The 105,803-nt window shown below is 45.9% G+C and overlaps 5 protein-coding genes across 9 annotated transcripts; 2 read left to right on the forward strand and 3 right to left on the reverse strand.

The window, feature by feature from the left end:
* Positions 1-4,942: 4,942 nt before the first annotated feature.
* TREX2 (three prime repair exonuclease 2) lies at positions 4,943-10,696 on the reverse strand. The gene is made up of 2 exons (XM_084835976.1): positions 10,466-10,696; positions 4,943-7,552 (listed from the first exon to the last, which is right to left on the reverse strand). The coding sequence occupies exon 2, from the start codon at positions 7,548-7,550 to the stop codon at positions 6,861-6,863; it is 690 nt and encodes a 229-aa protein (XP_084692102.1). The 5' UTR covers positions 7,551-7,552; positions 10,466-10,696; the 3' UTR covers positions 4,943-6,860.
* Positions 10,095-39,876, forward strand: LOC146353213 (uncharacterized). Of its 4 annotated transcripts, none has more exons than XM_084835969.1 (9): positions 10,095-10,355; positions 24,091-24,223; positions 28,730-28,819; positions 31,159-31,254; positions 31,582-31,704; positions 32,232-32,312; positions 33,259-33,351; positions 34,589-34,684; positions 39,007-39,874. In XM_084835969.1, the coding sequence occupies exons 2-9, from the start codon at positions 24,199-24,201 to the stop codon at positions 39,324-39,326; spliced, it is 924 nt and encodes a 307-aa protein (XP_084692095.1). In that variant the 5' UTR covers positions 10,095-10,355; positions 24,091-24,198; the 3' UTR covers positions 39,327-39,874. The 4 variants fall into 4 exon arrangements, with proteins under 4 accessions (XP_084692095.1, XP_084692096.1, XP_084692097.1 ...); XM_084835971.1 differs by lacking the exons at positions 10,095-10,355; positions 24,091-24,223 and adding exons at positions 25,913-25,971; positions 28,470-28,504; XM_084835970.1 differs by lacking the exons at positions 10,095-10,355; positions 24,091-24,223 and adding an exon at positions 25,696-25,971 and having other exon boundaries at positions 39,007-39,876.
* Positions 39,877-47,232: 7,356 nt separating this feature from the next.
* LOC146353214 (emerin-like) lies at positions 47,233-63,047 on the forward strand. The gene is made up of 9 exons (XM_084835973.1): positions 47,233-47,307; positions 55,781-55,870; positions 57,695-57,787; positions 57,875-57,955; positions 58,232-58,315; positions 59,193-59,273; positions 59,981-60,084; positions 60,195-60,247; positions 62,377-63,047. Exons 2-9 carry the CDS (start codon positions 55,789-55,791, stop codon positions 62,642-62,644), a joined length of 846 nt encoding a protein of 281 aa, XP_084692099.1. The 5' UTR covers positions 47,233-47,307; positions 55,781-55,788; the 3' UTR covers positions 62,645-63,047.
* A 138-nt stretch (positions 63,048-63,185) lies between these two features.
* LOC146353215 (uncharacterized) lies at positions 63,186-68,628 on the reverse strand. Of its 2 annotated transcripts, XM_084835975.1 has the most exons (5): positions 68,541-68,628; positions 68,059-68,181; positions 67,011-67,131; positions 63,857-63,995; positions 63,186-63,720 (listed from the first exon to the last, which is right to left on the reverse strand). In XM_084835975.1, the coding sequence occupies exons 2-5, from the start codon at positions 68,174-68,176 to the stop codon at positions 63,427-63,429; spliced, it is 672 nt and encodes a 223-aa protein (XP_084692101.1). In that variant the 5' UTR covers positions 68,177-68,181; positions 68,541-68,628; the 3' UTR covers positions 63,186-63,426. The 2 variants fall into 2 exon arrangements, with proteins under 2 accessions (XP_084692101.1, XP_084692100.1); XM_084835974.1 differs by lacking the exon at positions 68,541-68,628 and having other exon boundaries at positions 68,059-68,301.
* A 1,980-nt stretch (positions 68,629-70,608) lies between these two features.
* On the reverse strand, positions 70,609-98,608 carry LOC146353216 (5'-nucleotidase domain-containing protein 2-like). Its single transcript, XM_084835967.1, has 14 exons — positions 98,289-98,608; positions 89,380-89,564; positions 88,215-88,289; positions 87,499-87,554; positions 86,384-86,477; positions 84,681-84,809; positions 82,336-82,396; positions 80,368-80,470; positions 78,764-78,865; positions 77,483-77,564; positions 76,918-77,004; positions 76,611-76,751; positions 76,254-76,318; positions 70,609-71,665 (listed from the first exon to the last, which is right to left on the reverse strand). The coding sequence occupies exons 1-14, from the start codon at positions 98,575-98,577 to the stop codon at positions 71,404-71,406; spliced, it is 1,731 nt and encodes a 576-aa protein (XP_084692093.1). The 5' UTR covers positions 98,578-98,608; the 3' UTR covers positions 70,609-71,403.
* Between the last annotated feature and the right edge of the window lie 7,195 nt (positions 98,609-105,803).

Genomic DNA, 105,803 nt, shown 5'->3' on the forward strand with positions numbered 1-105,803 from the left:
GGGTTGTGACACAGCAGCTTGTAGTATGGCATCACCAGGGTCATCAGCCTCTTGAACCTTGCATTTTCTATGAGGCAGAATGGCTGGTCATCCAATACCACCATCTCATTGATGCAGTTGGTGATCTGGTTGGGTGCTGGAAACCTCCACCTGGTGAACCCATATTTCCTCCACCCCATCTCCTCCATGGTGGCCTGCCTAAGCCTCTTGGGGGTGAGAGACAGAGAGCTTGCAGGAGTTCTGGAGCCACTACCAGCCTTCTGCTTACCCCTGCTGCTGTCCTGCTGGGACGTGGGGGCCTCTTCCCCGAGCAAGACCGACTGGTGCTGCCTCCTTAAGTGCAGGAGCAGGCTGCTGGCACTGTAGTGCCCTGGCTGTTTTCCCCTGCTCAGAGACGCCTTGCAGTGGTGGCAGATGGCAGCGGTGGGATCCACTCCCACCTCAGAATGATCCCACACGATGCTGCCCTGACGTTTCCATGGAGGAGACACAGATTGCCTGCCTTGAGTCTGGGGGGGCAACACACGAGCAGGGGGAACAATGGAAGGGGGGTGCTGGAGCCTCTGCCTGCTGCTCCCCCTCCAACACACCCTGGAGGATCCCCTCCTCTTTGCCCTCCACCACACTGAGGACGTCAGACACCTCTGACCTGATGTCCATGAGTGGGCTCCCTTCTTCCACTACAGGAGATGCTGCTGCACCTTGGGCAAGAGTGAAACTACTGCGCCTGCCCACACCAGCCTCCTCGAACAGTGACCTCCAAGCACTGCAACTGGCCTCCACGCTCTGCTGCCCTACTCTACCGGGATGCACTATCTGGACTAGGAGACAGCCAGCTTGCCTAAGAGCAGCATCTTGCCCATTTCTGTCCCTTCCAACACCCTGAAGATGCCCCCTATTGCGCTGGATTGCTTTACCACACAGTGGACTCTTATTGGAATAGGAAAGTAATTAATATGTACTGTGTGGCTCGTGCTTTTTCCACACTGCCTTGAAATTTGGACATGTTGTGTTGGTGGAACTACAACCAAGCATGCACACACACATGGATGCACACACAAGAGCTAAAGAAAGGCAGAACTACCTAAGCAAATGATGGGTGGCTTTAATTTATTGTTTTATATTTCATGTTCTTTTATGGAAGGCAGGGTAACTTCAAGATGTACAGGGTGACAGTGCAGGCAATTAGATAACAGCCAAATCAAACCCTAATTTAAAAAAAATAACACCCTTTGATTTCTGTTTTGGGAGGATCAACACAGAGAAGACACAGATGGTTCACTTCAGCCTGTGGGGGGCACACAGAGACTGCTATAATATGCCTCTCTTTAAGAATTTAGAAAGACAGAACACTAAATGTTTCAATATGAGTTCAAAGGGGTGTGTGTGAAACACACCCAGAAGTCAATGTCTGCTTTTAAAAATTGCAATAAGACTGGGTTTGTAAAAATGTAAAAGAGACAGAGTGGACAAAAACAAGAAGGAAATGGAACAGAGAAAGCAGAAGTAAGGGTTGATGTTACACAACAAACGCTCCCATTTACGGAGTCCACGATCGAGATAAACAAACAAACACAGGACTGCCGGCGGAACGGGAGCATTGCAGCTACTTGCAAGGAAAAGCTACGGTAGCTTGAACAAAAATGGAAAGGGGAGATGAATCTAATCTAATAATAACAAATGAGTTGGAGATATAGGAGAAAGCGGCTGGAAGAGGTGCTGCAAAAGACACCGTCCCAATGGGGACAGATGTTCAAGGAGTGAGGGAAGGGAATGCTTCCACTACAACCAAGCAGCTTCCTATAACTTTAAATTCAGAGGAGGGCCTAATGGAGATCAAACGCAAAGAAATAGAAGGAAGGAACAACTCCAAGCAATGCATGCACGCACGCACAAACACGCACGCACAATCATCTACCTATAGACCAGCCCTCTCCCAAAGACACAGCTAGTGCAATGACCGAACACAGCTTTTCTGGAAACTTCTACTGTTGGTTCTGGCTGAGGGTTCCTATTCGCCAAAGCACACTCCCTCATCCTCCTGCACTTGCCTTCCCACCTCCCCCTGCCTTCCTGCATCTGCTCAGCTTCTGCCTCCCCCCCCTCCTTATGCCCCTCCATGTGAGCCTTGAGAGAAGATACATTTGGGAGACAGCTGTCTGGACTTGTGTGGCATTCAGGAGACTGCCCAATATATGAGGTGAAGAAGGCGCTGTGTGTGTGTGGGGGGGTGTGCTTTGCTCCAGGGCGCCTCGGTACTGCTCTGATCCGCCTCGTATCACGAGACATCTGCTCTGAAACAGCCCGCTTCACCTTGTTATTCAGGGTTTGTGACGAGGCGGTGCACAGCCCTAGAAAATGCCTCTTCTAAGATGGCACTTGCTACCTATGGTTTTTGTAAGTACCTGTAAGCTACTTTTAAAAAATCTGCTGCCTAATTAATCAGGGCACCATTTTCAACTAATTGAATAATTGACTTAGACTGCAATCCTACACCTACTTTCTTGGGAGTAAGCCCCATTTAATTCAATGGGATTTATTTCTGAGTAGACATGTATAAGATTGCATTGTAAATATTGCAGCCCTGTGTCTCTGGTTTCACTACATGATTCTTTGCAAACATAAAACAGAAGATGACACAGGCCAATTTTTAAAATAGTTTTAACAGAACTTCAACAGAAGAGAACAATTAGAGAAAACAAGCCATCAAGAAATCAAGTCATCTAACAAAACAGACAGGCAACAGGCAAACAAGATAAACAACAGGAAGTACTTCCTGGCACAACACATAGTTTACTAACTGGCAATCATTCCTGCAAGATGTTGCAATGATCAGTAGCATAAACAGGCTTTAATCAAAGTATTACGCAACTATCTGGTGAGTGAGGTCTATCAGTGCCTATTTGCCAGGACAATCAAAAAGATGACTTCCGTGTTCAAAGCCACTCAACTCCTGAATGCCAAACACTGAGGTCTAACAGCTGGACATAGAGCAATGGTGAGTGCCTAGTGCAGACTTCCCCAACCTGGCACCCTCCAGATTTGTTGGACTACAACTCCCATCATCCTTAGCCAGCATTGCCAGGGATGATGGAAGTTGTAGCCCAACAAATCTGAAGGATGCCAGGTTGGGGAAGGCTAACATACTGGCTAACAGACTGAGATGTGAACCACGGTCCCAAATTCAAATTTTGCATCAGCTATGTCCTGACTGCGATCCTACATATGTCTACTCAGAGTTAAACCCTGCTGTTTTCAATGGAACTTACTTCCTGGTAAGTGACTAGAGGACCGCAGCCTAACCTGCCTTAGGCAAACAACTCTCAGTCATTCTCAGCCTCACTGTCAAACCCGAAATATAGGGATAATAACGACTGACTTTACAGCAGGGGTGGAGTTCAGTAGGGTGGGGGCTGAACTCACTGAGCTACAGGTAGGCATGATGAGTGTGCATTTCTAAAGGGCTGCTGACTCCATTCAGAATATTCTAGCTCCTGTGCCTGGTCAAGGGAAAAGAGCAGTTGCACCAGAGGGTGGAAAGGCCTGCATGGTGTTTGCTGCTTACAGGCCTGCTTTGACTATTTACACAGGAAGACCCAAGTGTCCAGGAAATAAGATCCTATGAGTTCTGCAGTTCTGCCTTTTGATTTTTTTGTTTTATCCTTGCTATGCGTGTTTTATATTGAGACTGTATTTTTACTGGTTATATTATTATTTTTTAAATTATATAGTCCACCCAGATAACTGTTCTTTTAAAAATAGATTTTATTATAATATATAAGGAAATATAATACATACTATAAACAATAGAACATCCATGAAAAAACCCAAGCATCAACATTATCTAACATTCCCACAAAATACCATTCAGAAGAGTTAGCTAGTATGTTATTAGACAAGTAGAAAAGCAAAACAATTATACAGTGTACAGCAGGGGTCCCCAACGTGTGGCCTGTAGGCACCTGAAATTCTTTTCAATTTTTTTTAGTTTTACTTCCCTCCCCCCGCTTTTTTAATATACATACATGGATTTTATTAAATGCATACAAATTTCTAGCAATTATATATGGGTTTCAACAAAAGTGGACCTAGTATCCATTTGAAGGTGGTGTCTATATGCCACCGCTTCAAATACTGAAAGCCTTGTAAGGTCCTCAGTCCATTGCATTACAAGAGGTGAATGTTTATTCTTCCAATGTTTAGTTATCAGAAGGTGCAGAGAATCCATTTGTCAATTTTCATGAAGAAAGTAAAGAATTTAAAAGAGCATGCATATCAGTGAATATTAAAGACTGTTCCAGTACAAAATTTATCTGTGTAATAACCTCCTCCCCAAAAGAAGCAACTACTGAACATTGCCAAAACACATGTTTAAAAGAAGCATTGTCTGTATTGCATATATTAGATTTGGTTTCAGAAGAATGGTGGACAGTCAGGTGTGAATTTGCCCATAATTATAGGCAGTATTTCATATAGCAATTAACAGCATAAGTACATGAATTTGCTTGAAAGCTGGCAATTTTCATGATTTTAGAGTGGGTTCTCATAGCTGTATTCACATACAGTGAAGGCCACGCTTTTTGCTAAAACAATGCACAGTAGTCGCTCCTCACACTGTGTACCTTCTAGCTGATAAGGGATGCCTCTTTCTGAACTGTGAGAAACTTATTTTGCTGCCAGGAGAGAAAGGCCTGGGGGGGGGGGGGGAAGCAGCGTATGCACTTTCTGACAGTTTTCTAACTTCGTGAGGCTTGCTCTATAAAATCTTGAGCGACTTGGCCTGTTACATGTGGTCATCTGAGAGGGGGAAGGTGCGCCACCAGCTCAGATAATTAGCCCCAAGGAATGGCGCCCCATCACTCCCGTGAGAACCAGAGTGACTGAACCAAGAGTTATGGGATGTGTAAATTTCTTTTGCTTCCTCTGCATCCATTTTCCATCAATCTTTCCATTTGATTTGATATTTCTATCAATCTTTCCATTCCATCAAATCATTATTTCACACAAGTAGACTTGAGTCATATTGGTATTCTCGAATCTGTTTAGTTGCGGGCCCTGGCCAGGCCCCAGTTTAAGACAATGCACCACCAGCAATTAGACAAATTAGACAATCCTTTATGAAAGAGACATTGTGGTGTCCAATAGACATGAAACAAAAGTTTTTGCTGAATAAGACGCAGCCTAAGATCCGTAGATGCGACAGGTGGACACCAAAGTGACAATCCACTGATTAGACATTTTGCGGTGGTGCCCACAGCATGGCCTCAAATACCCAAATGTGCCCACGGGTCCAGAAAGGTTGGGGGCCCCAATGTAGGCAAAAGGTGACAGGTTTTGATTATTGACAGGTTATAATCTTAATCTGATTATAACAAGGAAAAATGTCTATATCTGTCAATATTCAAGTTGTAACTAGCCTTCATAAAGTCAATTAAAGGCACCAGACATTAGAAAAACAGGTCGTCTTTTGTCTACCATCTCTTCAATGGGCATACTCTGTCAGAACAGATAACTTGGGTTAAGGTGGCATAGAAATTGTGTAAATAAAATATAAACTCTCAGAGTACAATTTGGACATTTCCCCTGCAAATCCAAAGTAATTTTTCACCCTATTCACATAGCTAACAACTCACCCATGTATATGTGGATGGGGGTGGACTCCTTAACTCCTAACAATTTCAAAGTAATTACAAAAGTAGATCCAATTACTTTTATTAAAACATAGGTAACTAGCTGTTCAAATTACTTTTGAACTACATCTACTTTTAAAGTAGTTTATCTCCATAAGTGCTGAGATCTAGTGACTTACCCAAAGCCATCCCAGTGAGCTTTATGGTGCAGATCTGAACCCGAGTCCCACACTTCCAAACCCAACACTAGCCCTATTCAGGAATTTTGCCTGAACACCTGAGGGCACAAAGTGTGCAGGAGGCCAGGGGCATGTATGCCAGTCCTACCCCCTCCACGCTTGACCTTCACATGTTTTAGCATAAACTTAAGACTTTATTTTTAGTTCATCCACTAACAAAAACCTCTCTGGGCAGATTACATAATAAAATAAGAACAGTACACAATGGAAAAAAAAACAATATTCAGCACATATATAAAATACAAGGTATCACTCTACAGGCAAAGTTAAACTATAAGTTCTAGAATGTAGTATGCCTAGGAGAAAAGCAGTGGAGGCTGGTGGCTCTGTTGTCAGTGGGGTGGTGAATCTGCTCCGGATTTGCACTTTGGATAACTCCTTTAGAGAGAGTTCTGACTGGTTCTGACTGAAACCCAGAGTGGATTCATCACCCCACTGACATCAGAGCTACCAACCTCCACTGAAGAAAAGGTATGTCTTTGCCTGGTGCTGAAAAGATAGCAAGCATGGGCGCAAGGGGAGGGCTCCACAACCAAGAAGGCCCTGTCTCTTGAGCACACTTAGAATCTCTTCAGACCAGGGCTGGGCAACCTGTAGCCCTTCAGAAGCCATTTAGACTCTAGTCCCCATCAGCCCCAGCCTGCATGCTGGGAGGGAGGCTGGGAGTAATAGTTCACCAAGAGGGCCACAGGCTCCCCAGCCCTAAATGCACAAAGGTCGGGAGTGGAGGGGCGGAGCCAACATGCACAGGGACACTGGGGGCGGCATGCATGCCCTGGCTCTCTACACACTTGTGTGCCCTCACACATTTAGGGTGAATGCCTGAATAAGGCTACTGTACCTCCCTGACCTCCCAAGGCAAGTTAGTTTCAATTGGCCCAGCAGGTAATTCTGTGCAGGAGGACACTTCAGCGTCATACAAAGTTGCTTTCTTGTTTTGCTTCTATGTGTGTATGGGGGAAGGGCGGCAACATCATTTGATTTTTAAAAATTAGTTTCTGCTACTGTTTAGTCTGGGGAAATACATAGGTGAGATCATCCCCCAGGACCTGGCATGACTGGTTGCCCAAAACATCAGCTCAGGGGCTTTGGCAAGGAACACCAGGAGAAGAGTGATCACATCCCCTTCAGCTGAGTGGGCTCCAGTAGGATCCTGCCTATAGAAGTGTCGGTACAGATCCCCCAGCCGGTAGCTCATGTTAGGGCCTTTAACCAGTTCTCTCAGGGCTCTCAGAGTGTCCAGGCAGCCAGTGCTGGTGGGCAGATCAACCCCCACGTGCCTTAGCTCTCCACGAAGTATGGGGAAGTCAAAACCATCGCCATTGTGGGCTACCAAGCAGACTGGGCCAGCTTGCCGATCCAGAAACCCCTTCAGGGCCTCTGCCACCGCTCTGTTGAAATGTGGCTTGTGGTTCTCCTCCAGGTCCTGTTTGCTCAGCCCAGTGATCTTCTGTGCTTCAAGGGTGAAGGGCTTCTGGGGGTCAATGCAAAGGGTGAGTTTGTCTATGATCCGCGGTAGCCGCTGCTGGGGGGTCAGCAAGATATCCAGTGAAGGGTGCTGCAGGGAATGGTGATGCACAGCAAAGAGACACAGCTCAGCCATGCGTGGTTGGTCTTGGGGCAAGCCGGTTGTTTCAATATCAAGGAAGACAAATGTTTGGAAGCTCTGGAGAGACGCCATGGCTGATACAGAGGAGAAAGTTGTTAGAATTTTGTCTACACTGGTATTGCTACATGCACCAGGAACATGGGTAGGGATGAAATCTACAGCATTCAGTCACGATAAAAAGAAATACCATGAGCACAGTTCTGCCTGTGTACATATGGAACTTTATCTCACATCAACACTACAGTAGTTTCAACTGCAGAAGAGAAAAGCCATTGCTGAATTTTAAAGGTGGCTTGCCTCTTCAGCAGTGGTACCTGCCATGGTGCCAACCCCACACAAAACTCCAACTGTGTGTGCGGTTCCACATGGAATTATATACATGCCACTTCTTTGAACTGGTACAGGAAGTATAACACGTTATTTGAAATAGTGAATACTTTGTGTTTTTTGCGGGTAGGGGAAGTTTATGACATAATGGAGAAGCTTTTAAATTTTGCACCTCTGCATACAAATAATGGGGCAAGTAGAACAAGGAATGAGGAAGAATGTCTCCATCTGCTCTTCCCCTTTCTGCTCCAAGTCCACAGAATCAAACTTGAAGAGTGCTGAATCATAAATGTCTCCTTATCCTGACTGTAGCATGGCCAGCATAAAACTGGAACCTGATTACACTTGCTATCTTAAGTGCAACTTTTGTTGTTTATTCGTTCAGTCGCTTCCGACTCTTCGTGACTTCATGGACCAGCCCACGCCAGAGCTTCCTGTCGGCCGTCGCCACCCCCAGCTCCCCCAAGGTCGAGTCCGTCCCCTCCAGAATATCACCCATCCATCTTGCCCTTGGTCGGCCCCTCTTCCTTTTGCCTTCCACTTTCCCTAGCAGCAGCATCTTCTCCAGGGTATCCTGTCTTCTCATTATGTGGCCAAAGTACTTCAGTTTTGCCTTTAATATCCTTCCCTCAAGTGCAACTACATGTCCCTTAAGTGGAAAGGGCTGATAAAGACTGAAGTGGACGACCAAGTTCTACTAGCAGCTTTACTATAACAGAAGTCAGGTGGAAGAAGCCCATGTTAATACTGCACTTTAGATCAGGGGAGGGGGACTGCTGGCCCTCCAGATGTTTTCACTTACAACTCCCACCAGCCCTGGCCAGCACAGGCAATGGTGAGGGTTGATAGGAGTTGTAGAGCAAAACATCTGGAGGGCCACAAATTGCCCACCCCTGCGGTGTGGACAACACAAGCCAAGCTGGCCCATCCTGGCTTTAAGTGTTTTTGCAGCTAAAAAAACAAAAAAGTCCAAATGACAATCGTCGGCTCTGGAACAGAGTTTGGGTTGTTGTTGTCAAATGACACAGAGAAAAACAGGTGGAATCAGGAGAATGCCCTTTCCCCCCTCCCCTCCCCATGAAGGGACTGAGTCATGCTTCTTCATGATAAAGCGAGCCCTGGCTTCCCCATTATCACCATCGGCCTTGCTGGGACTGAGAGATCAGCTTGAGCTGAAGCTTCCTTCAGGGATCCGATAAATTCCTGCAGTGCATCTCATCCCCCACAGTCCTCACACAGCTGGGGAGTGCCAGACCTTCTGCGTTTTTAAGAGTTGCAGAGAAGGAAGAAACACCTGGTGGAATTTCCCTTTCTTTGCAAATTTCCAAAGGTAAAGGATCCATTTCAGGCTCTAGGTCCAAGAACCCTCCCTAGAGGTGTATGGGCAGTGTGGATCTGACATAAATGAGGTCATCTGAGACCCAAAGAAAGAGCCATGCCAATATTCCCTCAGCTTCTCTCCTGTAAAATGGGAATAACAGCATTGGCCTAAGTCAGAGGACTAAAAGAAGAAATATTTTGTCACCTACCTACCCTTGAGCAATAATAAATATCAGATGTCCCAATCACTTTTCTGTACCTCATAGGGAGAATACAGGAATTCTAGATCTCACTCAGAGCTCACTACACTGCATTCTTCCCCAGCACTACCATCGAAAGACCTTTCCAAGGAATCCAGGATTTCAATTTTCCAGAGGGCCACCCACGCACGACACTTCCTTCTCCATACAGAGCCACAGGAAGGAGTGAGTCCTGGTTCACAATCCTCTCGCTCAACAACCTATAGTTTCATATCAACAGTAATGGGATCCAAACTGGCCACAACTATCCAAAAAAGAGATCTGGGGATGGGCTGAGGAGGAGGTCACAGTGAAAAGTGCCAACACACTGTTCTGAAATGGAAAAAAGTCAAAATAATTGTTACAAAGTATTAGGAAAGGTATGGCAAATGAGAAAGCAGGGCTCATAATGCATTTATCTATGGTGGGTCCACATCTAGAATACAGTACTAGATACACACAAAAATGGTATCATAGAACTGGGGAAGGCACCAGAAAGAACAACTTACAGAGCAATCCTAGCATGTCAATCCAGAAGTGCCACTGAGTCCAATGGGGATTACTCCCAGGTAAGTGTGCATAAGGTTGCAGCCCGAATGATGAAGGGATTGGGAGCATGGACCCTAAGAGGAAAGGCTAAAAATGCTGATGCTTCTCTCTTTTTTAAAGGGGGAAAAAAGGACTGGAGTGGATGGTCATGGAGAGACACAACAGAGGTCTGTAAAATTACAACGGGGAGACAGCAATTTCTCTCCCTCCTTCAAAAGTATCACTCAATTCAGTCGACTGACAGAAGGTTCAGGATCAACTGTTAGGAGAGCCAAATGGACCCTCCATGTTCAGAGGCAATATATCTTTGAGTACTAGATGATGGCGGGCGCGATCTAACAACACGGGAAAGTCATCACCCTTATGCTCTGCTTGTGAGCCCCCAGAGCCGCCCCTGGAAGCAAAATGCTGAGCTAGACGGACTTTGGTCTGGACCAGAAAGGCAAGTTCCTGTGATCTTACCGCTAAATTTTCAGTCCTATGTACACCTACCCTAGAGTAAACCCACTGCATTCAGTAAGCAGGATGATTAGTACAGAAGTGTTCACTCACCTTTTAGACTCAGAGAAAGGAAAATCCTAATTCTCCCAGTTCCCAACACTGTAACTTTTCCTAAATGCTGTAAACACGGACAGAAGACCCCAAGCGGACTCTCTCGCTTAATTCACCACGCCGGGGAGCATCCCAACCATCAGCAGAGATGCTTTTATGACTTTCGAAGCGCGCCGCCAAGAAACCGAAACCTGCATGCTCGGGCATGTCCTCTAAACCCGGCTCCCGACCGGGGCGGGGAGAGGAAAAAAAAACAAAAATCAACCACTGCCCCAGAGGATGGTGGGAGATGTAGTCTCTAAAGCTCAGTTCAGCAATTAATGGCCGGGAGAACTGTCGATTAGAGTACAGCTCCCTTTCCCCTCCAGAGGGCGCCTGTAGAAAAAGCCGCTGCGTGTTTCGCCTGCAGCAGCAGAATCACAGGGATTGACACGGAGGTTCAGCAACAGAGGTTCACACGTTGTCCTTAATAGGCAACTAGATCAATTCGGGCAGGATGGGAGTAGTGTTGCCTAGCAACTGCTATTCACTATGATAGCTAAATGGAAGTTCTTTTTTCAGAGGCAATGACCCATGGTTTGTTGTTAGGTTAACAACCCAGTGCTCTGGGTTCAGACGACAGGCTAGGCAACCTACGAAGGAGCCTCTTCTTTAACTCATGGGCTGTCGTTATGTGCGCACCGGTCCAATGCGTTTACTTCAGAGTACCAGTTTTTGGAGGAGGGCGGAAACCATGGGGGAGAGGTGTGCCTTTATGTTTTGGAGACTTCAGACCAGCCAGATACAAGACTAGATGGATCCTTGGTCTGACAAAGCACGGCTATTCTTGGTTATTATTTAATTATTATTTTGCGATATTATATTACTCCATCAATGTATATGGACAATACTGAAGTTGGTTACTAGTTCCCAGTTACTGATTCACACAAAAGTTTGAAACAGAACTGAAGGTGCTTCCAGATGAGGCTTTTATTGTGCAATGGCATTACCTCATTTGCAGAATTTTATGGAAGTCCAGGTATGGGGTGCATCCAGACAAGGCTTTTCAACGTGCAATCACCCTGCCTCATTTACCAAAATTTATGGGGGGTCCAGGCAACATTGTCATCCACTTGTAACCCTCTCGTGTTTTCCCACCACTGCTTCTGTCTTTTTTCTTATCATGGGAAATCGTTTAGGAGGAAAAGACAGGATAACTGCACAGTACCTTCTGCCTGGTAGCGTTGGGAGCCCTCTGTCTGGAAGCACGTTCAATCAGTAGATGTAATAAGGGACTAGAGTTTATATGGCTATGGTCTACCCTGGTCATATATCTCCATGACTGGGAGACTTGTCCCTGTTGAGATCCACAATGATTCTCCCCTGCTATGGTCAACATTAAAAAAACTAAGATCATGGCATCTGGCCCCATCACTTCCTGGCATATAGAAGGGGAAGAAATGGAAGCAGTGACAGATTTTATTTTCTTGGGCTCCAAGATCACCGCAGACGGTGACTGTAGCCATGAAATTAAAAGACGCTTGCTCCTTGGGAAGAAAGCTATGGCAAACCTAGACAGCATAGTAAGAAGCAGAGACATCACCTTGCTGACAAAGGTTCGTATCATCAAAGCTATGGTTTTCCCAGTAGTAATGTATGGCTGTGAGAGCTGGACTCTAAGGAAGGCTGAGCGCCGAAGAATTGATGCTTTCAAACTATGGTGCTGGAGAAGACTCTTACGAGTGCCCTGGACTGCAAGGAGGTCAGATCAGTCCATCCTAAAGGAAATCAACCCTGAGTGCTCATTGGAAGGACAGATACTGAAGCTGAAGCTCAAATATTTTGGCCAACTAATGCGAAGAGAAAACTCCCTGGAAAAGACCCTGATGCTGGGAAAGATTGAAGGCAAAAGGAGAAGGGAACGGCGGAGGATGAGATGGCTAGATAGCATCACCGATGCAATGAATATGGACTTGAGCACACTGCGGGAGAGAGCGGAGGACAGGAAGGCCTGGCATGCTATGGTCCATGGGGTCACGAAGAGTCGGACACAACGACTGAACAACAAAGTGCATGAAATCAGACTGTGGTGAATGAAGAGTTAATAGTTGTAGGAGGAGCATCAGCCTCCCAGAGGATAAAACTTGTTATAGATTATGTTGCTCTTGTCAAGACGGCTGACAGTAGTTAGAGGCTCTAAACTGAGTTTTATATTCAGATAAATAGTTCCAGTCATTCCTTAGACACTGACCTGGTTCGCATGATCACAACAGCCTCCCATGGCTTATTTAAGTCACAATGAGCTATGGTGTCTTTTCAAGCCCTGACTTGTGGTGTTTATTCATGCCTATTCACCAGGCTGCTTGTTCAAGCCCTGACCTCAGCTTGTTAAAAACAACAACCCTCAAATAAACTATAGTCTGTTGTAGGGTTGTTTGAGGGTTGTTTAAGGATTAATCCTTAAACAACCCCTGCCTCCAAGGTTGAGCCAGCACAACAAACCATGGCAACCCCCTACTGGAGGTTGAATATTCAAAATGGCTGCCTGCACACACCGTAACCCGCTGTAGTTTAAATATGTTATGGTAGCTGCAGTGATCATGCAAACCGGCTCACTGTGTCTATTATTAGAAGAGTCTCTATTACAACAAATGCGTGAGGACCCCAGATGACAAAAATAAGGAATTAAGGGTGTGCACCACATGATAAGCATTGGGCCACCCCACATCATGCATACACCCAAACGGTCAAGACAGAGTCCTCTAGGAGCTGGCATAGAATTGCATCTAGCCTAACAGATGTAATTTGGGTGCAAGATACTGTCTAGCAAATAAGGTATTAAATAAGGAGAAGCTTCACTGCTTGCAATATTTAGACATCTGGCCACCTTTGCGGCAGCATCTTGAGTTTAGCTCCCTGGCCCTTACAAATAAACTCCTGTATGAAGTGTGTCCGGCCGTTAACTGCATTCAGAGTTAAATGTCAACATCTTGCTGCTTTCATCTGTGCCCTTTTTTCAATCTTTTCACCTCTTTGCTCCCCAGCCACTGACAAAAGCCCATTTTCTTTTGGCACCACATCACGTTATTATTTCCAGCATCAACTTGAACTTCAGAAATAAAGGTGGTGTGGTGTGTTTGTGTTTTGTGGATTAAAGATGACACCGAATCCCTGGTGGTCACCCCATCTGTCTAACCCCAACTGCCAACTGAATGTCTTCTGTGATGTTCTTGTGGTTTCTGTTGTCTTCCAATTGCCAAAACACCAATTGGTTAGTAAAATATAGACGGTTGAGATTGTACTGAGATGTAATTCATATCATAAAGGGGGAGAAGTGACAGTACGCTTTTAAGCCTTGAAGGGTTCCAAAGAGGAAGAAGTGAGGCAGTTAGTCAGTTGGAGTCACTTGGAGTCAATAGCGACAGATGTAAATATGGGCACCTGGATTTCATAGTTGGGAAAGACCAAACTTCAGGTGACCGAACCTACTTGTATATCAGGACCCTGAGATCAGCAGGCAGCCTCACATTTCTCTGCCTCTGCTCCCTAAAGATCCACACCACAGTGGCTGACTCTATGCCCCGTGGATTGAGACACCCCCAGGCCCTTGGTTTTATAGATTTTACCATTAGTTTATAACTCAACTTCATACAACTTACTAATTTAAAGACAGCTAATCAGAGAACAGACAGTTTAATATATGTTATCTAGCTACCTTTGCAGGGGCTGGAGCCTTTTGCGGCCTAACTGCCTGTGGGTTATGCTGTAGAGATATCCTTCATGTCTCTGACCTCTAGGGCAGGAAGTGGAGGCCTGCAGATGATGCGAGTCCACTGCCCTCTCATGCCAATTTGAAATGGCTAAGTCAAGCGCCACTTCATCCAGGAAAATATTGAGCCCCCAAATCCTCCTGTGCCAGATGGAGTCTCTGGCAGTCCAAGACAGCCCTGTCCACTCTGTACTCTACGATTTCGTAATGCAGAGGTTTCAAAGTGTTCTTCTGGGTGGACACCTATTCCTTCCCCAGCTTGAGTTTATCCAAACAGATGTTCTTAACATCACGAGTGGCCAGTTCGTCATATTGTCCAATGGGAAGCTCCTTCTGCTGCTCCTGGTAGTCCACCACAAAATGTTCTTTCCCTCTGATGTCCATGTTGCCATCCACCCCTGCCAGCTCAAAACCTTAGGCTTATTCAGCAAAATTCCTGGTATAGAATTTCAGAACTTAAGGCAAACAACTCAAATGGAGAACTCCCCACAAGCCTCTACTGCCAGTCCTGCTTCAGTTCCCACAAGGGCTATACCCCTGTGGCTGGCTTTGTGCCTAGAGAGGTGGGGGACCCTGGCTCCTTCATTCTCCCCCATTATTTTTTCCCCAGTTGACTTTGTGAACCCAAAGAAGATTAACTTAAAGACAGATAAAGTTAAACTGGGAGCAGGCAGAGTGTATTGCTTAATCAAGTGATCACTGCAGTATGGTGGAGGCTTTATAGGTTTATGTCTTTGTATTCCAACCCACTGGAGCAGGACCTGGTGCTCTCCCTTGGAGGGGGTATTACCTCATTCCCCTCATTATTTAGTCCCATGTGGCAAGGTCTTGCACCATCTTGCCTAAAATCCTGCTGTGCCAGATGGAGGGCTTCTCTATACCAGGCTTTTTACCCCAGAACTTTACCAGGGCTTCTGCTTCCGGATTCTTTGTGGGATTAAGATCAGCCCTTTACCTGCGCTTCCCCATTTTCTCCTGGGGATTTCATTTCTCTGCAAGTTCTATATGTTTTATTATACAGCCACTAGATGGCACTCCGGTTATAGCACAACTCCGTAAGTACACAGAGGGATTGAAACTGCCATTTTTAAACACTGCATTTTCACTGTTACAAATAAAGCTGCAAAAATGGTCGCAAAGCACGGAGAGGCCCTGGAGGTTGGTGACGTCATGTAAAGGACCCACAAATATGCATGAGTAACCAGTCTCGATCACAGGATAAAAGCCTGGAGCAGAGAAGCCCGGAAAGGTGGATCCTCTGATGTACCATGAGGGAATTGTCTACTCTGAAGAGGGTCTTGTCCACTCTGTGCTTGTGGCATTCATAATACAGAGAGTTCAACATATCCCCCTTGGTGAATGTCTTCCTCTTGCCCAGTTTCCAATTGTCAGGCAGCACAAAGGTCTTCACATAGGGGTCTGTCTGGTGGCTCTTCACATCGGCAACAGCCAGATCCTCACACTTCCAGGCACAGATTTGGAGCTCCTTCAGTTGCTCCTCATATTCCAGGGCGAACCAAACCTTCCTCTGGATATCTGTGTCAAAAGTGTGCAATAGCCGAGGGATGTGACAGGACAAACTGCTTTGCCAGCCACCACATGGAGAGCTAAATGTCAGCTTTTAGGGGATCCTAACAATCCACACTGCCAGATCCTCTGCTGAACATGCAGGTCTTGACAGACAATGAAGACAGCAGCCTAGAAGAGCTGCCTAGGAGGGTGAGTAAGCTTCTGCTCTTCTGGACCCTAACCCTCTTGCTCTCAGAGCATTCCTCCTGTGCCTCTGCTCCAGCATGGCCACCACAATGGGCCAGCTGGTCGCCCTGCTCAGTGCTTCCCTCTGAAACTACCATGTCCTCCAGCAGGGCACATGCCTCAGGTGCCACCTTTGGTGGGCTGTTGTTCGTAGGGCTGAAGGCAGCAGGAGGGGATGGAGGGCTGGCAAAAAGCTCCTGAGGCTGTGGGACGTTCTAGCACCTTGGGGCTGAGGGGAGAGTGAGTGAGAGAGCTCAGAGACGTGCTGATTTCTTCACTTACATGGCATGTCATCATGGGCAGGAGCTCAGCACTATTTCTGTACCAACCCTGGCCTGATCTAGAATCTCACAAACTTCACCTGTTCATAGTCAGAATTCTCTCACCACAGCTGGCTGATGATGAGAATCTAAGACCCTCCTTCCCTTCTCCTCTCCTCCCATGCCCCAAGTCCCAAACTAAGAGGGTGAAAACAACATCCAGATACTCACACTTGGTCTCCTGGTTCTGAAGGCACTCAGACATGTGTTTCTTTTACAAGCTTGTGAAGCTGCCCAAATATTTTGTTTTCTTTTGCCCTCCAAAGCATTCGATGTCTGTACTTAAAATGAGAAAATATGACTTGTGGAACTCCCTGTTACAAGGAAATCACTATGGTAAAGGGTTTAGAAATTTCCAAATACATCAATATAAAATGATATCAGCAATTGCCAGTGATAATACCAAGCTCCACCTCCATCTGCCACCATGTTGTAACTAGCTCCACCCCGTACTACCATTTTGAGACTGGTGGGTCTCAATCATTTTCAGTTCTCTGAGGGTAGAAAGTCTGAGAACCCTGCTAGAGAGAGAATAATTCCATCTGGTCTTTTACCTGGAAAATGGCTTTGCCCACATAATTGATTAGTATTAAATGTAAAGTAGTTACCTTATGTAAATTACTGCTAATAATAAAAATTACAACTAAATGATGTAAATGAACAATAAAGAAAATCCTATATGCAGATATATTATTCAAATAATAAAAACATAGGTAAGTAATGCAAATAATATAAGGCAATGAACAAAGAGATAAATAATTTCAAAGAACTGATCTCCATAAGCCACTGACTAATCTCTCTAATGTCACCAAAGGCTTGATTAGAACTGGGTAAATCTAAGCAGCAGCTGGGCTGGTTTTATCTCATGGACAGGATTGCAGAGTATAATCCATCCTGACCTCATTGAGGAGAAAGAGAAGAAAGGGGATAACCAGTCTAAACACCTGCCACGTAGGAGGGGCCCCAGGAAAGGTACTTAATTATACCTCATCCTTCAGCGTACAAATATTTCTAGGAGTCTTTCAAGTAATGCATAATTAAAGCTAAAATAAAAGAGACTAGGATCAAAATGATAACACAGAGGTCTCCATTGTGGAGCCCATGGGCACTACTGCAGCCACGGACACCTCTCCTGGTGCCTACCAAGCTTCCTGCCCTTCCTGATGTTTATTTTATTTCTTAAGATTGTTTTAATAATAAAAAAAAACCACCTCAGTAGTGCTGCTCAAATAGGGTGCTGTCTTTATTTGGGTTCAAAACAGTGGTTTGGCATTTTGGACCTCAGGCCCCATCTCTGCCTTGTACATAGGTTTTTGGAAAAGTTACTTTTTAATTTAGCCTCACCAGTTTGCCTTCTGGGAAATGGGTGTTTTGTGACCGGCCATGCCCAGTATGGCAGCATCCCCCCTCCCATGGGTGCCATTTTGTGAGAGCATCCATGATGCTCTCATAAAGTTCCGAGTGTGCCCGCCAACCCAAAAAGATTGGGGACCCATGAACTAACAGGTTAAAACGTCAGGATAAAACAGGAGCCTACTGTGTAAAATCTCTCTAGTCGACTGAGAAGTGGAAGGAGTCCACTGGCCCATGAAAGACAGATTTATCAAAGCAAAAGACAGTCCCAATCTTGCCTTTGCCAGATGTCACTGGGTGTTTTTAAGCAAGTGCATCTTTCTCAGCCTTAGTCTTCCTTGTCTACAATATGTGGATATAATACTGAACTGCCCTCACAGACTTGTTATACAAATTATTGAGAAGATGAATACGTTAAATGCTCTGCAGATTTTTGGGACAATATAACAGAGGGTAGCCATGTGTCCTACTTTACAGAAGACAGTCCTCTCTTTGAAGGCCTATATTTGAAGGCCTGTCTAGTCCAGGTCCAGAAAGGAGAGGGTGAGGGAAAAACTAGTTAGGTGTAAAAGGAAGGCAAGATTTTTCAAATAAAAACAGGCAGTTTGGGCTATTGCTGTTTAACAGCATCTATACCTTCTAAAATCAAAGACGCTGGAGTATCTATGGCAAGAGCTGGGTTTGGCCTACCTCCAGCAAAAAGAACACAGGTTTGGGGAGATGGTTTCATCTGGTCTCAGAGAAATACAAATTATCTCTGAAGCCCAGATTACATCTTCCGTGTGGGTTTATTATTTTCAACCTATTTCCGGTGAGTCAGAAGGGAGGTCATGTGCAGAGGAGAGATTATAGTCTTTGAAAGATACTCCAGAATGGGGCCCTGTAACAGTTGAAGAAATAAAAAGATTGATTTCTCAGCTGAATAGTGGTAAAGTTCCAGACAAAGAGATGTTGCCACCAGAATTATTCAAAGCTATTTCAGATTGGTGGACTCCTCTTTTATACTAATTATTTGGGCTAGATGCCCCAGGAATGGAAAAATAATAGCGTGTTCCCCATTTTCAAAAAAGGTGACAAAACAGCCCCCAGTAATTATAAACCTATTCATTTATTAGATATTGTTTCTAAATGTTATTCCTGATTCTCACTGAACAGATTATTAAACTAGTCTGAGTTTAATCAGATAATCCATCTTGAACGAACTAGTTCTAGGAAGGGACTTAGTACAATGGATCAGTGTTTTGTCTTGCAGCATCTAATTAAGAAGTCAGTTCATGGATCATTGAAATCTTTGTTTGCTGCTTTTGTTGATCTTTCATCAGCATTCGATCTTGGTAAACAGGACCAGAATATGGAATAAGTTGCAGGCCACAAATATTGACAGGACACTTTTTATTTTCATCAAAAACCTTTATACCCATAAACGTATGTAGGTATGCACTGATTCCCTAGGGACTTTGACAGAAAAGATTACAAAGGGGTAAGACAGGGGTGTTTGCTAGCACCTTTCTTATTCAGTTTTTACATTAATAATATAGTGGATGAACTATCTTTTTTCCTCCCCGCCCTGCGCTATCTGTAGGACAACATAAGGTCCCTATCCTTATTAGTTAGGAGTGGGAAATTGCGGAGGGTTGGGAGGGGTGCATTGAGCAGCCGCACAGCTCTCTGGTGGGCTGGGGGGAGTGTGGTGCAGCAGCAGTGGGGGCAGTGCCACCGAGGCAGGGGACCCAGTGGGGGCTGCAAAACATCCCCACGGGACCACATGCAGCCTGCATGTTGCCTACTCCTTCCTTACATAGATAGGGATGCATAGATTATTGATAATTGTTGTACTGAACAATGCTCATCTTGTAAGCATTTGGGCATACATTTTGCGGAAGATCTGTCCTGGAAGGCACATAAACAAACGATTAATTTGGCTGCTAGACTGGGAAAAAAATTGTTATGCCTTCTTTAAAACCAGGGGGTTCAGTTGGTGCAGCCGGCACTGATAATATTTGAAGGGAAGATCTTAGCACAGATTCTGTGTGTGTAACATGATTAGTGGAACTGAAGGTAAGGACAACAGACAAGAGAAACTACTCACGAGGGAACAGCTCCCAGCCTCAATTGAGCTTGTACCTTCATTTTCACTAAAAGCTTTGGCTGTAGGCCTAGCTGTTGCTGCATCTTTCTATTTACCACTTAAACATGGTGGCAGTGGATGAAATGTAACTTATCCAAAGTATAGCATTTAGCTATGGAATTTTGTCTCAAGCCACCTGCACCTCTAGATCTCACAGATAGCAACCTAGCTCAGTGGTGGGTCCAGTGGAAGGAAAAGTTCAAGTTGTATACAGATTTGACTGTGAAAGGAGACGACACCACCAGGAAAGTAAAGCAAAGCTTTTGTTTTATCTCTTAGGGGAACAGGGCAGAGAGGGGTGCACCACTCTAAAGATGAGCACAGATTCTACCCTGATGGCAGTTCTGGGGGCCCTAGATGACTATTGTTCCCCCAAACGAAATGAAACTGTTGAGAGGCACAGATTTTTCTTCAGAGAGCAATCGGAAGGGGAAAGTATTGACTCCTATGTCACAGCCTTGCGCACACTGGCTACAATTACAGTTCTGGAGATTTAACATTCTTTGCTTAGGGACAGGATAGTCTATGGCACTTGGGACCACTCTCTGTGAGAGTGGCTCCTCAAAGAAGGGTGTCTCACAATAGACCGATGTTTAGACATGGGGCGTGCAGCGGAAGCCTCACGAAAAAGAGTGAAAGCTCAGGGAGGTGCTGCACCTTCTGAAATACATGCAGTGAAGAAAGCAATAACCCAGCCCTCCAGACACAGTTGAGATGTATTTACTGTGCATGAGACAATAAAGGAGAAGTATCGGGCATTAGGACAGTGCTGCAGGGAATGTGGCAAACTGAATCACTTCAGCAGTATGTGCAAAAGCAATAGGAAGCCCACTAGAGACACTGCCAGACTTGTTCAGGAAGAGGATGGCACATCAGACATTAGTGATGACATAACGGCCCTCTCCCTTAGCCTACAAAAAATTCAGGTGAGGGCTGTTGGATCAGAGAGGAAACGAACACACAAAACCTCTTCTGAGTGCTCCAAAGAGATTACAGCGCATGCTCGTGTGCCTACAGCGCTATGATGTTGAGATTGAATACTGTCCAGGCTGATTACTGGTGTTAGCAGATACCCTTAGCAGAGCATATACACTCAACAGCAGTAACTTTGGAGGAGACCCAGCCATTGAATCCATCAATATCTTGCACTATTTCCCAATTTGACAACTAAGCGCAATGAAATTAAGGAGGCCACTGAAAAAGACATCCAGCTACAGGCAGTCAAGGAAGTAATTCTGAACAAGAGTCAGAGTACCATCAGGAGCAGAAGCATATTTCCTAATCAAAGATAAGCTCAGTGTACAGGATGAGATTGTATTTCAAGGACAGAGAGCAGTTGTTTCAGCTTCCTTATGTAAGGAAGTCATGCACGCACACAAAAAAAGCATGCATCACACCTGGGCACTGTCGGCTGTCTTAGGAGAGACAGAGAGTGTGTTTACTGTCCAGGAATGAACTCACAACTTCGATCCTTGATAGAAGAATGTGATGCTGCCAGTCATGTGATAACAGAAAGAGACTCTTCTACCACATGAGTTACCCATCAGACCATGGGAATAGATTGGAACTGACTTGTTTACTTTCAGGGAGAAGCAGTATCTAGTTACAGTTGTTTATTACTCCAGTTTCTGAGAGGTTGATGCCCTCTCAAATACAAGGAGCAAGGCAGTCATTGTTAAACTGAAGGCTTGTTTTGCAAGATATGGCATCCCTGACACAGTATTTTCAGACAACGGGCCCCAGTTTGCATCTGAGGATTTTCATTCATTTGCAAAGAATTGGGAGTTTGAACACCACACTGTCAGGGTGGACACTGAGCCCATAGAATCCCAGAGTAGTTCTAATTCGGAGGAAGAGCAGTCGCTCCTGGGAGAGGAGCACGCCCCTTTTTCCCAGGGCCCGCAGCTGACAGAGTTTCCTCCCACCCACATTCCTAGATTAGAAAGCAGTCCAGGGAGTGACCCAGCACCGATAGCAGACTGGTTGGATGCGCGGCGCAGACGCAGAGAGCAGCGCCAAATGGAGAGCGCGGAAAGGAGGCGTAGCGCCCGGTTGGCGCTCAAAGAATGGTTGCGCCCAGAGGATCCAAGGGAAAAGGGGAGGGATTCTCCCTAGTCCTTATATTCAGGAGTCTGCCAGTAATTGCTTTTCAAACGGGGACCAACTGTTCTAACTTAGGGCATAGGGATGCTGCTGCTCAGATCTAGTTGCTACCTGTAGAGCTGTTAAGTTATAAAAGAAGAATAAAGCTTTGAAAAGAATCCCTTTGTCTGTGTCTGGACTTGGCTACTGGATTAGACTGAGAGCCCTCCAAGGAGCCCTTGACACACACGTCCTCTCCAGCATACCCACAAAGTAATGGCAAGGTGAAATCTGTTGTCAAAATAGCTAAAAAATTGCTACATGAAGCAATGTTATCAGACTCTGACTCTTGGTTAGCCTTCCTAGCACATACGAATACACCATGGTTGCCAGACCAGTCCAGCACAGGCATTGATGGGAAGTACAATCAAAAGCTTATTGCCAATGAGAGGAGACCTTCTGCAGCCAGCAAGAGTGGATCAATGCAGAGAAGAAATGACCATTTCTTCTCTGCATTGGTCCACTTTTGCAGAGACAGCAAGCATCTCTGTACAATAGGACAGCAAAGGACCTACAACCTCTAAGACCAGGTACACCTATTAATATCCAACCAACAGTCATGAACCAGAAGGAATGGACAAAAGGTATGGTAAGAGGTGAAGTAGCACCCAGGTCATATGAGGTGGTTCCACAAGAAAGGCAAGCGATCCTCAGAAACAGAAAGCATTAACAATCCACAAGACATAACACCCAGGGGCATCCTGCAGACAAACAGATACCATCAAGGAATGAAGAAAAAGAGACTTATCCTGAAGTGAACTCAGCAGAAAAGGAAGAGGATCCCCAAAGAGAACCAGACACAGAAACCATGAGAGGATACTCTCAGTATGGTCGCCTTTTGAAAAAAGTACTTTGAGTACCTCAAAGACTATGTAACCAAACAAGTTTCCACCTTAGAGAATTTTTAGAAAATTATATTAAAAAGCACTGGGAGGAAGTTGGGTGGCACATCATTCATTCTTGTTTTCAGTTAAAATTATTGGTAAAATAGGAAATATGTAACATGATTAGTGGAACTGAAGTTAAGGACAACAGACTCCCTGGGGGGAAACTATTCAGTAGGGAACAGCTCCCAGCCTCATAGGGGCTTATAATTTCATTTTCAATAAAAGCTTTGATTATAGACCTAGCTGTTGCTGTGTCTATTTACCACTTAAACAGTCTGTTGGGGAGATTTGGGGGTTATACAGAATATATTTTTAAGGTGCATTCTAACCCTTCCTCCTAGTACTTCAGCTGCTCCCCTTCATGCTGAAGTGGGGCTACCATCAATTTCTGTCAGAGTGAACAAGGCAATTTCCCTTTAATTTGAAAAGATAGGTTGATATCCGTGACCACTATTCGGCTAAACTTTACTATTTATAACAGAACTGTTTATGTTGTACATCGCCCAGAGTGGCTGGGTGACTAGCCAGATGGGCGATTAATAAATTTAATAATAATAAATAAAAGAAGAACAGGCGTGGCTGGGATTTTTCCTGTTTTGAAAGACTGGCCCATTGTTCTCTTGCATTGACTTCCTTTCATTTAAGTATATCTAAGTTTAAAACTGGAAATCAGTTATACTCACATGAGGCTAATAAAGATGTGGAGACCATCCAACAAGTGGGATTTAGTAGGTTGTACCATTTTTATAAGGCTGAGTGTTTTTTCTCTCATTTTAATTCCTTGGCTTGCTCTGAGCTAAGGAAGGCATTTATGGAATTACGCTTCCAGTCTATGCCTTCTTCGTATTTGGATGGAAGATACGTAAATGTTCCCAAAATCTCAACGACTTTGTATATGTGGGGCCTGACAAATCGAGGATATTATTCATTATATATTCTTCTGTGAATTGTATGCCGGGCCTAGGAAAAGATTTCTTTTACCTTTGTTGGAAGGAATGTCTGGGCCGTATCAAATGTTAGTCCTACCTAGAGTAGACGCATTGAAATGAATGGGACTTAAGTTAGTCACTACATTGGATACTACTCTCTGACAGAACTTTGCCTGAGCAAATGCGTAAACAACTTGTAGATACAATTCTTTATGTAAACGGTCAAGTGGCTTTATTTGCTGTGGCTGCTAAAAAGATTAAAGCAGAGGTCCTAAAAATGGTTGCTGTAAACTGTGCACATAATGAATTGATTAGCTTATCCAGTCTTTATTTTTTTATTTTTTTGGTGACTGTTCTTGTAAGAACCTATGGTTATAAGCAATGAAATTGACTGGCTGACTGAGAGAAGGAAGAAAGGCCCTTGAAGTTGCCCATCCACAATTAGCATCTGGAGAGGAAGACTGAGCAGGCATGCAAGTCATCCTGTCACAGCCAGGTACTACTTTATTTCAACATACCTTGGGCATTATTGGCAAGGGGACACCATACTTGATGGTATCTTGCACCGAAACCAAGGCATTGGGCCAGAGGCAATTCTATGCCATCGTGTAGAGGACTTTCACTTAGATGTTTGTGCATGATTTGGAATGGCCCAAAATTTATGGTTGCAGACACATCCCCAATTCCTCATTTGTAATTCTCATCTGGGCTCCTCACACATTAAACGCATTAACCAAAACCAATGGCTTTGATTGGAGAGAATTGTTGTGGACCTCAAAGGGGACAATCCCCCAGTCATGGAGATATAGGACTGGAGTAGGCCGGAGCTTATTTTGTTGTTCAGGGATTTATACATTTTAGTTCTTTATTTGGTTTACTGATAGATAAATTTGTTGTGAACTTCCATGCACAGAAGGAACTGAGAGCTAGTAACCAATGTCAGCATCGTTATACGTGGTGCTTTACACACAGGGTACTCCCAGGTGAGGCTTTTTTGGCACCATTACCCTGCCTCAGCCGCAGAATTTTGTGGGGGGTGCAGACATCATTGTCTTACACTCAGCTCCCTCCATCTTTTTTCTTACTATGGAAAATCTGTCAAGGAAAAAAAGACGGAACAGCCTTCTTGACTGTTAGCACTAGGAGTCCTCCCTCTGGAAGCACCCAGAGTAAGATAAGCAAAAGAGGCTGGCCTCTACCCTCGGGAGCTTGCAGTATAAATTTTGGAAGTAGGGGGAGCAAATAGGTAAAGGTAACAGGGTGAATATGCCCAAAAGTTGTTACAGGGATTTAATCATTGCTTTTCTGCTGTAAGCTACAAGTGGAATTGCAATTGACCATCCACACTTCAGGGGGTCTGATGCTTATTTCATGTGTACATCTTGCTATGTTTCGATCAACATTGACATGGTTCACACAATCATGGAGGGGAAATAAGCCACAGTTAGAGGATTGTACCTAAGCTTAGTTATGGGTAAGCATGTTAAAACTGGACTGTAAGTCCTGCTGATTTCCTCTGCTGTTCTTGACTTCTGATGGGCATCTTTCAAGAGCAGATCCTCAAGATGGTTTAATTTGAAGTACTTGCCTACATGCTATGTAAGCTACTGTAAATGTCCCATTCTCAGTAGTTTCCCTATTTTTATTTTCTGGAATAATTACCATTCTCTAATTCTGTGTTCATAACCATTTAAAAAATCCCTGTCTTTTTTGCTCTTTGGCTACAGTTCTGGGTACATTTATTTGGGTGTAAACAAGTTCAAGGGAGCTTACTTCCAAGTAAGCATGCATCAGATCGGGCTACTACAGGAGCATCTCAAGCTTGAGTGCAATTACAACATCAGTATATCAGTGAGTTATGAAGCAAGTAGGCAAATACTCCAAATTAAGCCATCTTGAAGCTTGAAAGATGCCCATCAGGAGACAGGGACAACAGGAGTTGTCCGAAAAGCAAAGGAAGCTCCCCTTTTTGACAGATCCTGGAGAGACCCTGTCATGTCTGCAGTTTCTCTCTTTCCATCACTTGGCAGACAGCAGTACTGCTTTCTTAACTTGCTTTGTCAGTAAGAGAGGTCTGATGAACAAACAAAAGACAAGCAGTCACATGGAACAGGTGGGAAAATGGCATGGGAGGAGGATCTGTGAGCTGAACTCTGGTCCGACACGCCTCTCACCCCCGCAGCCTGAATCACTTCCTTTAAGGTGCTCTGGTAGTGCCCAGCCCTGCCATGCTTGAAATTACAGGTACCAACTTAATTCTCCTTTCCTTCTGTGACCCCCTCCCCCAGCCCCCTCCTCATCCTCAACCTCCACACCCTCTCCTCCTCTTCCTTCTCGAATTCCTCCCTTTTATGTAGGTTTCCCCTGTATCCTCTCCCAGGTCCATTGCCAGGGTGAGACCATTAGGTGTACCATCACCACTCCAGTTGAAGCACAGATTCACCCAATCTAAATATTTTTTTAAAAACCCAAATGCAGGTTTTTGAATTTGTGACATGACAGCTTCTCTTAAAAGGGGAGTGGGGGGAGAGTGCTTGTTTTTAGAATAGCCATGGCTGATGCCCACTCCACTCCCGAGTGCTCCAAAATACAATGTTTGTTTATTATTTCAATATATGAGTTGCCCTATAGCCGAAACTCTCTGGGCAGCATACACAATAAAGACAAATACAACAAAACAATGATAGAACACATCAAAATAATTTTTCAGAAGTTTTAAAAGCAGCAACAATAATTTACAATTTACAATCTTTTAAAATTACAATAATTTACAATCTTTTGTAAAAATCCATTCTTCTAACCCATGTACCTACTCTGCCCACCCAAGACTCTCCTTCACTCTAGGTAACTCTTGCCCTTATCATGCTTAAGTGATCCTGAAACTGGATGAGGGGGGACTTTTTACTATGCCTGTGGGACTTTTTACTATGCCTGTGGGCCCTTAAAAAGGGCAAGGGGTAACTTAAGGAAGTTATTTATTTTGTATTATTTATGTAATGAAGTTGTTCATTATAATGGAGTAACCATTTGTCAAGTAAACAGTAACTCCATTCTTATTCTTATCCTGGTGCTAATAATTTACAGCCAAAAAAATAACAAAGACACACAAACAATTGGCACAAGTTTATAGTTTGTTCCTTATGAGGAAATATCTTTCTTCTGTACATTTCCTTGAAGCTCTGTCTAGATATGTGGCAGCCCCACCTACTGAAGGGGGCCGGCTATGCTGCCCCACCTCCCGTCACACACACAGTTCTGAATTTGCACTGTATGATATTTATTCACAGCACAAACCAGAAACATTTATTCTTGTTCAACAAGGTAGAGTTTGAATCTTGCAAAAGCAATTTCAGGCAAATCCTGGATATAATAATTTAGAGAACTGGGTTCATTATTTTAGTTCAGCTTGCCCCTATGGAGTACTGCCTGTGACCAAGAGCGTGGGAACCTGCCCTCCAGTGCCTTTCTGTGGGGTTCTCATAGATTCCCAGAGGTTAACAGGGTAGATGCATGTTAGAGAAACATGCAATGTTTCATGAAAACATGCAATGGAACTCAGAAAGAAGTTCCATTGAGTTCAATGAAACTTCTGCATAAACATGCAGTAGGATTTTGTTCTAAACCGGGAGTGGGCAACTTGTAACCCTCCAGATGTTTTGGCCTGCAACTCCCATGATTCCTCTCCATTTGCTATGCTGACTAGGGCTGATGGGAGTTGTAGGCTAAAACATCTGGGGTGGAACAAATTGCACAGCCCTGCTCTAAATCAAAGGAATTCTAGCAGAGAGATACAGAAGCAGATGAAAGCTAGGAGCATAGGCAAGCCTTAAGTCAGCCCTCCCCAATGCAGCACCCCCCAGATATGTTGGATTACAGCTTCTATCATTGCCAGTGGCCATGTTGGCTGGGGGTGATGGGAGCTGTAGTCCAAGTCAAACACATCTGGACGGTGCCAGGTTTGGGAAAGCGGCCTGAAGTGCTGCCAAGGAATAAAAGATCACACAACTCTTGGGTTTCTTCTTCCACCTGTGTAGCACCAATCTTTTCAGTTCCTCTGGACTCTTCATCATGCGGAATGGACAAGAAGCTGCTTCCAGTGCCTACACCTTCCCCCACAAGAGCTTTGATTCAGCAGGAAGTAGAAACACGGTTGAAAAAAATATCTGAAGTACCTGATCATCCTGAAGTTAGCAACAACTCATGAGCAAACTCTGGCCACCTCAGTGTTGCCACCTGACCTCTTAGCTGTCATCTCAAGAGGCAAAAGAAGGGTGTGGGTGAGTGGGAAATACGGCAGGAAAAATTGTCCATGCTGGCAATGGGGCGTAACACTGGTCCTGCCATCCCCACACCCTTGACAAAAGGGACCTCTGCCAAAATTACTTGCTGAACTTGTCTTATAGAACACTACCAATAATGTAGCAACATTCCTCCTGTGGACTTGGGCAACCTGGTCTGTCATGTCAATGAACTGCTTTGAGCTGAGTTTAATCTACAGTCCTGACCTGCCTAGCCCTTTCATGGCCACTTGCCAGTTTACAGTAAGCGTTAAACAGAAACGCTGCCTTTGGAACCAGTCCACCCCTGTTGTGAAACTCACTCTCTCTCTTGTGTGAAAGACCAAAAGTAAAAAGTGAAGGGCATTTGTTGTTTCTACCCCATGTCACTCTCATATCACATTTAGATGCTGATGTCAGACTTTATTTTTGTTTCCTCACCTGAATTCTTCCTTTCTTGTGTAGGTGATGACTTCATTCATTCTGCCTACTTCACTATGGTGAGAGCACCATCTAGTGGAGTCATTCTTTGCAGACAGCTTGTAGCAGCCTGGCTTGTTGTGAGCTGACATTCGGCTTCAAATGGCTTTGTTGTGGTAGTCTATGAGCTTTTTGTTTTGTATTGTATTAATCTATCTTTCATTCCTGTCTGTTTATTCAGTTGCTGATGAGGTCATGGCAGAACAATCACTGGCTATAACTATTTCTCCCCCCGCACTTTCTAGGTAGCGCCATGGATGAATATAAAGGTTTGACAGATGAAGAACTCTTTGCCTACTTGAAGAAATACCAGATCTCACATGGGCCCATTGTTGGTAAGAATTAAAGTGATATGTATCTACCAAAGGAAGCAAATTTACATGCATTAGAAGAGCCAAGTTCATACACGGTTAATCCAGCAAATCAGGAATAAAACCTGGATGTTGAGCCGAAGGCAAAAATAAAATCTTTCCTTATCTGCTTGATACTCACCTTCTAATTACTATCATTGCCATTCCCATTTTACAGATGGGGGAAGTGAAGGCTGAGAAAAAGCAACTCCCCCATTAGCACCGGGTCTGGCCATTTACCAGGCCGGCGGAAGACCTCCCACCAGCTGAGATGGGAAAGGGAGCGCAAGCTGCCGCTGTGTGCTGCTGCTAGGGAGGGAATGTGAGCCACTGCCACATGCCACAAGCAGAGGAGCATGAGCCGTTACACGCCGCAGCCAGGTGGGGGCATGAGCCACCTTGAGAGCTGCCTCTGCCTCCCACCTACCCTCCGTATCTCACTCTAAGGCGACCTTTTTCAGAGCGAGGCACTGGCAGGGAGGTTGCCCTGGAGACTGCCTGTGTCGCTGCAGCACAGGCGATCTCTCACCTCCCTGTCAATGCCTCACTCTGAAAAAGGACCCTGAGAGCAAGGTATTTGGCTGGGTGGGCTCTGCAGAGAGCCACGACAGGCATTCTTACTGCTGAGTAGCTGTCCACTTATGCCTTACTCAGAATAAGGGCAGGTGGGCATTTGCCACAGAAGGAGAGTAGCCAGCAGGGCTCTTCGGAGCACCTGCCTGCCCCGTGCCTCACTTTGAGAGGCAAAGGGTGGCAGCAGCAGCAGGACTCCTGGAAGCAGCCTCATGTGAGGGCCAGCCCCGTGTATTTATTTAATTCAAGTATTTTTATCTTGTTCATGGGCCAAACAAAGGCTCCCAGGCTGGTTTACAATCACAATCAGCAAAAAAGGCAGTCCTTGCCTGCAGGCGTACAATCTAAAAAGACATGACACACAAGGAAAAAGGGATGGGGAGTGAAGAGGAAATAAAATTAAGTAAACTGAGAGCAGGATTGGTGGAATGGCCCTGCTTCCCCTCTCATCTCCCCAGTGAGGGCAGTCCAACTGGAGCAGGCCCTGATGTTCCCTTTGCCTGCTCCTGTCTCCCACTTTCACTCAGGTCTTCTAATCTGGGTCATGTATGAAGGCCAATTCACAATTTATCTGGCAAGTGTCTTTACTATGAATCCAGCAGAGTTTTCTGTGGTGAGTGTGAATAAACACAGGGAAGCAGGCTGCCAGTCACTCAAGCTTTTGAAGATTTTATCCCCCACTCCCCATCTAGTTGCTGAGGGAGTAACTCCCACCGGGGGGTTGGGGGTGGGGGGGTTGAGAGGATTCTGAGAAAGAGGATTGCAAGCAGAGATCCAGGACCCTAAAGGGAAACAATCCTTCTAGAGAAAGTGGGTGAGAGAAGGCTGGATTCCTGAGCCCTGACATTGTTGAGAGGGCCCTGTGTGAGCGAAGCCCCAACAGGGAGAGGCAACGCAGAAGATGCGGAGGAAACCTTCCTAGGGGATGCCCCAAAAGACAGAGCTGCAAGTCCAAGGCTCCCAGGACAGAAACAGGCCATTTGAGAGAAACAGGCCATCAAATCCCATTGGATCCTAGTGGTGAAGCAGAATCCGCACAGGTTTTGTCCTATATAGTGACAGGAAGCCTGTCCAGCTGAACATCAGGAAAAACCTCCTGACTGTTAGAGCAATACGATCATGGAACCAATTACCTAAGGAGGTAGTGGACTCTCCCACACTGGAGGCATTCAAGAGGAAGCTGGACAGCCATCTGTCAGGGATGCTTTGACCTGGATTTCTACACTGAGCAGGGGGTTAGACCCGATGGCCTTTTCGGCCCCTTCCAACCCTACGATTCTATTATGGCAAAGTATGATGTGAAGCTCCTTTATACTAGGTCAGAACATTGGTCCATCTAGCTCAGTACTGTCTATTCCAGCCTTCCCCAACCTGGTGCCCTCCAGATGTTTTGGACGACAACTCCCAGCATTCCTGGCCATTGGCCATGCTGGCTGGGCGGCTGATGGGACCTGAAGTCCCAAACATCTGGAGGGCACCACATGAGGGAAGGTTGCTCTACAATCTGACTAGCAGTGGTCCTCCAGAGTCTTTCCCAACCCTATCTGGAGCAGCCAGGAATTGAACTGGGGACGTTCTCCATGTGGAACGTGTGCTTCCCACTGGGAAACAATGAAGCTGTGCATATATTGGATGCTGCTGGAAGACAATAGAGGCACTAATATAACGTTAGCATAGCTACTGTTATATCAGGCCATTACTTTGTTTTCTGATTGTCTATAACAGATCTGTACAATAATTCCATTCACTAGGATCAACCCGGAAACTTTATGAAAAGAAAATCTATGAATATGAGAAAAAGCAGAGACAGCAACATCCTGTACCAAGTGGTTCAGCATCCTGTACAGGTAAGGAGAATCTGGCAGGAATAGGGGGAGGTACCCCTATTAGGCGCTAACAACCTACTAGGAGTTGGGGGCAGTAATTCTGAAGCTTCTGATGTGAAGTGGGTGATAAAGAGGAAAAGGGCCTTCTTAGGCATGGCCCCTCATGTCTGGAATGCCCTTTCTCTATCTCCCCATCTGGACCCCTCTTTGATGACTTTTAGAAAGAAGTTAAAGACACTGCTTTTTAAATGATGGAAGAATAAAAAGGGGTGTTTTTTTGCCTGGTGCTCATGCAAGCCTCCCTGAGAGTTCTTGAATTTAACCTTGGGCCTGGATTCCATCCTCTAGGATCGACCCAGAAGCATTCTGAAAAGAGAATCTATGAACATGAGAACAGGCAGACCCGGAGCTCTATGCCTGCAAGATCCCTGGCCTACCCAAGTGTGAAGAATTTGGCAAAAATGGAGAAAGGTACTTGTGCTGGGCACTAACATCCCACTTCCCCATGTGCTTTTGCTCATACAGAGCCAGGCAGTAGCCAAAGCAACACACAAGAGACCTCCATGAGCAGGGAAAACCTCACTAACGGGGCAAATGTTTGAAATAAAACTGCAGAAGTAAGAGGGAAGGGAGAAAAACTGAATAAGTTAGAATTACGAGGTATGACAAGAACTTTGAGATCATGGGAGCAATAAAACCGAAATGACAGATGGTGCTCTCAGTTTGCAATAGAGTAGGAGTGGGCAGAAAGTAGATCTCCAGAAGTTTTTGAGTTTAACTCCCAGAAGCCCCTGCCAGCATAGGCAATGGTCAGGAATGCTGGGAGTTGAAGTCCAAAACATCTGGAGATCTACTTTCTGCCCACCTCTGCAATACAGGAGCCTATCAAGAGGATGACCAGAGCAGGGCAGCAGTACATGCATTGATAGTCATATGGATATGAAGAATAATCTCCAGCATGAAACCAAATTCTCACCATTTCATTCTGCCCCTCCTAGCTGTCAGCTCTGCAAGGACTTGCTTAAGGGAACCCCTTGACTCCCCAAGAAACAAGGGAAACTCTGAGTATGGCAATGAAGGTAAGGTAAGGGAGGGGGCTCTTTGGCAGGAGCGAGGGTTGTGGGAGATGGAGGCCCTAGTGCTGGGACAGTGGGAGGGCAGCGAGGGGCAGAAGAGTTTGAAAAAAGTGAAATCTCTCTTCTCCTCAAAAAAGGCCATATCAGGTGCTTAAATATCTGTTCCCAAAGGACATTAGCACGCAAGGGCTTGCATCTGGGATCCATATCATTGAGCAAATAACAGCTTTGGCAAAGGGGAGGACAATTGAACCCAGAAAAATGGCATAGAGGGAAAAGAGATTTTTTTTAAAAAGCCTCCCCATTCCATACCTTGGAATGGGGAGGCTTTTTTTAAAAAATCCCTTTTCCCTCTATGCCATTTTTCTGGGTTCAGTTGTCCTCCCCTTTGCCAAAGCTGTTATTTGCTCAATGATATGGATCATGCAACACTCCCAAGTAAGATTACCTATCTTACTTGGGAGTGTTGCATGATGTCCTGAAGGGGATCTCTGTCCAGAACAGCTTTTGGCTGACATAGCATCCAAAGCTGGTGGAAAGTGCTCCATGCCATACAGGCCACCCGGGCCTCCAATGTCAAGGCCGGGTTGAAGAGCACCTTCAGATTATGAAAACTCCATCCAACAGAGATGGACCACCGCCTGCAGGTCAGACAAACCACACAACAGAATATCTTGTCTTGGCTGGATCACGAAACAAGTATCATAGTGCTATTAGATATATCTGTGGTGTGGTCATATTTAGAATAGAGTACTTGTAAAATTGATAACCTAGAACTGGAGAAGGTACTAGAAAGTGCAACTAAAACAATCAAGGGACTGGGGTATATTCCCCACAAAGAGGCCAACACTTTTCAGTTTAGAAAAAGATTACTGGAGGAGGTAAACATGGGGACACTCCAGCAGTTTATTAAACAACAACAGCACTCCTTTCCCTTTGCACTTTCTAGGTAGCACCATGGACAAGTACAAACCAGATATGACAGATGATGAACTCCTTGCCCGCTTGAAGAAATACAGGCTCCCACATGGACCCATTGTTGGTATGGCCTAAGGTGACACAGGGGCGGGAGCAAATAGATGCTTCAGAACTTGGGAGTTGAGTCAAGAAAGGGAAAGCCAGCAAGTCAGGAATGAAACCTGGATGATAATCCCAGGGCTGGAGTAGCAACATTTCTTTAACTGGTCTTCCCATTTTACAGATAGAGAAAAGGGGGTTGAAAAACAGCAACTCCCCCATTGGCACCAAGGATGCCCAGTGAACCCAAGTTTTCTAGATTATGATAAGTCTCAGGGCCAGTTCACCACTTACACAGCAAGCATGTTTTTATTACATGTCCTGCAGTGTTTTCTGTTGTATGTGTGAAAGGCAGATACGTGGCTTTCAAGGCATAGTGTGGAATGTGCTAGAGAGCCACAGGTGGCACCATGTCCTGGTGGCAAGTGCCCACAGTATCATAAAAACACACCTCTGCCCTTCACACAGTGGTATTAATAGCAACAAACATTGCTACATACATAAATGTGCTATACAGAGAATTAATTGGCCCTAACTCAGAGCCAGTATGGTGCAGCAACCAGAATATTGGGCATAGATGTGGGAAAACCTGGGATCAAATCCTCATGCAGCCTGGAAGTTCCAGACAGGCCTTCAAGGAAGTCACATTTTCTCAGCCTACCTCAGAGGGCTGTTGTGAAGATAAAACTAGGCCTTGTTCTGAGTTACTTGAAGGAAGGGTGGGATACAAATGTGGCAGATACCAATGCTTTCAGTATATCCCATTTGCAACTGGAAGGAAGATGGGACTCTGGCTACCCATGGCTGAGCTGTTCTGTTCCTAGAGGGGGGCATGGCAGGCAGTAGGACCCAAGCAAGGAAGCAAGGAAGCCAGCCAGCCAGCCAAGGAATGCAGGAGCCAGAATGGCAGGGAAGAAGAGTTGCACATGGCCAGGAACTGCAGAAGTGAACAATTCCATGTTGATATGACATAATGAGACACATCTTTGACCGCAACCTTGTTGAACTTGATGGAGGCATTCTACATGCTTTTGCCAAATACCAGCATGATCTTGGGGCAGCCATGAGTGTGTAGGGAAGGTGCTAAGGTGGCCTTTGGAAAGTGGCAAGTATTTGAAAGAAGCAAAGCAGGTGAACATAGCTGGGATTGCCAAGGGAGAGAATTTGGAATAGATGCCAGAATGGCAAGGAGTTTATGGAAAGGACTTGAGGACTGTATACCTTCCTTGGCTTGTGTTTAACCACCAGATTCCATCCTACAGCATCAACCCGGAAACTTTATGAAAAGAAAATCTATGAATATGAGAAGAGGCAAAGACAGCAGCAACCCATAGCCAGAAGTTCAGGAGTATACCCAGGTGAGAAGTGGCAAAAATGTGGAAATACCCCTGGTCAGATGCTTTTCCTACGGAGAGCCAAACATTCCCCAATTCATTCTGCCTCACCGCCCCCAACCCCAGTTCTCAGATCCACAAGGACTTACTTAATGGAAGCCTTTGACTCCCCAAGAAACATGGGAAAGAAGGTAAGGGGGTCCTTTGGCGGAATGAAGGGGTCTGTGGGACACCAAGAGGGCACCGGGGAACAAGGCAGGAGATTTTTTTATTAGGGAGCCAGAAAGATTATTTCACTGCTTTTTAGAGCTGTAAGCCACACCAGAATGGTAAACATCTGTTCTCAAACTACATCAACATTAGCCAATAACAGGTAAGCTGTGCAAAAGAATATGCGATTCTTGCTAAGTGTGAGTACTAGTTGCCGAAAACTGTGGTCCAGGTGCAGAAAATGTTTACTTTTGCTTGAAATCCCATTGAAACTCATGGGAGTTAAGTTAGTTTGGGCCTCTGTTGTGTCAGGGGGCATAGCTCAGTGACAGAACACCCAGTTTGCAAAGAGAAGGATGCAGGTTCAATCCTTACTAAAAGGATCTTTGATCTGAGAAAGGAAGCTCTGCCTGAGACCCTGGAGAGACCCTGCTGGCAGCCAGAGTAGACAGAAATGAGCTACTGCAGGCCCAGGGAATATTTGTCCACATTACCTCGGTCGAAACCAGTCAGGGTCTGCATTCCAGTGATGGGAGCAGCCAGATCCAAAGTGAGCGGAGTTACTGATGAGATTCTAACCTTTGTTCGGTATCCAGTCAGAGGAAAAAAGACATCTGTATCCAGGCATTCTCCTTCCCCAACTTGTGCAAGGCTTCCTCCATCAGCATTGTAGTTTGAAGACAAGGCGTAAATAATATCCGTAATCCAGGGGGGTGAGGGTGATGAGGGGAACACTGTCTGGGGAGAGTGTGGGGGTCCAGACTGAGAGGTCTGGAAGCTCACATTTGGCCCATGGGCCAGAGGGACCCCATTCTTGGGCTACAGGGACCCCAGGGATCTGACTCAGTATGACAGCTTCTCATGTTCTTATATATTATACAAAAACCTGTCCTGTGGATTTACATCAAGACTTAAATGTGACTCAAGAATAAACCTGATCTGGAAGATCCATTAAAAGAATCTCCCACATTTTTTATTTTTAAAGTATTAGTAGCAGGGACGGGAGGACTCAATTTGGAGGCGCCACAGTGCTGGCGGGAACGCGCTTTACCATTTCACTCCGCACCACTTCCCAATTTCAGAGTGTCCCCCTGTCATTAGCAGTTTGGCCCGTGGGGTGAAACATGCAGGTACACCTGTATTTTTCCCCACAGGGCAAAAAATGGCCTTGGGAGGCCCCATTTAAATGTGGAAAACATAGCAGGAGGGAAGTGTTGACACTCCCCAGTCCTTGTCCAGGACCACCTTGGTCTTAAGCCAAATTAGATGTGTCCCCCTCCATGACTGCTACTTATTTATGTATTTATTTATTTAATTAAAAACTGTTATTCTGTTTTTAAAACAAATGTTTTCAAAGCAGCTTGCAGGATTTGGATGGTCTTTGCATGGAGACTTACAGAAGGGTGGGGGATCAGTATGAGCTGAAACTTTCCTTGGCGATTGGATCAACTCATGTGGTGGGTCTCATTCCCCACAGCCCACATACTGCTGGCGAGGGCCAGATTCTTTTAAGAGTTGTGGAGAAGCTCCACCTGGTGGAAATCTCCCTTGTCTGCAAACTCTTAAAGGTACAGGATCCATCTCAGGATCTAGATCAGCAATCCTACCTGGAGGTGTATGAATGACGAGGATAAGATATGCCCATTTCCCACCTATAAAATGAGAATAATAATATGGACCGACATCACCAGGCTGTTAGAAGTGGACTAAAGGAAGGAAGTATTGTATCTTACCTTGTGTCCAGGGCCTCCTCCCAAAATTGAGGTAGCCACCTTTTCCCCATGCCTCAGGGAATAGACAGGTAAGTAACTCTACTTCAGACCTATCAAAGATGCTGAAATAGCTGTTTTCAATGAACCTGGAAATAATTATTGAAAAACTGAACAGATGTTATCATGAACTAATAATCCCTGTAGAATGTTAATAATGATAGGTATATCGTGAGACTGGAAACAACGGAAATGTATCTCTTTCTATGTTCTCCTTTTCGCTTTCACCCTAGTCTAACTCTTCCCTGCTCCCCACCTGACTCTCCAAGCCACTTGGGAATGCTCTTGCAGCTCTTGTCAAAATGCAGCTGGGTCATTACACCTCTGCCCAAGCCAGTGTCCTAAACATCAATATTTTTTAACAATATAACTTACATAAAATAACATGCAGCCTTTGACTTACAACTTTTAACATGATCATAAAACTATACCAGCAAATGGCTCTTTGACTTAAATATATTGTGCTTTCTTTGAATCGTATCACATACCTATTTATTCTGGAATTGATCTTTGGCGGGGGGGGGGGGGGGCGGTACTTGAGAGTTCAGCCTCTCATCACCTAAAGATGATTTCATCATCTCTCTCTCTTATTGACTTCTGTGCTTCTAAATGGGGTGGGCCCATGAAACCCACAGCACATTGATTCATAGGAATGTCCCCCCCAAATTCAACAAACCCCTCAGGATCACTGTTCTGCTTCAAATCTGGCTTTCTGTCCAACGTCTTCATCAAAATTTCAAATCGTTAAGGTTTTGGTAAATTAACTTGCATCACTTTATCCTCTTGCTTTTCCTTTTCTTGTTGAGTCTTAGGGCCAAGTTAGAAAAGACCTTGGAGACCAGTGATCAGATTTCCTGCCTCTCTTAAAAGCTGTTGCAGGTGTCCTTGAATTGGATCAGGATCATGGTACTGGGAAAGGGGATATTAACCCTTCTCTCTCTCTCTCTCTCTCTCTCTCTCACACACACACACTCTCTCTCTCTCTCTCTCTCTCTCTCTCACACACACACACACACACACACACACACTCTCCTACCTACCTACCTCCCCTTTAGCTTAGGGAAACTCCCCTCCACTGTTATTTGTCCCACTAGGAAAAACATGGGTACTTGCATGTTTCCTCTAATGGGGCAAATAGCAGCTGTGTGTGTGTAGCTGATTTAGATAGGGAAAATGGTGTTAAAACTCCCCTTCCCCCAATGCCGTGGTCCTAATCCAATTCAAGGCCCATCCAGTGCTTTTAAAAGAAATGGAAGAACTGAGCATGGATCCAAGCTAATTTGCTTTGGCAACCATTTGGTTTTGAATTTTTTTGCTGTGGTATTCTTCAGCAGCACATGCTCCCCAAGCCATCCTGTCAAACGTCTTTGTGGTGTGTCCCTAAACTTTCCCTATATTTCTGAGGACCCAATTTCTAGCACTGGGCTCTCCCGTGTGGTGCACGTGGGCACCAGTGAGCCCACAGACACTATTTCTTGGTGGCCACCGGGCTTCCTGTCCCTCCTGATTTTTATTTTATTTCATAAGATTTTTTAAAATTAAAACAAACGTTAACTGGAAGGCTGGCTTGCTGAAAAGTTAAGTGCTGCCCTCCAGTGCCATCTTTATTTGGGTTAAAAAGAAAGGTTTTGTGATTTAGGGCACAGATGCCACCTCTGCCTCATAGTTAAGTTTCTTGGGCAAATTACTCCCACCATCTCCAGCCAGCACAGCTGGGGGAGCACATGCTAGCTGGGGATGACAGGAGTTGTAGTCCAACACATCTGGAGGGCACCAGGTTGAGGAAGGCTGCTCTAGTACAAGGTTTACATGGCTGCAAGGTTGGCGAGACCTTTCTTAATTAGATGCTGAGGCCCTGGTTTTTCTGACTAGCTGGTTTTATTTGGTATTTGCTTAAGCTCTACAGCAGTACAGTCTATGGTCAATCCTCTACAAGGAACTATAGACATTCCTTCTGAATTAAAGCAACAAAATAGTCTGTATAATGTATCTATTACTGCAACTTTTTTAGTGTGAATCTCCGCCCATAGATATTGGGAAACCTTAAATTCAATTTGTGGAATGCTCCCCACCGCCCACTTCCCATTGACAAAGGCTCAACAGCATTTCTGCATTGCTGTTTTGGGAACATTAAAGGAAAGAGATAACTCTGTGTCCTCCTGCCATGTTCTGGTATGTGACCCTTTGACAACGGAGATAATATATCTGCAGTTATTTTTAAATCCTTACCCATACTTAATTGTAGGGCTGTCATCGGAGTAAAGAAAGCTTAGTCAAGTAATCAAATTAGTTGTAATTGATTAATCAATTAAATCTGCATGTGATAAAACACTGCTGTTGAAGAAGAATGACTTTCGTTGTTTCTAGATGGTGTCGAGACCGTATCCATGAGCAACAGCCAGGACTCTGACTCAGAGGGAGAGGGGGCAGCTAGGTTGGGAACAGCTGTGGAAGCACTGAGGCTGGGCCCCAGCACTGAGCCTGAACCCAACAACCAAGAGCCCCTCTGGATCGATAATCCTCAGACATCAACGATTGAGTCAGATTCCTCTGAGGAACCAGCACCCTTGACCCCAAGGGCCTCGCGCTCCCCTATGCCTGCTCGCCAACGCAGACAACACACCCAGCGGGCACTAATAGAGAAACGACGGGGTGCTAGGCGCCATGCCAGAGGACTGCCCCTTTAAGGCTTTCTCCATGTCAGGGAGTGGGTGAAGCCTAGGAAGGGCAGCCAGGCCCAGCAGATGAAAGGGCTCAGTTAGACCTAGGAACCTATCAGAACAAGTTATCTGCACTTTAAGATGGAAGACCCTGTCTCTCACTGCTCCTGCTCTCTGGCCCAGTTTATCATCTTGGGTTGAACACACAGCCCCTACCTGCATGCTGGCTGCTGTTACAATCAGCTCCAGATGTCTTGCTGGATCTGCTTCCTCCTAACCCTCTATGGCCCCAGCCTCACCAGGACTGGACTGATGGGTCCATGTGTTTGTGTGTGTATATATATATGTCACAGCAGGCACCACTATGGAAGCAGCATTTTCCCCTTTGCTCTCACACAGGATGGGGCCATCGTATTGATCTTGGGTGGTCCTATAGGCCTACCTGTTCGGTAGTGCAACAGGGCCACCTGAACAGAAGGTTATGGTTTCTGCAAATCTGTGGGACCCCCCAGATTCACAATATGTTCATCTGTAATTTAAAAGCAAAATAAATATATTAAAAAACCCAAAGTCGCTTAACAAGGACCTATGATCAGTGGGTTTCTGGGCATATGGAATGTTGAAGGTGTCAGCAGGAAGGGAATAAAAAGGAAAGGGTGGAAGGAGAAAGAGGGATTTGGCCTGTTCAAGCCCCGAATGACTTACTGCATCCTGGAGGTGGGTCACAGGAGTGGAAAGATGCCATGAAGTCAGTAGTGCAGCTGGGTAATTTTAGACCCTGGATTTAATAGTCTTTTGCCCCACCCCCTTTAGACAGCCATGTGAGGAGCACACAGCTAATATTTCTCTTCTCCATCTCCCATCCCACCACCATTCCATGATTTACAACTGCTTCTACATTCCTGATAAGTTAGAGCAAAAAACCCAGCCACAACACCTTGTTTGCTAATCCTGATAAAAGAAGAAATCCTCTCGAGGATGTGCTGTTTTGTATTTTAAACTCACTTAAATCAAAGCACCATCATCACTACAGGAACAAAATGGGAGTTTGCTTCTGCCAACTAGAACATGTTTTTAAAGTCAGGTGCTAATCGTTTGCTGCCACCCTGATGATTTACCATGCAGCTGGGGGTAGATCCAAGGTCTAGCTCTAACTGCATAAAGTGGGGGGGGGGGGAACCATCTCCACCCCATACTATGTTGGGAAGCTTCAGGAGGGGAAGAGGGAAAAGGAGCCTTCTTGGGGCATCTCTACACCAGCCTAAAATCCTGCATTTAAAATGGGGCTTTCTGATTCTGTTTTAAATGCAGGATCACAACAACTCCCTTTTTCACCCGCTTCCTTTTCCCCTCCTTCTTAAATTCGACGAGAGAGATTTGGATTCTGGGACCACGGGCTATACTTCCTGGAAGATGGGCTGTTGGCAAGGGACGGGTTGCACCTCACAAAGGATGGGAAGAATGTGTTTGGCCACAGCATGAAGAACTTCATCAGGAGGACTTTAAACTGAATCCTACAGGGAAGGGAGATGTAATGTTGGGGGTAACAATGGACATAGGCGCATGTATTGCAACGGAGAGAACAGCTCTGATAGCACCCAATAATAGTCTTCAGACACATGTAGGAAGAAAGCCAGACTATGAAGCACATGGTCTTCGATGTCTATATACTAATGCCCAGAGTATGGGAAACAAATAGAGCGAACTTGAACTTTTAATACAGCAGGGAAATTATGACTTGATAGGTGTAACTGAGACTTGGTGGGATGACTCTCATGACCGGAATACAGCAATTGAAGGATATAACTTGTTCAAAAAGAACAGGAGGAATAGAAAGGGAGGTGGGGTTGCACTGTATGTGAAAAATACATATCTCTGCACAGAAATACAGGAGGATGAGCTTGGTAGCCCCATCGAGAGCATCTGGATCAAAATAAATGGAGCAAAGAATAAAAGGAACCTGGTGGTTGGAGACTACTACCAGCCACCCAATCAAGGAGAAGACAAGGATGAAACTTTTGAAAAGCAAATAGCCAATGTTTTAAGGAAGCATGATGTAGTAGTAATGGGGGACTTCAATTTCCCCAATATTTGATGGGAGACAAATTCTGCAAAACATGGCCCCTCCAGGAAATTCCTGACTTGTGTGGTGGATAACTTCCTCTTACAGAAAGTAGAGGAAGGAACTAGAGGATTGGCTATCCTTGACTTGATCCTAACCAACAGAGATGACTTAGTGGGTAAAGTAGCAGTTACAGGAACTCTGGGGGAAAGCGACCATGTTGTACTTGAGTTCTTGGTTCTAAGGGAAGCAAAAGCCGAGTGTAGCCAAACGCGTACCCTGGATTTTAGGAAAGCTGATTTTAATAAATTCAGAACAATGATCAGTAAGGTCCCATGGCAAGCAACGCTAACGAGAAAAGGAGTCCAAGATGGGTGGGAGCTTTTAAAAAAGGAAATTCTCAAGGCACAATCACAAACAATTCCAACAAGAAGAAAAGGTGGAAGACAACAGGAGAAGCCAATGTGGCTTCACAAAAAGCTTAGGGATGACCTGAAAACAAAAAAGGAGACATATAGGAAGTGGAAAGAAGGCCAAGTAACAAAGGAAGAGTACAGGCAGGTAGCACAGAATTGCAGGGATGGCGTCAGGAAGGCTAAAGCTGAGAATGAGCTGAGATTAGTGAGGGATGCTAAAAAACAACAAAAAGGTTTCCTTCAGCTACATGCATAGTAAAAGGCAGAGGAAATAAATGGTTGTTCAGCTATTAAATAAGGATGGCAAAACGATAAGAGATGACAAAGAAAAGGCAGAGGTGCTCAATTCCTACTTTGGCTCAGACTTCTCCCAAAAGAGGGTCTATGACCCCCCTGGCAAAGGCAAAGTACAGGCTGAAGGGGCAGGACTGCAGCTTGAGATCAATAGGCATATGGCCAAGGAACACCTAATTCCTTTGAATGAGTTCAAATCTCCAGGGCCAGATGAACTGCATCCTAGAGTAATAAAGGAACTGGCAGAAGAACTCTCAGAACCGCTGTCTATTCTCTTTGAGAAATCAATGAGGATGGGGGAAGTGCCAGATGACTGGAGGAGGGCTAATATTGTCCCTATCTTCAAAAAGGGTAAAAAGGAAGAACCTGGGAACTACAGACCAGTCAGTCTGACATCAATCCCTGGGAAAATTCTGGAGCAGATGATAAACCAATCCATCTGGAAGCACCTTGAAAACAATGCAGTGATTACTCGAAGCCAACATGGATTTGTCAAAAACAAGTCTTGCCGGACGAATCTGATCTCATTTTTTGATCAAGTAACCTCCCTTGTGGACTGTGGGAATGCTGTAGACATCATATACCTCGACTTCAGCAAAGCTTTCGACAAAGTGCCCCATGATATCCTGATGAGCAAACTAGCTCAAAGTGGGCTAGATGAAACAACGATCCGGTGGATCCACAGTTGCCTACAGAATTTGACTCAAAGAGTGCTTATCAATGGGACCTTCTCAAACTGGGGAGAGGTAACGAGTGCGGTACTGCAGGGCTCAGTCCTGGGCCCAGTGCTTGTCAACATTTGTATTAATGACTTAGGGGAGGAGGTGCAGGGAATGCTGATCAAATTTGCAGATGACACAAAACTGGGCGGGATAGCTAATACTTTGGAAGACAGAAACAAAATTCCAAGTGATCTGGATAGACTGGAGCGCTGGGCAGAAAACAACAGAATGACATTTCATAGGGATAAATGCCAAGTTCTGCACCTAGGAAAAAGAAACCAAATGCACAGTTACAAGATGGGGGATACGTGGCTCAACAACACTACAAGCGAGAAGGATCTTGGAATTGTTGTCGATCACAAGCTGAATATGAGCCAACAATGTGATGTGGCTGCAAAAAAGGCCAATGCTCTTTTGGGCTGCATTAATAGAAGCATAGCTACCAAATTCCGGGAAGTACTAGTTCCCCTCTACTCAGCACTGGTTAAGCCTCATCTGGAGTACTGTGTCCAGTTCTGGGCACCACACTTTAAGAAGGATGCAGACAAACTGGAGAGGGTTCAGAGGAGTTGGCAACAAAGATGATCAGGGGACTGGAAACAAAGCCCTTTGAGGAGAGACTGAAAGAACTGGGCCTGTTTAGCCTTGAGAAGAGAAGACTGAGGGGAGATATGATAGCGCTCTCCAAGTACTTGAAAAGCTGTCACAGAGAGGAAGGCCAGGATCTCTTCTTGGTCATCCCAGAGTGCAGGACACAGAATAATGGGCTCAAGTGACAGGAAGCCAGATTCCGGCTGAACATCAGGAAAAACTTCCTGACTGTTACAGCAATACAACAATGGAGCCAATGACCTAGGGAGGTGGTGGGCTCTCCCACACTGGAGGCATTCAAGACGAGGCTGGACAGCCACCTGTCAGGGATGCTCTGACTTGGATTCCTGCATTGAGCAGGGGGTTGGACTCGATGGCCTCGTAGGCCCCTTCCAACCCTACTATTCTATGATTCTCCCTGTAGCTGAGTCTTCCATTAGCTTTCATGGTTCTCGCTCCTCTTCTTGCCAGTTTTCCTCTTTTCACAGAGGGAACTCAAGCGAAACACAATGGGGTAATTTGATTGCTCAGCATCTGCGATCTATTTAGAAACGGAACAAAGGGCATTTAGTGCAAGAGATGCCCTGGAGGGTCACCACATCAGGTAAAGAGCCTGCAAACGTCTGTGAAGGAGCAATCTCAGTTGCAGGATAAAAGCTCAGTGTGAAGGAGTGCTGATAGTACACACAGCATTTTATTGCAGGTCTCACTTGAGCCTCTTCTAAGATGGTGCCCATCATCTGCTGTTTTTAGAAATGTTTTAATTTTAAATACTTAACTTTTAAAGAAATGGTTGCCTGATTACTCAGGGATGCCTTTTTAATCCATTTAGGGTGCAATCACTTCTCCTGCCCTGCATTTGTGGCTAGAGAGCTGATTTTGGCTGTCTCGCTGTGGGAAGACGAAGCTGGGGAGGAGGCTGCCGGATGACACAGAGGATGTGTCGTACTGGCACTTCTGCCTTCCCCGCCCTGGAACATCCCATTTTGGCCGCTCCGTACTCCTCTTCTGAGCACGGAGCTGTTCTGCCCTGCCTGCGAGGCAGTGCGGAAGTGGGGGAAGGTCAGTTCTCCGGGAACCGACCTTGGAGTGCGGGCTCCGAGGTTGGTTCCTGGAAAACCACATATCCTATGGCTGTCTAGCTGCAGGCAGCTCGGAACAGCCCTGCGCTCGGAAGAGGAGCGTGGAGCAGCCAAAACGGGGCGTTCTGGGGACATTCCGGAGCGGGGAAGGCTGCCTACCCCACTCTGCCTTCCCATGGCTAAACAGCCAAAATCAGCTGTTTAGCTGCAAATGCAGGGCAGGAGAAGCACAGAGGGAACGATCCCCTCCACGCTTCTCCTGCCCTGCATTGGATAGGCGGTCGCCTATCCCGATAGGAGTGCGCCCTTAATTGTAAAATTAGCGATGACCATCACTGTCCTAATGTTAATTTGGGCATGAGTGGCATGGGGTGGGCCACATGTTCACCATCCCTGCTCTAAATGAATAATCAAATCCAGTCCCATTCCTTGACGATACCATCAATAGCCAAGATTCATTTAGGTGTTCTCAATACTTCACCCACAGTTACAAAATTGGAATCCTGTTTGCCTTCAAAGTCCCTCAAAATCTAAGGGCCAAAAATGATACTACTTTAATTCACTATCTAGCAGCTACATCTCCCCCCTCCCCATTTTTTACTTTACAGTAGGTGCAAAGCCCCTGATCCAGATCTTAAAAGCCCCCCTACCCCCCACTCTAGCATCCTAATATGGATTAAGGGGCTGTGCCTACTCTAGAATAAAAATTAAAGAAGATATTGCTCAGGACTGTGCAACTTGTGACCTTCTAGATGTTTTGGCCTACAACTCCCATCATCCCTTACCATTGGCTATGCTGATTAGGGCTGATGGTAGCTGCAACTCAATAACATCTGGACAGCCACACATTCCGCAGCCCGGGGATGAACAGATTCGCTTGTCTTCAAGTGGCTATGGATATTGAGCTCTAAATTTGGTAGAATCTCTGCCTTCTTTTTTTATGTGGCAGAAGCAGCTTTGCCATGACTTGATATGTTCTCCAGCACAAATCCCACTGATGTGAACATGAGCCACAAATGCAAGAGCTTCCTGGGAAAGGGATGGGGGTTCTGCCCCATTGTAATTAGGTAGAAAGGTGTCAATTCATTTTTCAGGACTCAAATATCCTTTGGACAGCCTCTGATACTGATAATAGGTTAAATATGTGTGTGAGAGAAATGAGAGGGGGGTGGGGATAGTTGGCCATACTTTCCATGACAACAACAAAATTAAAATGGTGACTTCACACGTTATATTTTTCCTGCATCCTAGAAAGCACATTCACACATTTAAGCTTTTTCCATATGTAACTTTTCTTAGCAATACACAACACTTCAATCCCATTTTCAGAAAATCAAGATTCAATACACATTAATGAAGTTGTAAGATTCAGGCTGCAATCATGTGCATGTTTACTTGGGAGTAAGCCCCACTGATATCAGTGGGACTTACTTCTCAGCACATTTGTCAGGTGCCTACCATATGGCATGATTCAGCCACAGTTAAGGGCACAATCCTATGCATGTTTAGGTAGAGAAGTCCTACAACTCCCAGCATTCCTCAGCCAGCATGCTGGCTGGGGCATGCTGGGAGTTGTAGGACTTCTTCTCTGCCTAAACAGGCATAGGATTGCATCATCAAGTGCTTTTAAATCCTATTGGTGGTGAATTCAAATATGTATAAATGAATATATATATGTAGTATTGGTATGACTGCATTTCTGTAGACCTTTTCGTACAAAATGCTTGAGACTCCTCACAACAACCCTGTGAGGTAGGTTAAGTAGTAATTTCACAAAATGTATGCACTCCTTTGTTAGATAGAACAAATAGCCGACACCCTGTATATGAGCACGCATGGATCTGAAACTGGCTACTACCTCCAAACCCATCCCCTTTACCTAATCAGAATACGTGCAGGTCATTGCACACGTTCAAGAAACATTTAATTGCCTCAGCCGAGGCTGCAATCCTATACCCACTTACTTGGGAGTAACCCCTATTGAATTCAATGGAATTTACCTTTGTGTAGACATGTAAAGGATAGCGTTGACAGGGAAACGACTTACGGCAGTTGAAATGCTACGTTTTCTTCTACACCACATGCATACTCAAGGACCTTTTGGATTCATTAAACCGGAATAACTTCTATCCTCCGATTCTGTTCCCACAAGTAACAAGCGAATCCCTTCCAATAAGCGTGGGAAATAGAGCAGAAAAAAGAACTCCACTCTTCTATCGCTCTGGGTGCAACTTCATGGTGCACCGGGGAGTTTGTCCCACTGTAGTTAGCAAAACCTGGTTTCCCGAGTAATCACGGGCACTTTTAAAAGAATTACGCACATTTACATGGCAGTAAACACCAAGTGAGTTCCGGTGGGCTCGGTGAGGCTTGCATCAGAGTAGGCATGCATACGCGCGGGGGCTACGTGCGTATCTGGCTGGGCATACGACAATCCGGGGTGGTGGTGGTGGGGGCGGTATTTGCAGAAATAGGGCGAAGGGGCAAGGCTGCGCGCCAGGCGGCGGCAGCGATGGGATGGAGATCATAGGCGGCTCCTTTCGGGCCGATCTAGGACATTCTGCTCCCGCCTGGATCAGCCTCTCGTTCCAGCGGGGCGGCGGCGCTTTGTTAAGTCGCTTTGCCAAGAAGACAAGTTTGAAACAGGCCGAAGACAAACGGCCCATACAGAGCGAGCGAGGAAATGAGGCACGCCCCGAACCCGGGCGGGGTCCGGAGGAGGAGGAGGAGGGCGTGTAGGTCTGTGATCCCAACGCCCCGGCCCTCCCCGCAGCCTGAGTCACTTCCCTTATGGTGCTGCCTTCCCTTATGGTGTCCAGCCCAGCGCGCCCGGAATAGCAGGTAGGAAGTAAATTCCCCCTTCCCTGTTTCCCCCCTCCTCCAAGCCCTCCGCTCCTTCTGGGGTGCCCCCCTTCGCTTGGAGGCATCCTCTGCGCCTCCGCCCCCACCTCCCATGGCCACTTTTTCTCAGTCTGCGTTGTAGGGTATTCACTCCCCCACCCTCCAAAATCCCTTTCGTTTCCCGAAGCAGATTTCCCCCATTGCCTCGTCCTAGCGAGGTCTTTCGTCCTACTTCCTTTCTGCCTATGGTGTGGTTGGAAGGATACAAGAAAACAAAAACGAAATCTATGGACAAAAAGAAAAGTAATTGACTACATCCGTATTTGATTGGGGGGGGGGGGAGTCAGTCCTGTAGTTTGAGTAAAGGAAGGCTCAGCATTTGAAGGCCTCTGAGCCAAATCGGGCAACTAAAGTCATCACCCACATTGGGGCTACATTTTAAGCCATGGCATGGACCACATGTCTAGCAGCGTGCTGTGTAGTTTCGCTCTTTTTCCAGAGTGGGCAACTGTGACATGTTTAGGGTCTCCCCCTCTCCTTATTAAATGGCCTGTAAGGCCTGCCTGCCTTTCCCCTCTTCTCTAATTGTGCTGTCTTAGGCATATCTCTTGCGGTTTCGACCTCCTTCCCTAGGCAAAGCCAAGTGAAGCGTCCCTTAAGTTCCTTTTGAAAACTTGGCAGCTGTCAACTTTCTGCTCCTCCCTCTGCCAGCCTCCCTTCTGTATTTGCATTTCTGCAAGAGGATTAGGGGCCCTTTTAGGACTGGAGCCTAGACAGACGTTTTTCCTTGGAAAGAGTCTCAAGTTGGTAACTAGTTCCCAGGTCCCTATCAGACATGCACAAAAGCGTTCTTTTTCCCAGGAAGTATGTTTTTGTTCTCGTTGACCCTCTCCTACCTCAGAGCTACCTACCCATCATGCGATTGTGAGACCCTAGTACACACACAAACTTCTGCATGGACCCTGCTTCCCGCATTCCTTGGTGCTATAGATACAATCACATTTCAGTTCAAGGCAAACATGTATAATTTGTAGGATAGGTTAACCAAGGGTTTGTCTGCATGCAGCTTATTCCAGTTCAAACTTGTGTGGTGGTGTTGTTGATTCATAAAGCTAATGTCATCTTTGTTACCTCCTGACATTTTAGCTGCTGCCGCATTTGAAAAGGGACTTTTCTTTGTTTATAGGTTGTCCAATACATAACCCTGCATAAATTGTTTTACAGTCATTTAAAAAATGTTATTCTAATCTTTGTTTATTAAGCACTGGAAAATGCCCAATTGCAACTACAGATTTCATGTTTTTGTGGTATTTTATTGTATATATATTTCCTGAGTATATATTTTTGTATGGTTTTTATTCTGTATGCTGCCTTGAAAAAGTTTTACCCTTAAAAGCGGCCTAAAAATAATGTAAAATAAATAAAAATGTCCACAATAATGTGAGAAATGTGCATCATATATTTACCCACCTCAGAGAGTGCCATGTTGAAAGAAGGCTTACCTGGGTATGGGATCCCCTATTGTGCCTGGGGGATGGACTAACAAGGGCAGAAGGGGGAAATTCAGCAGAGAGTCAAAAGACACACCCATCCATCTGGGACAAACCAAATATGAGTATTTAATTCAGGCCTCCACTTGCATATAATTTTAAATCTTAGCAAAAGCATTTGTCCTTCAAAGAGGTACAACTTGATCCTCTCAAATATAATTTCAGGCACATTCAGATGGGTGCAGTAAAAATTGGGTACCTTGTTTTCAGTTATGTGTTTTTTCTGGAAAATGTTGAATTGGGAAAGTGTCCAGATTAAGATCTGATTTAATATGTTTATTTGACTTGTATTTAGACAATTTTTTTCAAAATGCCATGTTAATTTTACATGATGTAGAAATATTTCAAAAGTGTTTTCCAATAGTCAAAAGTAATTGAACGAAAATATTTGATTAGGAAAAACGATTGGATAAAGCACAGTTACATCTTTGCTGTATCTTGTGCAACAGTGGTGCCTAAAAATTGATGCTGGAAGCTAGGAGTTTTAAATATTTTCCAAACCTGGAAGGGGTGCCTTTCAAGATGTGTTACGCCTCAAAACAAAGAATGATGTAGTACAAGATGACCCATTTTGACACTGTAGCACAGTCCTTTGCAGTATGAATCCTACAACTCAGTTGTACGCGAAAAACACACAGCTAGCGTTTATGAATTTCTTTTTGTGTTGGTATAGCCTAATCCTCATAATCAGGGAGGTTTCCCGAGTTTTGAAGTTACTTGAGGGGAATTAGGTTGCATGATGTTTTTTTTGACCTGCTGAATCCAAATCTATCTGTACCTAAGTGATTCACTTTAGCGTTGATCTTAAAACCAAAGACAGAAACCAAGTCCTTAACAGCATATACTTGACCTTGGACTTACACTATTTAACCAACTTTGATGAAATGATTGTAAACTAATGTTAGGCCAACCATCTATCCTGACTGTTTTTAGAAGCCTAAGTTGAAAAATTACAAAATGGCAGTCAACTGAAAATCATTTTGAGTAACAATGCAAAATCTGTGCAAATGTTATGAAACGAAGTGTGTTTGTTGTTGTTCAGTCGTTAAGTCGTGTCCAACTCTTTGTGACCCCGTGGACCATAGCACGCCAGGCCTTCCTGTCCTCCGCTCTCTCCCAGCATGTGCTCAAGTTCATATTCATCGCATCGGTGATGCTATCTAGCCATCTCATCCTCTGCCATCCCCTTCTCCTTTTGCCTTCAATCTTTCCCAGCATCAGGGTCTTTTCCAGATAGTTTTTTCTTTGCATTAGGTGGTCAAAATATTTGAGCTTCAGCTTCAGTATCTGTCCTTCCAATGAGCAGTCAGGGTTGATTTCCTTTAGGATGGACTGATTTGACCTCCTTGCAGGCCAGGGGACTCGTAAGAGTCTTCTCCAGCACCACAGTTCGAAAGCATCAGTTTCGGCACTCAGCCTTCCTTATAGTCCAGCTCTCACAGCCATACGTTGCTACTGGGAAAACCATAGCTTTGATTATACGAATCTTTGTCGGCAAGGTGATGTCTCTGCTTCTTACTATGCTGTCTAGGTTTGCCATAGCTTTCCTCCCAAGGAGCAAGCGTCTTTTAATTCCATGGCTACAGTCACTGTCTGGAGTGATCTTGGAGCCCAAGAAAATAAAATCTGTCACTGCTGCCATTTCTTCCCCTTCTATATGCCAGGAAGTGATGGGGCCAGATGCCATGATCTTAGTTTTTTGAATGTTGAGTTTCAAACCAGCTTTTGCACTCTCCACTTTCACCCTCAACAAGAGGCTCTTTAGATCCTCTTCGCTTTCTGCCATTAGGGTGGTATCGTCTGCGTATCTGAGGTTGTTGAGAATTCTCCCGGCAATCTTAATTCCGACCTGTGATTCATCCAACCTGGCGTTTCTCATGATGTACTCTGCATATAAGTTAAATAAGCAAGGCGACAATATGTAGCCTTGTCGTACTCCTTTCCCAATTTTGAACCAATCGGTTGTTCCATGTCCGGTTCTTACTGTTTCTTCTTGACCCTCGTACAGGTTTCTCAGGAGACAGGTAAGGTGGTCTGTTAGTTGGCTACAAATAGTTGTAGAAGGGCATTAAATGACACAGTTTGTTATATAAACCAGTGTTCTGTGATGCTGAGAAAATGGAAATTTATAAATAAAAATGGCTGCCAAAATAATTATATCTCCATTAAAATGGGGAAATAGGCATCGTTGTGTAATCAGAACAATGAAAGGTTTACAACTACAGGAACTGCACCTGATATTACCTTAGAACAGCCATTTCCAACCTGGTGCCTCCAAGATGTGTTGGACAACAACTTCCATCTTCTCCAGATAGCCAAGCCAGTTGCCATGCTGGCTAGGGATGATGGGAGCTGTAGTCCAACATATTTGGAGGGAACAGGTTGGGGAAGGCTGCCTTAAAACAATTCTTTATGACTTCCACTTGTTTTAATAACTGCATATATATCGGCATGCAAAATATTTCTGTTGAAGTTATAGTAGAGGCAAAATAGTAGGATTCCATGACAATTTCACAGAAGTCAAGCAACTGTTTATTCCCTTGAGATTTTATTAGAACCTAAACCAGCAAAACGAAAAACTGGAGATATCCTATGAGCGAAACAAGTGATGCAAACACGTGAAAAGTACAATTGAAGGGAAAACCATTAAGCTGCTGTATTTCAAGCTTTGTCTTTTGCTATAAGCATTGTATTTTGTTAACTTTAATATTTATCACTGGTCAGGCAACAAGTATTTTTACACCTATTCATATGTTTGATTAGCCCCTTGTTAGAAGAATGTGAACACAGCAGCTACTGAATGTGAACTTTTAAGTATTGTACTGACCCTTGAAAGGTTTCATACTAAGACGATGATAATTTTGATGATTTGATTGCATTATGGAGGGTAGAGGTCTAAGAAACCTTTTGGAGCAGATAACACAGTTCCTACCACAGTCTATCACTTGGTTTGAAAAATTTGGAGACTGACATTTGACAAGGGGTGGTAGCATGACAGAAATGTGGCAGTCATTACGGGTGCAGTCACATCCAACTTGTTCTGAAATTAATGTTTCAGTTGAGAATATAACAAAGATATGGTATGGGACCAGCGAACACCACAAGGAAACTACTAGTACTAGGGAACAGTGTGATATAAAGGACTCAACAACATTGTTGAATTACCACAGAAGGATCTACGTTTGAAGGCAACTCCCAATTAAGGAATATTGTCAAAGGTACGGTGGCAGTTAATATTGATAAAGCAAAGGAAGCTGTAAGGGGCAAGTCCATAAGGTGAACACAACAAGATTTCTGAAACCACTGGCTGCAGACCTTTATGAAGGAGAATTCACTGTCAGACAAGCTCCAGGTAATGCTGATGCGGAATTCCGGGTTCTCTACCAGAATTGTTTAACCAGATGATAACGCTCAAACATTCTAATCAGAGTAAAGCAAAGACTGTAGCCCTGTGCAGGTATTATTCATGTGAAGGAACAATGCAAGTACAAAGGGGCTGTGGGACCACACCTTTAGCCCCACCCCACTATTGTGCGGCTCTTTCTGCTTCCCACATGCTCAGGGTAAACATCTGCAGCAGGGCCTGGCCTACCTGGGTAGACCCCCTATCCAATTTATAGCCCTGCCATTTGTGTCTCAGCTTCATGAAATCTTGCACTGTGGTGAAAGCCATAAGCTGATCGCATTTTTAAAAGTTCACCTAATACAGCAGTTTATAGGTTTTCCTTAAAGTGCAGTTTTCTCCTCTGCCCATTTTTGTGCACCCATAATGTACCTCCAGTTTTTTATTTTGCCTGTTTAGATTCCAGCAAATAGCTGTTTAAACTTCAGTAAATAATTGAATTTTATTTTGCCTCTTCTATAACTTCAATAGAAATATTTAACATGCCGATATAAACAGATACAAAAACAACCGGAAGTCATAAGGAGTTGTCCGTAGGTAATATTGGGTGCTTTTTCTGTAGTTGTGAACCTTTCATGGTTGTCCTGACTTAAAAAATGGTGCATATATTTCAGTTTCAATTGAGATGTGATTTTGGCAGCCGTTTTGGATTTTTAAATTTCCATTTTCTCAGCATCATTTATACACCAAATTATGCATCGTTTACTGCACAATCTTATACATGTCTACCCAGAAGTATGTTCCGTGGCATTCAGTGAGGTTTACTCTCAGGTGATTGGGTACAGGATTGCAGCCTTAATGTTCTACTAATACACTTGATTTCATGCCATATTTTAGACAGGTTTTGAGTTGTTGCCCAAAATTATTTTCAACTGGCCACCATTTTGTAATATTCTAATTTAGCCATCTAAAAACCTTTGGCATAGATGTTAGGCCTAATATTAGCTTGCCCTCAATATTTCATCAAAATTGGTTTTAAACAGCATGGCTCCTAGGGCAAGTGTATGTTGTTAAGAAGCTGGCGTAAGCCATCTTGGCTGGCACCCTTGGTTTTATTTATTTGTAACGTTTGCATACCGCTAAATATAATAAAATCTCTCAGCAGTTCACAATTTTAGGGACAATGCTAAAGAAGATACCTTAGGAAAAGATAGATTTGGATTCAGCAGGTTAAAAAAGCCCATAAAACACACTCGTGCAGACAAATTCCCCTCAAATAGCCTCAGAATGTGGAAAATCTCCCTGACTATGCGGTATACCATATAAAATAGAGGGTCACCAATCAATGGTAACTTAGCTAAAGCTGGCTTCCTGATTTAACAGTGTAGCTGAGTGGCAAATGTAGTAAGAAGACTTTGCAACAGGCCATATGTGGGGTGGGTCATAGTAATCTGGCCTGTGAACCCATTCCTTTTTCAAAGTGACGATCCAGCAAAAGCAACAAAGAGTCTTGTGGTACCTTAAAGACTAAGACATTTAAATATGGAATAAGCTTTCATGGACTAGAGTAAATTGTATCAGAAGCATTAAATATTATCCTAAATTGGCAGGTAAATATACGCATTCAGTTAAATCCAGTGTCAAGCTACTGGATGTCTGCTAGTATGATGGGACTTTCTCCCTGTCTCTTCCCTTCTGTTGCCCTCTGTGCTGCCTGAAAATCTGCTCCAGAAGATTTCCTAGCCCTCTGGAGCAGATTTTGAGGGTGTGCAAGGGGCTGCAGAGGGGGAATCGCCCTATTCCAGCTGCATTGATGAAACTGCTTCAGTCAGCGGAATGACAGCACTGGACACAACCATAGGTGCACAGGGAAAAATATAAGCAGTGAGGTCAGAGGGAAATAAAACGCAAACAATACAAACTGTGACAGTATTAGTTAAAACTTAAACCTCTGTGAAATAAGTACAGTAGCCTTTCACAGAACAGTATTTGTAACACAACCACAAGGTAATTAACACCTGTAGTGGCATAAAACCCTTTATCTTGATTCAGAGCTTCAAAGAGAGTTCCAGCTTCCAACAGAGACTCTAGCATGAAACCACTGAATTGCAACTTATCAGGATGTTCAATTCTCTCATCTATGCCTGAATTGCGATAATAAGTTTTTATCCCACAGCAGGTGTTAATTAGCTCACCAATGCCAGGATGCTTGTGTTGTCCTCAAATTTAGGGTGCCACAAGACTGTGCTGCAACAGAATAACATGGCTACTCCTCCACCCACTGGAAAATGTTGCAGTGGAAGCCTCCAGCAAAACAAACTGCTGAACTGGGGTTGTGCAACAAGGCAGGTTAAGAACATAAGAAGAGCCATGCTGGATCAGACCAAGGGTCCATCTAGTCCAGTGTTCTGTTCACACAGCGGCCAACCAGCTATCAACAAACAGGACAGGAGTGCAAGAGCACCTTCCCCGTCATGTTCCCCAGCAACTGGTGTACATAGGCTCACTGCCTCTGACACTGAAAGTAGCATATAGCCATCAATAGCCTTCTCCTCCAGGAATTTGTCTAACCCCCTTTTAAAGCCATCCAAATTGGTGGCCATCACCACATCTTGTGGTAGTGAAGATGTAGCGATGGCCTCCATTTACTAATACAGTAGCCTGTTAACATAGCTTCTAACATTCAAATAAGAAATATTGTAACCAGTGACAGGAGTCCCAGGAACCCAAAGTCTCTGTTTAATATATTGGCTCTTATCTGCAAAGAGATTATGAATCTGAATTCTTAGAACACCTTTTCAAGCTGCTGTACAGATTTCCTTGTGAAAAAAAATAATCGGCAAGAGTAGGGAGAGGGCAGTCCTTTCCCACCAATGGGCGGGGAAATTATATGCCACTTTATAGACTACAGCAACCCATGTGTAGTTATTGCCATGTCAACAAACTGCTTTGAGTTGAATGGTATCCGCTGCCTAACCCATTCATGATCACTTGCCAGTTTAGAGCAAGTAAGCGTATAGGCTCTTGATAAGGCAATGTTGCCTTTAGGGCCAGCCTTCCTTTCTTGTGAAAGGCTCTATTAGGGACAATGGAGCCGAAAGCATTTTTGTTTTGTATATTTTGCCCTAGCCCTTTCCCCTGCCACACTCTCCTCACACTCCCTTCTCCTTGCAATGGGATGTGCAGGAGCGATCTTAGCAATGGGTTCTGTGGGATTTACTGCCCAGTAGGATTGCAGTGGCAGACTCTGTTTTTGTTTTCCCACCTCACTTCTTTCTTCCATATACAGCTGGTTTGGTGAGGGCCTGATTTTATTTTGCCCATTTCACTATGGTGAAATCACCTGCTACTGAAATCATTTTGCAAGGAACTTTTAGGCGGTCTCGCTGGTCACCAGCTTTCAATTGCTTTCAAGGTCATTTGTTTTAGTTGCTGGTGTTGTGGTCTGTGAGACTTATGGATTTGTTTATTTATTTTTAAAATGTATGTTAATATCTGTTTGCTTGCTTGCTATTAAGGTTGTGCCACAAGGAACACTGGCTGTAACTATTTCTCCCACCCTCCTCACTGCATTTTCTAGGTAGCGCTATGGATGAGTATAAAGGTTTGACAGATAAAGAACTTATTGCTCGTCTGAAGGAATACTGCATCCCACACGGCCCTGTTGTTGGTATGGACTATGACATCTGGCTCTATCAGGGGAAGCAAGTAGCCATCCATTTGGTGTTTAGAAAGGGGAAGGCAGGAGGACAGGACAGAAACCAGGATGACAATCTATAATTGAAAGAGAATGTGTGTGTGTGTGTGTGTGCGCGCGCGCGCCTGTCAGCGCCATAGCTCCAAGACTGTGAAATGTAAACACCTGAAACTTGGCATGCATACTAAGGAGACCCTAGGAGTGTGCACCTTGGGGTTATTTTGTATTTTAAATGCATTAGGGCACAATCCTATTGGAATTCCCATCAGCCTCCAAACTCGGAGGCTGACAGGAATTCCACGCAGAGCAGGAGCAGCACAGAGGCAATCTTGGCCTCTGTGCTCCAGCCTGCCCTGCATTTCTGCTAGAAGGGTGATTTCACCTGTCTACCAGCAGCACCTCGGAGAGGAAGGGAAGGAGGCTGGGATGGCCGTAGGAAAGAGTGTGACACAGCCACCCCAGTCTCCTCCCCACTCCCCACCTCCTTTTCCGCATCTCCGCACTCTGTTTTGCAAGTGCAGACAGGTAGCCAGTGCAGTTCTCTCCGTGCCAGATATGAGGGGGTAGGGGAGGGGGCTGGGTGCGTGGTTTCCTGACTCCCAGCTCGGAGGCCTGTCTACAAGCTCAGAGCCAGGAAACCAAACAATCCCATGTTCCCCCAGAAACTGTCTAGGGAACATAGGATTGCTCCATTAATGAATTTATTTATGTGTGTCGATGTGGTTGAAGCTTGCAGTAACATCTTTGGCCACTAAGGGAAGTCTTCCCTATCCAGCACAGAGGTTTGCAGTCCATGCAGTTTGAAGCCAGGGGAGTTTAGAAGGCCAAGGGACAGAGTTCTGTGTCTGCCTCCTCCCTCCTGCTGTGGGGCAGGGCCCTACTCAGGGAATGGAGTGAACTGACCCCTCCCTCAGTGGGCTGTAGGGGAGCACCATGGCAGGGATCTGTCTGGGAGTGCCTGCGGATGTGGCTTTGCTCAGATGTGTCCAACTTTGACAGCTGTGTAAGTTTGCTTGAAGGCTTCACTGCATCAAACTAAGGGATATTTCAGTCTATGCGAAGCCAGGCCCATTCACTAATTCACATATGAAGTATAATGGTGGGAGACTGCCTTTAATAGCAACAGGAACAAGTGGGTAAGAGAAGATGAACCCTCCCTGATCCATGCCTTACCTCCTTGCACTTCCTCGCCTCCAATAGTTTCCTCCCAGTCCACCTCTGATACAGGAGGTGAGCCAGGCTGTGGAGAAAAGTGTCTCAAGTGATGGAGCGTGGGGAGATAAGATGGGGGAGAAGTCATCTCCCCCAACCAAGTACTCCTTTTAATTACTGCTGGAAAGGTGATTGAGGAAAATGCCTCAAGAGCAAACGTGGCTACCTCCATTGTGTCTAGCTTGGCCCAGAGAGGAGAAGGGGCATTAGGAGATTCTGAGGTCAAAAAGGAGGATTGCACACGCAACTTGGAGCTGCAAATGTGCGGAACTGCGTATTAGTTTGAAATAACCAGCCACATCTTGGGCTGCTGGACTTGCTGGATGAATGAGGCACTTGGCATGCTTTCACCAAAGATTTCCATGATCCTAGAGCAGCAAAGGGTGGGTAGAGAAGGTTGTGAGGTGAGGTCGCCCATTGGAAGGTGACAAACGCTTGAAAGAAGCAGGGCAGGTGAGTGTAGCTGGGGTTGCGAAGGGAGGTGCCTTAGTAATTGACAGAAGGGTGAATGGCTCGTGGAAAGGATTGGGGGACCATAGTGCTGTAAGCCTGGATTTAACCTCCAGCCTGGATTCCATCCTCCAGGATCAACCCGGAAACTTTATGAAAAGAAAGTCTATGAATATGAAACAGAACGGACGCAGCTCCCTTCACCTGGAGGATCAGTGTCCTACACAGGTGAGAAGAATCTGGCACAAATAGGGTACCGTTCGTACCCTGTCACACACTAACATCCCTTCTGGCTGTGTGTTTTTGCCTACATAGAGCCAAGCAGCAGTGAAAGCTACACACGGGAGACCTTTGTGAGTCCACAGAGCAGGGAAAACCTCAGCTACGGGCGAGAAGGTGAGAGACGTTTTAGAGAGAACTCCTGTATTGAATTGCTGGGGCAAGGGGGGGAAACAGGGAAATAAGTTAAGAATAAAGAGGCATTGAAAGGATGTTTTGGAGAGATCTGAGGAGCAAGAAGGGCAGCTCTGTCAGGTCTGAACAGAGGCGCATGGCAAGGGGAAGGCTGGAGCAGGGCAGTGGTGTGTGCATTGTTATTTGTTTAGCGCTTTGGGGGGAAAGAAAGGATAATTTCCAGCAACCAAACCCTCGAATTCATTCTGCCCCTCCCAGCTCTTGGCTCCACAAGGACTTACTTAAGAGAAAACTATGACTCTCCAAGAAAGGAGGAATACTACTCTGAGTATGGAAATGAAGGTAGGTGTGTGTGTGTGTGTGTGTGTGTGTGTGTAGTCTTTGGCAGAAAGGAAGGGGGTTGTGGGACATGGGGGGGTGGTAGTGCTGGGGCATGGGGTGGACCATAAGGGGCAGGGGATATTTATTTTGGGAGAAGGTATGTTTCACTGTTCTTTTGTGTGTCACGTGAAATGCCTTTGCGACCTCGGAGAGGCAACCAATTTGGTTCTCTCCACGTTGGCTGTGTGGGGGAGATTGGCGGGGAGCTCAGACTCCTAGGTCCGAGGTTGTAGTGGTGTCTCCGATCTCAGATCCAAGAATCCAAAGTATCCTATGCTGCCCCCCCAGACTCTGTTTTGGGGCCATAGAATTGCTGTCTAGATCTATTTGCGTCTATATTATTATTTTCTACAATTTGTTCTGTTTTTACTGGTTAGAGAAAGAGGGGCAGAGTGATGCAGGATACTGAATCCCATTCCCACAACAATTCTGCTCTGCATCTGAGATTTCACCAGATATTGATGCATTCACACATTCAAACTTGCTTTCTGCAGTCATAACAGCTAGAAGCTTGCTTTTTATTTTAATAAAAGCTGGAATTACTGGGAAGTTGAATTTTGCTCCCAGTACCAAATTCTGTTCTTCTGGTGGAAATGCAGTATATGTAATTGTAGTCATAAGCTAGGACCAATAGGAAAATATGACTGATGGCCGGAAGGGGCGGGCAAATTGCCATGAAGGTCCTGAACCTTTTTCAGACATTGCCTGCTTTGCACCGTCCCCCTCATCATGTTCCCAAAGTCATAAGGGCTAGAAACGTACTACATTTAAAATAATGATCAGAAAGAAGAAAACTATTTGCTAAATATGTTTCACTCTTTTTTCTCTGCTTCCCTAGATCCCAGCCCCACCAAGTCCTACCTGGGCCATAATTATGGTTTGACCCACCACGAAGAACGATCCACATACGAGCCAGAAGGTAGAACTGAATGGAGACTCTTAACCATGGGATTGTGAAGGTCTCCATAGGATAGAGCTATAACAGTGTACTCTAGAGCAATATACTCCAGAGCATGCTGGGAGTTGTAGTCCGACACATCTGAGGGCACCAGGTTGGGGAAGGCTGCTCTAGACCATTCCAGCCTTAAGAACATAAGAAGAGCCCTGCTGGATCAGACCAAGGGTCCATCTAGTCCAGGACTCTGTTCACACAGTGGCCAACCAGCTGTACACAAGGAACCCACAAGCAAGGCATGAGTGCAACAGCACCCTCTCACCCATGTTCTCCAATAACTGGTGTACATGGACTCGCTGCCTCTGGTACTGGAGGCAGTACAGAGCCATCAAGACTAGCAGCCATTGATAGCCTTCTCCTCCAGGAATTTGTCCAACCCCCTTTCAAAGCCATCCAAATTGACGGCCATCACTACATTCTGTGGTAGTGAGTTCCATAGTTTAACTGTGCACTGCGTGAAACCCTAATAGCTTTCCCTCTTACTTACTTACTTACTTACTTATTTATTTATTTATTTATTTATTTCATTTCTATACCGCCCAATAGCCGAAGGTCTCTGGGCGGTTCACAAAAATTAAAACCAAACACACAATAAAACAATTTAAAATATATAGAACATTAAAACCACAATATAACAATACAACCACAATAAACAACCTCTTTCAATCCAGACTGGAGAGTCAATTCTTCTGAGGGTTCCACATCTTTCCACCGTCGCTATGTGTCGTCCTTCAGCAGTGGCACCCCTCCAGGGGCAGTGAGTGCCCGCCAACCCGTAAGTTCTCACGTCCATAGAGATATGAAGGCAGGGTTGCATTCAGACCCCGCAGGAGAGGTTCCCCCCATCACTGCCCTGTGCTGACAGGCACCTGTTTTTCCTTTCAGATTGCAGAGCCGTACCCTTACAGTTCTGGCCAGAAGGATGTGCCAGCCAAGAGGTGAGCAGGAACAATGCGAAGGTGTTAACACGAAAGAATATTCCTGAGAGCTGATGGTGGAGCAGGTTGCCAGGCCCATACTGGATACCACATCTAAAGAATTTTTTTCCCCCACCTTTGAAATAAATAGACACTTCTTCCCCAGCAGGAGATGGCTTTCCTAAGGGTTGGTGCTCAGGGTAGTTCTTAGGGTTGCCACTGGTTTCTGGATACAAAAATAATTCCAGTGAGAAATCTAAAGGTGGTCCAAGGGCTGGCTAGCCAGTGGGCAAATAGACATGGGTTCAGACCTGCCAGAGGTAACCCTGGCTTTGTTGCTAAGGCAGGGGCACAGAACCTCTTTCAGCCTGAGGGCTGAATTCCATTTTGGAGGCACTCTCAGGGGATGCATGCCAGTGGTAGGCGGGGCCAAAGCTAAAAAGGGGCAGGGCCAAAATACAAAAGATGCAGGCATATTTAAGCTTAAAGCTCTTACTGCCAGCACCTACAGTACATCTTTGGAGAGGCATTTTAATCTTTGAGAATGGGAAAAACACGCGAAAGCTGGGAAACCACCAAACAATCAGGGGGCAGGAGGGAAAAGCAGGAACCACCTGGTGATGTGGCGAAGGACACATGGCCATCTGGTGAACCCCAAAGGGCTGGATTGGGACCCCCAGAGGGCCCAGTTTGGCCTCTGGGCTTGAGGTTCAACACCCTAAGGTAAGGCTGCCAGTTCAGGTAGTGGATTTTGAGCACTGTGATAATAATGATAAGCATTCATATGGCACTTTCAAGTGGTGAAAGCACCTCACATACATTTATCCCTTATAATCCTTACAACAACCTTGTGAGGTAGGCCAGCATTATTATGCCCATATTGGAGATGATGGCTGGCATTGGGGTGGGCATGAGGCTGAGAGAAAGTGGCTTGCCTAAGGCCATCTGGTGAGTCTGTGGCAGATGTGAAAGCCGAACCAAGGGCTTCCTGATTCAGAGCTCTCAGGCTCTTGGCCAGTATGCTATGCTGGTTCTCACCATTAAGGATCCTTGGGGCACAATTCACTGCAGGAAGTTCCCCTACATAAGCTCCACTAAAATGAACTGGAGCTGGTCAACGGCTTTACCATGCAACTCTGTCGTTAAGCAGTGCATTTTGTGGCTCACGTTAATTAGTAGGAGAGGTTAGTTCTATTACTACGCTGTGGTCCGCTTAATACCCCCCCTCCGCAGTCTGTTTTCTCAGTGGTACAGCTTAAAAAGAATATCAGCACTCACTAACCACTTCTGGTTCAGCCTAGCCATGGGGGCACATCTTGCAACTACCAGGAAACTACAGAAAGCTTCCTCTCAGGCTGGGTACAGTGAAGGGAAGATAAGGCAGAAGGAGCAGAAAGGAGGGACACACCCCAGCTTGAGACAAGGGGCATCTCTACACCAGCCTAAAATCCTGCATTTGAAATGCGGCTTTCTGCTTCCGTTTTAAATGCAAGATCACAACGACTCCCTTTTTCATCCACTTCCTTTCCCCCCTCCCCTTTCTACCTCCTTCTCCCCGTATCTGAGTCTTCCATTATTTTTCATTGATCTCACTCCTCTTCTTGCCACTTTTCCTCTTTTCAAGGAGGGAACTCAGGCGGAACACAATGGGGTAATTTGATAGCTCATTACCTGCGATCTATTTAAAAATGGAACAAAGGGCATTTAGTGCAAGAGACACCCTGGAGGGTCCCAGCAACATGTAAAGAGCCCGCAAACGTCCGTGAAGAAGCAATCTCAATCGCAGGATGAGAGCTCCGTGTGAAGAAAGCCTACACTGGCCAGTCAGCCAGCTCCTTGCAGAAGTTAGCATCTTCAAGTGAAAACAAATAGGGCAGCGTCATCTTCAGGAGCTGCACTTAAGTGGGCAAAAACTGGGAGTTGTAGGACTTTGGAGAATTGGGGGTGTGCTGGTGTTGTGATACTGAAGTACTAGCCTTTCTGCTAGCAAATGGAATTAAAGAAACAACACAAGGCTAGGTTCAGATGTGGACTGTATTAGGGAGGCTTAATTTTATGTAGGGCATAGGGCGGGGTGGGAATCGCAGTGGCCTCTAGTGGGAGATGGTTATATCTGGAATTACCTTTCTACTTTGGAATTACCTTTGCAGGGACAGCAGTTCCTACCAGAGCATCTTCTATCGGAAATCCCCTGGCTCGTCCTCTCTGGGGGTGGAACCCCGCCGTGCCATCCATCCTGAGCGCCAGGCCCAAGCAGCGGAAAATGCTACGGGTAGCAATGAGGGAACCAAGCGTTACCTACCACTCTGGCCCCAGCTCCTGCTCTTCGTGCTGCTGGCTGGCTTTCTGGCCTTTATTTACTATTTCCTGCAGGGCGGTGCTGACGACAACCCCTTTGTGAAGTATCTTAAGCAGTGAGGCTTCGACCTTGAGCATATCTTATCCCTAAGCTGACTCCTCAAGAGCCTGGAAAGTTTATATAGGTTCTTCACTAAGTGCCTTCTTGTTTCTTTGTAAACCAAAAGTGAAGTGGTGTAATGTGGCCTGGGATGGAGGGGTTCCTACCAACTTCCCTGAATTGTGGCAGCTCTCCACCCCTCTCCTCAAATTTCAGTCCATCCATCCCTTAAATCAGTTAATGTTGGGCATTTTTATCTGCTGTTTTCTAGCTTGTGCTTTATAATCAGGGTCATGGGTGGTTTTTTTCTCATGAGGGGGGAAGAGAAAGACGGGAGGGGACAAATGTAGCATATCAATGCCTTTTTAAAAAGCATAGAAATGTATAAAATCTGTAATAAACCCCACCATTTTGTTTTTTAAAGGATGTGTCTGTTCCGTCATTTAACCTCAATCTGGGCTATCACTCTATGCAGTGTTCCCCTACCCTTCCTTCTTTCTGACTGAATAGCAGAAGTCTTTCTCTGCAGGTAACAAGAAGCCAAGAGTAAGCCTTACTATTTACGCGGTTTTTTATTTTCTGACAGACCAGCGAGGGGGAGAAATGGGACCCAAATCAGACATCACCACCACCGCCCCCCGTCCCCTTCCCTTTTAGGTTATCCCAGCTCTTGGGAGTGGAGTGGGCCCAATGGATTACAACAGGGAATACTGGAACTTCAGGTTCCTCTGGAGTTCCCTCCCCAGATCTGGAACAGGTGTGTCTGTAGTTGAGTTGAGTGCATGTTGTCAGTGTGGGAAGGTCATGTATTGGCAAGGGGACACTGAGATGGCGTTGAAGGGAGTCCGGAGGCTTCTAGGGAACCCTGACACTGTGGGCTTTCAGCCTGAGGGACCACAGCAGAGCGTGCGGCTGGAACCCTCGAGGGCTGTCTGTTGGTGAGTTGAGGGCGCAGGAAGGGGCTGGGTATTGGGGAAGGAGCTGCACGTTGGGGTGGGGGATCTCGTGAGTGGCGCGTCCTTCGTAGGTTTTCCCGGACCTGGATGAACTCTGGCTGGTTCCCAACAGTATCACGTGTTGCTTCCTGCTGCTGATGCTGCAGACAAAAAAGGATATTCATCTGAAGCATCTCTGAAGAGTCCATGTGCAAGGCACCCCCCCACAACAATTGCTGAGAACCAGAAAAAAGGGGGGCTATATCATGAACGCCCCAGTAGCTGCCTGAGCCTTACCTGTTCCCGTCTCTGCTGCCAGCGCAGGAGCTCCTGCTCCAGGGGTGATTGTTCCAAGTCACCTTCTGTCCCATCTCGGCGCCGGTTCCGATGCTCTAGAACCTGCAGCAGCTCTGGCTTGGAACGAAGGTTCAGGCCTCTGAGAGGAGGGAGATTAAAACAATACAGCAGTAATGGTCCCTTCCCACCCTCAGCATGCCGGTTTTCTAGCGCTTGTGACAAACAACCACTCGTCCCACCTTCACTAAGGCAAACAAGAAATTCAGGTCCTGTCTACACTACAGGCCTAAGAGGATAGAACTCAATGCAAGTCCTCCAAGAATCTTCAGAAAATCAACGGGTGGTGTGATGGCATGCTTAATCTAGTCACAATATTGTTGCAAAGATGGTATGTCACTCTGAGCTCCCCACAGAAAGGGCGAGATACAAATATAATCTGGGCTGTCCTGAGGCGGAAAATCCAAAGTAGCAATTGTCCCCACAGTATTATCGGGTGCCTACCCACCCCCCAATATATATTATTTAAAACTGGCGACTTCTGCTCCCCTTTAATGGTTGCCAACATCTTCCTTAAGCCACCCGGCTCAGTTTGCCTAATGGTGTAACTGTTGCACCAGCCCATTTTAGATTGTGAACTCCTCAGGACTGGAACCTGAATGTTCGTATGTTACTCAGTAAAGTCCCACTACAGTGATGATGCTATATAGAACATGTGTCTGACTCTCAAAACTGCAATTCCCAAGGTTCCTTGGCAGAAGACCGTAAGAGTTGTCCTCCCAGCCCACCCCAGTGCAACAGGAAGAAACAAGCCCCTGCCTATTTCTAGTTTAGACGTTTTAACAAATAGGGAATCTCTGTGCCATTCTTTTAAAATTAGAGCAGGGGTCCTAGCACCCCATGGTTCAATTCCATGGGATTAAATCACAAATGTGGATAGTGTAATTATATAGTTTAGTCACTAGATGGCGCTGGGCACAGTTGTATGGTGGTGTTTCCTGTTGCTGTTCTGTTCTTAAAATGAGAGACAATAAAGTTATTGTCTAGCTTCCTGACTCACGTGTCCTCTAAGCCTTCCATGGCAATGGATTTAGGTCTGCCATTCAGTACATCATGTACATGGTGAAAAAGGTTGTGGGGAAATCTGACATGCTGGCATTGTTACGAACACATGCTTAGGACTCCAAATCTTATATTTTAATACTTGGGAATAAATGCCACTGAAAAAAGCAAGATTTCTGAGTAAATAAATTTATAAATTTAAATATTTGGGTTTGGAGCGCATGCATGTAGCAAGGAACAACTAATTTTAAGTATGATCCCTTTTCCCCTCCCATGGGTGCTCAGCTCTGCCTAGTTTACACTGAGGTAGTCAACCTGGGTAGGTCGGGTTTCCAAACCTGGTCTTGGCACCCAGCATACTGGGCCTTTTGCTACGGCCTGCTGGGGCTGCCACTTTGACTGTCCTCCAGTGCACACCACTCCTCTCCGCCCCTGCTCCCCGGTGGTGGTGCTTCTGTGGCCAGGAGCCCAAGTGTCAGTGGGCACTGAGGGCAGACTAGCCAGCCCCCTACCCCAAAGCTGGAGCCTGGCTGGTGCATCTCAGATGCTGGAATGCTCCTTCGTACAAAAATATCTCCACATGGGAAACTAGTTTATCAAGAATAAGGGTTTCTCACATATGTGCTTAGTTTACAATGTAGAACAGAAACGTGGTTTTACATGAAGTGGAACACACGGAGGGGGGGATAAAACCTGCCCCCCTCCCCCATTTACCTCACTGCACTCCATTGCTTTAAATTATATCAGAGCAGGGTTGGAAGAAGACCCAGTGTTTAGAGCAGGGAAGTAGGTAAGATGGCGGAGAGAAGGCCTGGGTTTTGCTCACGAGCTCCTTTTTAACGTAAAGGGTAGACCTCCACCACCGCTGCACAGGGGAATGGGACAGACTTGTGCAAAGCAGCCCTGCCTGGCCTGGAGAACTAGGCCAGCCAGCGAGGCCTGAAAAACCAGCTCCCTGATCAAGCGAGGCCTGGCTGGGGGCCAGCAGGGGAAAGAAAGGCGACACCCACCCTGACTCAGGGGCTGGGGATGTGAGTCAAGTTACGGAGAGAACTGGCCGGCAGGATGATGATTATTCAAACCCTTACGCCAAGGCAGGTGGGAGGGAGGGAGAGGAGAGTGTATCTGTTCCCTCCGAGTCCAGCGTGGGTGGGAATTGCTTGGCGAGAGTGGAACTGGGCAGTCATAACTAGAGCACTTGCAGATGTAGTTAGGGACATATAAGACACGTTGTGGAATTAGTGCTATATTATTTACAAAATGAAATGTGTGTGTACGCATTTATTAGTGCTATATTATTTACAAAATGAAATGTGTGTGTACGCATTTATTAGTGCTATATTATTTACAAAATGAAATGTGTGTGTACGCATTTATTAGTGCTATATTATTTACAAAATGAAATGTGTGTGTACACACACGCACCATTTCTCCATGTCCGTTTCTGCTTAATTCTCTAACACTACTCCATTTTCTCTCATATATTACTCTCTCTCTCTCTCTCTCTCACACACACACACCATATTTACACAGTCTAACAGTTGACCGACTTTTCAGCAGTAGCTACTGACTCCTTTCTCTGCTGAACCCATTCCTAACCTATCTGAACTGCACAAGAAAGAAAACACAAGAAAAAAGACAAAAGTTAAAAAGCTGATAGAAAAATAGAAGTCAATATACATACATTCAGGCACCAGCACTATAGTAGTAATAATATACATGAGACTTGCCATAATGCTTTGGTTACTGAGACTTCAATCCTATACACACTTTTGTGAGAGTAAGGTCCATTGAAATCAATGGGACTTCTGTGAAGCTTCCAATATTTTTTTTAAATACACATATTGTAAAATGTACTCTTTGTAAACCACATGTTTATTCATCACAAACACTGATCAGGTTGTTGGTAATTTTGGTATTGTTTATTTCATTTATAAAGATAAAATAAATAAAAATATATTAAAAAAACAAAACAAAAAACATAGCCCACATTTCATTCAACCGTGCATTTCTAGATGGAGTGGTAGGGGTTTTTCTAGCATTAGCTGGCATATTTTAAGCAATAGCAATAGTAGGCCAGAGTTTCGAGGCATACTTGCGATGCGTGAACAATAACTCTCGATGCAGCTGTTGCTGGTTCCAAGACGCTTTGCTGGGGTTTGTGACCTGCGAAGAGTTGGCAGGCCAGGACTCAGTGGTTTCTGAGCGTGTGGCAGCTAGAAGGAAGGGGGAAGAGGGGGATGAGAATCACCACAGTTGTGGCAGTAGGAGGCTCATTTCTAGCTCTTTTTGGAAAGTGGCACACACAGCCCTCAATTGGCACTCACCGTAGAGTTTGGGTCCCTTGCCGTGGGGTGGGGGATGTAAAGCCAGGATTTGAGCTTTGGCCTAAAGCCAGAGCTCATGTGAAATCCTAATGAGGGAGAGGAAATGGGGGTGAGTGTTCATGGGTGGGAGATGAAATGGAGTGGGTGAGTTTTAGGGTAACCTCCTCCCCATACTCAGACTGGTCTGTCTAACTGATATATTAAATTAAAATATCCATATTACTAAAACCTCAATATTGGTGTGATGGTGTCCTTTTGAAACAGTGCTGTATGATACCTTTCCATTTCTTAAACAGAACTACTACTGATGGTTAGAAGGGAAAGCCATATTTAATCTTTTATTTTTCATTTCCTAGTTCAGCAGCACATCAGAAACACAATAACCTAAAAATTATTTTTAAAAGTGTCTTTAGCGCTCACTGACTGAAATTGGCTCCTCGCTAACTAAGGCTGGAGACAGGTGATGGTGGCTTTTCACCCCCAGGAGAGTTGAAGGTAGCTTGAAAGAGGATGTATACGTTCATCTTGCTTTCACTTCTGCTAAGCAGGTTTTTGTAACGTTTAAGAAACTTGTTTGGCTAAAGGTGACAGTGGGAAGAAAATAAATGTTTGAACACAATGCCACTGGAAATTAAGCCTTTCTTAAACTACCCTCAAGCAATTTCAATGCTCTTTAAAAATGATTGAATGATTCCAGCCTAAAATATCCATTAATTTGTTAGCAGCTGCACGTTTAGCATCGGCTTACCCCATCAGCTCAGCTCAATCCCTCCTCATCAGCATCAACACCACCAACCTACAGCAGGTTGCTCTCACCTGCTGCTTCAAGCCGCCGTATCCAGTTGCCTGCTGTGTCCTGATGCCATGTCACACCGCCTCTCCGTCCCAACCAAGGTCCAGGCAAATGGAGGTTTGGAGGCTCCTTAGTGCCCATCTCCCCTATGAAGAGATCGTGTGGCCCAGATGTGGCCATCCCAACAGGATGAAACAATTACAAGCAGCTAATTGCCTTCAATGCTGCTTTTCTCTGGTTTGCCACCTCCAGTATGCACCAGGGGGAGCATGAAGAGAGCAAGAGGGAAACTGGATCCCACTTGAGGCTACAGAGCAGAGACAGAGCCAAGGCTCCTGAGGAAGGGTTGATCCACTGAGACTTTACCGTCATGGGATAGAGAAAGGGAGGGCAGACTTCAGGATTGCCAGATCTGCTTTATTTTTTTAACCAGAACCAAAAGATCCACCAACTAGAGTCCACAGCAAAAGACATTCACTTAGGTTATAATCCTTAACACACATACCTGGGAGTGAGGCACATTGAACTCTGAGCAGAACTGTTCAAACGAAAAAACTTCTGAACACAGTCTGAGTCAAGGATTTGTTTTTCAGTACCAGAACTTGGCTGAGCTTACAGTTCTTTCACCCAAAGGTCCACTCATGGTTGCTGCAAGCTCTCTTCATTTCAGCAGCCAAATTTAGGTGGAAAAAGTCATTTTGATGTTGCTAAACTAACAGGAGTCAGAAACCCTTGCCAAACTTCTGCAACTCAGAGATCTATGTACCTTCTGACCACCTCTGGGCAAGAGCTAAATAAATATCCATCAGATTCCTGCTTTGTACAAATTTATGTGGAGATCTTCACGATGTATGTGCATGTGAACCAGTCCTGTCAGGCATAGATAAGGGCAAAACACTGACTGCTTCTAGAAGGGTAAGGCTCACTGAAGCTGGAAAGCTTAAATCCAGAATAATTAATTCCATTTATATTCCACTTTTTCCTCCAAGGAGCCCAAGGTGACTTACATGGTCCTCCTCCTCTCCATTTTTTCCTCACAACCCTGTGAGGTAGGTTAGGCTGAGAGTCAGTGGCGGGCCCGAAGTCATCCAGTGAGCTTCATAGCTGAGTGGGGCTAGAACCCAGATCTCCAGAGTCCCAGTCCAACACTCTGATCGCTGCACTGGCTCCCATGGTTGTTTTTCCAGAATGGTGCCTTTTATCCAGCCTCAATTCGTGCCCAAAGCTTCTCTAGAGCAGGCCTGCTAAACACAACATTCCAGCCATTAAGTGAAGTTTAGCCATTAATAAACCCCAACAAAATGGGGTTTATTAAGTTGCTGGTGTGCTGCTGGGCTCCCCAGTTCACAAGTTGTGCAAACCTCCTTTATAGTTTGTTATTTTGCAAAAGAAAAATTGGCAAGAAGCAATACAAAAGCCTCCGATATGAAATCTTCAGAATAAAATTTCAATTTGCCTTCTTGTAATTTGAGGTTCAGTATATGCCAGGGTGGGGGAAGATAGGCAGTATTGTTGTGAGTTTGGCATGGGCTCACGGCTTGCTTATATTTATTCAAAGTCCTACTGCATTCAGTGAGACTTCACGCCAAGGTGGGTGTGGGATTGCAGCCTTAGTTTTATTTCTAAGCTCCAGCATTTATCAAAGCAAATCTTTTCTTCTAAACTGGAAACAAACAGCTCTCTGGAAAAATGAGAATGCAAGGTAATTATAAAGCACTTTGTTAGCTATTACAGTGATCAGCAACTGGATCATCAGTTGCCCTCCCCAACCCCAATTTCTAACCCAAAGGCAAGAAAGTTGTGTGGAAGCATTGAAAGTTCTGGCAAAAGGATGTAGGGATAGTCAACTTTAGGCAAGTGGCAGAGGGGACTGGTCTATCACCCTCCACTCCCTTCTGAGTGGCCTTCCCTTGAAACAAATTGCTGGCCAAGGCTCTAGCTGTATACACATAGAAGATAAAGTTGTTAAAAGGTAGCATACCATGTTCTTGAGGGTGGGATGGGATCTCTTTGAGGGGTCTATACACATAGCACTTTGTGACGTTTCAAGAACCCACTCCTTGCCGAGTATGGAAACTACTTGCAAATTGCAAAGGTAGCCTGCAGGTGGCACCACACACCCACAGGATTGTCTATATCCCCCAAAAGCCGCTTTCATCAAAAAACAAACAAGCAAGTTTCTAGCCCCTCTCATTGTTAAGGTATATTTAAACATATGGAGAATGCCCGAGTTGCCAGAGGAGTTGACCAACATTTCCAGTGGGCAGAGTTCTAGTGTTTTATATAGACCGTCCTCATAATACGTGGAAGTGGAATGAATTCTGTAAAGTAATCGTGCATTTGCAAAAGTTACACAGTGACAGAATGGATATTACCTTGACACAGGTTTGTTTTTAAGAAGACAGCATATACCCCTGCCCCCCACATCAATCCCAAAACCACTCTATATCATGGACCAATGTGTTTAGACAGAAAGAAACATGTTAGGAGAGAGCAGAAGGGGGACATTTTAGCAGCCAAAGCACACAGCTTGCTCAGCTTCTGCCCCCCACCTCCATAAAACACGCCAGGAGAAGGTTTCACACTGATCTTTATTAAAATTACAAAATTCCAGTTAACAGCTAAGAACACCCTCCCCTGACCCAATAGCACCACCTGTCCCTCCCACGTCAATGAGAGGCAGGATCTTTCCCTCCCAACCCCTTCTCCCAACATAGTACCCTGTACCACTCTCTGTTGCAAGCAAGAAAAAAAAACCTACCCCACAGTGTGGGGAGAATGTAAACTTCAACACTACAGAACTGCTGTAGCTCTACAGAGTTCCACAGGAGGGGGCTAAGAAGCTTGTGGGCTGGAGTGAGAAAGCCAAGCCCGCCTGCCCCCTCCCCTTAGCAGATGCCGAGTGTGTTTGCCTGGGAGGAGTGAATGCAAGCCCAATCCAAGATGCTCCCCTTAGGGACATGGAACAAACAGAATTCCAAACTCTCCAGAACAGGTGTGGACAAAAGGCAGACCATGCTCACCAATGGGCCAATGCAGTGGGTCACTTAGCACCAGCTGGTTGCCAGGATTCTGGCAAAGCATGCTGGGCTATTGGATCTTGGGCTAAGCCAGCAAGGCACTGCACTTATGCTTGTAAGCAAGAGTGAATACTCAAGGCCTCCTAACACAGATGAGTTAGGCCTTAACGATTATGGAATTCCTATTAGGCCCTCTCGCTTGGTAAGCTTGACACACACACCCACGGATCACGGGGGGTTCTAATTTAGGAGAACTGACCCTTCAATACCAAAGTCAGGCCCCCACTGCCCTAGAGGATGTGAAGCAGAGGCATGACTCTCTCCAGGCTGCCCCCTGCCCCACGGTCCCTAGCGGATGTGCGCCATCTCTTCCAAAAAGGGCGTCTTCATGCAGCCAGTGCAGAGCTGATCCATCCAGAGGGGAGCCTCGTGTTGCAGTGGCGTGCGCCTTGGGTAAAAGGTGTAGCTGAGGTCGTAGTTCAACAAGCAGCTGAGCGAGGCCATGTAGACGTCTGAGAAGCGGCACAGGCGGCGTGAAAAATAGGTGGGGTTATGGCATGTGCGGAAGATGCTGCCAAACTGAGGATTGAAGAGGTTCTTGGTGAGTGCCCTGCAGCAGGGGTGGGTCAGGGGTGAGGGGAAAGAAGGAAATCTGTGATCAGACAGCATCTACACAACTAAAAAGTAGGATTCCTGGGTTCCATTCTCAGCATGTGATCGACTCAATTACAACAGGGCAGTGTGATTTCATGGAAGCCGCAGAACATAGCACTGGCTGAAGAACGCAGCTTCCTCAGAATCTCAGCTTTCATTTAAAACAGAAAAAATTAAAAGCAAGTTTCTAGTCCTTTTGGTTACAAAGGTAACATACTTTCAGGTAAGTGTGTAGGAAATGTCTGAAGTCTCAGAAGCCAGATATGTTGCTGAATAAGATTTCCAGGGATCAGCATGCAAGGTAGTAAGCAAAGCCCTTTATATTTCTTTATTCCTCCCCATAACTAGCAGAACCAGAACCAATTCCATTTTGCATGAATGTATACTGGTCATTTTGCATTTATACACTTCTGTTTTGCGTACATTTATGCAGGTCACAGAACTCAGCTGTTCTTTTCACTGAGTTTTATTGTCATTGAACCTGGATGCAGGAGAACCTTTTGGTTGTTTATTTTTAAGCACAAGGTACACGCTACGAGCAAATGCTGACTTCCATTCCCAGATGTATAACTATATTCTCAGGAAGTTTGGGGTGATGCTTGCTGGATTCCTAGCACTGGAGTAGGAGTGCAGTCTAGCAATGTACAGCCCTTCTACAGTCCACAATAGCTCATGCATGGAGTACACGGATGCAAGCAGGGGGCCGCCCTTGGCGCTATCCAATTGCACAGTCCAGCCCATTGTTTTCTATAGACATGAAACCCAATCCTGCCAAATGAGATTTGACCCACAACAGCAAAACCTCCTCTTGTAATTCTCTCATGGAATTCTGTGTGTGTGTGTGTGTGTGCGCACGCGCACACACACACACACACGCGTGCACATGCATGTAGAAGGAAGGAAGGAAGGAAGCTGTCACTCAGGCTATTCAACACCCAAACAATGACTATCAGTGTTGGGAGTGGGAGGGACACAAGCAGTCAATCACTCCCAGGAATTCTTTATCTACAGTGAATTCCTTGCCCACTGATTCAATGTTACAGCCCTACGTATTACCAAAATCTCGATGTCAGTGCCTTTTAATGTTATTGAAACAAGCATGTGCAGGCTTTAGTTTATGAAATGTCAAATTGCCATGTCTTGGTAGAAGGAGGGACCATCCATTAATTATTCCCCCCTCATTGCCTATTACAGGGATACACCAGAGACAAAAACTCCAAAATTAATTAAAAAGAAAATAAATGTAAACGCTTGCCCCTGACTTTACCCACATGGTTTAAAATGTTTCCCTCACTGATCGAAACTGGTCACCACTGATCAACTAAAGCAGGGGTGAAGAACCTGGGGGCCAAATTTAGCCCTCTGCAGGTCTCCATAAGGTCACTCCCCTTTCCCTGGCCCCACCTCCTTTCCCCCGACTGCTGATTGTGGGGTGGTTTCTTGGCTTTTGTGCAGTTCTTTTCCCCCATTCTAAAAGGTTGAAATGCCTCTCCTAAGGCTGAGTTACTGGCAGTGAGAGCTCTAAGCTACACTATGCTGGTATTCATGGGTTTGGGGGGCCTGCCCCTTTTGCTTTTGGCCCCACCCACCACTGGAATGTGGCCCCGAGAGCTTCTTTGAAATAGATTTTGGCCCTTGGGCTGAAAGAGGTTCTGCACCCCTGAACTAAAGGATAAGAGGCTGAGCCCTCTTATGGATCGGTATCTAGTTAAAAGAACAGGAAGCAGAGAGAAGGAATGAAGTTACAGTTCTTACAATAGAGGGATGTAAGAAGTGGGGCTCTCCAAGGATTTGTATTGGGATTGGTACTTTTTAACTTGTTCATAAATGATCTGGAGTTAGAGGTGAGCAGTGAAGTGGCCAAGTTTGGAGATTCAGGGTGCTAAAAACAAAAAGGGACAGTGAAGAACTCCCCAAAGGATCTCTCCAAATAGGAGGAATGGGCATTAGAATGGCAAATGCGGTTCAGTGTAAGTGTAAAGTGATGCACAGTGAGGCAAAAACCCCTAACCACATATACAGTGAGGGGTCTGAGTGATTGACTAGGAAAGGGATCTTGGGTTTGGTGGAGAGCTCTATGAAAACATCAACCCAGTGCTTAACTGCTCTGAAAAAGGGAAATTCCATGTTGGGGTTCATTAGGAAAGGGCTTGAAAATAAAACTGCCAATATCATAAAACCTTTATACAAATCTATGGTGCAGCCTCACTTGGAATACTGACTATGGTTCTGGTCACAGCATCTCAAAAAGGATATTGTACAACTGGAAAAGGTGCTGAAAGGGGGAAGCAAAATTTTCAAGGGGCTGGAGCAACTTCCCTTTGAGGAAAAGTTACATTTGGGGCTATTTGGTTTAGAAAAAAAGGCAAATGGGGGGGGGGCACATGATAGAGGTATATGAAAATATGCGTGGTGTGGAGAAGGTGGATAGAGAGAAGCTTTTCCACCTATCATAAATTACTAGAATCCAGTATCATCCAATGACACTGAATGGTGCAAGATTCAGAACAGACAAAAAGGAAGTACTTCTTCACACAGTGTATTGTTAAAACTATGGCATTCACTTTCTCAAGTTATGGCAATGGCCACCAGCTCAGATGGCTTTAAATGGGGACTAGACAAATTCGTGGAGGTTAAGGCTATCAATGACTATTAGTCATATCTCTATACTACCTCCAGGATCAGAGGCAGCACGTCTCTGAAAACCGAATTGCAGGGGAACAACAGCAGGAAAGGGCTAACTTCCTCATGTCCACTTTGTGGATTTCCCAGACGCATTTGGCTGGCTACTATGGGAACAGGTCCCTGGGCTATATAGTTCTTACATTACATTTAAGGTTTGTTTATAAATAATAAAACATTTCAACTTTGGTAGGATAGGCATCTTAATAATGTTTGTTCTACCTAAGAAGGAAAATTTTAAGCTAGATTGCTTTTTTTTTTTTTTTTACCTTAAGTCACTTTTCATAATTAATGATTGTTATAAATGTCCCGATTGTTGGTGGTGAGGTATATACTGAGGTATTGTATTGGACCTTTTGATCTATGGAATTTATCTTAAAAAAAAAAAAAAGAACCTGGAGCAATTAGATTTTTTGAAGATCCCTAGCACGTCCAATTTCTGTATGTTAATTTTATAGCCAGATAGTTTTCCAAACTGTGTAATAAGATGTTTCAATTCTTGATCTGATTCTTCCATTTTTGGTTTAAAGTTTTAATGGGCTGATTTTGGACCAATCACACAAGCCTGAACATGTCCTTTCCTGGGTACTTGCAATTTTCTCATGGAATTTTGTTCTGTGTTTACCCGACTGGGCTATTTGCCAGCCCACTCACTGCTTGTCAAGTGGGGGAGGAGGGGAACAGCAATGCAAACAGAGCCTTTTATTGCTACTTCAGCAACCAAACCTCCAACCCACTAAGTGTCTAAAAAAGAACAACCAGAACCCAGCAAACAAGCCAGATTCTCATGCTGAGCTACAGCGCTTGTTCCTCAGAACTTCACTTCCTCCACCGTGAAACCAAAAACTAGGTACAGTCCACAATTAAAATACCTTCCTAGTCCTGATCAATCAACTCTTGCCAAATCCCAGCCAGGTAGCAAAGAGAAGGCTATGAACACAAGGCATGAGATCTTGTCCAAACTCAGCAAGAGAAAATGGGGGGGGGAGGGAGAAGTGATTCCCTCTAAACCAGCCTTCCCCAAAATGGTGCCCTCCAGATGTGTTGGACTACAACTCCCAGCTGACTGGGATATGCTGGGAGTTCTAGTCCAACACATCTGGAGGGGATCAGTTCGGGGAAGGCTGATCTAAACTCCTTGGGACCAAGAAGTAAGATGCACTAGGTGATGGAAGAAGAAGGGGAAAATAACATTCACAGAGTGCAAAAATGAAAGATTCAGCTCCTATAAGGCAGATTATGGCTTCTTGGAGATACTGATGGGCCTGCAGTACAGAGGATCATCTCCATACTGCTTTGGGAATTCTTCCATGAACATTCACTTGAATAGTTCCGTCATTTCACAAACAAATGCTTTATCAATGCGATTCATCTTCTCTCACCAAGAGCCAACATGCACAACTACTGGGGTGCTTTGTGGCCGCTGGGAATCCTCTTGAAGTCACACCTTCTGTACCTACAAAGAACAGCCCACACTGGGAGAAGTCTACAGTAGGGTGAAAAATCTGCCATCTGCACAACAGCCCACTTGCTACAGGCAGAGTAGGCAAAGGCCAGTGCCAGCAACTGGCATCTTTGGGCAGCTGCCAGGGCTCAAGCACTCTGCCAGGGCCCACCCTTCAAGCCAGCTGTGGCCCGCATTTAGTTTTCTTTCCAGACCTGGTGCTCCAAGTGCCACCAGATAGCCAAGTCTAGCTGCCCCTTTAATCTTCCACACTGCCCTGAAGCAACACTCTTCCAGTTCACCCCCAAAAACCCTTCCCTGCCTGGAGGAAACTCTCATTTGCCCCAGAAAAATTTGTACACCTAGATTAGGCCCAGCAAAGCCCAGGAAGAGGCAGATCAAAGATATGAAAAGCTACCTGAGCTCCTGCCGCTCCTTCATCCAGTCCTGCAGCACCTGCTGGGATTCTGGGTCCTGGAACATCTTTTAGGGAAGAAAACTGGGTGGTTAGACATGTTGTCTGGTCATCCCATGCTAAATCAACTTACACAGAAGAAACCTGCCCTTCCCCTGCAGGTTGATGCCTACATCCAGTTGCTCACAATAACTCCATCTTCTCCTCTGTGTTAATCAACCTTCAGGGCATCCCCTTACGATACTGTTTTGAGTATCCCTCGCCCTACAGTTCCTGGGGACCACCCACCAAGAAGAATTCTCTGCCCTCCCCAATTTCATCGATGGCAACCAAGCTGCCTTCCTGTTCCTTCTCCCCTACCTGCATGCGCTCCAACAACCCAGTCAAGGCCTGCAGCCAGGTGAGTGCTTGCGAGTACTGCTCTGTGTTCACCATTTTCGTCTCTGTTTCCAGCTCTGGAACAATGGCCCCTGTCCGCCAGCCGTGCCGTAGCATCAGGTCCTTGGGTAGGGAGAAAAGCATAAACAGAGGTTGAAAGCAACTTTACACAGACCCCACCCTTCAAACTCAGCCCACTCCCTTGGGGAAGAGAACCTTAAAGCCCCCGCTCCCAGCCCCATCCCATCCTCTATTCACGCCCCAGAGAAAAGGCCAAGAGATCTCTCACCGCCAGGTCACTGTAGAGATGGTCTCCAAAGTAGAGAACTTTGGATCCACGCCAGCCTGTGAGCCGGAGGAAGTCAAAGAGGTTGCCCTAGTTTTGGCAGGGAGGGAGAACAAAAGAGGAGGCATTAGAAAAGGGCTAGACACGGGGATTTGGGTTAAAAGGGTTCTGTGGACAAAGGAACGAAATGGCTACACAATTTTTACATCAATATAGATGAAGGGGAGACTCCCCTCACAGCGGTATGGAATTCCTTGCTGGTACCAAGGGGGGAGCCCAAAGCCACCTTCAGAAATTGCAAGACCTTTGGGCAAGATATCCTTAAGGGCGCCACCCTATCTTTGCTGTTGCCCAATAGCCAGCCCTTTCTGCAGCAGGGAGGACTGGATGAGACTTGGACAAGTCCTCACTGCCACACCCATGGCCAGCCCAAATCTTAAATTTTTATTCTTGCAGTTATCACAGCCCGAAACTGGGGAAAGTGGAAAGATCTGGTACATTAACTTGGCTCTTCCGAACAAGACAATCCCACCATCAAAACTTTGTCCTCCACAGTCCATTTCCTTACCTGCTTGTACACCTGCCCCTTCTCCAGCTTATTTATTTTGTCCCACTGCAGGTCCCCATTACTGTCCAGTCGCCGGAAGGGTCTGTGGAGAGAGGCAAGTGTTGGGTAGGGAGGCTACCAACAAGGCTTTCCATTCTCCCAAGTGTTGGGAGGGCAAAAAGACAACATTGGGATCTGGGATCCAGCATCTGACCTCCAAATCCATAAAACCATTCACTCACACTCACTCACCCCCCCACACTCCACACCCAATCCCTGTGGGAAACCTGTATATAAAATGGCTGCATGTCACAATTTGCCCATGTTTTTTCTGCAAATTCCTGTGTGAATAAAGTGGTCCTCAGAGCCAAGGAAAGTCAAGAGCTGTGACTTTTTTTAGTTGTATAGCATTTCAACAAAGTAAGTGCTGCACAGAGAATTAAAGAAGTCCCTGCCTAAAGGTTTGCAGTTTAAAATGTCCACATGGCACAAGGAAGGAAGTGAAAATAGAATATGCAGAGGTCATGTATAATTTAGAAAGCATCCCATTCTCATAAAGAGGAAAATCATTGTTACAAGTCAGTGCATGTTTCCTATTCCCCCCTGCCCCATTTTTAATCTCTGCCACAGAACATAAAGCAGTGGGATATTCAGGGTGGAAAACAAGTCTTCAGAAACATTTTTTTAAAAGGAAGGAAAAAATGAAGTAGCCTGCCAGACAGCAGAATGTAAAAACAAAATTTTAATTTAAAAAAAAATTAAAAACAAAAGAGGAGCAAAGAAAAGGCAAGCAAAGAAAATGGAGCAATAAAAACCAGCAAATTTTAGCATGTAAACCACTTAGAAATTTTGTTATATCAAGCAGGAAAAAAAGTATTATCAATCAATCAATCAATCAATCAAATAAATGAATATTTGGGCCGCTTTGAAGTGCTGCTCCAAAGGGCTACATCAAAGGTCAGAGGCAGCATTTCGATCCCACATTATTCTCCAGGTTCAAGTCTTCACATTTTGCGTTTGTGGTTTTGCTTTGCCTCCAGGTCTCAACGACACCCATCAGCATAACCCTACCCCAACAAGCCACATACTGACAATACTCAGTTTGTCTCGTTAGTGTCTACATAAGTTGAGCAACGATGGTGTAATCCATAATAGATAGGGTGCATGTGTGGTTGTGCATTAACACCCCCCCCAGCAAAAAAAATGAGGCCTGTGCAAACTGCCCATGCAGATATGCTTTAACTCTTCCCCACGCTTCTTTCAAATATGGGAACTAGAACCAAACCCCGGGGCCACACTCACTTGACACAATCGTTGAAGAAATGAGGCTTGTCTGCCTGGACTATGACCACGTCAAAGAAGTCTCGCCAGTCTTTACCCACCATGTACCGCATCCCTTTATCACTGGAGGGGAGACAGAGAGAGAGAGAGAGCAGGGGAGGTGACATTATTGACAGCAGACAACAGGAGGCATTGTGCCACAGAAAACCTGGCTCACCTACGTTCTGTGGGTTCTCACAACAGAGGCAGGGAAAAACTGGAGTCTCCAGAAGATGGGTGGAGCGCAGGAGTTACACACTCCACTCCTTTCCCACAGAGCTGAGAACAGATGCTGCTTAGCTGTCACTCCCAAAACTGGTAGTTGTCTGTCTGAGCAGCCAACAGGGTTAAGGACCAGTGATGGGACACTTTGATGCAAACCTGAAGCTACAGTGTTTTGTGGATAGTGGCTATAAGAATGCAGACAGGTACGAAGGTAGGAATGCCACTGAAAAAGTACTTAGAGATTGCATTTATTGGTTTATAGGGTACTTCCAAGGTTGAATTTCCCCCCCAATCCAAGCCATCAATGGCTTCCTTTTCTGTAGGGTTTAGGTGTTTTGCAAATATACTTGTTTCTAACGGCAGGCCTGTTTTGCAACCATCCTTATCTACGAACATGCTATGGTCACAATTGGGATTCCTGAGATGATTAAGGGTGCAATCCTATGCATGTTTAGACAGAAAAAAGTCCTACAACACCCAGCATGCCCCAGCCAGCTATGCTGTAGGACTTTTTTCTGTCTAAACATGCATAGGATTGTGCCTTAAGTTACTTTTGAGTTCCAGAAAGGCAGCCATGTTAACTGTAGGAAAACAAACACCATACATAAAATAATCCTGTAGCAACTAGCAGTTTTTGTGGCATAAGATTCTATGTGTTAGAGCTCAGTGTTAGCTTTTATTTCCAAAGCAACTTTCTAGTCCTCAAGGCTGCATGCAAATTTGAAAATGTGGGGAGCAGTAGACCAAGGCTCAGAAGCCTTTACGAAAACCAGAAGGGAGGTACCCGGGATGAACAAAAAGCAAAAAGAGAACCAATTCGCAGAGGTGCCAAAGTGTAATCTGTTTAATTTAAGCCCACTCTGTTTCCGAGACTGTGGTTCCTTCATTGGGGCAATCTTATAAAATACATCAGTGATGTATGAAGGGCAGCCACCACCTTCGCAAGCTGAGTTTGTTTGCAGCACTTGCATTGCATAAGATTACCACTGAGGAAGGAGCCACAGTCTTCGAAACGTGTTGGGCTAAAAATAATCAGATTACACTTTGGCACCTCTCAGAGGCCTTAAACCAGCCTAGTGCCCCCCAGATATGTTGGATTACCACTCCCAGAATCATGCTGGCTGGGAGAATTCTGGGAGTTGTAGTCCCACACATCTGGAGGGCACCAGGTTGGGAAGGCTTCCTTAGAGATTCCAAAAGACAGCTGGGCATGTTCACGCAGCTCTGCTTAAGGAGGCAAGAGTGACATTTGAGAAGAGCCGTTTTGTTCATCGAGTTTATGGGACACACACAGTTTGGGAACAGGACAGGTTTAATGCCCAACCTATTTCTAAGCTGAAGCCCTGCCATGTCAAACTCACACAAAGCTGAAAGGGCTGTTGGTGATGAGGAAGAGCTTCTTGCCACTTTTGGCCAGGCGGTGAAGCACAGCGTATGTCTCATCGCCACGCAGAATGTACTTCTCTGCAAGAGGAAAGATGGACAGGTGGGCATTAAGAACTTCTCTGATGATGCTATCATGGCAGAACATACTAATTACATCAAAGAAGGCAGGCAGAAGAAAAAGGGATTTGAACAGAATGGGAGATCTTTTATGGATAATAGGACTCATTCGTCAGGAATATGTATTTTTCTGAAATCCTGTAGCTTCTAATACTTAATTCTAAGGCTTACTATTTTATGTATTGTAATTAACATGTTATCCACCTTTTAATAAGGTGTTTTATGTCAGTGTTGGATTAGGCTGGTATACCAACCGTGACTCCATCTGGACAGAGATACCTGGTGACAGTATCCATGCTCTGGGAACCTCCTGGTTGGATTACTGCGTTGCACTGTATGTGGGGCTGCCGCTGAAGACAGCATGGAAACGTCACTTATTTCAGAATGAAGCTCCTAGGCTACCAACGGGGACTAGTTGTTGTTGGTTTTGTATACAAATCTTCATTGAATTTCAGTAATGTTAACGGGGACTAGCTGTTATGATCATGAGATGCTGGTGCTTCGTCAGCTGCCCTGGCTCCAAGTCCATTTCTGAGCCCAATCCAAAGCATTGGTGTTGACCTTTAAAGCCCTAAATGGCTTGGGACCAGAGTGTCTAAAGGAATGTCTCCTTCCCAGACCCTTAGGTCATTTTCCAAGGCCCTCCTCCAGGCGGCCTGGCCGAAGGAAGTTACGTGGGTGGCTACAAGAGAGAGGGCCTGATAGAATGCCCTTCCCAAAGAGGCTTGCCCAGCACCAATATTTGTAATCTGCCCAGAAAACTTTTGTTATTGAGCAGATTAAAAATATATTAAATAAATATTGTTGCATCATTTTGTCTTGTATGAATTTAAAATAAAAACAAAACAAATTCAGGTAAAATGTGAACAGCAATGAAGAACCGCTCTGTGCAGGAAAAAAGGAAGTCAGCTATAGCTAGGAAGGCATTTTGGTGTTGGTCTTTTAAAGCTAGTGCTTCTATTATGCTCCACTAGGGTCTACAAGGGGATCCCTCCCTATTTCCTCCAAGGCTGCCTAAGCTAGAGACAGTTTTGGGTGGGGTGAAACAGTGCTTGGAGGGCTGCTGTTTTTGCTGGGGCTTTGTGTATGCCTGTTCCAGGGGAGTGCAGAAAAAACACAGAACATGGCATTGTGTGCAGAATTTAATTTCCGGAAGATCTCAGCTTTCTTCTTTTCTCTCTTATTTTTTTCAGAGCAAGTATGTAGCCCTTATAGTTGTGAAGATATGCTGAAGAGCATGGCACCAATGCCAGCTGAAGCTTCAGAAATCAGGGAGGCGGCTAAGTAAGATTTTCAGCTGCTGCTGCTGGGGCTTCAATATCTTGGCTTCTCCTATGACTAGTGTATATATACACATACATACATACATACATACATATATATATATATATATATATGAAAAGTTGATAACATTATGCACATTTACATAATTTGCATAAATGTGCAAACTATGCACATTTGCAGAATTCACCTTTTGGAGTGAAATGTCTTTTGTCCAGGGGGCTGGGTACACACAGAATTGGAGAACATTTTTCCCCAGGCCTGACTTGGGGTTTTGCCTTCCCCTACACTGCAGTCAGCATGGGTAAGCTATCTATACCCTTCTGCTAAATCACTGTATTCACAAAAGCAGTCCTGGAGTGGAGCACTTCACTGCTGACTGGAACACACCTAACCGATGAGCGTTTGGCTCTGCAGCACCTCTGGTGTGTGAAGGCTCCTGCCTTGGGAAATGGGGCAGGATTAGATGGGTCTTTTTGTGTCTGTTGCAACCCTTCAGTTCTACAGCTCCCCCATCTTCAGCCCCATGGCAGATGGATACTCACCTAGATCCTGCATAATCCATTTGTACATAAAACCTTTGATATGGACATCGCGGATGGCATCCTGTTGAAGACATGAAAAAAGAAACATTTTAAAAGAATCCAGAAACAAATCTTAACACCAGGCACTAACATACCTTCCCCTGGACTGCATTTCCAGTGCTTTACCCCCACTCCACCCCAGACGTCGGTTTCAGGAGGGGGTAGCCTGGAAAGGCAGGCTTTCTGCTTCTCTTGTTTTACATCCCTCCAATGCCAACTTTTTGGGGGAAAAGCACTGGAATCACCCCACTTGGCCCCCATCCCAAAGCGAGGTCCCAAGTACAAGTGGAGAGTCAATGCCATTTTTTATGCCTTTCCTCTTTCTCCTCCCCAAAGCTGGTTGCCTCTGCCTTCCATTTCTTTGATACAGTCTGAGGGCCAACCCAGAAATTACATTTCAAGAGCTGTGATCGGATCTCCCACTTTTTTGTTTTTTTTAAACAGCAGCCATGGCAGGTGGGAGAGCCATGGGAGAGCCTTGTGTGGCGCAGAGCAGTAGGCAGCAGTATTGCAACTGAAACTCTCCCTGCACCCCGAGTTCGATCTCAGCGGAAGTCAGGTCTCGGGTAGCCGGCTCAGGTCAACTCAGCCTTCCATCCTTCCGAGGTCAGTAAAATGAGTACCCCGCTTGCTGCGGGAAAGGTAGTCACGACTGGGGAAGGCAATGGCAAACCACCCCGCTATAGTCTGCCATGAAAACGCCAGTGTAACCGGCGTCCCTCTAGGGGTCAGTAATGACCCGGTGCTTGCACAGGAGGAACCGTTCCTTTCCTTTTCCATGGGGGGTAGAGGGGGAAATCCAACTAGGGCAGGGAGCCAATCCTTTCCCACAGCTCTGCTTTCTGGGTGAAGATCGCACACACCCTGGAACTGTTTTCTGCCTTTTATTTATTTACACTATTTCTATGCTGTCTGCAACAACAACAACAGTTTCTCTGGGTGGTTGACAAACAAAAGTTAAACAGTTATAGAAAAACAGAATAAAACCCACAGCAGTACGTTAATACAGAAAGAATTTAAGCAAAAGACAAACAAAATCAAAAGCTACTAAAACTAAAAAGGATGGCAAAATAAAATGGTCCTTGTGGGGGAAAACAGAAGTATTAGTTCTCTGTTTTCCTTTGCAGGGCAAAGAGCAACTTATGTGTATGGGGATTTAGAAGATTAATGGGGACTTTTTAAAAGAACAAACATTCCACTTGCGCCATGTCCCTAATCTGATCTGAGAAACCCCCAGGCTGTTTTTGTTTAAAAATGCAGGATATCTTGTCTGGTTCAATCCTCGCCACTTCCTAACACTCTCTCTCTCTCTCTCACACACACACACACACACACACACACACCCCTCTCCCACTGTTACTGATATTTTCAGTTCCTTTCAGGATCTTTCACACTCAGTTTGTGGCAGGCATAAGGGGTAGAACAAGGTTCAGTGGTGTCCCCAACAGAACTGCACAACAGACACTCCTTTTAACTCAGTTCTCTTGCTCCCGTTCTTAAACTGCAAGAGCTGCATGTAACCTGACCCACAGTTTCCATCTCCTCACACACACAATCCCTACAGTTAAATGGTAACCTATCGATGTCAAGTAGCCGTCAGAGTGTGTCGTTTGCCTTGCTCGGGCAGCAGACTAGGGTCTTGTGGGTGGGATAGCTGAAGAACAGAGCAAGAGTGAGCGTACGTGCAGAATGTGATTTATGAGGATGCCAGTTCTGACCTCTGGCCCCAGATCAGGAGAACGGGCAGGCTCCAGAGAGACCTTGAGCCCAAGAGGCAGAACAGATGCTTCGCACGTTTCTATAAATGTAACTAGCAAGGGAGCTTGACTGCTGAAAACAGGCAGAGGGGGCCCTCCGTGTGTGCCTTGGAACTGCTGGTTTTGCTAGATAAGCTTCCCTGGCAGCCCCGCCCAAGTCCTCCTCCAGCTCAGGACGGCCTGTTCTGCCGCTGCCGTCACTCCCTCCCACAACAAAGCAGTAAAAAAAAGACATCGGAGTCCAGCCCTGGCAGACACTCAAACGGCCCTCTGGCACAGCAGCCTCCTCAATTTGCCTGCAGGGTAAATGACACAGAACATGAAGTCCCCCAAAATAACCTCCAGGCAGGGCACAGGAAGCCCAGCAAGCTTTTCCCGCCCATTGCCATACACACACATGCTCTGCCATAACTGGGAACCATATCCTCAGTTGGAAATAACAGCCAGTAGCCCACCTCCTCCCACCAGCTCACAACACAGATGTCTTCCAAGACCACCCAGCAACAAGAGCAGAATACTGAGGGAGAGCCAAGCGGGACAAAAACACACCGTAACATCTTTGTAGAGATGGATGGGATCATAATCGATGTCGTTGCTGATGAAGAAATCATTGGCAACAGCCAAGAGAGTCATTTCAGGCAGAGAGAAGATGTCCATAAACTGCTTTATGGCTGGGCCCTGAAAGGAGGGAGGGAGAAAGAGGCAAAGGATTGGGACACCGGGTTCTTCCCCTTTTAGAGCTCTCAACCAAAACAGCCCGTACCCTTCATCCAGTTACTGTTGGTGTGTGATCTATAAGCATTTTGTTTTGCAGAATTCTTGTGCAAGGCACCACAGAAGCTTATCCAGTCAAGCACTCTGCCTTCCACACATCAGAGCCACCCCTCCTCCCCCCGCTGCACACATACACACAATTAACCTTCAAAATCCAGCATTAAGAAAGTCAATGTTCCTGCTACCAGAGATAACTTGAATCTGGAGAGGGGGGCGCGGGGAGGGATTTGGATGGCAGGAGGCATAAAGATTAGATATAATTCCCAGAGGGCAGCTGCGTTAGTCTACTGCAAGAAAAACAAGAAAGAATCTTTTTGTTCCTGACGGCCAAACAACACACTGACCTGGCGTGTGCCAAGTGGGTTTTGAATATTCAAGTCCTGGCTGCAGCTTGTCGTGTAGTCTGAACCCAGGGACTGTGAGTTATGTGAGGATTAAACAACCCTCGGATAATGCACAGTCCCCAGGTTTGGAAGACACAACAAGCCATGGCTGGGGCTTTGAATACTCAAAATGGCCACTCACATGCACCATAGCCCGCTACGGCTTAAATAAGCCACGGTGGACTGTCTGATCGTGCAAATTGGCCCATAATGTCAAACGCATAGTTTGGCATTGTGCTATATATTTTGTTAACATTAAACAGAAGCTAGGGGAGGGTCTCAATCAGGACTGGGAGCCGGGGGTGGGGGGAATATTCTTTCTTTGGTACTGCAGTATGGGAGAAAAGGGTTAAGCCCCCTCTTCCCTAAGTCTCGATCCCAATGGAGCCCCCTCCAACACAGCTGCCATTTTTTTTTAAAACCAATGGCCTGGTTAGCACATAATGTTAACCCATAGTTTATTTAAACCATGGTTAACCCATGGTTTATTGCCCTACCCAGGGTTTGTCTGGCAGATAGTCAAACCAACAGTGGTTAGTTTTCTCAATCCCTGGGTTGTTTGTTTCCCTCCTCTTTCACCCGCTCCCTTCCTGTATCCCAAATGCCTTTGTGGCACTGTAGTACTGGCATGTAGCGGGGCTGGTCAGTGCTTCAGGACAGCATGCTTAGCTTGAACATGTGTGGGATGCTCTGATGACCCATTCAAAGCCTCTGTGTGGATGCACCCTTACAGACAAGACCACCTCATTCCTGCTCTAGCACCTCAGTCTGCCCTGCATCCTGCAGTATTCTCTGCCAAACCTCCAAGACAACAGAACTGCCTACCAGTATGTGGTGGGGAAATCACATGAATTTGGAGGCCCAGCTAAGGAAGGATGTGCCACTGCAGGCTATCCAAACTCTCATATCATTACTGTGCCTGTTCATGAAGGATGCTTACAGCTTGGGGGGCCCTGGATAGCACAGATAGGTAGGGTAGATAAATAAATGGCGCCTCTTCCAGCTGGCACCCAGCCACCCATCTCAGTCAGGAATGGAGACTGGGCACTGGGGTATGACCTTCAAACAGGTTCCAGAGGTAGCCAGGGCGCCTACCTTCCCATAGAAGCCACTAGCCTGGTGCAGGGGGATGTGATGGGTACCGTCATACATTTCTAGCACCTCCTCGTCTGGAACAGGTTTCAAGCCCCTGCAGAAGACAAAAAGTGGGTGACATCTTTAGGTGCTTGACAATGAATTTAGACTGCTATTCTAAAAGATAGCAATACAGCATCTTTTAGAAGTTGGGCCATAGCATCACACACATTTGCATGGCGGTAAAGCTGGTGCAATCCTGGTGCTGACATAATGCTGGCACCCTGCACATCAGTTTGCAAACTGAGAGCCAGAAGAAGGGATGGATGCTCCCTCCCCTTCCTGCTGAAGAAGAAATTCCCTCCTCAAGTGGTGTAGTGGAGCCAGCACACACAGGGAAGCAGCACCAGCGTTTTTTTTATTAGCAGGAACACTGATGTAATTTGCCACCCGCACCCCCAGACCTCCCCGTTCCCTCTGAGCTTAGCTGCAATCCTCATAGCATCTGGATGGAAATGAATTTTCCCAACAAGATATTGTTCCCTTTTGCAATGCAAAGTATGTTGGGCTGGCTTGGTCTTGAATGGGCAATTAAGACTCATTAGCTTTGCAAGAGACCTGCTCCTGGCAGAGATGGAAACTGCTAGAACCAGTTCCATGATATGGATCAACATAATTGCCTGAATGTTTGGACCCTCCTTGGAGGTGTGGCTACGGGGACTGTCATGATGAGAGCCTGCACTTCAAAATATACCACTACAACACTGCCCTTCTCCTTTGCCTTGTTTGACTGAACCATGCTTTAGGAATATATGTGCACCACTGCCAACCATTATTAATGTAAAGCAGGGTTCTTTCTTAACCAGAGTTTGCAAAGGAAAAGGAAGGAATGCACCCCCCCCCCCCAAGGCTGATTTCCAAGTTACAAATAATGATTTGCTGGAAGCCAGGGTTGTGTCCAGACAAGAAAGCATGCTCAGGATTATAGCTTAAGAAATAGCTTCCTTCAGAATATTTTTTTTTTAATTAGGTCTATGAATAGCCAAGGGTCCCAGCTTCCATTCTTTCTTTCCAGCTCCCAACTGCCTAATCCTGTTCATCCCTGCCATTTGGGGGCCAACATGAGGGACACTTACCGATACACAGTGCCCAGCTGAATGTAGTGAAAGGCATCTATTTTCATGAGCAAACCCTACAGGGTAGAAGGAGAAAGATGGAGTCAGCACACAAGAACCCTGGGATCCCCTAACACCCTACACCAAACTTGCAAATAAATTCATAAACATTATTAGGGCACCTGGCCACACATAGCTGCGTTGTCCATTTGTGCCACATTAATGCCCACAATGAAAAAGAGAATCATCTCTTTTCATAGCCTTATGAATGTTCCTCTGCCTGATTCCCTGGGGGTGATCCTTGCATGCCACAAGTGACCAGACAAGTGGCTATTTAATGACAACGGTAATGATGCTTAGCATTATATAGCTAAGACTTCTAGAATGTTCAGAGTGCTTCACATACATTCTCTTAGTAATCCTTGCATAACACCTATAAGGTGGGCCAGTGGCAGGTGAGGCTGAAAGAACAGAAGCTGGGCTACAGCCATCTTGTGAGTTTATAGCTAAAGCAAGATTTCACACACACACACACACACACACACACCCCCAGCGTACACCTCTGATCTTTTAGACCAGGAATAGGGAACGTGTGGTCCTCCAGATGCTGTTGGACTGCAACTTCCATCATCCCTCACCATTGGCTATGCTGGCTAGGGCTGATAGGAGTTCTGTTCTAGACTGATCTCCTTCCAGGGCCACAGTCAGAACATACAAGTCACCTGGGCTTCTCTCACCTTGGCAATGTCATAGTGCAAACCCCGGATGGCAAAGTTGGGCCAGTATTCGTACTTCAAGATGCCCTTTGGATACTGATGGAACAAAAGAAAACAACAATTAGCATGGTGGTCAATTAATTAAAACACCGAGGGCAGGATGCTGAACTTCTTTCAGCCTGTGGGCCAAATTCCATTTTGAAGACGTTTTGGTGGGGCACACTCCAGTGGAGGAAGGGGCAAAGATAAAAGGGATGGGGGGGAATACAAAAATACCAGCCTATTTTAGCTTCAAGCTCTTACTGCCAGCAACTAAGGAGAGGCATTTCAACCTTTTACAATGCACAAAAGCTGGGAAACTACCAAATGATTGGTGACTGGAGAAAAGGGGGTGGGGCCAGAAGAAGGGGCATGGCCACCTAGAGAACTCCAGAGGACCAGACTGGGACACCAGGAGGGCCAGATTTGGCCCCCAACCCTAAGGCTCTGTACCCCTGGTTTAGAGTATCTCAATACAAGTGATATTTTGAAAGTAAATATTTTTCTTGATTAATCAACGCAGGGAAATTGCCTGTAGCCATTATATGCATATTCATCAGCTAACCCCAGCTTCCAAGCAGCAAGACCGTAATGCGTGAAGGGCAAATGCCCATCCTACCCATCAAGGGCCAAATGAGGCATGACAGTGGCAACCATGTTTGTTGTTCTTGTATCTGCCCTGTTCACATATAAAGTGGGGCAGGGTAGGCTACTTTTTAATACTGAAACGGGCACTTGGATGAAGAGAGCTAGCCTCCCCACTTTCCCTCACTCCCCCTCACTCCATTATTTCAAGCACTATTCTCCTCAGCTTTCAGTATCTGAGCCAAGCTGGGAGAAAAGTGTCTCCAGTGTGGCAAGCCAGAAGAAGGTTCAGCTTGCCTCACCTAAAAACTTTTGATGTAAAAATTAGACACCCACACCCAGTTTACAAATGTACAGGATGAACACATGATCAAATAATCCTGGCCTACTCCTGTCACGTCTACTTTGGCCCTAAGGCTTTCAAGACTTCATAGTTACTACTCCCCACTCTTCCAACGTTTCTAGGCCAAACCCTACACTCCAATTCTGTACAGGACTGAATCACAGCTCTAATGTTTCAGTCAATGGGAAGAAAGTGGTACCGGTTCTTGGGGGGGGGTACCTTATACTGCTCCACAAGGATGTCCCGAGCGGTGTTGTAGATGTGGGAATGAAGGGCAGGTGAGTATAAGGCCAGCGTGTAGTCATAGTCAAAGCCATAGACTCCAATAGTGCTCAGCGAAATCTCATTGTTAGCATAGATGGTCGAAGGGTTCAGAAGATTGCAAACCCCCGGGGGAAGCAAATCTGGAGCAAGAAAGAGAGCCATGAAGAGACAAGCAATTACAGCACACAGTCCAAATGGATGCCCATCCTATTGACAGCACTGCCTTCTACGCCAACACTCACAGCAGAAGTGCTGAAGCGTGGAAGGAGGTAGCGCAAATGGTTGAAAGGAATTCAAAGCAATTTTTGTGCTGATTTTTCCATAAAGGCAGGAGGTTAAGACATAAGAACTGTAGGATTAGGAGGTGTGTCAGTTCTCTCTGATGAAGAAGGTTCTGTTCAGGCTAATCAGGACCTCCTTTTCCATCACCAAATAGGGACAGAGTAGGACCTAGTCCTCACTGAGGCAGTAAAGCTGTAACTGGGCTGTACAACTTCAGTTGACAGCAGGGGGGCGGGGGGTGCTGCTCATGTAACTGAAAGCTCGTCCATTAAAAAAAAAAAATCCTTGCACATAGAAAATTAGGATGCTAGGGAGAAGGGCTGCAGCCTAGCTTTCTCCCTGACACACCAGTTTTCTACACAAAGGGAGTGTTTCTGTATGGAGGAGCAATCCATCATGTGAGCCATTGCCTGGATTATGAAGTGGTACAGCCCAGAGACATAGGTTTGCCATCTCAGTGAGAACTAGGGCCAAAGAGCCATAGTCCAGCCTTCCCCAACTTGGCATTCTCCAGATGTGTTGGGACTGCAACTCCCATAATTCCCAGCCAGCATGGCCTACGTAGAGTAGGTACACACCAGACAGAACTACTTGACCACATTGTTCTCTGGAACAATAGTAAACCATCCAAGCAACCCTCCAAAGAGGAAGGCAAAAACCTCCATGGTCTCTGGCTTACGTGACTCAAGGGAAAATTATTTTCCCAGGACAAAAATCTTGTTGTCCGTCAAGACCTGAGCAAAATCCTTTCTAAAGAGGGGGAAAACATTGTGGCGGCAGCGGGGGTCTGCCTCACATCCTGTCTGTTGTTTCAGTAATTTATGAAACCCCCACCAGAACATTTGTATCCCATCCTTCTTCTAAGGAGCTCAGGGTGGAATACATGTAGATGGTAGCCTCTTCTTTCCTCACAACTACCCCATGAAGTAGTTGGGTGACTTGGGTAATTTGCTTAAGACCACCCAGTGAACCTCGTAGCTGAGGCCCAAACTACGTTATAAGACACATGGAGCTGCTCCTGCTTAGCATCTCTCTTTTCCCTTTTCCTCATAAGTTGGGGAATGCTGGGAGTTGCAGTCCAACACATCTGGAAGACACCAGATTGGGGAAGGCTGATCTACTGCAACCCAATAGCATAATAGTGAAGTCTCCTCCTCCTCCTCCTCCTCCTCCACCACCACCCACAACCATCTTGCATCTCTGGTTGATTTTGCCAGTATCACATAATATATTGAGAATAACTGATATTGCCAATTGCACATAATGATATTGCTTTGCACGTTGTGTTCTTTCGGATACAAGCGGGACCTGCAACAAACAGTGCTGTGTAACCCCAGCCTCTAAGAGGAATGCTACAACAGTTCAGGGTTCCAGCCAGCAAGCCATGTGCTCCTCCTGGATACGCCCCCCTCCCCCGGTGTTCTGTTTGTCTCGTCCACCTTAACAGTGAATGTTCCACAGCTACTGAGCATCTAAGTTCTCATTGGGCAGTTGTTGTTGTTCCCCTTTTGTGTATTTTTGTAGATTAAGGGTTCTTTTGTACCCCCTTATTTCTCAGTGGCCCCATTTTAGCTACATAGCCATTGGCACTCACCGCTATTAGAGAGAGCAATTGTGAGGAAGAGTAGCAAAGAGATGAAGAAGGGGAACAGCTCCTTGGCTCTTATAATATTCAGTTCTGGCCTGGGAAGAGATCTGACTTCCCTGGTCAGCACTATGTCCATCAGGCTACCTCCTATTTCACATTGATGCCCTATAGCTAATTCCTTATCAATCCAGTGCCCTCTAGATGGTTTTGGGACTACAACTCCCATTGGCCTCAGCTAGTGTGGCCACTAATCAGGGTTTCTGTAGTCTGAAACATCTGGAGGGTACTGGGCCACCTACCCCTGGAATAGTCTGTTACTGCAAAACATTTCAGGGTGGCATCTTCTATAGCCGGGGGCCTCTGCTGTCCCAGGGCTTTATTTATGCCAAATCTCAGCCTCTGAAATTTCAGTACAGGGATAAGTTCTTTCAAATCATGAAGTTATAACAAAGAAACATGCCTCCAACAATGCACAATGCGCTTTCCCTCACCAGTGGATAATCACAGCCAGTTTCAACACATAAGGGATTAAGAAACAAAGCACCTAGAGCAAACATAATGATGGCTCCTGAATAGGCCTGTGAACCCCACCTCCACAAGTCCTCGTTTAGAAATTAAGAACTAGTTGCTCAGATTTTCCCACCTCCTGTCTAACTTAGCAATATGAATTAGGGCACAATTCTACACATGTTTAGACAGAGAAAAGGCCTACAACTCCCAGCATGCCCCAGCCAGCAATGGGGCATGCTGGGAATTGTAGGCCTTTTCTCTGTTTAAACAAGCATAGGATTGCATCCTTAGTGACATTATACAGAATGGTGCCAATGAACTGTCCGTATGAATCAAGTCTCAAACCAAAGAAATTACCACACACCCATGTCTCATTACTTCAGACAGAAAAAGGTTTCTGTGAAAAAGGAAACTCAGTGTCAGGGCCCGGCTTCAGCACTGCAGTGGGCCTTGTAGGAAATAGCCAGGATTTGATTAGAGGCCGCCTGGGCATATTCAGCCTCTGGCATGCCAGATTCTGTGAGCTTATCTCTGTCAGTGTTCTCAGAGCAGAGCCAGGGGGAGACACCCAGCTCCTTGTCTACCTGCTGGATTGGCCTCGGCAGGCAGGGAGGCTGGCAGTGGTCCATGAGAGCCTGACAGAGATGGGTGGGGTTTGCAGAAGGGTCGCCCAGGTTGAAGCTGAGCAGTGGTGCCCTGTTTAGACAGGGGCCCTGCTGAAAGGCCAAAGGCCCTTGTCTGTCAAGCGATCCGGAGGGGGTCTCTTACAGTCGCTCCTTCCCTTTTAAGCTGATGCAAAGGAACATCTCGTCTTCATTGCCCAAAGCCTTCTCTGTTTGGATCCATCATTGTCTGGGCTTTTAGAGGCATTCTGCACATGGACTCTCCCTTAATTGGAACTCTGGATTGCTAAAGACTTGCCATGAAAAATACTGTGAGACTTTTCATAGACTTCAACTCTCGTTTGTTGGATTGTGTGTCTTTGTTGCCATCAGCTCAGAGTACTGGCAGGCTGGGTTTGATCTACAACTTTTGGACTTTCCTCTGCCTGGACATATGCAGTGTGGAGTTACCCATGAGAAAGCAATGGCACGTAACTCCCTGTGTGTCTGGGTTTACCCTCCCTTTGGACTTGATTGGCCACAACCATGTAACCTGGAGTTATCATCAACACATTCAAAGTTGGGCTCTCTATGGGTGTGGTTTTGTTTAGGCCTTTCAGGAATTTATCCCTTCATTGCCTGATGGGCAATCCAGGAATCATTTCCGTTCCTTGTCTGGGGTTGGAACCTTGTGTATGGATTGCCTGGGTAAAATATGCCAGGAATCCGGAGTCCCTTTCATTGTGTGTGTGTGTGTGTGTGTGTGTGTGTGTGTGTATGCGTGTGTGTAGATGGCAATGGGGAAACCACATTGATCAGGATCTCAGTCATAGTACTAGTGTTTAGCTTTGGACTGTTTCTGGAATTACATATAGCTTATAGCTACTGACCATCAGCTATATGATTTCTGAAGAGTGTAACCATTAAGCTTTTGCCATAGAATTTCCTGCAATAAAGAAATCTCACTGATTTGGGTGTCCGCTGTCAGACTGCCTGAGTGTGTGCACTGGGGGGATCGGGAAACCTGACACACATTGTTGGGAATTATTGGGGAAGGGACTGAAAATAAAACAAGTATCATATACCATTATATAAATCTATGGTGTGGCCACATTTAGAATACTATGGTCACACCATCTCAAAAATGATTATCATTTTGCTGGGAAAGACACAGAAAAAGGCATATGATCAAAGGGCTCCTTTTCGAACAACAACAGCTAAGAGTTTGGGGATTTTTAGTTTGGGGTGGCATGGGTGCAACCTACCAAGGAGATACATGACAGAGTAGGGGTGGGCAATTTTGGGAGGCCTGAGAAATAATTTCCATCCCCTGGACCCACCTGGGAGCCACACCCCTGCTGTGATTGTCAGGAAAAAAGTAGATAGAGAAAATGTTTCTTTCCCTCTTATGAGAACTCTGGTCATCCAATGAAATTGGGGGGCAGTAAGTTCAAGACTGATCAAGGAAGTACTTCTTCGCCCAACTCACAATTACTTTACGGAACCCACCACCATAGACTGTGTCAATAGCCTACTAGCTTAGATGGCTCTTGAAAAAATCCAAAGTTTAAATGAATACCTGACAGATTGCTCCTCAGTTATTTATTTAATTTATAAATAAATTAATGTACAGAAGCAACACACCTCAGAGGACCAGATAGTGGGGCAGGCATGGTTCCAAGGGGTAGCGGGTGCTTCCGCAAAATGTATGTTGCTCCCCCAGCTAACAGTCGCCATATGTTAAAGTAAATGGCTGGATGCGCCTGATCTCATCTGATCTCAGAAGCTAAGCAGGGTCAGCCCCGGTTAGTACTTGGACGGGAGACTGCCTGGGAATCAGGCTTCCTGCACTGAGCAGGGGGTTGGACTTGATGGTCTTGTAGGCCCCTTCCAACCCTATGATTCTCTTACATAGCAAGGACTAAATCCTTGCTCCCCGTAATAAGGGTCTTTGGCATTCCTTTGCTCCTCCAAACTAGTTTTTCTCTGGAGTTGCCATTGTGCCATCACCTTCACAGCCTGCTTAGAAGCTCCATTAGGTAGATCAATGGCCAATGTTGGAAACAGAATGGTTGACGGGATGGCTTTGGGCCTGATCCAACAAGACAATCCTGATATTCTTCAGATACAAGCCTGAATGAGTGGCATCACTAGTTTGCAACAGAGATATAAAGCAGCCTGTTCTGTGTGCGGCACCAAAGCTTTTAAGAATGCAAAGCGCTATATCCATACAGCAGCCTTCCCCAACCTGGTGTGACCCCCAGATGTGTTGGACAACAACTCCTAGCATCACCCAGCAAGCCATGGGAATTGTAGTCCAACACATCTGGAAGGCACCAGGTTTGGGATGGCTGCTGTACAGCACAGAGGCTTTGCTGCTCCAAACATTTAGCATTTGTGCAACAGACGGTCTGAACTTGTCAACCCTTTCAAGCGCAAGCAGGCACGCTAATGTAGAATCTGCCTGATGCCAGGTGATGAGTCAGGAATCTCAGAGCACGGAATACACGTTGCCCTCTGGTTTTCCCTACCCCATCTCTGCACTTCAACTGGTTTTGCTGGAAAGAAAACACAGCGCTTGGTAAAAAAAAAACCCATCACCCTGTAACTGGGATGAGTAAGATCTTTGATGGCAACACACGGCAAAGCACAGAGGAAACAGCTGAGTCAGATGGTCTGGCGGGGTCAGCAAAAGACTGCAGCGGCTGGCGATGGCACGGCTCAAGAGGGAAGAAACTGGCAGCAACCAGGAAGGTTGCAAACTGTGCAGTCCTTTTATGTATAGTGGTGCGTGGCGAAGGGGAGTGGCAGCACGAGGAGGAAGAAAAGGAGGAAGGAAAACGTGGCATCTTTGTAGCATCTGGAAGATGGAAAAGTAAGGAATCGAGAGTAGGCATTCAGCCACTTCCAAATCTTTATACAAAAAAGCACACCCTTTTACTCTGAATTCATTTGAAACTACTACCACCACTATACAGACATGCAAGGTTAGTTAGAATCCTAACTCTATACAGAAGTATCAATGAGGGGGTGGGAAGCCAAAGCAGAAAAACACCCTTTTACAAAGCTTGCAGCTGAGAAACACAGGAAGCTTCCTTCTATCAAATCAGACCATTTAGCTCAGTGTTGTCTACCCTGACAGGCAGCAGCTCCCCAGAGTTTCAGGCCGGGGTCTTTCCCCACCCTTTCTGGAGATGTCAAGGTTTGAGCCTGAGACTTTCTGCATGCAAAGGAAGCGTTCTCCCGCTGAGCTGCGTCCTGCCTGGCGTCCCTGGCTGTGAGTGCAGCATGACTTTATCAGTCTGTTAAGGGGGCAAATAATCCATTGTCAAGTGACCTGTAGTACGTACCTCAAGAAAGAGGAGCGCTCTAAATCACACTATTTTCTCTTACATCAGCAGCGTGCACATTATGTGCACTCCAGTGGGTTCAGGAGACTCTCCTAGTCCCAGGAGTTTACCAGCAGAATCCCAGACTTCAAAGGACATGCATGAGCTTTTGTAGAAATTAGGATTTTCCTTTTTTGCAGTGGTAGTGATTAGGGCTACCACATGGGCAGAACAACCCAACGGGGGAAGGAGAATCCATGGCAGATGAACTGCCACTTTCTATGCCCTGCCCAGCTTGTGTTGGCAAGGCAGAAGGTGGGGTGGCAGCAGCATTTTTCCTATTTCCCCCCTCTGCTTCTTTCCCGCTTTTTATTACATTTACCAATGGAAAATAAGTATACCAGCACTTTCCCCTCATTCTGGAGATGTGCCGGAGGAATGGCACTGGATCTGGCAGGTGCAAAGTCTCACTGATACACCTCAAGAACACTTCCTTTCTGCCCTCTTTGCCATCTGACCACCTGCCCCTATACGGAGGCATCTAAGGGCAGATCCCCCTCTCTGCCTGTGGAGAAAGAGATCTGCTATATCCTGTGGCTTCTGGGATGCCCTCCCAGGGAACACAGAGCTACAGTTCCATACCCTCTTACCAGGGACTAAGCCCCATTGAACTCAATGGGGTTTGCTTTTGAGCTGACATGTATAGGACTGTAGTAATAGTCGATTAATCGGTTAAAGAACTTGTGGTCATTTTAAAAAGTGCTCCCCCATTTAACCAGACACCAGATGTTTTAAAAAGATTAAGACTGCAATCCTATACTTACGTACCTGGGAATCAGTTCTACTGAACTCAATGGGACTTACTTCTCAGTAGATATATTTAGGATTGCAGTGTCAATTATTTAATATACAAACATTTATCAAAAAAACATGGGAAAAGGGATGCCCTTTCCAGGATGGTTACTGCCAGACATTTGGGGTGCATAATTTAAAATAGCCTTTCCCAACCTGGTGCCCTCCAGATGTGTTGGATTGCAACTCCCATCATTCCCTGCTACCATGCACATACTGGTTGGGAACGATTGTGGAGTTCTAATCAAACATTCCTGGAAGGCATCAGGTAGGGAAAGGCTGAAAACAAAGAAAGTATGCTTTTCCCGCTGCCCCAGATTGGTTGCAGATTTGAATCAATTAAAAGTCATATGAACTACCATTTGGTAAGAGGGTACTAGTCCTAGTGGAAAATTACAGAGAAGGAGCAGTATCGGTCTGCTGCAGCAAGAACAAAGAGTCCTGTAGCACCTTAAAGATGGAGAGATTCATGCCCAAATAATGCAGAGATTTGTGGCACCTTAAAAGCGTGCTATCCTATGCAAGTTTAGGTAGAAAAAAGTCTTACAACTCCCAGCATTCCCCTGGCTGGGGAATGCTGGGAATTGTAGAATTTTTTTCTGTCTAAACTTGCATAGGATTGCGCTCAAACAGATTTATTGTGGCTGCAGGTTTTCGTGCCCTAACGCCTACTTAATTAGATGCATGAGGTGTCATTTGAAGTTGGCAGGTATAGTCAAGCACGCGCGCGCGCGCGCGCGCACGCACACACACACAGAGAAAGCTGTGGGAAAACGCCCACAATAGCTTAGCCTCTAAGATGCTATAAGCCTCTCTGCAGGTCCGGCTCTGGTGTTGATGTTGTTCGCTCCTTCTCCTCTCCCAAGCCCTGCCCTAAAAACCAGACACAAAGCGTGGTGCAGATCCTTCCTTGTCGTCGCCGCCCCCCGCCCCCCACCCTCCAGCTGCCAGCACGTCCCAGCAAAACAAAGGGGAGGGGAACCCACACCCCAGCTTGGATGCCGAGGGGAGGAATTAGGGCTCCGGGGACAGCCCCCGTATTCCAAGAATAGGCGAAAAAACAAGCCATGGAAAGGTGACCAAATACATCACAGCAGCAGAGATGATGACCTCTTTAAACGTGTTAGAATTAAATACTAAGAAAACCCGATTACAGGAGGGGCAAGAATGCGCGAAGAAGTTGCCGGAGAAAGAGGACCCCCAAAGGCACGTCGGATGAGGAGAGGGGGGAGGAGAAACCAGAGAAAACCTCAACGCGCAAGACGGCGCGTGTGTCCGCACCCAGGAATCCGCACCCAGGAATACGATCGCAGAAGCAGAGCTGGGGACCCCCGTGCCAATTTGGGGAGAAGGTCGTCTTGAGGAGAGGAATCGCCGCTAAGGAAGAGGCAGGGTGGGGGGAAACTCACCGTTTGTCTGGCGCCTCCCAGAAAGCGGGGGTCCTTTTCCGGGGGGCGGGGGAGAAAAGGCTGGGAAGAAAACAGATGGGTGGGGGGGACGTGGGAACGGGGGGCTGCATTGCAATGGGAGCGGGGACAGAGGAGCTGGAAAGTCTTCGTGGCTCGGGGGCGGGGGCACCTCTAGCTTGGGGGCCTTCCCGGCTGTCTAGAGCAGCCTCCGGACCGCCGGACCTCCGCGGACTTGCCCCGCACATCCACCCGGGAGGGGGGTTGTGAAAAGCGAGGGAAGCAGGCGGCTCACCGTGCACCAGCCGCTTCATCTCCCCGTAGCGCGCCCAGAGGAAGCTCTTATTGTCCGGCCCAGGGGCCGGAGCGCTGCTGCAAAAGGCTCGGGCGGCCGGATCTTCCTCCGCCGGGGTCGCTCCCGCCACTCGTCGGACGTGCGGCTTCCTGCTGCCGTAGGGCGGCCTGGGCTGCGGGGCTGGAGCGGCGGCCGCGGCAGCAGCGGCCGCCTCCGCCCCGAAACGGGTGCAGTAGGGGGCCGCCAGGCGCAGCCGCGACCCGGCCCGCGCGGCGGCGGCCCCAGCCATGGTGCGAGAGGCGTCTGGCGAGCCGCGCACTGCAGCAGCAGCAAATACCAGCCGAGGGGCCGGGCCGGGGGAGGCGGCTCCGCCCCGGCAGTGGGAGGGCCTGGCCGGTGCCCCCAGCCCGCTCCGCTCAAACGCCTGCGGGGGCGCATCGGCGGCCCCCTCCCCTCCACCGCGTCGCTTCTTTTGCGGCCAGATCGTGTCCCGGTTCCCTTAGGAGAAGGGCCCCTTTCCTTCAGTGGGATGTCTGACCTCCCCAAATAAGCGCTTTCTTGCTACGTTAAAATACGGGGAACTGGGTTCCCTTAAGTTCAGTGGGGCTCATAGTTCGGATCCTATGCATGCTTAGTTGGAAGGAATTTCCAATGAATTCAAGGGATCTTACTCCCAGGGAAGAGCGTGCATGGGCCTCCAGCCTGCGGCTACAATCCGGAGCGTAAGCACACTTACTAGGGAGTCAGTCCCGTTGAACTCCGTGGGACTTGCTGCCATGTAAACATGCTTAAGAGTGTGCTACCAGAGTCTCGCCTCTTTGGGGGGTATTTGGCATCTCTTATTCTTCCTCTGGACTCGGTTATCCCAGGCTAAGCACACCAAGCAGTTTCTCCTCTTTGGGATCAATTACAGGGCCACAAAACCCTCCTCAGTCTTTTGTCCAGACTTCTTCTGGAGGCTGCAGCACAAATATCCCAAGACTCACTGAGAAAATTACCTTTGCAGTCCAGACCTAACCACGTTTACTCTTAATTTAAGGCTTACTGATTTCAGCTGGGTGTAGGATTGCAGGTTTTTTAAAAGGGGCATATTTTCAGGTTAAAAAAAATACCTTATTAACTAACTGCAAGATTTGCTGGCCCATGGAACTCATACCTGGCAGAATTGCATCTGTAAGGAAGAAATCATTTGGGGGATACCAAACACATGTTTAGTAACAACAGTAGGCGTAACACGGGGTGGAGAAATGGTGGCCCTCCAGATGTTTGTTGCACTACAGCTCTGACCATCGGCTATGCTGGCTGGGGCTGATGGGAGCTGGAGGCCACAGGTTACCCACTCCTGGCATAGCATGATGTAATCAAATAATGGAGCTAAGCCCCTGAGCTAGCCAGAGGCCCTTTCTTCTCCAAACAGTGAATGTGCTGCTTGTCTGTACCTGGGTGCCAAAAGACACTCTGAACATTTTACTTTTCTATTTATCTAAACTATTTAGTATCATCCTTTTTGGTCCAATAATTCTCAAAGCAGCTCACAAAGCCATCTACAATAATAGCTCATTTCACACGTGCAGAATGACATGTCAAGCAAAGGGCAGGATGCACTGGATCTCATCTGATCTCAGAAGCTAAGCAGGGTCAGTCCTGGTTAGTACTTGGATGGGGCACCGCCTGGGAATCAGGCTTCCTGCATTGAGCAGGGGGTTGGACTGGATGGTCTTGTTGGCCCCTTCCAACCCTATGATTCTATGATATAGAACGGGTCTGCACCTGAGGTTATGCAGCACTGCTAATCCCCGTGACCCCAACATCCAAGTGTTAGGCTTTCCCCGCATTCTGCAATCCTAGACAGTCGAGCTTCCAAAACTAGGTCTATGTACATAGGCTGTACACACAGCCTCTGGAGGGGCGGGGCCAATGGCACTGTGCAGCCTCAGAGGTGGAGCTGAAGGCGCAACCCCAGAGGGCTGGCCCTACCATTAGGCAGAGTGAGGTGACTACTGACTGCTCCATCAGCTCAGCTGAGAAAACAGCAATTGTTGGCTCTTCCTCTCCTTGAACTGTTTACTTAGGGAGGTGGTGGGCTCTCCCACACTGGAGGCATTCAAGATGAGGCTGGACAGCCACCTGTCAGGGATGCTCTGACTTGGATTCCTGCACTGACCAAGGGGGTGGACTCAGTGGCCTTGTAGGCCCCTTCCAACCCTACTATTCTATGATTCTATGCTCCAGCTGCTCATTGTAACTAAGATCTAATGCCCAGGTTTGCTTTTGTCCTTTCCTCCCAATCTGTTTTCTTTTTGTGTTGTGTCTCTTTAGCCTAAGGGCAGGGACTAAATTATTACTGGTCTTTCTAAGGCGCTGTAGGAGTCTCATTTTGGGTTGAAGAGCAGGCACAGTCCTCTGCGTGTTTAGACAAAAAAGACCTACAACTCCCAGCATGCAGCATCCAGCTCTGCTTTTTTTTTTTGTCTGAACACGCATAGGATTGTGCTCTAAATCAATCAATGTTAGGAGTCATGAAAGGACAGGAAAGTGTTTAATTTGTTTTTATTATCTTTTTCACTCACAGGAAAAAGCACGTGTGGGATTTCCCACCTCAAGTGCCAAACTAACTTGACCAGTCTGGTCCTGCGCACCAGGAGTGTCTACGGGGGCACCATTTGCAGCAAAATGTCTTGGGCCAGCCCTGCTGGTTCCATGCGCCATTCACCTTCACACAGTGCGCACATGTTCACCTTCTCAGGCCATTTTGGTCTCCCACAATGGGAAGCCCTTTTCTCTGCATGCATTTCACACTGTAGCAACGAGGTGCGTACTATGAACATTCAGGTCACTGCACGGGCACTTGCACTTTTAGCTCAGGCTGCCCAGTTTACATAACCAGTTCACTGCATCCACCTTTAACCCATACTGAAGGAAATATTTACATTTGATCCATGCAAATGCCTGGAGTGTTTGGGCTGTATCCACTGTTAGTCCTAAGTAGCGATTGAAATGAATGGGACTTAAGTTTACTTAATTACATGATTTACTTAAGTAAATCATGGCTAACAAGTCCCATTTATTTCAATGGGTCTACTCTAAGCACTAATGTTGGATACAACCCTTTATGTCAGGGATGGGGAACATGTGGCCCTCCAGATGTAGTCAAACTCCAATTCCCATCAGCCCTAGCCAGCACAGCCAATGGTGAGGGACAATGTGCGGTCCTCCAAATTTATTTATTTATTTATCACATTTATATCCTGCCTTTTTTCCTCCAAGAAACCCAAATGTTGCAGGACTCCCGTTCCCTACTGCTGCTTTATGTGAACTGCTTTCGGAGCATGAATTGGATTTATCCAACTGACACTCGGGACAGACATTTGAGGAAACATATTTGATCCTATCGCTTCTTGTTTTGTACTTATCACAAGAGTGTGGGTACAAAAGGGAATGGAAAGAACGCAGAGATAAGGTCACATGTTGACAGATTAGCTGAGCAGGCACAGCGCAGAACCCTTTACCGGTCATGTCATGCGCCTCCACATAGGCCTGCGTGCTGCCCATCCTCTTCTCCCACGCTCCCGCTTTGTTACAGGGCAGGGCACGGTCAGCCTCTGCCACCACCACTGCAACGGGCTGTACCTCAGCAGCTGCCCATGGCAGAGGCACATCCTGTAGGTGTAAGAACATGACCATCTTCTTGGATCAAAGCCAGGTCCTCCTAGTGCAGCGCTGTCTTCCACAGTAACGAGCCAGATGCCTCTGAGAAATGGTTTCCCCAAAGGCATGCCCACTGAGCATGCTCAGTCCTCATTGGGGAGTTTTGGGGGCGTTCTGCCCCTTAGGGTTTTTTTTTCTAAAGAATTCTTTTTGTACTTCTGCAAACCTTGGGATTCCCCCAAGCCTTTTGTGAACCGATGGCACCATTTTGCTACATAAGCAACAGCACGTGCCCGAAAATCGGAAACAGAGTAAGTCTGTATCCTGTCTTTCTCTGTCTGTTCTAGACAACAGGCACCACAGATTTTAGCCTTTCTTCATATAGAAGGTGCTCGAAGCCTTTCATAATCTAAATGGCTTTTTTCTGTACCTTTTCCAGTTCTATATCCTAGATGGTGCTTTATACTGCAAGCTATTTGAGTAGGACAAAAGACATACGAGAAGTTGTTCCAATTGCACATTCATAAAACAGTGAATGTTTTAGACCAGGACTAAATCAGCCTTCCCAAACTTGCTGTCTTCTAGATGTTTTGGACTACATTTCCCATCATCCCCAACCATTGTCCATGCTGCTTGGGGCTGATGGGGGTTGTTGTTGTCGTTAAGTCGTGTCCGACTCTTCGTGACCCCATGGACCATAGCACGCCAGGCCTTCCTGTCCTCTGCTCTCTCCTGGAGTGTGCTCAAGTTCATATTCATTGCATTGGTGATGCTATCTAGCCATCTCATCCTCTGCCGTCCCCTTCTCCTTTTGCCTTCAGTCTTTCCCAGCATCAGGGTCTTTTCCAGAGAGTTTTCTCTTCGCATTAGGTGGACAAAATATTTGAGCTTCAGCTTCAGTATCTGTCCTTACAATGAGCAGTCAGGGTTGATTTCCTTTAAGATTGACTGATTTGACCTCCTTGCAGTCCAGGGGACTCGTAAGGGTCTTCTCCAGCACCACAGTTCGAAAGCATCAATTCTTCGGCGCTCAGCCTTCCTTATAGTCCAGCTCTCACAGCCATATGTTGCTACTGGGAAAACCATAGCTTTGATTAATCGAACCTTTGTCGGCAAGGTGATGTCTCTGCTTCTTACTATGCTGTCTAGGTTTGCCATAGCTTTCCTCCCAAGGAGCAAGCGTCTTTGAATTGGCTGCAGTCACTGTCTGCGGTGATCTTGGAGCCCAAGAAAATAAAATCTGTCACTGCTTCCATTTCTTCCCCTTCTATATGCCAGGAAGTGATGGGGCCAGGTGCCATGATCTTAGTTTTTTGAATGTTGAGTTTCAAACCAGCTTTTGCACTCTCCACTTTCACCCTCAACAAGAGGCTCTTTAGATCCTCTTCGCTTTCTGCCATTAGGGTGGTATCGTCTGCGTATCTGAGGTTTTTGATAATTCTCCTGGCAATCTTAATTCCGACCTGTGATTCATCTAACCCAGCATTTCTCATGATGTACTCTGCATATAAGTTAAATAAGCAGGGCGACAATATGCAGCCTTGTCGTACTCCTTTCCCAATTTTGAACCAATCGGTTGTTCCATATCAGGTTCTTACTGTTGCTTCTTGACCCTTGTACAGGTTTCTCAGGAGACAGGTAAGGTGGTCTGGTACTCCTGATGGGGGTTAGGGTAGTGGAAAACATACAGAGGGGACCAAGTTGGGGAGGCTGGCCTAGGTACATTTCTCATGTTATTACTACCTCTAAAAGGGAAATACAGTCATGAGGGGGAGATACGGATCAGAACCATAGCAAGGTTTGGCCCTCCTCTCCACATCCCTCCCCCAACCTCTTAATTTTGACCCGGAAGGTGCTATTGGCTACAATGGCATCTTTGAGGGCAAATAGGGTTTTTTTTGGGGGGGGGACTGAGTTTCTGTAGAACCACCTTGATGCAGAATGCCTCACCTCCTAGCTGTGGGCACTATTTCTAAGAGGAAAAAGAGGTACCGGACTGTTTTGACTAAGGCAGAGAGGTTCTTTCTTGGATTCAGAGCAATGACTACACAAGGGAGTAGGAGTCAAAACACTTTATTAACGACAGCAGGCAGAGTATTACAGCTAAGCAGATGATGTTATAAAGCAAACCTAAGAAAAAGATCTTACTCCTCCGTTCTGCTGACGGGAGCCCCAGGTAATGACAGCGGAGAGACTCCAGTCGGCCGCTGCACAGCACCTCCGCGTGGTCCCGGCCTGCGCCAAAGCCCAGGCTCTGGAGGGACCTATATGCCCCAAATCTCCCATGTCTATGTGCTGCCTTTCACAGCTCCCTAAGCACACCTGTTGCGATGGGCTCATGCTGTCTGGGCATTTTTTCATCTTACCCAAAAGATAAGCAAATAAGCAGGTGGGCCGCAGCCAAAGAGATCCTCCCTGCCTTCCAAGGCCATGCCATCCTAACTTGTTTGACCAACACAGAGTCAGGCCAAGAAGCTAGAAGGCTCTTGAAGAGGCCTAAGAGGCCTGGTTCTTACAGTCTCACAGGAGTTTCAGGCATAAAAGAAGCAGTTGCAGCATGTCACACTATCTCCTCAATATACAAAAGTCTTCAGGGGAATTTCCTCTGCAAGGACAGTTGATAAATCATGTAGCAAACCTCTAATATAGTCCCACTGAGTGAAATGACTGATCCCCCTCCCCTGGAGTTAACTTGGAAAAGTAGCTCTCAACCAAAACAGCTTGCATCTCATGGGTAGTGTTAAATTTTGTACAGCTCTTACTCAATTGACAGCATCTCATTGGGCAATAAGTAACGCAGTGCAGTGACAGTCTGTCTTTCCCTGGATCAAGCACAACTTTCTCCTCCCGCTGACAACATACATGCCGTGAGCTATCTTTCTCCAGCAGCTGGCATTATCCCGCAGTAGTTGCAACAGCGTTGTGTGTTGCAGTAAGGATCATCTACCCTAGGCCTGAAACGCTGCTTAAGAGCCTTGCAAAATATTATGCCCCATTCATGGATCACTGCCTTGTTGTGGCGAAGGGGCTTGCGTAACTCAGTGAAGCCATAAGCTATGCCGTGCAGGGCCACCCAAGACGGACAGGTCGTGGCAGAGAGTTCTGACAAAATGTGGTCCACTGGAGAAGGAAATGGCAACCCACACCAGTATTCTTGCCAAGAAAACCCCATGGAACATATCTAATCAAAGCTATGGTTTTCCCAGTAGTAACGTATGGCTGTGAGAGCTGGACTATAAGGAAGGCTGAGTGCCGAAGAATTGATGCTTTCGAACTGTGGTGCTGGAGAAGACTCTTACGAGTCCCCTGGACTGCAAGGAGGTCAGATCAGTCCATCCTAAAGGAAATCAACCCTGAGTGCTCATTGGAAGGACAGATACTGAAGCTGAAGCTCAAAAATTTTGGTCACGTAATGCGAAGAGAAAACTCTCTGGAAAAGACCCTGATGCTGGGAAAGACTGAAGGCAAAAGGAGAAGGGGATGGCAGAGGATGAGATGGCTAGATAGCATCACCGATGCAAGGAATATGAACTTGAGCACACTCCGGGAGAGAGCGGAGGACAGGAAGGCCTGGCGTGCTATGGTCCATGGGGTCACGAAGAGTCGGATACGACTGAACAAAAATATTATGCAGACCTGGGAGGTAACCAAGAGCTGTCTTCTTTACAGCAATTATAGCATATAGATCAGGAAGGAAACTAGCTCTGCATTGTAGTAGTGAGGCTTCTCTCCCATTATTGCATATTTAGGAGTGAGGGAGCCCTCCGCTGCAGGGACCCCCCACTCCACTGGGAGAAAGCACACACTGCTGCATGCACTAGGCTTCTTAGTCCAAAATGCAAAGGCAGGATACTGCATGTTACTTAA

Source organism: Heloderma suspectum, chromosome 2, assembly GCF_057233095.1.
Source record: "Heloderma suspectum isolate Gila_16-S chromosome 2, 16-S_ref, whole genome shotgun sequence".
Lineage (NCBI taxonomy): Eukaryota > Metazoa > Chordata > Lepidosauria > Squamata > Helodermatidae > Heloderma > Heloderma suspectum.

Excerpts from the sequence above, each read along its gene's own strand:
- LOC146353213 (XM_084835969.1), top strand. The coding sequence starts at position 24,199 with ATGCAAGTCATCCTGTCACAGCCAG. Across the intron at positions 31,255-31,581 it reads TGGTTCAGCATCCTGTACAG|GATCGACCCAGAAGCATTCT; the intron begins GTAAGGAGAATC and ends TCCATCCTCTAG. Across the intron at positions 32,313-33,258 it reads CTCTGAGTATGGCAATGAAG|GTAGCACCATGGACAAGTAC; the intron begins GTAAGGTAAGGG and ends TGCACTTTCTAG.
- TREX2 (XM_084835976.1), bottom strand. The coding sequence starts at position 7,550 with ATGGCGTCTCTCCAGAGCTTCCAAACATTTGTCTTCCTTGATATTGAA.
- LOC146353216 (XM_084835967.1), bottom strand. The coding sequence starts at position 98,577 with ATGGCTGGGGCCGCCGCCGCGCGGGCCGGGTCGCGGCTGCGCCTGGCG. Across the intron at positions 77,565-78,763 it reads TTCTTCAACGATTGTGTCAA|ACCCTTCCGGCGACTGGACA; the intron begins GTGAGTGTGGCC and ends CTCTCTCCACAG. Across the intron at positions 76,319-76,610 it reads GGTTGTTGGAGCGCATGCAG|ATGTTCCAGGACCCAGAATC; the intron begins GTAGGGGAGAAG and ends CTTCCCTAAAAG.
- LOC146353215 (XM_084835974.1), bottom strand. The coding sequence starts at position 68,215 with ATGGCCACATCTGGGCCACACGATCTCTTCATAGGGGAGATGGGCACT. Across the intron at positions 67,132-68,058 it reads ACGGCGGCTTGAAGCAGCAG|CTGCCACACGCTCAGAAACC; the intron begins GTGAGAGCAACC and ends CCTTCCTTCTAG. Across the intron at positions 63,996-67,010 it reads TTATTGTTCACGCATCGCAA|AGGCCTGAACCTTCGTTCCA; the intron begins GTATGCCTCGAA and ends CCCTCCTCTCAG.
- LOC146353214 (XM_084835973.1), top strand. The coding sequence starts at position 55,789 with ATGGATGAGTATAAAGGTTTGACAGATAAAGAACTTATTGCTCGTCTG. Across the intron at positions 57,788-57,874 it reads AGGATCAGTGTCCTACACAG|AGCCAAGCAGCAGTGAAAGC; the intron begins GTGAGAAGAATC and ends TTGCCTACATAG. Across the intron at positions 57,956-58,231 it reads CCTCAGCTACGGGCGAGAAG|CTCTTGGCTCCACAAGGACT; the intron begins GTGAGAGACGTT and ends TGCCCCTCCCAG.